This window comes from Uloborus diversus, chromosome 1 (genome assembly GCF_026930045.1).
Source record: "Uloborus diversus isolate 005 chromosome 1, Udiv.v.3.1, whole genome shotgun sequence".
Taxonomy (NCBI): Eukaryota; Metazoa; Arthropoda; class Arachnida; order Araneae; family Uloboridae; genus Uloborus; species Uloborus diversus.
In genome coordinates, this window is record NC_072731.1 from 173,981,801 (window position 1) to 174,125,979 (window position 144,179).

Here is a 144,179-nt window from a genome sequence, read left to right on the forward strand (position 1 = left end):
AGTTTATATTTCGAGCTCCTGAAAGCAGTTTTGAACGACAGAGAGAAAATTTTTTATTCATCTTAAATAATCTTAATTTAGATTTTTGGCTTTTCATGCAAAAGTCTTAGGAACATTGATTACTTTCAGCACTTTCTTGATGTTTTCATCACATAAATTTCTAGTAATTAAATTACATCATGTTAAAAAAAATCCTGAAATTGTACGGTAAAATTTTACGGTAGAGTAAACGAGAGTTAAACAACGCAACATGCGAACAGCAGATTCGATTTCGGGACCTTCGTATTGGCACCACGTGGTGAGTCCTGATTCATTTTAACATAATGGAAAAATAAGTAAAGCATTAAAACAGATGCTAAATATTCATTAAAAGCGAAAGCCCCGTCATAAACTGAATGTTTGATAACACACTCAATCGGTCGGCAGATGAGCAAAACTTGTGACAGAGGCTGAAGGACAATGTCGCAAGCGTGAAAACCAAGATTTTCGTAGTAAATAACAATCGGATCAAGTACATTTGATATGAATTCAGAATGAAAAGAACTTCAGTATAATGACTGGCATCCAAATTGGTTGGTTGAGTGGGTAGGATGGTGAGTGGACTTGCTGCATATGCCACGTGATTAGGACCGTCATTTAGGGGGGTCAGAGGGTGTTTCTTTGCCCCCCCCCTCTTTAATCGTTAACATGGCTTTGAGAAATAAATGTATTTACATTTGGATGGCCTAGATTTTTGCTATTTTCCGTTGAAACTTCCATTGAATTTGCACTCTTGAACCCCCCCCCCCCCATCCTCCCGGAAAAATTTGAAGTGACGAGCTTTCACGTGGCGAGTTATTTCAGTGCAAAAGAAATGTATGCGAAACATTAAAATGGATGTTTAATAGTATATTATTACACTTTTATGTCAGCTGAAGAATTTTTGAAATAATATAACTTTTACCTTAAAAATGGTATTTTAAGGCTTTCTGCGCGAATTCAAATGATTGACAATGTGCGCCCAAATTTTTCTATACGTTTCGGTAACTACTAAGTGCATTTTTCATACTATTAGAAATGAAGAAAGTTATTTTTTGAAAAAAAAAATATATATATATATATACGTTTTTAAAAATTGCCGATTTTTTCTATTTTTCCTCAAATTAAAGGCTCTTAGGCGATTTCAAAAATTGTTTATAATTTTTAAAATTTTTTTCCCATTATTAGGATGCAAATGCGCCTAAAGTTTTTCGCGCTATTAGAAACTGGTTGAAAGAAAAAGGCGTTTTTTCGACCCACCCTAGTGCTGATTTCTCCAAACTGTGATTAACAACGTTATTTCCACCATGTAAACACACCGTGATCTGGGCATACGTTAAGAGAGATCGCATTCCATATTGAATTAATTAGTATCGGTTATTTTCTGCGTTATTCTTTATTTTTTGAGTTTTATTTATTTTTTTTCTCTTAGTTTTTGGGGGTTCTTAAGGATCATAACGTTATGGGGCCATTCTACGGAAAACGGTAATGATGTGCATTACGTTAAGCTTCATACATTTCATTAAAAATAATAAACTCCTGTTTGTGAAAATGTGTTGTGTCCTGTGTTAAAATATTGAGTAATGCATAAAGCAAACTACAAGAGGTTGTTTTGAATGTCCCACACGTGACGCATGCAAATAAATTAAATTTTAAGTAAGAAGGTTATTTAGTAAAATTAATATTGTTTCAGGGGTATCTTTGTAACAAGTGCAAAGATTAAAAAAATGCTTTCTCCTGTTTAGTTATGTAAAATATTAAGATCTATAACAAATGAAATTGTCGAGTCAGATTGTGTTGCACGTGTCGGTGGAATGGCCCTATGTTACAATCCAGAAAAAATAAAAAAAATTATGCATCACTATTTGTGAGAACTTTATGCATCAATTTATGCACGTAAAGATTATGTTTTACATGAGTGTATTTAAAGAACCTGGAAACTGTGCATAAAGCCTCTGAATGAACTGTTTTCTGAGTAGTCAAACTTTATATCTCTTTACACTCTTCCTATGTTTAGTTCCGATGTAAGCTTATAAACACTGGCGCCTTATTTTATTCCCTTTCAAAAACTGTGCACTCCATTCACAAAAAAAAAAAAAAACATGCGTTCAGACAGTAGTAGTACTAAACAGTACACACAGTAGTACGACAGTAGTATACCGATTTTATTGCACACTGCAGAAAAGTTCTTAGTTTCCGTATCACTCTGTAAAATTGATCTGAATCTGCTCGACCCTTATGAAATATAATATTATTCATGTGGTGCAAAACTGCTTTAACAAGTTTGAAGTTATTTAAGCATAAATAAAATACAGGAGTTATTTTCGTTTTTCAAAATTTTTTACGATATTTACCCTCTAAGTTCCCGCGCTTACTTCAGCTTTTTCTGTAGAAAAAAACATTTTTATTTTATCAAATTGCAATGTTTTACTTAACACATTCCCTTCCCTTACTTTTCGAGTGTGGTTTTCCCCAAAACAAAATTAAACATTTCCCCCCCCTAAAAATAGAAATGCCATGCTATTTTCGCAAAATTACATTTTTTTTTCTTTTAACTCGGTTGACATTTCCTTCAGCTTTTTCAGTAACACACGTTAATATTTATTTAATACATTTTATGTCTTTTCTTTTCTAAAATCTAATCAAGATTATTGTTTATAAATGTCACAGTATTTGAAAATTGCATGTTGCGTTTGCAAAGTTACATCGTGTTTTTTTTTTTTTTAAATCCTCTTTTAGGACATAGCATTTCCTTTAGCTATATCATTATTAATTTTGCTCGAACTAAATTTTTTTTTTTACAATTAAGAAAACAGTTTTGAAAGCAGAACATTTTTCTTCTTTCTTATTTTTCTGTGTGTGTGTGCAAGTAAGTTTTCAGCACTTAATGCAACATTAAAAAAAAAAAAATAATAACAATAATAATAAATTTTAAAAATGCCATCTCGTGCTTGCAGAACCGCTTTTATCTTTGTCGTTTTTTCAAGCCATACTTCTTTCAGAAATTCCAGAAACACTTGCTCTTTGGAGGTAAATATTTTTACAAACCGCAATGTTCATTCAGTACATTCTCCCATTTTTAAAATCAAGATTAAGATAAACATTTTTTCCATTAAACTGCCCCTTCCCCCACCCAAACAAACTAGTTTTCTTTTTTCTTCTAGAACTGGTTCCAACAAAGAGATTTACTTTCAAAACAAAATCTGCAATCAAGTTCAAAATATTTACCTCTTTCTTGTACAAAGAACCACAAGCATCAATGTTTATAAATTTTAAACAAAGCGATCTTGAAGAGCGTAACGCTTCAACAATGCTGTATCAAAAAGCATGCCATTAGCTCAAAAGCAGGACTTTTATAGCACAATGAATCTTTTCGAGCGTCATCCCAAAACAAACTGATATTTAAAGAGTTTTTTTGGGTTATTACTCAGAAAAAAAAACTGTCTGTTAGCTTTTCATGTTAATTGGTCTGGTGCATCTTTTCTAAGTAAGTCTAAGAAAACTAAAACACGTATTGAAGCTTCTTAACAACTAAGGTTAACTGCAATACAACTGATATTACAATACAAATATTAAACTCAACTGTTCATCATATTTTTTAATATACTTTCTGCTTCCTTGTACGAAGCAAAGGAATTACTGTATTTACCAGGGCTGCAGAGTCGGAGGAAAAAGGCCCAACTCCATCTTCGACTCCAATTCCGGTAATTTCAGATCTTTCGACTCCGACTCCGACTCCTTTCCCTCTAAATCAGTCCGACTCTGACTCCACGAGCACTGGTAGAGTTGTGAACTGAGGGGGAGAATGATCGACTGTAACTCCAAGTCTGATTCTTGAAACTGTAAACCTTTGATTCTCGACTCCGACTCATTTATACCCCCAAATAAGTCCTATTCCAGGTTTTCGACTCTTCCTCCGACTCTGACTACATAACCCTGGTATTTACAAGAAAAAAATCTCACATTTTTCTAACTAGACTTTTTGAAAACTTCTCTTAGAAAAATACACTATTTACCTTAGTTATTTTTCCTTTAAACTTCAAAGATTTTAATCGGATAATTTACGTGTATTTACTTTTATGCCCATATTTTATTACTGACGCTATCAATGTTTTTATCAGCATTATAAGCAACTTGAACTTCTGAAACTTAGAAGCTGCTACCGATCACTAGTGCTAGTTTAATCCGCAATTCGTGTTCTCCAAAACGAGTAGGGTAAATATTTCTCTGAGCCTATCTTCACAAGACCACTTGGGATTATCGAATCAAATCCCTCTTTGATCTAACAATTTTGTCTCTAGTTTGTGGAAAAGTTTACGCTTCTTTTTATTTAATCATTTATCGAGTTCGTCTTCTGTCATAACATGTGGATTTTTGTTTTCACTTTTTATTTTTATGGTGGATGATAAGGATAAAATAAAAACTATATATCTAGCACTTTTCTTTTCAGAAAAATTGTTTTTGTTGAAATTAGTTCGATTTTGCTCAAATGAGGTTAAGTTCGAAAGCTCCAAAACGAGATAAAAATAATATTTTGTGATGCTCACAATGTATGAACAATTTTTCTTTTTTACGCTCCAGATACTAACTGTCTAATATATTCGTCCCATTTGCAAGAGCCGTCAGAATGAGAAAATGTTTGGCGAAGGAGAATTAAAAAAAAAAAAATTCTATTTGGAAAAGCTCATGAATTTTGCTAAAAAATATTGACCTGAAATATGACCTTTTTTGAGGTACCTCGAGTTTGCGTGGAAAACATACAGAGCATTTTATACATTTTTCGGTTTTCAGAGTGACTTTAATTTAGGGAAAGTAACTAAGTTATATTTAATAACTTTGTAGAATAGCAAGCTTCTGAAAACACATACAATGGTTACTTATCATTATTGTGCATTTGCTACACATTAGCTTTTCATGTATTGCAAGATTTTTTGATATATTATATTTTTTGATGATTTTTGCATTTGGCGGACGGCATTTGAATTCAAGTGGCATTCGGCGTGATAAATTATCATTATCAACAGTTTATTAGACCACTACAGATTACATCAGAGTTATCCGCTTTTATCGTAAGATTTTCGCAGTTATTAATGTTCAAATATTTCAGAGATGATGGCGAAACATTGCAAGATCAATCAGTGGAGTTGGTGGTCAGTTGCAAGAATCTCAATTTTCCTGTTAAAATCAACAGATGCTTGAGTTTTGTTGCTATCAGAATTACGTTATACAGATCAAATGCAGGGCTTAACTTGCAGAGGAGCTGATAGAAACTGAACTCCTAAACTTTTCAATTGTTTGTAAATTTTAACATTCTAGGCGAAATTCAGGTTATTTAGGCATAAAAGAAAGTTGCGGAGACTATAATAAAGCTGCACGTTTTATAATAAAAATTAAGCCGTGGCCAACTGTACAATCTGGTCTGTCAAATGCACTTTACGTCCCGTAATTGGAATCACACATCACCAAAATCGTTTTTCTTTTCCATTTGCCAACTTACTACTAAAGAAAAACGGAATGATTTTCGCAAAAAAGGCAAAATTTGCTTCAACCATATCCGATTTTCCCGAACCCATAAATTGACTCATCCACTTATAACCTCTAAATAAGAATCGCAAAATCCAAAGCCACTTCATGAGTAAAACAACTACTTCTTTAAATTAAAAAAAAAAAGAACATACAGTGGCTCCCAAAAGTGTTCGTACACTTTGAAATTTTTTAGAAAAACCAAAATAACTCGAAACTAAATTCGAATATGAAATTCAATATTTTTTCACATCATTCCTATGTCATTCTAAATACAACCCATTGGTTTTTTAAAAATATTGACGGATCTTCTTTTTGAAATGGGTCAGAAAACGAAGAGACAGAGAAATAACACGCCACAAAAGTCATCGTACACTCAAATATTTTCGAATAAATTCATGATTAAAATTATTATATGCCATTTTATTAATATTTTTGCATTGTGTTGACCCTTATAAGTCATTTGGCTTTAATTTTTTGTTTATTTATTCCTTAATATTGTGCTTATTACTGTAAAATGGCTGGTATTCGTAAAAAACCGCAAACACCATTCAAAATTTGAATTTTTTTCCCACAGTAGTGGTAAATTGGTTTGAAATGACTCTAAATTAGTTAATTTATTTGTTTGTATAGTAAAGTGCTTGATAAAATGCTTTCAAGAAAGGAATCGGACCGAAAAGAAGGTAAGAAAAGGTCAACCAGCAAAGTTGACAAAACGTGATCGGAGATTTAAAGTTAAAAAATTTATGAAAAATACACATTTGAGTGCTGTAAAAGTTTCTGCAGAGTTAAATGAAACATTTTACATTTAATTTTCACCTAAAATTGTTCGCCAAGTTCTCTGATTAGCTGGATTAAATGGGACCTCTTCCCGCAGAAATTTTCTTGGTCGTGCGAAAAACAGAAAGCTTACGCTTTTCGTCGCAAAATCAATGATAAATAAGCTAAAAAAGTTTTAGAATCACGTCTTACTTACATATAAAAATAAATTTAACATTTTTGGTTAAATTGTTGTGTAACTGCAAGTAGAAGAAAAAATTAGGAACTTAATCTTAAGAACTTATTTGGATCAGTTAATCAGGACGGTGGAGGTGTTCTAGTGTGAGGGTGCATATCAGAATCAGGACTTGGTAGTTTGTAATTTTTGGATAAAATAATGAATCATGCTGTTCCTTTAAATATTTTAAAAACCAATTTTGAACACTTAGCCAAAAGTTTTGTTATTGGAAACAACTTTGTTTTTTATCAAGATAACGATAAGAAGCACACGGTTTTCAACGTTTGCGTCTAGTGCCTCGAAAATTGTCCTAAAGTTTAGAAAATACCTCCTCAATCTCCAGATTTTAACTTAATGTAACGTATTTAGAGATATCTGGAGACTAGATTACAAAAATAGGGCTTTAAAACGAAAATAGAGCTAGAAACATTAAGACTCGAAGTGTGGTTGAACACTAACTCAGAAATTACGCAAAAAAAAAAGAAAGAAAAGGAATGAAATCTATTCCCAGACGTTTAAAAGGTGTTATGAATACTGTATGATATTCTACTAATTAATAACTTAATCAAAAGTTGAATTATTCAATAATATATAGACATTTTATAAAGTGTACGAAGACTTTTGTGAGATAAAATTTCCGGCCCTTTTTGGTTTTTGATTTTTAAAAAATTAAGTTTTAATATTTTTTAAAAACTTTTCATGCAGTTTTGTTAAAAATTGATCATAGATCTTATAATTAAATACCCATTCCGAAATATTAATTCTAAACAATGGACTGGGGCTCATTTCGTTGAAAGTCGTAGGTGTACGAAGACTTTTGGGAGTCACTGTATTTCGTACATAGCATTATTTGAAAAAACTGAAAAAGCGGAATACTCGGCAATATCCTTGAAAAAGTTATACTTAGTGAATTCTTAGTGATCCGTGATCCGTAATCAATCTCATTGTTTTTATGCATTATTATTACTTGTTGGAGAATAATTAAAATTGCAAACATTCAAAAATATCCAACACACAAAATCTAGCATCACGAATTACATAGGAATCTGATCGTTGGGTTTCTCGTTTCGACAAATGATTCCTATCTCAATGATACTTGTGAAAAACATGCATTTAAAATCACGATGTTCGAGTTAGAATTCAAATTAATGCCAGGAGCAAGAGGCTTAGGTCTATATGCTAGATGTTGTGCGCTGGATGGTATTTTTGTATAAAGAGGATTGTGTAATAGGGTGGAGCGAAAAAAAACCAAACTTTTCTTTGCGAATTGCGATAGCGCTGAAAAGTTGAGATTGGTGGAGACTTAAAAGCCAAAAACGAAATATTGAAATTGGATAATACCTTCCGGATGCGGAACGAACCTGAAAATTCGATAAAATGGGATATTTCATGTTTTCTTACGGTTATTTAAAACTTTCGCTTCAATGTTTTTTTTTTTTTTAATTTTTTTTTATGCTCTAAGACGGAAAAGTTGCAATTCGTGAAGCCTTCAGACATTTAAAAGAAATATTGAAATCGAAAAATACCAATCCAGGAACAAGTCTGAAAATAAAAAAAAGATAATTTAAATCTTTTTTTCTGATTAAAAAAATTGTTCTCATTTTTTTTTCTTTTTTTTCCAGTAACATAGGGACAACTCTTTTAAAAAGCACTATATTAATAATAAACATTGATTTGTTTTTCGATTTTGAGGGTACCTTCAAACCAGAGCTGCCATTTTTTAACAGCAATGAGCCATTTTCTGATAACAGAGATTTTTAAATATTTTGCAAAATTTCTACGATCCAATGTACAATCTTATTGTTTTAAGTCTGACTTGTTGAACCAAATTTATGATCAGACGTTTTAGAAAACTCGATCATTGATCTGGAATTCGATGTTGTTCTTATGTAGCTATCCATCTCTCGGTTTAAATCCACAAACTTAAATACAAAGTCTCTGTTACTAGCTTCAAGCAACGCTTGACGGCTTGCGTATGGCAAAGGAATAATTTTAAATCCAATTCTGGTGTAGTACTGGTTTAAAAAAATATTTCCATTCTTCGTTAGTGACTTTTCAAAGAAAAGGTGGAAAAGATAACTTTATCGTGAACCAATCAATAATCTCTGTGGAAAGCGGCGGCTTTGAAATTTAGTAATGGAATGACAAAGTTTCTGACGTTTTCGCCTTTAGAAACAGAATTTCTCGATTTTAAAACCCACCAAATGCCCTAGTTCTCATATGTGCTCCTTTCATCCAAAACCATGGCCATTAATAAGTTTTCGGGTAGAGCAAAGAAGGAGTTTCTATCAATGACAAGGTAAAGAACTTGTTTTAGGTAGTCAGGCAAGCATTGACATGCTTGAATTGTTTTGGAAACATGAATAGGACCGCCTGTGAGTTTTTTACAGTCTTTGTTTCAAACCAGACTGGCATAAAACAATGTAATATTTCAAGATATTAGTAACAATGTATTTTAAAGCATCTGATGTGATCGTTACATTTACGTTCAGTCTGAGGACTTGATTTGCACAAGCGAGTCATCTGGAATGTGAGACTGGTCGGGGTTAATATTTGACCAATCATTTGGACAATTGCCACTTTTAATTGCTTGAGATATATCTAACAGATACCTTTGATCCTTGCTCAAGAACTTTCTGTTTATTTCTAGAATTGTACAGTCAATTACTTCACTGGGAGAAATGAAGTTTTCAAAAATGAGTACATTCATGCTTTCAAGTTTTCTTGAAACCTTTTATTTCAAATATGAGTGCCCATGCTTTCAAATAATGTGCTGAATTATTTCACACTCAAAAATGAGTACATAGTACTCAGTTTTGAAGTTGTTACACATTCAAAAATGAGCACTAATACCTCAAAAATGAGCACACATGTTGATTTTAGTATTTGATGAGCATTTGAATGTTTCAAATTTGAATACCACATAGTCGGAGCCATTTTGACTCGAGATTTGTTCAAATTTGAGTATTTTTCCTCATTTTTGAATTTTTTGTTTTTAGAGTAGTGAAAATCTATAACCGGCACTTTTTCAGAACCTCTGAGACGTTCTCGTATTGGTCCAGAAAATGAACTTGAGAAGATTGTTTCACCATTCAAATGCCGGAAAAGACGACTAGAAGACAACTCGATGAAATAGAATAAACAGATAGCCCAACATCAATTTCGAATTGACGAGTCGCACAACTTTTCCACTCAGTACTAATTTTAGTACATTCATAACCTATGATGTCAAAATCGTCTAGTAAATTTCTTTGCTCATTTAGATATGAAACATGCTACTTACTATGTCTTTGGATGATCTGAAGTTTGGCTTCCGAATCAGCTAAAAAAGCCGTCAGTATTACAAACTAAACATTTTTAACGTCTCCTACATTGTGCCAAACATCAATATTCAAATTCACCAGCAGGTTTTTAAGCATTAAGAAACTTACCTGCAAAGAAAAAAAATTATAAAGAACTCTTTATTCCACAGCGAGTCGTACGACAACAACAAGCAGTCCATTCTCAGTGCGTTGCAGAGTCGTTCTTAGTAGTTTGTAGTATTCCTACGTGATTCCTTCATGGATTCATACAGCATCAAACAGAACTAGGAACTCCGTATTTCCCCCGACCATGCCATAATACCTCCATATCCTATACCGTACAAGAATGGATAGCGATAGCCTGCAATATAATTAGTGAGCAAATTAAAAAGGGGACCTTGGATTATAGCAGGCAGGGAGCAGAATCCCTCTGGGATTGCGCAAAATCCTTGGATTTGCGTGCGATACCAATTAAATTGTGTTGGCTATTCTCGGCTGTTAGCGTGCTTCAGATTGCAGCTAATGGTTAAAATAATTGTTTTGAAAATTCTTGAAACAATACGGGAAATAAGTAATTCTTTTAAAATCAAAATTATTGTGTAGTTAAAAAGCGTGGCGAAGTACCTGACGGATTAATGTTTCCCTATATTTGAAAGTGCCCCAGAACAGCAGGAGAGAAACCATCCAATCTCATTGAAATTTTGATATTTTTCTAAGTAAAACTTAGAGACTTTAGTTAAAGAGTGTTATGCACATAATTTGCTTTGTTATTACAAAAAAAAAAGTTGAAGTTATATATTTTAAGTGAAGAAAAAAATAATAAGTCAATTTTTCACAGAGTACCATCAGGGTTACTTAAAAGAGATGAGTTAAAGTTTAAGATGAAAATGTATCTGTATCAGTCTAACGCTTTTTTTTGACACTATAACGTTTTAAGAAATGTTCAATTTGAAGCTTTTGTTTGAAAATGGTTTGCGCTCTACGTACTATGCTTCATTTTTTCAACTTCAACCCATTTTTTTAATTTAAAAAGCGGTCAATTTAAAGTAAAAATCTAAATTTCAACAACTCTTTATAACTTTGCTAGATTTTCTTTAGAAAAGCTGCGTGATAAAAGTTTAAAGTTTATTTTGTTCACAGAAAATTTTCTAGATATAAAAAGTCTATTTTTATGCATGCTGAATATATTTTGCATTAATCATTTATTTTCAAATTAGTCAATGTAAGACAAAAATTTCAATTCAATATAAAACAGTTAATAATAATTATGTTTTAATTTGTTCGAAAGATTAGACTAAAAATAGGACGAAGTGCACATAGCGTGGAACTTCTCAATTGTTTTCTTTTTGCTTTTGCTTTGGTTTCATTTTATTTCTGTGAACTAAATTGCTTTTTCTGTCTTTGGTTTCAGTTTGTATGGTAAAAAGAAATTCGTTAAAAATGAAGGGATAGATTATTAGTTCAAAAATACATTCACTCTCTTCCACTGCTTAATCAACGAAGCAAAATACACTTTTTAAAATGCTTCCTTTTTTCAGAAAATTGTTTCTAATGATTTTATTCATTAAGTAGCTTAATTGCGTTTTCCCCAATACGACCTTTAACAATCTACAAGAAAGAGTTTATTTCTAAAAATACTGAAACAAAATACTTAAACTAACGAATATTGATTTTAAAACTATGTTCAAAATAATTTTAAGTCCTAAGGTTACAGTAAAACTGGAAATTCTACCCTTTTAGATTTAAAATGTTTGGGAAAATGGGATGGGATTATCTGTAACTCCTATCTATTTGATTTTATTTAAAAGGTGATCCAACAAAGAGACAGTGGTCGAATGTCTTTTCATTTATAAGCTCGCATTTTTTGCATTAAAAAAAAAAACGTTCTTTATAACCAGGAACTACTTGTCTGCAATTTCTTTCAAGTTGTTGATTTTACTTTTTCATTTCAGCATCCATATAACTTGTAATTTATTCATCTGCTAATGTGTTATTGTAAACTGTCAGGCTTTGAGTGGTATTCAATCAACGAACACCTTGCAAATGTAAATGAAAATTAAGATATCCAATGAACAAGTTAGCAAATAATAAGAATCTACTGCACAAGTATGTAACAAAATTTTGTTTTATAAGCGAAGAGTATAAAATGCATGTAGTAATAGTAAAAAAATCGAAATACGTCGAAAGGTGTACCAAATACACATATTCGTGGATCTGGGCGTTATTATACTTAAACTAAAATTATTTTCCCAATGCAAAATTGTTGTGTTACTATTGCTCTCTATAACCATTATAAAGCATGATCACACGCGCATATATTCTGAACAATCAAAGTCTTCCATAAACTGAGTACCTACAAACGATTACTCATTTGAACTAAAATATAATCATACTTTGAATTGAATGATGAGCACCTAAAAGAAACTTTTAAAAACTTTGGCTACATGAAAAAGTTGTTTAAGTTCATGTCTTTTTACCATTTTACGGTGTCCGATATTTAATAATTGCAACACTGCTGTAAAAATGCTATTCGTCTGAATTAAATGAATTTTGTACATATCACATGCTAGTTACATACATAGTCTCAGCAAAGCAACTCCTCTTTCCTACACGCGCGCTAGTAACGCGAAGTACTGAGTCTTGTATTATACTGCGGTCTAAAGTAAATGTTGTCAAGATGTTTTCGAAACATGAACAACGGAAGCTGGGAAAAAAATATTGTCGCTTGAGGTCGTACAGACTCATAAAACTCTTCAAAAAACTTGCGAGAAATCTTCATTTCCTAACCAGCAGCAAGGTGTGTAGAATCCTTCAATGAAGGATATTAAAATGTGGAAGACATTCATCAACAAATTCGCTGATTTGCTCGATGGAAGGGACTATGAAATGCTGTACTATCCACCGTGCTACTATCAAGACGCGAGCCTTTGCTGGCTTTGACTTAGTTCTGAAGATGAAGGATACACTTCCTGGGATTTGCTTCAAAACTGTTCCAGAGATTATAGAGGCAGTATTAAACAGTTCCGTTCAAACTATGAAAGAACATTAACTGGTACAGTTGTTCTATGACTTCCAAATCTTTGCAAACGGGTTGTACACAATGCTGGTGACATATTGAAGGACAGTAAAACTGGGTGACGAGTATCACTTTTGTACTGGGTGTGAATAAAAAACTGCTACTGGCTAAAATACAACTTTTGTATTTAAAGTTAACTGACAATACAGCGCAGGTATTTATTTTGAGGAGCAGAAGCATTTTATTTTTGTAGTTAAACTGTTAGCATCTATGGTTGAAAATGGGAAACATTTACATCAAATATGCCATTAGAACAATCAGATTGCTAAAACACTCTGAACAATCAAGATTTCTCTACAAACTTAATGCATACAAATAGTTATTTAAATTGAAATCTATACAAGGTGATTCATAAAAGATGGGAAGGGCTTTAAGATGCTATAGTACACGTTTAAAAAAGATAATTCCATCAGAAAATGCATAGTCATAAATAAATCACACTGGCGCTATATTGTGCCGAAGGTGGTGGTGTTCAACGAGGCAAAAAATCATATAGAACAGTTGTGTTAATAAAAGAAATTCAATGACATGATATTACAGTTAATGTTCAAAACAGTGAACACTAGAGGTTATGCAAGCAGAAAAGGGGAAAAAAAGAGGAACGGGAGCGTTCAGAAAAACAATAAGCATTTCGCACAATTCCCTCGTTGCGATCAACTGAGTTATTACCGAAAATGCGTTCTCTGATGAAAGTTATTTGTTTAGATGTGTACCTTTTAGAGTTCTGTCCGTTTTTTATGAATTACCCTGTACATATAAGTGATTTCAAAAAAAAAAATTATGTACACCCAAAACTCTCTTTTAAAGTTATTTTTTATAAGATTTTTGAAGCTCATATCTTGTATCATTTATATTTAAGTCTGTTGTCAAAACAGATTTGCTTTCAAAAACAGAAGGAATTTCATCCTCATACATTTAAAAGAAGTTGTTATCATTTGTTGCTAGATAAAAATATTTCACTAAAGTATATCATTAGGATATTTAAAAGAAACTCGGATGCCGACAGGCAATCGTGCAATATAAATATAACATTCTTTGAACGGGTTTTGGAGGAATTTGTATGCGCTTCGTTTATTTTTTCTCAAAAACATGTTTAATGTGTTTGTTTTGTAATTGAAGAACAAATTGAAAAATGCAACTTGAATCTATGAATCCAGAAAAGAGAAAGCAAATACTTGCTCGCTATCAACAAAATTCACCAGCTAAAAAACATGCATAGTCAAAACCAGATAATAGGAAAATAAAACTATTGACAATCTAGTTATCCAATTTTATTTTCGAAACTGGAACTCATTAAAGGCTGGTGTAGGCAATATGAAGAGTTTGTTTCAAAACTTATAACTAATGATGTACTGATTTGTAGCATCAGGAAATATTTTTGCAAGTAAAGCTTCATTTCTTCTGAATTTCAGAACTGATGCGAGTAATAGTCCAGGAAGCATGACTTCATTTCAAAATAGAATATAGTACTCTTACTACTCTTAGATTAAAAAACCATACAAAGTAATCAAATATATTTTTAAAATTTATTTTGTTGTCGTTTTTGAATAATCATTACGTAGAATAACGAAAGACAATGTATAAGGGTCATTTTCCAGAAAACTTTTGAACGCAAATATTTTACAATTGCAAAACCTTTTGTTTTCTTTCTTTCATTCTTACATGAAAGTGTTACCTACTAGAAGTAACTATAAACAATAACCCAGCTAAGTTCCAATTATATATATATATATATATATATATAAAAGAAAAAACTTTTAATATTTAAAAACGAGACCAATTCAATATCAAAGCAGCAATTAATTTTTTTAATTGTGCAAACAATCCTCTATTTTAATGATTAGTGGGAATATAATATTAAGTTCTCTTAATTAAAGTACGGCTTAATTCGCAATTTCATATGTATGTTAAAAATAGTATTTAGTAAATTTGAGGAGATACTGGCTTTTTATAAATTTATTAGAATGCCTATTATTAATGAATTTCCCCTCCATTATTTATTTTCACTTCAGAAATAATGACATTGATAAGGTCTGTCACGGAGGTGAGATTCACGAAGGTAAGGAATTTTCATTAATATAGTCCTAATAAATACATTTGTCAGGGATTTTTTTTCTTTGTTGCTACAGTCTGCACATGTTAATCATGTGAAACCATGTTCACTTCTTTTTTACATTAATTTACATCCCTGAAATTCAACTTCACTAAGGTGAGAAGTCATAATAACCACAATAAGTTTTTAAAGCAAAATCTATCTTCTTGTATTTCGACAAAAATCTCACAACTTCAACTATGGCTGAAAATAAACAAGGGGGCTCTCTTGTATCATGGAAAATAAAATTTGATGTCATCACTGCCACGTGGTAATGATGAATGGCATTTTGTGTTTAGGTAACGGAGGTGAGAATGTATTGTGTGATATACATCACTCTTTGTCCTACTAAAATGAACTAAAACATAATATTAAAATATTAAACATACTTAAATAATTAGTATTTGAGAAACTTGTGGAAGGAATAATGAATAAATAAGTACATACTTTTAATTAAAGAAGTTATTAAGCAACATATGCAGTCTCACAAGTTGTGTGACATGCCACGGAGGTGAGACTTCACATGTTGTGAACCAAAAATATGCTTAATTAAAAATTATTATTACAAATTTGTCGGCTGGTTCAAATAGATATATTTCTGATGAAATTAAAAATTATTTTTAAATGAATTCTTCCTCAAATTTTTTACTGTAAAAAGCGTGTGACAGAAAAGTTACACTTTTTGAAGAATGACCAATGAGTGAGGAAATGAAGTATGATAGCATTTCGAGATGTTGAACTAAATTTCACGAACTTGATTGATATTTTTACTGCAATAAGTTTAATTTTCTTTTAAAACGGCCTCAGTGTAAATAATCAATTTTCCCGCAACACGTTAACAAGATATCAGATGAGCAGAGGATGACTTTGAGCAAATTGTGTAGGAAGAGATGAACTTGTTCAACTGCCATTCAATGAGGACAATTATTTCAGCCAAGCCATAATTTATATTCTGCAGTCACTTTTTTTCTCTTAGAAAATCTTTGAAGATCTTAGAAGAAATATTAAGAGTTTGACAGAGGAGGAAATTCAAAAGGAAAAAGAACAAAACATTTAAGCATGAGATATTTATTGTGGTTAAGCTGATAGTTTTGGAGAAGTAAAAAAGAAAAAAACGCTAGAAGAAAGATAGCTAAGTCAGAAAGTATACAGGATATGAATGATCGACACAAAAGATGAATTTGGTAGCGTAAAAGAGCAAAATGAAAAAATAGGATGGGGACAAATTAGCGAACAAAAACGAAAAAGTTTGGAATTTATCACAATGATGTGCAATTAGGGCAAAGCAAAAAGTATGTTTTCAAAAATGCATTGTAGCTATTAAAAGTAAATGTTTTTGTTCGTAATAATTTCAATGTTAAGCTTGGACAGACTACGCACAGGGAGGGCAATGAGAAAAAGGGTGGGCAAGTATACAGATATTCCAAGTAGTTAGTCATACAATTACAATAGAGAGTGTTTATTTAAGTTAGTTGGTTTGTTCCAAGCGTCTGTAGTACGGCGCCGTTTTTTTTTTTTTTTTTTGCTTGTTTTAAAAAACCATTGCTTGCATTTTCTCCAGTCTTCATTTAAATTTACTTGAAGCAAAAGTGCTGTAAATAAATCAGTAAGCCTCATTAAAATTCACCTTTATTAACAGCGCAAACCCTTGTGACATACATACGCAAATTCTGCATTAAAAGAGGAGACTTTGCGCATCTGTGACTTAAGAGAGATACCACTGCTAATATTGATTACACAGAAAACTTGTACAGTCGCACAATGAAATTGCGTGCTAGAAAATCAAATGGGTTACTTTGAAACGCTATTTCTATTGCTACACAATTTTTGAAGCTTATGATTCGATCCTTTTTTTTTTCTCAAAGGGTTCCTGTTGCTTATTAAACTTTTATGCTTGCTCTTACTGAAATCGATTTTGTGAGATATACGTACATTTTGCTATTAAAATTAATATGCTTTTACTTGTCGTTATTTTTCCTGAAAAAAAAAAGTTATTAAGCAGCACGTGTTGAATCTATTTACTATCCTTTTCTTACACTTTTTTTCGGGTCATGCTGCCAAATTTTCATCAAAGAAAATATAAAAAATCCTGAAACGCAAGAAATGAAAAACTGTAGAGCCAGTTGTATAATTAGTTCAAAATGGTCTCCACTGAATCGTGCAGCAAACAAGATTAAGTGTTCCAGGGTTTAGATTGAGGCTGCATGATTGATGAATTGAATTTATGATATGGTTGATTTTTGCATGGTTATGCAGTAAAATATTTGACGGACCTCGGTTTGATAAAAGTTTTATTTGATGAAATGACGCAAAGAAAGAGACACCTTTGTTTGAGAGGACCGCTTCAAAGAAGGTTATTTGCCTGTTTTCTCTGTTCTGTCGCTAGGTTGCATTGCAAGTCACTGGAATCTGACGTAAAAGTTGTAATAGAGCTATAAGTGAAAAGGAACCTAAGAAGCGAAAGACGAATTTGGAGAAGATGGGTTCCCCATGTTAATGCGAAGTAAAAGCACGTTTTACTCTTTTCTCATCACAATTGCGAATCATCTTTCGGTGAACCACGGCCTAGTGCAGGCTACTTAAATGAAAATGTGCTCAGTTGAATTAACTGTTAAACAGCAAAGGACGTTCCCTTTATCACAAGTGCAAACGGCAAAAGTTAATGGTTTCACCATAGCTGCTGCCAATTTTTTGAACATTTAATGGGAGTCACATTTATCACTAATGTCATACGGGATGCCTAAAAATCTGTACAAAAAACATATTTTAAGTATAAGAGTAATTTTCGACAACTTAATGGTGGAACAGTAAAGTATAGGCTGTCTGCCATTGATGGACCGGAGGATTATTTAATTCACCTATCCAAATAATTTTGCGGATAGCAGGGAGATACAATATTGATGTAGAAATAAGAAATGCTGCTAAATTAACTTATGAATAAATTTAATCCTTACAGATCTTAATATTTTGAAGAAAACGGTCATAAAACAGCCCTTTTTGTAATTCAAGAAATATATATATAAATAAATGTGTTTGTAAAATATACGTATTCATTTTTAGTTTTTGTATTTTTGTTGCTATTTGAACTTTGTACACTCTAACCGAGAAATATCAGCCGCACTAGAAGTAGGAAACGAAAGCTCGGGCCGTGATTTGAACGGGATCGAGAAATAATGAGTTAATGCCATGATTTACGTACAGAAATTTAAACGGGAAAGTTCAGGATGAGAGAAAAAAAAAATACTAGTGATCTTCATCTGTCTTCTTGGTATCTCGCTTCTTTGCTGATAAATTTCACTATCTTCCATATTGCGGTTTGATACAACATTACCTGTAGATCAGAATGGTAACCGTCCTTTAACTACATTTTAGTCCAAAAACTGTTGCTTCAGTTTTAGTTTCGAGGCACTTACTCGACTGCATTTTATAACTAAGGCCCGTTTCGACGCAATTAAATATTCGAACGTTTAGCTGTGAGCCTCAATGAATGATTGAAGCTTAATTTTAAATGAGAAAATATTGCTCCCTGCTCGTTTTGTTTTTCAACCCTTTTTCGCTTTTTACATCGCTTGATAATTGCCACTATTGAACTCCTAGACCTTGACAATCCGGAGGAGATTGCATTACATACAACGTCATATACAGACAGATTTTAAGCCTATAAGCTAGCTGCGTCAACTGGCTTTGCACGGTTCACCTCGAAAATAAAAGTTATGTCAAGTGACGCGTGTTCAACAATCAGGCTTGAAAAAAAAAAAAAAGTACAATTTTGAGACAGACTGCGGAAAAATAACCAAAAAGGAAACATTTTAAATTTTCCGATTACAGGAAAAGCTTCAAAACAAAAGCCATACATTTATTTATTTCTATTCGAGAAAAAAATGGCTACATATCTTTCTTCTCAATGATTTTTTTTTCACGCTACAAATTTCAACAAAATCATTGTTTCTGAAAGTTGAGATGAAGCACTGAACAATAATTTTAATAGAGGAAAGCCTTCGAAAAATAGGAATTTTATGTCAAAATCAAAGTATCATAATTAATAGTTTTTAAATGATATCTGTGTTAATTATTGTAGGAGGATTTTGTTCAATAGTCAACTATAAAAACGGGAAAAATACGAATCTATCGATACCTGGTTCGATGATCAGTTCACTGGCATTCAGTAGAAGTAACTCGGACTTAGATGAATACATAGATATGTACATAGGTACATAGGCTTAGTTTTTAATTATATAAAATTGTTCCATTTCCAACTGTCTTGCTAGCCTACACTAGCTGTAAAACCTGCATCACCTTCCTTAAGTTTAATGACTGAATACTTTTTTACAATTTTTACTGCACCAAATAATTAAATAAAAAAATATGAATGCCGCTGAGATAAGGCAAATAACATGGAATAGCAGATAACCGAAGGGCGGATAGCCAGTACTCTACTGTAATGTGTACCCTTTCATGGTAGTTATTATAATTGAAATCTTTGTATTTTAGATAGCAATTTCTCTTCCCCGTATGTGCAATAACGCCAGCCTTATAAGATTTAATGTTGCAAAAAACGTTATTAATTAGTCACAAATGAAAGCATTAATTATTTAATGCTTAGTTTTGCTCAAACTCCCAAAAATTTATCTTACATAACGTGATAAATACATGCAATAATTTGGATTATTTTGTCTTTCTTTTGCAGAAATGAATTCTTGGAGGTGTTTTGTTGTTGACTTGACTATCTTAGAGCAACTATTACTGATTACACCATCCGTTGAAATTCTGGTTAAAGTACGGAATAGAGTTAAAGCAAGTAATCAGCTTTTGGAACAAATAAATACAAGAACGCGGTTGTACTTTGAAATCAGACTCAAATATTATTGATGTTTTGAATCCGACTTGGCGTTTAGTTTTTGTGTAGTCTTACGGAATGGACAATTTTTGAGAAATATTAGTTGGTCCTTTTTACTTCCTTTTACAAAAAAGGAAGTATTGTATTCCCGAAAAAAAAATTCACTCAAAAATCGACCTTAATTTTCATTTTGCTCATCCCCGAATGAATGTTGAGTTTTCTTTTCGACCCGACCACACGTGCATATATACCTAAGAACATATAGACTCCCGAAATATTCATTTTGACGATTCCCGAGTTAATTACAACAAATTTTCTCGTTCGTACGTATGTACGTATGTGCGTATGTGCCTATGTATCTTGCATAACTCAAGAACGGCATGTCCTAGAAAGTTGAAATTTGGTACTTAGACTCCTAGTGGGGTCTAGTTGTGCACCTCTCTTTTAGTTGCTTTGGGTGTTTCAAAAGGGGTCTTTTGCACCTTTGGGGGGAAATTATTGTAAATTTCGATGCAAACTCAAGTGGTGTTATAATTTGGCGAACACTTGGCGAAATATCGCCAGTCTTTTGTTTGCCAAGTTTTGTCGCCAACAAATTTTTTCACAAATTTCGCAATTTGTTTTTTAAATCTGGTTTCAATTTGGCCACTGTTGGTGATATTGAGGGAGTTAACTATTGAATCATCTTAAAATTGCAATAATGGGGAAATAACATTTTAAATTGGTGTAAAAGGAAGTCATGTGATGCACACACCAGCTCGTTTCGGTAAATAGTTAGTATTTTATTCAAAAGTTATTTTTTATGGGACGAAATGTTGTATTCCATAACTTTTTAACCTTGAAGCGGCTACATTTCTGTCGTTAAAATGCAAAATTACTGTAGACAAACTAGGCTTTTTTTTCATTTATATTTTAAAGTTTTATCTAACAGTGCCCATAAAATTAAAACTGAGACACTCTAAAATACATATTAATGTTATTCGACTTAAACGCGTTATTCAAGTCTATAAAACTGTTTATTGTGATTCTTACTGAAAAACCTTTCTCTTAAACTTAAATCAAAAAGTTTCCACCGTAAAACTTTTCCGGTTTTGTCACATATGTTATTCGTTCATTATCTATAAAGATCATTCAAGCCGTCTAGTTTCACTACAAAAAATGGGAACTTTCCAGAAAAAGGGTGATTCATTTTCCTAGTTTATTTCCTATTCGTGGATAAGCAGAAAGTTAATATATTATTGAATTATAATTTTTTGCAACATGTGACGTTTTCCAAAATTTCATTGCAAGAACAGAAAGTTTTTATGGTTTGTTTATGACTATAAACAAGACAGATGCTAAAATAATCAATGTTCTATAGCACTCCACAACTTTTTGCTTATTTATCCTACGTAATAGATTGTGTGTTACATCCTTCAGACAGATTTATTTTGCAAAATCAGTATTCTAGTATTTCGTGCAAAACTAATAAATTATTTTCATAAAGTTGACAAAATAATTTACGTTTATTACGCTATAGAAGACAAAGGGCTTAAATCCTTTCATTGATGCAAATAACAAATTGAAAACCCGATCATTTTTTTACATCTCATCTTTTAGTATTTTTTATGCATTTCAGCCATAAGTGCAGCCACAATTTTTTTTATATATTTGACATTGAACAGGAGAAACAAGACTTTTCTTTTGATTTATCTTCGAATTACTAAATTTTTAAGTTAAAAGTAAAACTAGTTTATTTTCTCTTCAGGGTTCCAAAAATAATAATAATAATAATAATAATAATAAACTAAAATAAATGAATAAAAAAATAAAAAAAGATTGGTTAAGCGGAAAGTTTTACAGTAGTTTACAACGGTTTGTGCTCAAAAATGGATTACTTGTAAAAAAACATTATACTTATAAATGACTTTTAGGTATAAAATGTTAGTTTTCCCTCTTTTTCTCTGAAGTTATTTTATTAAAAACTCCTTTTTCTAGCATCAGAGTTAATTTTCTTTAACATGAAAATAATTTCTTTAGTTTGCTATTATTAATATTCTTGCATTCAGATAGTTATACACGTATTTATACACGTAGCAATATGCTTAATTTTTTATTTTCTTCATTTAAAAATTATTTTTCTCACATGACATCAAATCCAGTAAAATTTGACGAAGTGAAGTAAGATAAATTAGTTGATGTTAGTATGGTTCTGAGATTTTGGTTACTCGACTAGTTTCTCAGGCACTGAAAGATTCTACGATGCAGTAGTTTCTGAGAGACAGAACAGAGCTCTATTATAGATTTTGTGAAATAATATTTTTTTAAGAATGCAAAAAAAACTGTAATTATAGGGAAGTTAAAACTTATTACATTTACTGCATGCACAGGTGTGACTCTTTTTTTTAATTTGATATTATACTTTTTACACTTTTACTACTTTGACGCTTAAATTTTATTGAAAAATTTACATCTATATCATGTCTAGTCATATTGGTATGTGGTTTAACCTTCGTCGGGAATTAGGTAGACATTTAATAGTTGGTAGAAACGTTCAACCATTATTTAATTTGTTTATTTATTTATTTATGTATTTATTTTTTGTATATCTATTACTTGAAACCTTTACAATACTGGATCTTACTGAATGATACACTCTTTATTTTTTAATCACTATTAAGTGAGCGACTAATTGAATGGATAGTTTGCTTAAACCTCATGCAAACTAGATGAAATACACCGTACAAACTAGGTCTATTAATAAATCGTAAATAGTAAACGCACACATTTTGAAAAAATTCTTGTGAAAAATGAAATACCGTAGACAAATACTGTACTTATATCACATTTTAAAGATGCATGTGAAATGATTTTTTGTAGAAAAATAAATTATGACACATATTTCAAATTAACTTGTGAAATATTTGTCTTATTGTTTGACAGAAGATACATTTCAAAACCAAGTTCAAGGAATTTCATTTTTCTTTTATTTACTTTTTTTCCTTATTTCTGTTTTTTGGATAGTTAACAAAACATCTTTTTCAAGAGTTTCGGGGAAGTGAACATTATTTGAATATTAACTGGCGGGTGTTCTCTGCTCCTTTCTATTAATAAAATACCCCTTATTGTGTGATGCATAGGAAGTGTCTGTGTGAATGCATAAAGAAAAATTGATACATCTAAAAACTTACTTTTCTTTCCCATATAAAAGAAAAATAAATACAGTTTGTGTTTGACTAAAATCATAGTACATCCAGATCTATTTCTTGTAAAATTTCAGATAAAAACAAAATACTACTCGTCGTAAGCATCTTTTCTTTCATTTGGACGAAAAAACATTTCAATGTCATTGCACACATCCTACAGTAATGTTTGGTCTCATGTTTTTATGATTCATAAGGCAATTTGTGCACGGCTATAGTAATAGAGTGTAGATATGAAGGTAGTTAGTTTTATGGTCTGCAATTTCTATGATGGCAACAAAGCGCAAAACTTTTGTTTATTGGATGATCGTCTCTGAAAAGTACTTTCCCTGTTTGTCGAAACATTAACAAAAGGAAAAAACTTATCTTCAACAGCTTATTTTTGCTCAAAACTTTTGTTTCGATGAATAGTTATGATACGTAATGCGTAGTAAACATTTTTGACAGTATAGAATAATAAAAGATGCTACTAAAACTTTGAAAAGAAGTGCGCGTAAAGAGGGTTAAGACCTTTTATTTCTTTGTTTGAATTTATTCTTATTTTCCTGTATACAATTCTATTTGATTGGTTTCATATTGGCAAAGAAAAAAAAAAACTTCTGCAATAACAAACTTACAAACGGTTTTTAGCTAAGCTTTCTAAGTCTGTGATTGTAGTTTTATATTTATCACTTTGAATTAGCTAATTTAACATCATGTCTAAATTGAGATCAGTTTACACGTTACGTAATGGTTTAGGTAGTTACCCATCATGATGACTTTTTCTTTCTGTAGTGAGTTTTGACCCATAATCCTCACTGGATTATGAATCAAAATGTTTGCAAAAAACATTTCAGAAGATATAGAAAAAGTAATTTGTGACGCGAAGCCTTCATAAAAGGTAGAACTTCGTCACGATATTTGATCGGGATTGTGGAAAAACTTAAGGTCCACCTTAGAAAACCTTGTTAATGCTCCGCCCAAACGATGAGCCTTAGTCCTTAAAGAAATATTATAAAATATGAAAGTTATATGTATTGCGTTTTTTAAGATCATTAATTTCAAAAAGTACGAAAAATTGAATCGGTTCAAAACTATTGCTTAAGTTATTTTACAAAAGAGGATGCAAATTATGTATGTACGAAATTTCTCCTTCAGAAAAAGTTAGGGCAGAAAGTTATAACGTTTCAAAACTTTTCAGCCACTAGGGTATATTATACATCAGTTTAATTTTATTCTTGTATAAAATTCCCAAGTCAGGTTTTGGGAATCTTACTCCACCAACTGAAACTACTCTAATCTTAGATTTAAAAAAAAAAAATGTGTTAAAGAAATAATCTAAGCAACACAACTCCAAATAGCATATGTATTAAAATATATTGACGAATTAACTATAAATATTCCTTATCTAAAATTTAAATTTTGACATGATTAAATTATGCAGTTTGGGCTGGATGCCTGTTTACAATTTTTGACTGGTTCCATTTCTTCTAAGTATTTCATCAGCACCCCAACGTCAATCAAGCTCCTGGCCAAAACTCTCTTTATAGGGTACCTAGGACGCAAGAGGGCGCTACCTAGTACACCCGAACGTGAATGAAACCGATTTCTACTCCGCAGTCAGATGAAGTTGTCACATCTGTCAAGGTAGACTGGAACTCTTTTTCCTCGCAATACACGTGCGTCTTACTGTACTGCCATCGCATTAAGCACTTTTTGTTTTACAAACAAAACATTTTCGTATCACAAATAAAATGTCTTCCTACTGCAAAAATTTCTTTTTCGTCATTCTATTTTACTATTTTGCTCAAAAACTATGCTATTCGGTAATAGACAATGAATACTCAGCTAAAAACATTCAACTTAGAAATTCTTTACAAAAAAATTATTTTCCCTATCCGCAGAATGATACAGCTCCGTCTGTGATCAACAAGCCGTTGTCAGTTATTCGACGCAATAGAGAACTATTGGAAAATTATAATATCACCTGGCCAGTGAGACACGTTGCCGAAATAGATGGTGATATTATACTTGGTGGCCTCATGATGATCCACGAACGCGAAGACAGAAGAATATGTGGTCCGATTATGCCGCAAGGGGGGATCCAAGCTTTGGAGTGCATGCTATATACGATGGATTGGATAAATAGCCAAAAGGATTTTCTTCCCGGCATAAAACTCGGCGCTTATATTTTGGATGACTGTGATAAAGATACATATGGTTTGGAGCAAGCAGTGGATTTCATAAAAGGTAATAAAGAACAAGTGTGTTTTCTTTTAAATGTATAAGTATTTTTTTTATGAAAGAATGGTAGTCAAATAGTATACAGTAAAACCTGTCTACAACGATACTGTTGGAATCAAAAACAAATAACGTAATAGACAAGTTATCGTTATAGACAGTTTAATTTTTCATGCTGACATTTTGCTAGGACCAAATAAAACATTGTTATAGACAGGTGATTGTTATAGACAGGTTTCACTGCATAAAGCTTTTTTTTTTATTTTAAATATTATACATACATGTGACTGTGGAAAAAAAGAAATAACTTTCTTGCGAACAAACAATGTCCAATTGTTGCATCCATTCATCTTTCAAAGTGTAATGATATAATAGCACTTTTATTTATGTAATGAATATCACGGCAAAAAAACATATGTATAAGACTATATATTGGTTTATAATGGAAAAATACTAGAAGTTTATCATTATCATTTGATAACATCTCTTTCCACAAAATTTTAACTCTCTAAAATCTTTAATTTGTTTAGATTTAATGTTTGGAAACATTTTTTCAGTTGAGGTTTTAGCGCAATATAGTACAGTATTTTTAAAGCACACAAAGTAAAAGTTCAAGTACAGAAAAAATAAAACAAATGTCTTTTCTTGTAGACTTCTTTTTTAGTTTCACGTCATAATTGTTTTTGAAATTATTATGAAAGCCATACAGTATAAATAGTTTATTTTGTTTAAATCAGTTCAAAAGAAATAAATAATTATTCTTAGCAAGATTGAATTTTTCTTTGAGGAGAGTAAGAGATTGCTGTGAAGCAAAAATCTGTAGGACGCCATAGATGCTATAAATAGAATTTAGAATTAAAAAAATGGATAATTAATTGTACAGAAATATAAGATGTAATGGAGTGAATGGTTATCTATTTTATGAATTTTGGTTCTAATGTTAAACTGCTAGCCCAAGAATATTTATTTAAATATTTTTAAAACCACTCTGATTTTTTTAGGACAAAAAAATCTTAGATAAAATGTTTAGTTTTCTTGAAAAAGTAATAAATAAATGTTTTAAAAACATGAAATGCAAAAACTGTGTACATCTATTTATTAAATAATTTTGTTGTTTGCTTATTGAATATAATGATTTTCGTTTTATAAAAATCAAGTAATCAACAAATGCACTGAAACTTTTTTTAATGCATTTCTTTTTGTGGTTTTTAATAAAAAGCGTTTATTTACCGCATACATTTTGAAGCGGCTTTAAATGATTTTTTGAATACTTTCTTCTATATCTATTATATAGAAAAAAGTATTAGTTTCGGGCAAATTTTCGAGTTTCGAGTTTTGACGGATTCGAACGTTTATGTGTGTGTGTGTGTGTGTGTATGCGTGCGTGTGTGTGTGCGTGCGTGTGTGTGTGTGTGCATGCGCGCGCGCGTGTGTGTGTGCATGTGTGTGTGCGTGCGTGTGTGTGTGTGCATGTGTGTGTGCGTGCGTGTGTGTGTGTGTGCGTGTGTGTGACCGGTTTTTTGTGCCCGCTCTACAGCAAAAACTACCGCATGAAATCGAACAAAATTTGGTACTCATATTTGCCCCTATGTGAGTTTGTGCCCGTTGATTTTTGTCGCAAATTCTTCACAGGGAGTGGATCAATAGAACGATTCTTGTGTTATTGCCTGCTATTCCCTGGAAAGTAATTGGTGGAATCAAACAAAGTTTAGTCCATATGTTGCCCTTAACATGTACAGGTGCTGATTTAATTTTAATGTCAATAGCTCAAACGAGGGCTGAGCTATAGAACATTTTTTGTCGTCACTTGTGACTGCTATATGGATGCCTCAGTTGCCAATCCTCATTTCTGCTTCAATATTTCTTAATCGATGCTTAGAATGTGAATTTATATTGTACTTTTGGTTCAGTACATTTCTGATCCTGCGATGGCAGAAAATGTAACACGAGGGCACATTCACTCCTATGTAAAACGCTATCTTCTTCATCACTTTTCTCGACTTTTTGTTTTATGGAGTAAATCGATAGGGCAAGTGAAGCATCCATATATCTCAAGAAATAACGGACGGAATCAAACAAGAATTTATTGACAAGTAGCCCTAAGAGGGTACAGGAGCTGATGTCTCAGGAAGTAATGCTTTGTTCTGGATGAAATTTGTAATAAATGTAAACCCATATCTAAAAAGGAGTTGATTCAATTTTGGTGCCAATCGCTCCAAGAGGAGCTGATTTTTTTCTTTTTTTTTTGTGCGAATAAAAATAGCTTTATTAATGCATCTGTAAGAAAGATAAATCGTAATAGATTGTCGTCAGCGCATTTCGCGTGATTTTAATTGTAAGGAAGTGATCGGAAATATTATCTCAATGATTTCAAATTTTTAACTGTTGCCATCTTATGTTTGTTTACAAATAAAATATTTGTAATTAAATCAAGCAAGGCTTTTAAAATTAATTAAAGGCATTTCAATATTTTCTCTTTGCTTTGCTTTTGCGATACTTTAGAAATTGGGACGGTCGTCAAGTTTTTGTGTGCGTAATTTTATTTTTGCTGGGAATATTGTTTTCTCGACAAGCATGGGGAAGGATCAAAATTTATAAGAAAGATATAGAAGAAAGTTTTGTGATGGCCACAACATACTAGTTTAAAAGTGTGTTCGTTGACTTTATCCGTTGAAAAAAACCAAACTGGTTTGAATGTGATGTTAATTAACGTTTTCCTAATTTTTCTAATAGCTACAATGCAAGTTTTTAAACTTAATATTAACTAAAATTTATATGTAGCGGCAGTTAAGGTTTTATGTGTATTTCAACGGGCAATGACGCAATGTTTTCTACTTTTGTATTTATTTATTAAATAAAACTCGGCAACAAGGTTTGAAACTTCAGACATCTGAACATCCATACAACGCAGTGCATGGCCATCTGAACTGCAGAAATTTAATTTCAACAACCCCTTAACTTACTCTTTCGTTCCTACAAAATTTCTCCCAGTTTCTCTTAATCTTAAATTTAGTTATTTATTTATTATTGTTATTTTTAAAGTCATGCTTCTTTGTGAACGTTGGTGACCAGAGTAAACAGAAAAAAAAAAAAAAAAAAATACTGATATGACAAACGCTAGACTTGCTACCTTCGAAGTTAATGCCCAAATAATTGTTCACATTAATTCGTTTAACAAATCTGAAATGAAGCCTCCGTGCACTTGGCTGTTAACCAAAGGGTTGATGGTTCAAACTCACCCGGGAGAAGGAAAAAATGCGTCAGTTGCGGGGGTTTGTACATAAAGGCATTGAATTATGATGATTGTTCTTGCTAGTTGGTGGTGCCACTTGGGAGCTTAGGATCTTTTTGAGCATAGGGAAAGAGGATTTAATGAAAAAGTGGTGCTCTTGTGAGAGTGAGGCCTCTAACGAGAAGGATACCGATTTAGACTTGATAGATGGCAGCATCAACTCTATAATTTAGGCATCATTCTGAAGGGAAGGTAGGAAGGCTACAGAAACTCTGCACCCGTGGTAACTGCTAAATTACCCACAACAAATAAAACAACGCAATTCAGCGAAGTATATATTTTCATATTGTACATTTACAGTTGTCGTATACATCATAAAGATTTTATCATAGTTCGAAATATTGCCTCAAGAGAAACTAAAAAAAAACAGAGTCTCGTCTAGAACTGAACATGTCAGCGTTCCAACGGATCCATGATCAACGCACGTCGAACTGAGGACTGTCAAAAAATACTTACCCTATGTACTTGCATTTTTAACCCCTGACGCAAAATAAAACGAAATTAAGCGCTTGACTTGTTGGTGTATCAATATGCGTCATCGTTGATCTTTAACGGCTGAACATAATTTGAAAATTATTTATTTATTTTTTCAAAATGTCATTTAATGAGAAAGTTCATCTTTTTCAGACTTGAATTGCCGAAAATATCATTTAAAAACTTCAAAATATAGTATTTTGGGCAATTCGGCTAGGAATACTTATTCGCACAATTAAAATATTAGTACCAATTGAAAGAACATTTTTATTTTGAATCTGCAGGAATTTGCGTGGAACTTTTAAGTCATATAAAACTAGAACTATAACTTATTTTAGAAATCTTAGACGCAATTCTTACTATTTTTCTATGAGGTTCATGATTTTGTCAGCGATTTTCATTTTAACATGAAGTGAAGCAGTCGATATCATTTTTTTTAAATTTTAATTAATTATTAGTTGTAGTTGTAAAATCATAAGTATTTGACCTATTGTAAAACAGGTGAGTGAAATAAATGATTTTTCTAATCTCATTTTGGCAACGGGTTTGTTTACTTCTGTTCTCGTCTAAAATCGCTTAAAATAAATATTTTTCAGATACATGTAATTTCTCTTCAACTGTGAGCAACGTTTAGAATGCTAGGGACAAAATGACAAAACATACTCTTATGTAAAAAACGAAAGGTGACATCAGAAATTAAAATGAATCTTTTCAAACGAAAAAAGAAGGATAGCTGAGTGGAAAGTCAACCGGGAATTTATGAATTACAAAAATAATGCTTGCTTTCAGTTGGGTTTGCTCGTTTAAAGTGAGTTACTCTCTCACGGACTCAACATTTTACCAGCCAAATCTTTCTGATTTTTCCGCTACATCCTTCTTCTCGTTAATCAAGGCTCGTTACAAGCGAGTTTTACTCCGCTGTGAATTGTTACAGAATGTCAAACTGAATTCATTTTCCGAAATTCAGCACTATAAAACTATATTTTAAATTCCAAGATTATCAAATGAATCGTCCACCGAAATCCAACCTATACAGCTGTTTGATAACATTACGATATTGGAATGACGAATCCTCTACAAATATATGTAATGTTAGTTACCACTTGTGGATCGCGATACGGAATTATCATAATCCTAATCTTCGGTTCAGTTCACGTACCTATCACTAACCTAATTGTTTCACATAGGATGATTTCTTGGATAAAGGATCTCTGTAATCGGAATATGCAAATTAATGCTTGCTTCATGTTCAGCAAAGATATTTATTACTACTATAGGTATTTTAGCTTTAACAGCAAGTTATTGCAATTGCACTTATGATTTCTCTACAAGTCAGCAAATATTAATGGTGTCACTAACACCTGCTTTATTAGTTATTTAAAACTCAGAATGAAAAAAAATGAACGTTCGAATGCACCACCGCATTTTCAGCTGTTGACACCAAAATAGAATCAGCTCTTAAACTCTCTAAGGGCTATTTGTCGATAAATTTTTGTTTGACTCCGTTCATCATTTCTTGAGATACAGCAGTCACAATTGATGGCAAAAAAAGTTCTATAGCTCAACCCCCGTTTAAGCTATATACACCAAAATTGAATCAACACCTGTACCTGTTAGAGGCAACGTAGGGACCAAGTATTGTTTGATTCCGGCAGTTACTTCCTGGGAAATAGCAGGCACTTATAACTCAAAAAACTTTCCATTGCTCCCTCCCCCCTTGAAGGAATTCGTGCCAAAAACCAATGAGCACAAGTTCACATAGGGGAATATACGTGTACAAAATTTCGTTCGATTTCATGCGGTAGTTTTTGTTGTAGAACGACCACAAAAAAACTGGTGTGACACACACACACAGACATTTTCCAAAAATGGTCGAAATGAACTCAACACAACTAAAAACATTCGAATCTGTCAAAATTCGAAATTCGAAAATTTGCACGAATTCAATACTTTCTTCTATATATTGGATATAGAAGAAAGTAAAAATTGATAATTATTTTTACAACTCACCTCCTAGGTTGCAGATGGACGTTTAAACGCTTCATAAACACTTTAAAATGATTGTAACAACGTTGGCAACAATTTTAAAATGTTTATGAAACTTAATATGATACCTGGTGTGATTACTTGATAGATTTGCGTATTAGAAGATCAGATTCTTCTAATGTTGCGAACCTGTTTTGAGTGTTTTGCGTTTTTTTCAGGAGTAAATTGAATTTGGCCGGAAAGGCCTTATCTTATTTTTCACCTAATAGAAATATATACAGTATCAGGAGTACCAAAACATGGCATCAAAATAATATACTAAAGTATGATAGTGCTTGTATAGTAAAGTGTCATACGAACATGACTTCTAAGTACAACATTGTGATTGCGTCTGGTGAAAAGAATTTATTAATTCGGTTGATGCATTAAGATCTTCTGGTACTTAAATTGAAATTCTACAGAGGGAGCGCACGGTCTGTCTAGCATATTTTATGCAAGTGAATAAACATTTCTCCAGAAAATAAAAATTTTAATCCAATATTTGGAAAAGGTAATGTAATAACTAAATTCAAAACAATATATTTATTCGAGAACTAAATTTAACACTTGCTCAAGCGTAATGATTAAGTTTTCTGTTTCGAAACTACAAGCATTAACTAATTGTTTCTTCCACTGGAAGAGTACAAATACCTCAAACACTGCTTGCTAGTGACTTTCCACTTGGCAAACATTATTTTATCCTCTTACCAGATTACAACGACATATTTTTCTCGATAACTATTATTATGCTCCATTTCGTAGATGGCAATTCTTTTCATGTGATAACAAGGGGAAAGAGATTTAATTATATTATTTTTATTCAACTTTCATATTCGTTGACTAAGAATTACAGTACTGTTAATGAAACAGATTGCAGTTTCGTAAATTTTATGTAAGCGGATTTCTATCATTTAACGGTCTGAATTGTTGTCTAACTTGACTTAAGGTATACATGACAGAGTTTAGGAGGGAATTATTCAGAGTTATGCTTGTTATTGGGTATTTTTCAGGTAAAGCTTTAGGAAATTTGCCTGCATAAAATTGTCTTTCAAATGATAGTCCTACATATTTTCTCATATGCTTCAAGTCCAGTAAAAAACATTTAAAGAGAAATTGATGCTTTTGCTCCAAAGTTTCTTAGAGTTTTGTTTTTCGGAAAAAATGATAAACTCAGAAAAACATTTACCTTACACTGTAAAAACAATACAGAAACGTTCCTGGAAAATAATTTGCAGCTGATGTGCCTAATTTCTTCCAGTAACAAATCTTGGAAAAATCAGGAAAGTTTTCCGCTAAAAGTCAGTAACCTGTCTGAAATTAACCTTGAAACATTCTGAAGAAGTGCGAAATCTCCCCTGTTAAAACCAGTCATGTCTGTAGAACCTTCTAGAAAAATTAAGTAGGTTTAGTGATTAGAACCATAAAAATCAGAACGACCACGGCCAAAGCTATGCAAATAGGAACCAAGCCTATCTCTTGCTTGCAATTCCTGCCATGCAAAGCTGTAGCTATCCATTGAGTTTTTCCGCTTTCATTGGGAGCTTAGTCAATCTGGACAGGCCATAAACAACCTTATGCCGATACACTTAATAAACACGCTCGTTCAATCTTTAAACTGGTTGCTAAAAATATTTTCCACAACAGTGAAAAGTCTGCACGCGTGCAAATTGTAGCGATTCAGGAAATTTTTTTGTGAAGATACTTGTTTTTACGGGGAAATAGGTGAAAACGTGTGGAATCCCGAGACGTTCCACGGAAATAACCAGTAACGTTTCGGAATTTTTTTACAGTGTACTGGAGTGAAATTATTAAGTATACGTATTTATCTTTCTACTTTTTTACTTTCACATTCACTCAAAGATTCTAGCATCTTAGAATTAGGATCCTTACAATTATAAACAAAAAACTAAATAAATCTCATAATACAAACTTCCACGTATTTATTACATATAGCAAATATGCGATTAAAAAGGTAACTTGTGTTTGTCACTAGGATATTTTCATCACTTCCTCCACACCTTAATTTCTTTTGGCTAATTATTTTAAAAAAACGGAGCAATGCTAATAGTTATCATATACTCCGTCAATCAAGTCTGCCAATTTTTAATCTCAAAAAAAAAAAAAAAAAAAAAGCCGACATTGATACCCTCTTTAAAGTATCAACTGTGTTGTCGTGGTTAGCGCAAGGGAACCATTTATCCTGTTCTGTGAGACTCTAGTTTCCTTTGGCGGAGAATGTTTCCATTTGCTTATGAAGTCTCTTATCTAATCTAGAGTAAAATAAGAATCTGTCCAAACATACATAAATTAAAAGATTTTCCTATCCAATACCTGAGCAAAAGTCATTACCTAAAAGCATCTAGTGGGCAAAAAGAAGTACTGCAGATCTACAGAAGGATTTTCAAACCGAGATAAAAACATGGGAGATTTTGAATGTTTTTTATTTCATCAGAAGCAAAATACTTTATATATTTTTGTAACGTGATTAATTTAGTTATTTGCAATGTGACATCAGAAATTCCACTGTAAAAACTATTATTATGAGTTTGTTATACAAGCTATTTACTGTTAATCCATGTCTCGTTACATCGAAGAAATTATTTTTTGAGTTTTCCTAAATTTAGCTTTTTAAATTATAGACATAAATAATATGAACTTTTCAATTTTTGTAACAATATATTTGCTATGCATTAAAATTTAAAAAGGTCATAATGCAAGCGTGTCAGAGAAAAAATACTGAGAGATAAATTTAACTAAGCATAGCGTTTACGTTTTCCAGTGGTATTAAGAAATGATACATCCTTCGTAATTCTAAACTCTACAAGTTTTTTTTTTTTCTGTTACTTTGAGATAAGGATTTATGCTTTAACCCCAGAATCATCTAACGACTTGAAAAAATAATGTTGCTAAAGGAGCGAATCTTTTTATCCGCACGCCTATACCGACCATTGAGCAAGCCTTTTAGCGTCATTACACTTTTGGAGCAATGCATTACTTCCGGTCTTAAGAATAATGAATGTTATTTTTTAGTGTCTGTCCCTGTTTTGTAGCAATAGAAGGGAAATTTTGTTTGGAAAAATGTTCCAATAGCGAAAGTCAGCAGCTATTGTGTGTGCGTGTGTTGTGTTTTTTCTTTCTCGATATAATCAGAAAGAATTGAACGTTGACATAAGCATTATTTTTTTTCATCACATAAATATATTTTCAGAATGAGTAAATGTTAAAAAACTGCTTTCGCTAATTATTTTTTATGCACTTAATGCTGCAGCTAATACTTTTTTATAATAATACCCCTCCCCCTCCCGCATACATCTGAAATGTACGTCAGCGAACAGAAGCTGTTGATCACATTTGAGGCGGATATAGAAGTAGAAATTCTTAAATTTCACACACCTACGATTTTTTGAAATTAGTCAACGAACCCACGGTGGTCATACATATTTCCTTCATCATAAGAGACTTCGTATTAAGGACATATCGCCCGATCGAAAAAAGAATGCCATAGTACGAAATTTTTAATTTTCCTTTTTTTTTTTTCGTTTAAAGATCTTCAAAGGACGTTATCTTGTTTGGAAAATAATGAAAGATTTTTTGATCTAATATTAACCGCTGGAGAGCAGCAAACATGCATTTCTTAATGCAAATAGTTTGAAGAGTTCAACTTCAAACGCTTCTCCTGTAAAATTCCATTTCTTCGTATTGTGGCACTCTCCTTCCAAAAGAGCAATATATTAATTTCCAAATTTTAATTGAAATAAAGAAATTGGTGTTTAAAAATTCTCAAAATAAACTTAACAGTGAACAATGCTTTGTTTAATAGCTTGAAGGTATTTTGAAAGTAACTTAAGAAAGAGAGAGAGAGAGAGAGGTTTCCTGCAATCTAAATTTAACGTGTTTACTTCAAGAAAGAAATGTATTAAATTGCATGTTTAAAAGTTCTCAAACTCTAGTAAATTCATTCGAAATAGTAACTTAAAAGTTTTTTTTTTAAAAAGTTCGTGGAAACAAGAAATAAAGCGTTTTTTTATTGGTAAAACTATTTTTAGTGTGCATTGTACAATGTTGGCGGTTATAGGAAGAAACAATAAACAGCGGCTTCAAATAAATTTAGCGTTAAAACAACTCAAAAATTTTGATTTTATAATGGAAAAAAATGTCGCAGTCAACCTTTCGATGTAAGCTTTGAAGTCTCCAATTGTGGTGTCCCTTTCAAATGACCACCCTGAAAGATTCTGAAAACTTACCGTTCTGCCCAAAATCTCGGTTTTTGAAAGCCTTCCTGATACACCTTGTCAGTCTAAAGATAAATGACGCTTGGCTCGGAAGTATTGTTCGAGTGCACGACACAAAACGGAAGAGCACCAGACGCATCACGTTAATTCTGATCCCCCCGGAAATTTATCATTTCAAACAATCTCATGATGAAAGAGCCATTAGCAGTAAGCACTTCGATCGGGTATTTTTTAATGCATTATTGATCTTTTTATTCAATTAAATAAATTCTCAAACGCTTGCTTAACACTGTTTTGTCAGTTGTGGTGCTCGAAATTTGGTCTCGTAAATGCCGTGAAATACATGAAGATGAACAGATTAAGGAAAAAAACTGACAAGTGCGTTTAAATAATTTAGATTCTTGTAAATAACAGTGATAATATCTAGATACTTGTAATTTGTCACTAAAAATGTCTATGTATTTATTTTTGCACATTATATGCTCACCAAATCGTTGAAAGAAAGGCTTTTTTATAGTTTATTTTTTCCTAATTTTGGAAGTATTGCGGATATAAATTAAAAGGGCTGGAATATCTTAACGTAAACGGTAGTGGTTTGGCAACATATATATGAGATGTAAGATAACAAAAATAAGATTTTCACAGAACCTTTGTTAGCATCTTCTTTCGGAAGTTTGTATTATATTATTATTTTATTTTTGACTAATCAATGTTTGTTTGCTAACAAGTTGCATCGACTCAATCGTTCGGGAATTTTAAAATTTTTACTAATAATAAAGCTGAAAGTCTCTCTGTCCGGATCTCTGTCTGTCAGGATCTCTGTGACGCGCATAACGCCTAGACAGTTCGACCGATTTTCATGAAATTTGGCACAAAGTCAGTTTGTAGCATGGGGGTATGCACCTCGAAGCGGTTTTTCAAAAATTCAATGTTGTTCTTTTTTTATTCCAATTTTAAGAACAAAATTCTCATAAGATGGACGAGTAAATTACGAAATTATCATAACTTGGAACCGTAACATGGGCACAAGGCAATTGGCAAGATACGAAATTATCATAACGTGGAACCAAAACATGGATACAAACTAATTTGCGAAAAAATTCACAATACATTATTTGTAAATGTACAGGCGAACCAAAAGATCTTTTAATTTTTCTATTGCGGGCAAAGCCGTGCGGGTACCAGTAGTGTAATTATAAATATTAAGACATGTTTTGCTTCTATTAGCCGTACAGGTATTTTAAAATTACGGACTTAACGAAAGGTTATTATATTAACATTTATTAGGTAATGCTAGTTGATGAAATTACATAATAAATTTGAAACAATGTATAAAAACACAAGCTTTGAAGATAAATATAATATTTTAAAATAAATTTTGTTCTCAACGCATTTAGTTTGGCTTGGATGCATAGTCAGGCTCTTCAAAAAATATTGGAATTTCCTTCAAATACGGAGGAATGTTCATTCAAACTTACACGGGCACCTGAAAGTAATATCCGAATCTTGTCTCCAGAGCAGGGAAAATTTGATACACGCTGCTACATTTAGGAATTCAATCCTTCAAAATATTTATTTTTTCCTCCCAACGCTTTTCTCTTTCTGGTAAGGTTTGAAAGCGAAATACTATATTTCGCAACAAAACAAATAATATTTTTATGACAATATACGTACTTATGTAATTTTTCATTCACTTTTTAACTTCAGCTCACCTAGTGTTATTTTAAAATATTTGCATTAAATTGAGCAGTTTAAAGTAATGCGTGAACGCTGGTTGAGGATAGATTAGTGTTTAAAAAATATCTAATGATTGAAAGGACTTATTCGCAACTCCAATAAACTATAGGGGTCGCTGCAACCACTGTCTAACGGCGGATGAAAAAGGTAAAACAAACAAATGCCGTAACTTATAACTTGCTTTGACGCTTAGTGAATGAAAGTAATTTTTCATCGTGTTTGTGGAAAGCTTTCTTTTCTATTCTTCTGAAATTACATTACATCATAAACTGTCTGAAGCCTGTAATTTACCCCAAAGAAAACACTTGGAATGGAATGTTTTACCTTTTTCTTTAGTATTGTTAATTACCGCAAGGTAGCGTATTCTAACTCTGGAGTTGCGAATAAAGTTTGTAAAAAGGTAGTTCATATTACCTTTTCAGCTGAAAATTTATGTATTTTATTACCACAAGGTAGCGTATTCTAGCTCTGGAGTTGCGAATAAAGTTTTGTTATCAGTTTATTAAATAGTTAATCTTTATCACTTTTTTTCTGTTTATTTCATACGATTCCCCATACGTTTTGACTTCAATTAGAGTTTTCAAGTTTTTCATAAAACTTGTAAAACGTCAACAAGGCAACATTTTGCGATGAAAACTCAAATTACTTACTCCTTATATAAAACTACTAAAACAAAGCGGATTCCTTACATTTTTTACTTATATCCTACTAAATATTCAAGGATTGTTATTGGTTTAAAAACATTTTCATTATTTGTACAACAAAAAAGTTTCTATTTTTTAAAACTATTTACCATAATTCAAGGTCTTAGTTCAACTCTCTAGTAGTCTTAGTACTAAGGGCTTATTAGGAATACCTTAGCCTGTCTCTCTTTAATCCAAGACTTATCAAAACAATATTATAGCGTGATATACGGTTGGCAATACCGGACCAAAAAATTCAATACCAGTATTCGGTATTTTTAAAACGTGATACGGGTATTAATACCGGTATTTGAAATTTCTCAAAAATCGCTTGAAAACATATTGTTCCGTAGGCACATTTCATAATTTTGTACAAAAATTGTATCATTATGAAAACGTAATGTGAACAAATAATGAAGGAACAAATGTCGTAATAAAAAATCAATACTAGTAAAAAACATAATGCATCTATTGAATTTTCTCTGAATCTGGAACTCATTTTAGTGCTCAACTTTCAACAGTTGAAACTACTCTTTTTGAATTCATGCAAGTAGGTGGTAATGTGAACAATGCGTGATACACCTCCTCTAATTTAATTATCTAAAAGTATCTTATCTTCAAAAACATTCGGACATAGTAAAAGTATCGTCAATTTTGGATAAATCCTTTTGTGTTTGTGTGTGAATGTTTCGTATTGTGTGTATTTCTATTTTTTTTTTTAATTTAAAGCTAGTTGAAATTTTTTTCCTGAGAGACGTTACTTTTCCAATATTAACATCATTTTTTCTTGAATATGAGGGGTTTGTGTGAACTTTTTTTAGCCCTTTGGTTTGAAATTTACGATAAACTTAAAAGTAAATTTGACCTTGTTGGTTTCTCTTACATTCGTTTTAGTTTTCTTTTCAAAATTCTTTGCAATTCTAATTATGTAAATATCTGAAAATATCTTTAAATTAGTGGAGCATATTTCCTCTATGCAAATTTTTAAGGCAATATATAAATTCTAAATATTATCTTGCCAAGTATAAAGCCAAATAGCGAGACGGCACGACAAACCAATACTGGTGCCAACAAATCGCCATTTGTAATGCTAACAAGAAACAGTTTTTGTCAAAATTTAGTTCAGTTGAGACAAATATTTAAGAAAAAAATCATAAAGCATTCCTGCAATTGAGGAGTTTAGTTTCAATCGGATTTCAGTATATTATATACAGTTATAGGTTTTTCTGGTAAATCGAAAGAAATATCTTACGCACAAATAATAACTGTTAGAAGTTTACACAATAATTTGGTAGAATAACAAGTGACTATTGGTATAAGTCTAGGAATTGTCCCTCAAATTTATCCCCCCAGACCTAAATTGCGAATTTTATTTTGGTAATAATCCCATTTGGCGGAAAACAATGGATATCATCCCGTTTTCAAAAAAACACGCATTTTCTAATTTACTTTCATTATATCCAGTTTTATTTTTTGGCAAAACGAAGAAAACTTTTTACGCACAAACACTAACTGTTAGAATTTCGAATTGTTTCACAATGTTTTGGTTGAATAACAAGTGACTATTGGTATAAGTCTAGGAATTTTCCCACAATATTACCGTACCTAAATTGCTAATTTTATCCTTTTTGGTGTAAAACAGTGGATATCATCATTTTTGCAAAAAACACGCATTTTCTTCAGAAATGAACTTTAAAATTGAAATTAAATTTTCAACATTTTTTAATATAACTTTTTTTACTCTACTCTATTCCTCGGTACTTACTTTATTCTTTTCATTGGACATTTCAAAGAAAAAAAGGACCTTCGATTCAATTAAGTATTAACAATAAAACCACCAAAGTCGATTCAAATAACAACGTTGTAGGTATTAATAGATCACAATTTTTATCACAATTTTTCAATTAATCACAATTTAATAATAATATCAACTACTTAATATTAATTTAGTAATCACAATTTGAAGTCGCGCTTGCCTAACTGGTAACAGATTTGAACGAGGCACAAGGTGCTGCGGAGTTTTATGCTTAGTTGGAAATGCTCAACCAGTGCCTCACTTCGTTATTTTATTTGTGAACTACTTTTGAATTAGAAGTGGCAAATTCATATTTGGATATGTACCCTTATGATATAAAAGTGAATGAGTGGATACCGGCAAATAAGGGATAGGTTCCACTTTGCTGTATAAGACCTGGTGAGAAATAAGGTGGATGGATATACACCGTTTAGGTGATAAAAACCAATATTTACGCATTTTTAACAGTAAATATAAACCAATTGGAGAAGAAAGAAATTCATGGGTCGATAGGGCTTATACTAGAAATTCTGAAAAAAAAAAAGTTTTTTTTTCCCCAAAAGTGAATAGAATCCGTTTTGAAGTTAACTCCTTAATTGATGGTTTGAATAAATTGTTCATCGGATAAAGTGGAGGGGGGGCGGGCATTCAAAATTACACTCCAAATTAGCTTTCCCAGAAGGGAAAATTAGTGATCAGGGAAATGGAAAAAATAAATACATCGTACACAAAATACTTTTGTTTAGTGATATTCTATTAGTTCATGCTTTTAAGACTAAATTTTTACACCAATAGGTTGATTTCGGGTCTGTATCGTGGGAAAATAAATGTACATTTAAAATATAACTAGGTATTTAATAAGTTAAATGGAGAAAGTTCTTGAATCAAAACTATTTATATATTATTCTTAGCCAATACCGACAATAAGGGTATTTTCCTCAGAAAGTACCGGTTTTACGAAATTGCAAAATTTCTCGAAATACCAGTATTCGGTATACCGGAATACCGGTATTGCAAATCTTAGTGTGATGCATAGAAAGAAAATAATTGTAATAATAAAGAAACCTTGTATTCGTTTCTGACAAATTTAAGTTTTTTCGTTCAAGTACTGCATATGGACAAACTATGAATTAAATAAAAGATTTTTTAATGCCAAGTGTTTAACGGATATTTCAGCATCGAAATTGATCATAAACATCTCTACAGTAGCATTCGAAAAAAAAAACTTACCAGCTGTTTTTTTTTTTTTTTTTTTCCACTTCTAATTTTACGTTTTCTTAATTTTTATGACATTTTCACTGCAATTTAGAGTAACCTGAATCATACTTTTAGTATTAACTTAGAGTATAAATCTAAAACAACCCAAATCCAAAAACGTGTCGAAACTTATAAGGCAGTGCAAAACAAAGGGATGTAAGTGGACTTTTTTAAACTTTTTGAGAAAAACATGTTTAAAATCCTGGTCCAAGATTAGGCTTTCACAAAAACGTTTTTCGAAATCATGCTGTACAACAGCACCTACCAAGGCTACATAGTAGGGTAAGGTCTCCAGTAACAGACAAGGGTCCAGTAAAAGACAGTCATAAGTTTGGATTTGAATTATAAACATTTTAGGCTGATAAAACTGATATTAATGTGGCCCGTGAATACGGTGCAACGATCTAGTGATATCAGAGTGAATTTTATGAGCCAGATGACATTTACAAGGCAGTGGTGGAAGGTTATAAACAGCCCCCACGTGGTCAGCTGATGTTTCATGTTCATTTGAATTTAATAAGGCTTTAGTTATAAAAATAAAGAACTTTTGCACATTTCGAAGAGAAAAAGGGAATTTAGTCTATTACTCATCCTTTCCTCATCTCATCTGTTGTAAGGTATCATCAGATTTGTCGGTGTCTGATACTAGGGGTTGGACTTTTTTCGAAATTGAGCAAATAATAAATACATTTTATTAATTTAAAGGATCTAGAAGCAGCCTAACGTTTTATGAAATGTAATTGCATGAGAGAAAAATAGTTTAAAAAGTCTAAATACATTAAAAGGGTCAGAAAATTGAATTAACCTGAGAGCGATATCTTAAGCATGTCTGTTACTGTTGCCGTTATCCTACTTTCTCTTGCACCAATGCAATGGACAGGTTCTCCTACCATTTGTACTGGTTGTTGCAAAATTTTTTACTCTGGCACTTACATTCCTTTGCTTATCATTGCCTCATATGCGTACAAAACCCTTGAAAAACTGATACAGCATGGAAATTGGTTTATAAGGCTTACAAAAAAAAACTTTATCAAACTAAATAATGATACATTGTTTGTTGTTGTTGTCGTGTCATAAGAAATAACCACTATGAAGATATGGGGTGCTATTGTCTCGAGATGTTGGACATCTTTATCAACATTTAGGACGACTCAATACAGATTTATAGCGCAGAAAGAGGAAATATTCTTGGGCTCCAGCGGAATTGACCCCACGACCTCCAGCATTCTAAGCAGATCTCTTACCTAAGAGCTACGGAGGCTCAATTAGACAATAGTTATTAGTGAAATAAAATCATTAGAAACATGTTAGGCATTCTAGTGAGCGTATTTTCACCAAACAATTGTTTGAACTTTTTGCTGAGTATAGATTGACAAGCAATGTATACATCTTCTTTACTAATAAATAAGCTGAAAGTTTCTCTGTCTGGATGTCTGGATCTCTGTGACGCGCATAGCACCTAGACCGTTTGGCCAATTTTCATGAAATTTGGCAAAGTTAGTTTCTAGCATGGTGGTGTGCACCTCGAAGCGATTTTTCGAAAATTCGATGTGGTTCTTTTTCTATCCCTTTCAAGGGCAGCGTCCCCGCCTTGAGAACGCATATTTGACAATTTTTTTCCAAATATATATAGCTCTCTGCAAAAAAACTATCGATTTGTTAAAGAACCCTTATAGTTGCTTTTTCACTCAATAGATGTCAACACCATTGAAGTCTTTTTTCCTTCTCTGAGAGAGGTTTGAAATGTGCGAATTTTTAGGGTCAGAGGATTTTTTTTTTTCAGTAGTAAGACCCAGAGTTAAAAAATATTAGTCACAAATTTTATTTTTATAGGCTCCTAAGACTTCATAAATGTCTTTACCAAATTTTAATAGTGCAAAAACATTGAGAAATATACATTTATTTTATACGTCCTCACTGTGAAGACTTTGCCCCGGTTCAGTATGTCATTTCTCATCAGTCAATAGATGGCAGCACTAGTTCCCTTAGATTTCTCTTTAGCTTTATAATTATAAATATTGCATATAGATACATGCATATTATTCTGCTTTTAACTTTATCTTCACTGATTGCGTGCAATTTTATTTATATATGCGATCTATTACAACCGTATTATATTCAAGTATCTGTTTATAATATATATATATATATATATATATATATATATATATATATATATATATATATATATAGTACATTTATATTTATATATAAATATATTTATATGTATATATTTATTTATACATTTATACTACTTAAAATGGAACCAAATTATAAGAATACAATTGTTTTCGAAAATGCTAAATTATTTTTGCGTTTGTATTTATGTATATATCAATTATTTCCATCGTATTGCATTAGAATATGTGTTTATCATAAGATTAAAAGTCAATAAATCAGTAAAAATGTAAATATCATAGTTGAATTAGTGCCTGTAAGAGCGCTTTTCCTATGCACAGCGTTTTGTGCTTTCTCTGTTCCAGACGGGCAGCGTCCTCGTCTTGAGAACGTATGGTTCCAATATTAAAAAAAAATTCTAATTTTTTTTTCCAATGAAAATCAGTTCAATGATGCTAAAACATTATGAAAAGTGAGTTTTTTTGTAGATTTTAATTTTTTTTCAAGTACTGCCCCTCAAAGGGCTATTCCAAGTTTAAGAACAAAACTATCATAAGATGGACGAGTAAATTACGGAATTATCATAACGTGGAACCGTAACATGAGTACAAACCAATTGGCGAGAAAATTCACCATACATCATTTGTAAATGTACAAACGAACCGAAAGAACTTTTTATTTTTCTATTACGGCAATGCCGTGTGGGTACCACTAGTTTAAAATAAATATATGAAAATTATGAATAACTAAAATAATGGCTTGTAAATCAAAATTGAATTTCTCAGAATGGGTCTCATGAGAGCACAAATTATGACTGTAAAGCATCGGATATGAAATGGCTTAGTTACTTTTATTCCACTATACATTTATCATTCGATTTCGAAACCGAAACACTAATCTTCTTAAATTTAAATCAAGTTTTCACTTGATTTATCAAAGGAATTTTAAATAAGATTTAGAATGATGGAGAATATCCTGAAGTACGAATCCCAGATTAACTCTCATGGCTTTTTCCCTGAACAAAAAGATTCTTTTTTTTAAGATGAAAGAGGAATTAGTTAACCTCAATTTTTCGAATTCAGAAAGCATGCATTCCCTTGACTAAATAAAATAATTTAAAGAAATAGAAGTCATCTGCTGTCAGCTTCTCGTAAATCCGTCCTGGTAAAAGAAATAGAATTTAAATTGTTAAGTAAAGACATTGGCTTCTTTAAGCTCGGCTTAACATTATTCATTCAAGAAGAAAGAAAGCTGCTGCGGGAAAGCTATAGATTCATCAGGATACGAGTTTTTTATTACGCTTTGCAAATTTTTTAATGAATCGTACGGAAGTGCTTTTTAAGAATTTAGGAAAAAACATGCTTAAAAATGCGCACATTTTAATGCGATTATGAAATATTTTTACCGTAGGATTTTTCCTCAGCTGAATTTTTGAAAGATAAATAAAGAAATATTAAAATGAGAAAAAAATCGAAAAAGTGTCCTAATGTTGGGAGCATTTGCATGATCAATAATATGTTTTTATGATACGTACTGAAATCATGTCTGAGAAAATTTTGAAGAATAGTTTTCTTCATTACATTTTAAAATGTACTTTTTATGTTTTAGGACTCCATAATTAGACAAAACGTGAAAGTGAAAAGGAAAAAAGAAAAGAAAAGAAAAAATGTAAAAATAAGAGTAAAATTCTTTAGTTGGTGAAACATGTACAAAATGGAAAGGATATTTTTACATCGCCGTAAGATTTTTATGAGCCAAAAAATTTTGCATTAAAAATACTTTTTGTATTAGCGAATAATCTCTCGTGGGCAGGTAAATAGTAACAACAGGATTTCGGGATTTTTTTTGTACAAGCTTGCTTGTTTCGTATTCGCTGAAAAAAAAATGAACAAATCATAATTTTATTATTTCCCTGTTGTTAGCATTGAATCCAAGCTGCGTTACTTCAAATATCTAAAAAACTGATTTCTTGAGATACTGCCGTTTACCTATCAACGGAAGTAAGTAATATACCGTTCTTCTATTTGTATAATGTCAAATAAGTTATAAACAGAAGAAGATTACAAATATTATTTAAATATCTGAGTAAATACAGGTAAATTACAAAAAAAAAAAAAATGCGTAAATAGAAATAAAGTGCCCCTTTTCTTCTTGGGAAAGACTAAAAAGTAAGAGTACAAAAATATACTATATGCAACATAAACATAGGATACCCAAAAATATGGTTGAAGCAGTTACAATTTTTTAAGAGTTAATATAACTTAATCATTATTTAAATTTAATCATATCAGCGATAAAATAAGCTTTTGCTATATTTAAGAGAAAACAAGTTTAAAAATGAAAGTAAATTGCCAAATGCAGACTGTGGGCAATTTTCTCTACTTGGAACAATTTTACATTTATTTTCTAAAGTCGTTATATTAGTTTAGATATTTTTTTTTACAGTATAACTAGTATTTATTGCTTTGCGATGACTGCTATGATTGTTCTTCATCTATATAAAGTTTAATATTAGTCAATATCACCTTTCCTTTTTTATTCTGTATAAATTTTTATTTTCTGATATTTTCTTTTGGTGTTTAATTAAATCATCTGCTCCTTCTTTGCAAAACCTGATGAGTCATATACGGATCTGAGCTATCTTTAGATAAGTGAGAACATTTGTTGCAAGAAATTTAATATCGTTTAGTAAATACAAATAGTTTGAAATCAATCCAGTCACCAAGAAAAATAATACACATCTTAAGTACAAAATAGTAAAAAAATTGTTGGCACATTTTTTGGGTAACACGAAATCGTCGTTTTATTTCAAGTAAAGTTAGTTCAGAAATGAAAATTCAGTTTTTGTGTATTTGGTGCTTCTGCCTCCTCGTTAAGTTTTAATATTATTTAAATGCAAATAGAAAACTTTTTTCACGTGAACCAAAACATATTTTATGTTTATCTATGCGCACAAAACAATGAACTACTTTAATATTTAGTTAGAAATTACTAAAAAGCTTTGCTCAATTATTAAAAATCGTACTAAATAGTTAAGTTTATATTTCAAAACAATATCTTTAAAGAAATTTCATCATAAAGTTTTCCTAGTAACTGTGTTTGCCAATAAATCATCTCCGAAAAGAAAAAACCTTCTTCCCATAGATCATTTATTTCAGAGCATTTATTAGGCTTCTTATTCACGCCTTTCCGCAAATGTAGGATAGGGAATTCCTCTGAGGCATGTTCGTTTTCTACCAATCAAAATTCCCAATAGATTTCCAAACTTCTGACAAAAATGTCCACCAAAGACTTTCTTTTTGTTTTAAGAACAATGTCAAACATCTGATGATCATCGAAAATATTTTGTGATGAAAATAAGAAATGAATAATGGTTCCTTATTGCTAAATTGCGAGTAAACTACTTGCTATTTATACATATTTCACATAATTGATAGGAGTTTTATTATGATTCCCACAAGCTTTTGAGAATGTCGTACCATTATTCCCTTCGTTAAGATTTTTTTCAAATTAAGCAATCTCGTTATACTGATGATAAATGTTAGATAAAAATTCTAAATAACTTTAATTGATTAATGCGGCTTTTGTTGATTTCGAACTGGAATAGGCTTGAATGCAGATTTAGTTGAATCGAAGCGCCAAGGAGCAAAGAAATACAAACGCCAAAACTAAAATTTTGGAGATAAATAGAAGAAATAGTAGAAGAAACTATCATCAGTATTGGGGAAAAAGATAATACCAGTTGCCTTTGCAGGTGCTAACATACCGCAAGATTTTTTTTTCTTTTAAGTCAATGAAAATCTACGCATTGTTTGAACTTGGCAATTGTTTTACTTAAAACTTAAAAAAAGTATCATGACCTTAACTACCGAAATAAAATAGTGCTATAGTTTGTAGAAAGAAACTAAGACACTAACACAACGTCAGCTTAAGAAATAAACTGCCTTTGTACCGGAATGTGAAAGGTGATTAAACAACGGCTTGGTTCGCAAGTTTGCAAAAAATCATTATTTCTCCTCAAGTTAAGTTTTATTTGTCAACTGAAAAAATATAAATATTGAAAAAAAAAGAAAAAAACCTGGATATATATGCCTTTTTTGTAGTCAATAACCTAAAAGTCTAGTTTAGAGTGATAAAATGTAAATCAAGTAAAACGGATTTAATTTAAACTGATTTCTCATGATTGAAATCAATACACCAAAGTGACAAAAATGATTAGTGAAATTTTGTACGCATGAAATCAATACCTTAAAAAATATATTTCTTACATTTTCCTCTTTTTCTCGTCCTGTTTTTATTAGATAATAAATTCTGGTGAAAAAACATGAATTGAGAATTAAATCTAACAAACAAAAAGATGGAAAAGTTTCACATGCGTACAAAACTAATCATATTTATAAAATTCATCCTCCATAGCATTATTAAATTCTATCTTTGCTTGTCTTTCTGGACCAAGCTCGATGTATACATTAATGTGATTAAGAAAAACATAAAAAATATGTAGCTTTTGGTTAGGAAGTTGATGATGCATATGAAAAATATACATCTTGCATTGAAGGAAATAATGGAAATAAAGAACTTTTATTAGCCTGATGTAGATTGTGTTTGAAATGTTACTAGAAGTAAAGTGTTACTGGTCCTCCCTAAGCCAACTTCAAATGGACGCTGCCATTTATTATTTTTAGTTTTTTAAAATCTTTAATGTATTCTAGTTTATCAAAATTCACCTTCATCAACTGAAATACGCTTATTCAGCACATCTTTACACGTAAAAATCAAATATGTATCTGTGAATTTTCAATAAATTTAACAAATGTAATTACTATTTTTATAATTGGCACATCATCTTATATAATTAAAAACTGAGCGTATGTAGCTATGTATGTACGTATGTAGCTATGATCTATGTTCGAGTTACTTTTCCCGAATACCAGTGAACTAACCATCGAACCAGGTATCGATAGATTCGTAATTTTCCCGTTTTTATGTTTGGCTATTTAATATAATCCTCCCATAACAATTAGAGGATATATCAATTAAAAACTATCAATTATGATACTTAGATTTCAACATAAAATCACTACTTTTCGAAGGCTTTCCTAAATTCAAATTATTATTCAGTGCTTCATCTCAACTTTCCGCAACAATGCTTTAATCAAAATTTGCAACGTGAAGAAAATCATTGAGGAGAAAGGTCTATTGCCCCTTTTTTTCCAAGAATATGAACGCTTCGCTACAATCGAGGGATTTAAATTGTTTCCTTTTTGATTATTTTTCCGCTATCACGCGTCACTTGTCGTAGCTTTTATTTTCGAGGTGGACCGTGCAAAGCCGAGCGACGCAGCTATTATAGTTTTTAACGACTGTAGATATGTCATAAATGGATGTATTTAAGAAAAATATATTTTATACTAAGAATTTACATACTTTATCAAGCATGTAAATTCGCCTTTTTTATGGGTAAGTGGCCCACTCATTTTATTTTTTTTTAAATAAAATCGTTATGAATAATTGAAGAATTATTTTATAAAATAATTATAAACTTTAGTTTATTGATAAAGTTCAAGTTAAAATAACTCATTAAGTTTTTTTTTTACCCAATGCTTTTGTATAAGGCTTCAAAAACGATTTGCTGTTAAAAGGTGATTTACTTACCCCAGCTAACACCAAAATAAAAAACATACCTAAATGAATAAGGTTTGCAGCCTCTAATTGTTTTCAAAAGACATTTTGCAAAATTACTATTTAAAAATACATGCAAAAAAGCATAACTTTATTTCAGTTCTTTCTCTCAACCTCCTTTTTTTTGCTGTGCTGTCCCCTTGAATAAAATTCTTAGGTTTGAGGAATAGTTGCTAGAAAGATTCACTGCTCTTTCGTTAAGCGTACTTCTTCAAACAGTACATCACTTGAGGGATTTGACTTGCGATGTAATTTATTTACATCTAAAAGCAGAACACACAAGAAGAGCTTTCTACATCGCCATGTTCTGCATTAGTCCATATGAAGAGTAAAATGTACATTGCATTTAACGCATTAAAATATACATAGTATTACTCCAAACATTCTGCACATCCAGTAAGAGAAATATTTAAAGATTAAAACTACAGCGTCTATGTTTAAAATCGGCTGTATACAGACTTTTTTTTTCTTTTTGTTGAATTACGTATGTTTTCGTTTTTAGAAATGGTACATGAGCTCGCAAATATAGTTTTAAGTTGGGGGCAAAAACTTAACACACTTAATTTTTCCCCCAGTTATACATCGAAAAAAATAATACATAAAAAAAGTTCTTAGTTGGAGTACTGTTAAGTACGTGCGAAAGAGCCTGATACAAATGTAGTAGGATACCCATGATCTAAGTCAGATGTGTGTTAATTTAGATGTTAGTGAAAAATCCTAGTAGGAGTACAGTAAAGTATTTGTGTGTAATAGAGACTGATACAATTTTAGCAAAACACCCATGTTCTCCTTCATTGTGTACTAAGTAGAATGTTTGTTCAAAATTCTACTTGGAGTTAAACTGTCAGAATAAATCTTTTAAAAATTTGCTCAATTTTTAAAATTCCAAATCATTACTTGCCAAACATGCGAAACATTTTTGATAAATGTCACAAATATATATTACAAGCAATATAATAATTGTAAGCAAGAATTAAATGTTATAAAAGTTGTTTTAAGCACTTTAATAAAGTGTATGTACAGTAAGTGGATGTACCCCAGCCCACCTAGAATTTTTTTTTTAATGCCATATTGATGAAAATTGAAAGATAATTCCTCCTACCCTTCTCTGATCATTAATGGGCACATAACCCATAATCAGGAGGGGCACATATTTTTTTTTCTTCAAGTTCCTAGTGTTCAGACAGCCATCTTCAATCAACGTTAACATCTTATCTTTTGAAGTTCAATTTTTCTTTAATCAGATAGATTAACAGAATATTGCATTAATAATTGCTTGGATAAAAGTTCTTTTAAGTAGTGACTACATCGGTAGAAAAATTCTGTTCACAATTCTAGTAACGCTTTTGCACATCACTGGCAATAAAAAAATTCCCACCAGCTCACTGCGGAAGTTAAGTTATGAAAAATGATAACTGGAGCGTTTAATTGAGTGGGTCTGAATGTACGTGTAAGCCTGAATAGCCCTAATTCATATTCTTAGATGATTTAGTATATTAAGGAAACCCATGTAAACATTAAACATTTTCGAAAAATTAAGTGCCAAGTATTTTTTGCCATTTCAAATATACAGGGTGTTCCGTTTTAACCTGCAAGACCTTTATTTTCACAACCGTTAGTTAGATGTATACTTCCACTTGCAAAAATGTTCAAAATCAGATGCAGAGTTATGATATTGAAAGTTTGAAATAAAAATAAAAGTTAGCCAAAAAATACAAAATTTAACTTTTTGTGCGGGCCCAGGTCCCCTAACTTATATTCAGGGAAATAATCTCCTTTGGAAATCAGTTCAAACATTAAAAAAAAAAATGAAAGATATGAAACGCAGCGTTTTGTGACTTACATAACTTTTCACTCGCCGTCAATAACACATTTTGGGGAAAATATAGCAGTTAAAAAGTGTTTAAAATTATATGTGTGCATACAGTGTGGTTTTCAAATTGTTCGAGGTTTTGTAGTGTGTTTTTGTGAACCACGGCATAACGTTTACATTTATTTTTGATAAGCGAAGAAAAATATAAATACTTTGTTTTTCCTACTTTGACGACCTGTCATTTTTCTGAATGGGCGATAAGTTCAAATCTCGTCTTCTGCATAGTCCCTTAAAACTTTGAACTGGAATATCTCCTTGAGTTTTGGTCGCACAAATGTCAAGTTTTTTGTGTCAGTAATAGTTTTTAACGGAGATCATTTCTCTAAACATTAGTTAGGGGACCTAGGGCCCGTATAAAAAGTTAAATTTTGTATTTTTTAATTCATTTTTATTTTTACTTCAAACTTTCAATATCTTAACTCTGCATCTGATTCTGAACATTTTTGCAATTGGAAGTATACATCTAGGACTAACGGTGCCGAAACAAGAGGTCTTGCAGGTTAAAACGGACCACCCTGCAGAATTGAAAGACTCGGGGCAGAAAAGTGACAAGCCACAAGGAGTTACGTTTCGATCAAAATTTTCGTTTCTCTTAACTAAAACTGAAATAAACATGACAATGGATTATGTCGTTTTAATAAAAAAATATGTATGTTTTTTTTTCAGAATATAGAATGTATAATACCTTTGAATAATTCTACAAATAAGTTTATAAGTTGGAAGTTGGGCTACTGAAAAATTCTTATTATGTGGCACATCACATTATTGCCCCGAACCCTCCAATTTCAAAACGCAATCCTCACAAAAAATAAAATGCTAATGTTTTCTGGGACAAATATGTTTTCTGTTAGACAAGCAACAAAAATGCATTGGTATTTGGCATTGAGAACGACTTTTTGTCGGTAATTTAAAAAAGTCTTAGTTAAAAACATATTTCGCCATTGAATTTGAAACCAATACTATACCTTGGTAAAATCATCAGTAAATTCTTTACAAAGCAGAAATATTAAGACAATATAAACGGTAGTTTTATTGTGCTAATGGACCTAATAAAACTATTTTCAATATTTCCAAATAGTTAACGAAATTGACGAGCGGAGTTATATTAAATCAATACTTCACGACATATTTCACCATTGACGATGGGATGCATAAACGTCACTGAGGCATTCAGGTTGACTGAATTCAACACTTAGATTGCTATACGTTAGCATCAATGTCTTCCACAAATTCCTTGGAATTAAATCTCATGACAGATCGAAGATCATAATATATAACGAGTGACAAAATATGACTTACTCAAAATGCAACTAATTCATTACACTTTCACACATTGTATTTTTGCTATCAGACTTGAATTTTGAGAAAAATATTAAAATGTCTTTTCAAACCAGTAGAAACATTTGTAATAAAAAAATATTTTTTTTTAATATTTGTGTTTGGACATTAATTATGAATATTTGTTTACAGGTTCTATTAGCAATATCGATGATGGTACATATCGATGTCCAGATGGGTCATCTCCAACCATTAGACACAAGAGAATATCTGGAGTTCTTGGTGCGGCTTCGAGTGTGACGTCAATCCAAGTGGCAAACCTTCTTCGTCTTTTCAAAATACCCCAAGTAAGCATTTCTTAAATTAAACCAAGTCTTTTAAAATCTGTTCGCAAACTTAAAATAAATGTTTCTCTTGAAGCTGAGTTTTGTGATTGGTTAAAAACTACAAAAGCAATGCTGGTATTTTTACATTTATTGTTTTAGATGAATAGCAATGTATAGTTTTCTCTATCTTTAACGACACTCACTCTATTTAACAACTTTCTCTATTTAAAGAGGAATTTTCACGGTCCCGGAAACTCCACTAGTTTTAAAAGCATTTTATTTAAGGACGCATTCTACTTAAGGACGATTTTTTGTGGTCTCTTTAAAGTCGTTATATATAGAGCCAACTGTATTTCATGCTTGATTTAGTTGCTAGTGTATAGTGTGAAATTTTATTGTTACAAAATATTTTATACGCACAAATGAAAGTTGTATATTTAAGCTTTGTTTTGACTAATTATGCATTTAAAAAAAGTGTCCCTCGTATAACACGGTACTTGAATAACACGGTTTTAATATTACGCAGTACAAAATTTGTGATTATTGTAACACTTTTCTGTTATTATTCGATACAAAACTGGAAGTTAATATTACACGGTTTTGATATAACACGAATTTCAAAAGACAGAATTTCATTTTTATGCAACACACTGTTTAAAAAATGCATGATAATAACTCGAAAAATTATTTCCACTTTTTATTTTATGAAACTGATGCGAAAAATTTGTCTCTGGTTACAGACAAAATTACAATGGGACCATCTGGAAAAAGTATACCTTTTCAAACAAAAAATATATTTTTCAAATCGATTTGAAAAAATCAGAAAAGCATACATAAAAAACCGCAGACGAATTTATAACCTCCTTTGAAGTCGATTAAAAAATACTAAATCCAAAGAAATCTGCTGTCAGACACGTCATAGCTATTGAAGAATAGTGTGCAGTAATTTTACCTAATATGTGATGTGGCGCAGTGTCGTCTATTAAGGGTTTTGTGACATAAAACCTATCAGAATCAACCAACCAAACTAATAAGTTTTATCTCTAGAATTACGTTTCAATGCAATTATTTTCCTATTTTATATCTATTCGTTTATTTACATCAGTAATTTGTTAATTTGTTTTTAACCTTAAAACAACCTTAATATGCTAATGTTTTTTAACAAAACACATTCTTTTTTGAACTTTATTGTTAAAAAAGTGGCATGTCCCAAAAACACCATTATTTCCCATTTAAATTCAGAGCAACGAGAAAAATAAATTTTTTTAAGAAAAGACGGTGGTAAAAAAATCATATTTTAACTTACGTGGGATACTGGTTGAACGACTAATAAATTATTAATCTTTTATAAATTCAGTGTTTTGCACGTTAAATAATTCTACTTAATTTTTCCCGCATCACTTCACTTTCAAGTTAATTTACCGAGATACAAATCTATTACAACACAGTTCACTGGAGTCTTTATTGAACCATCTATAATCTTCCTCTCTTGATTATGTTTTAACACATTGTAGTGTCATTAACAAATTAGTTGTTGGTTACAAATACATTAATTACCTGTAACACCATGCATTAAACTGTTTCTAATCTAAACTCCTAAGTTGAGAACCAATTTATGTTTAAAAGATCACCTTGCTTGACGAGATATACGAAAAAGGGGTGAAAACGAAGTAGAAAAAAAAAAAGATTCGCGACAGTCCATGTCTCGAATTCACATAAGAAAAGGGTATTTTGGAATTTTAGTTTGTCGCTTGGATACCTTTGGTGATGTAAAAGAAATGGATTGGGTACAAGGACTACTTTTCTACTCCTTTCTTGGCTACGCGCATCTTTTGTTTATTTTCAGTAACATTATTGCAAAAAACCCTGCCCCCACTATTTGTTTCAGAAACATTTAATTGTTTAGGATGTTTGTAAAGAAACTTTCAATTTTCATCCAAATATTTTAATATGTTAAAAATGCAAACGTTTGCAATTTCAGTACAATTTTTGTTAACATTTTAGTTTAAAATGTTATTTTTCAGGAACCTTTTTCCTACTGTATTTAATTTTTAATTCCATTCCACTCGAATCTCTTCCATCAAGTATTTTTTTACTGTCGTGTTTAACCATCAAAAATTGATAACTAGCGGTGGAACGTCTTACTAAAATATTTGAAGTATATTTCTCCCTCTATCTAAATCTATATTCAATCTGAAACAACTTTTGCCGGCCCATGTGTTTTTCGATATTTTGCTGTGATTTCCATTAAAAAAATTATAAATATAAATCAGCTTGTGTTATCACAAAAGCCCGACAAAGCTGATGTCCACCAAGGGCAAACCCGAATTTAGTAGAGCCCCATATTCATTCAAAACTTGAATTTATGAATGAAAATTTTATCATTGGATACTTTTTGGATACTTTTCATCATTTGTTATTGCAAATTAAATATTAATTGTACAGTAATTGTTTGTATTTTTTGTTTAGTTCTAAAAATTCCCAAATGATGACGGTGTAACTTAATCAATCAATACACTGTTAAAAAAAATGTATTCAAAAATGAAACTCTGAATGTACTTTTTTTTTTTGAATACAATTGATTCAAAAATGAGTAAATGTGGCATCAAATACAAACATACGAGAAATACGAGTCATGAAATGAGTACATGTGTTTCTCAAAATTGAACCTTATTGATTCGGAGCTATATTAAGTAATGAAAGTATTTAAAAATGAGTAAATTTTCATTATTTTTGAATACCCATTTTTAACAGTGTACAACTCTAACATCGTTTGATATCTGCATTAAAAAAAATCCTAAACGTTACTGATTATGTCCGTAGAACGTTTTGGGATTTTACAGGTCTTTATCCACTTTCTGAGAAAATCTAATATCTTTGTTAAAATGTTTCCTGAAATGTATACTTATCACTGTTACGAAAAATATTTTTCGGCACCACTGTAAAGACTAACTGAGCGTATTTGATAAGTATATCGGTTTCAGCTCGATTACGCCCCCCCCCCCCGATAGACTAAGCTCCCAATGAGAGCGAACAAAAATTTCTGGATTCCATAGCTTTGCAAGAATTGCAGACTAGTTAGATTCGAGCTACTCGCTTGCAAGTCGGTCTTAGTTTTGGCAATGATTGCATTAATGCTTTAGGAGCTTTCTTGGAAAAACAGGAAGGTCCCAAGCCATTTAACCTACGTTAGTCTTCTCTGAAGGGGGCAGAGTCATGACTGGCTTTAACTGAGAAGACTACTGAATTCTTTGAACGGATTCCACGAAAATTTCTGACAGGTTACTGAATTTCAGCGGAAAAAGTTTCTTTTTTTTGGAGACATTTTTGATATCATTAATCCTTGCAAAGATACGGTCGCAACAGAAAATTGCAGTGGCAACTGCATCGTCAGGCATTGCTACTTCTTTTTTAGATGGTGAACAAACAGCACATTCAGCTTTGACATTGAAAACTAACAAATCACAATGCGTTGGAAAAAAAAACACAGAATGGCTGTGGTGTTTCAAAAGAGTGCAATTACAATTTGGTATAAATGTACTATAGCTCATGAGCAAAAGCATTCATTCGAAGCACATCATAGGAGTATGCAAGATTTGAAAGGCAAGTATAAACTTTTCAATGGTACTGTCTGGGGACTTCCCGCAGACATTAGCAGTTATTCCTATGAAATCAACGCATATTTAAAACAGTCGTTCTTATGACGAAATGTCAAGATACTGCGATTGACCATGAACATGTGAGTACAAATGCAAAATGATCCCTTCGCACAAGTATTTTCTAAGCAATTGCTTTATATTGGAAACCGTGAAATTAAAATATATCAAAATACACAACACTATAAATTGTCGGACAATTTTTACACTGCCGTGGAGACGAAAAGTGAACTAATTGAGAGTGAATTCCCGGTTTATTTATATATTTTTTTTATCATCATTGTTTCAGTATTCATGCTGTTTTGGCGGCAAGAAACGTTGATGCGGATGCAATTAACTTTTAGATACAACAGTTGTGGCCGGGTGCTTTGAAGTCTTTTAAGTCAATCGATACAACTGTTGATAAAAACAAATCTGTAAAATTTCCAACTGAATTATAAATTCTCTGGGTATACCAGGAATAACACCACGCAATCTATGTTTAAAAATTGGTTCCCCAATTATTCTTCTCCATTATTAAAACCCACCAAGATTTTGCAATGTTACACGTATAGTTATAAAGAAGATCACCGGAAATGCTCTCGAAGCAGCAATTTTGACGGAAAGTTTAATGGAGAAATCATCCTGCTGCCATATATTCCATTAATATTGTTGGAATATCTTCTACCATTTAGAAGGCTTCATTTTCTGAATCGCTTAGCTTTCGGGATAACTATAAATATATCTGAAGGGCAAACAATGTTTATTTGCGGTTTGGGCGTAGAAAGCACGTGTTTTTCCCTTGAGCAAACTATATGTACCCTTCCCGAAAGCCTTGGAGGAAAATTGAACAAGAAAACATACCTGAAAAATAATGAACGAAAACGTTTTCAGGTGAACCATCAAAAGAAAGAGACCATCAGAATGTAGACCTTGAAAAAGAAATGATATGCACGTGCCAGGCAAACATGCAGTTAAGACACGGCAGCAGCAGGAACCTGGATTTGTAAAAAAACGGAGTTGAAAAAACCTGGAGTTTAAAAAAACCCAGAGTTGAAAAAAACCCTGGAGAGGAAATAAAAATGATAATAAAAAATGATACTAAAAAAATTTTGAAAAAAAAAAAAATAGAACCGACTTCAAAATTGCTCTAAAAAGTGAAAAATAATTTTATTCTTTAAACACCATCGATAATACTTTTAAACATAATTTTTGAAGTTGGCGCAAAAACGATCGATAAAATCATTCACAACCATAACTCAACTACAAGTATAAATTTAACCACGTCTAGTTTCTTGACTACCACATGCATTACGCATTGATGACAGCATATTTGAGTAACGATATAAATGTTCCGTTCCTAAGTTTGGATGATTTTTTGATAAAAATATGAACAAAGCATGGTTACAATGGATTTTACTTTTTGTTTTTGCGCCAACTTCAAAAATTATGTTTAAAAGTATTATCGACGGTGTTTAAAGAATAAAATTATTTTTGACTTTTTAGAGCAATTTTGAAGTCGGTTCTATTTTTTTTTTCAAAATTTTTTTATTTCATTCTTTTTAGTGTAAATGTAGATATTTCAGTAAAAGTAAGAAGTTACCTAGTAAGAAGTGCGGCTCTATATCACTGTATTGCTTTAGAAAAGCCTTTATTCAAAATTATCATTACAATTACTATTAATGTTACAGTTATATGGCACCAAACTTTTATAACAATGAGTTTCATATTGTCGCGTAGATGAAGATAGCAAAGACAATGTGAAAGCCAAATTAAGCGAATACTCGTTAGTCTCAACTCGAGATCTTTATTCAGAACCACGAATGAACGTTACATCTCCTTATATACAACTTGAAAAGTGCCGGAACTTTCCAGACTTGAAAAGATACAGAAATTAATAGAACATTCGAGAAAATACGGGAAACAGTAGAAACGAAATTTTAGTAAAATTCACTTTGTCCTAGCCGGGATTTGAACCCGAGTCACTCGTGCGGGAGACGAGAATTCTACCACTGAGCCACCGTTATCCACGGATGAAAAGTGCGAACTTCGCTACAATATCATTTTAATCATTTAATAGGGAAATTTACTGTTTTTTGCCCATAACTTTTTTTCTAAAGAACAAATATGGTCAAACAAAGTAATGGGACCTAAGTTGAGCCATCCTCTATCCATTAAAAAAAGAATCATCAAAATTGGTTCACTAGGTGGGACGCTATGAGTGGACAAACAAAAAAAAAAACATACATACGGTATGAACTGATAACCGCCTCCTTTTTGAAGTCGGTTAAAAATAAAAACTGGATTGGAAATTACATCAGAAATTTTCAGGATAGATCCCAACAGACCTTCATAGCTTAGGTGGCCTTACTGCAATAACACAATTGCGCTATACTTCACTCTGCTGGGCAATTCCTTACTTTTCTAATGTAGCTTAAATAAAAAGATTGGGGAACTTTATTATAGTCTAAAGTACTTTTCAATAAATTAAGAGTTTTAAAGACAAAATCATTTATGTTGCAGATAGTTTTAATTCTATTGATTTCATTAATTAAGATGTTACGAAAAACTTTAAATATTAATATTTGAATTCCATGAAATTAAACGATTAACATGGAATTGAAAGGAAAGTCGTTTGTCAAAAAGATCAATATGAACGAATTGTCTAAAAGAGAAATATTAAGATCAAGGAAATCAGATTGTTTGATATTATCGTTGGTTTGAATAATTTCTAATTCAGAAGGAAGGATATTTTTGGAATCATTTAAAAATTTGTGATAATTGAAAATGATGAGGTCATCAACGTATCTGAAAGCCCTAGGAATGGAAAAGGTGATTTTTTTTTTCAAATTGGTGTAAGTTGGTTGGCTAAAAGAGAAGAGAGCTTGGATTCCTGCGGAATGCCTTTGAAGTACATTTTTGACAAACGACTTTCCTTTCAATTCTACGTTAATCGTTTGATTTCAAGGAATTCAAATATTTCTATTAAAGTTTTTCGTAACACCTTAATTAATAAAATCTATAGAATTAGTTTCTGAAGAGGTCGGTAGCGCACGAGTTAACATTGAAAGTTTAATTGTTTAGAAAGTGTAAAAAAGACAATACTAATGCCAACTTGTGCAAACAACCAACTCCGCCGCTCTTCAAAATCCTACATCCCAACCTCGTTTTCAAATCGTGTTGTCGAACCTTTGTCGGTTTTACATGTCTACTACTTCTTTAAGTTCTTGCATGTCTTGTTGAAATATTTTCAATTTGTTGTTATTTCGTTATTTTACACTTACTTCGTGCACGCCTGGAGGTGGAACACATGCATGTCACCAAATATTTAAAATACATTCAATGCTTTAGCCGCAATTATGCGCTGTAACTATTGATGAGATCCAGTTTGACTATTACTGGTACATGCGAAAGTTAACTCGATTAGCATTTAATGAGAAAAAAAAAAGATCAGGATGAGATATTATCAGTTTATGTTTAAAATAGTCACCTTTTTCCGAACAATAGGGCTTATCAAACTAAAATATTTGCAAGCTTTTTTTTGTTGTTGTTTTGTAATCTTCTATACAATTGCCCCAGGCTTTACGTTGAATTTAGCAGCATAAAGCCGTATTTTAGTCACAAGTGCGTACTCTCAAAAGGTTTAATATTAATGAGCAAAATGGATAAGTTAATCTAAAAGGAGAGAAGGAGAGATAAGCAAGCAGTTCTTGTCGGGAAGAATTTACCATGTCGCAAATGTCACTGCTACGAGGGGACCCCAAGATCCCTGACACCCGGAAGAAGATTCAGAAACGAATATGCTAAATGTGTTGTTTTGGGACAGATGAAGGGCTCCCAAAAATGGATTGCGACAGGCCCCCAAACCTGTAAATACGATACTAATTTTAGTCAAAATTTAAGTGACGAAACTTCTTTCAAAAGTTGGACCAAATGTTTTACATCTGATGTCTAAATGTCTTAGAATGACAATAAAGTCAAAGCTCACACCCAAAAGCCAATACTTGCAAGGGTTGCGGCAGACCTATATAGGGGGAAAATGACACACACATAGTGTTAGAGGATAGTGACTCTAACTTGTTTTCAACTTTGATATTTTGAATGTTCTTCAAGTCTCCAAAAGACACAAATAAACCCCCTCAAACCCAGAAACGATGGTCATTGGTATGATGGTTTTGTCTGGTATTCATTACAAATCTGCGCTGCTATGAAAAAAAATAATGATTTTAAACTCCCTTAGGCTTTTGCACGGTGCACTCATTTAAATGCAAATCTCAAAGTTTTCTAATTAATTGGTCCGTGAGTGTATAACAACTGCAGTTAAAATGAACTTTTCGAGAAAAAGAAATAAATTCTGAAAATAAAAATGATAGAAAGAAAATTGTTAAATAGTTGATATTACAAGTAAAAACGTAAAGATATCAGGTAATCAATCAAAACATTAGTGTTTATTGATTCCGTTTGAACTCTCTTCAAAGTTTCCATCAGCTGTTAGACGTTGGTTGACACAGCAAGTTATAGAGAGAGCTTTCAAAAGCAAGGTAGCATAGTAAGAAGTTTTCTGTAACATTAAACGGATAAATTGTTTCATCAAACAAAAATGGAAGAGCATATGGGACTAAAAATAAAATAAAATGAAGTGAACTGTGTTATGACAATTACGTATATCTCCTTTATCATTAAATTAACGTGGTAATAAACATCTTAAAGCTATGAATATATTACTCTCAGATATCTTAAAAGGAATAAGATTAAGGCATGTTTTACTGATTTCGCCCGTAAAAAGAAAAACTACTTCATACTGCTGCACTGCTTTGTACAGTTGAGAAAATGAATTGGACTGCATATTATTATTCTCTGGGAAATAAAACCAATTACTGGACTGTTTCGTTTATCATGCTAATCAAATAAGAAAACATTCCTATTTTGAACCAAATTACATGCTTTCAAGTCATTCAGGTCAGTTTCATTTAATTATGTCCTTTGAATGCATAATAATAATAATAATACCGTCAAAGAATTCAGATACAAGGAATGGAAATAATTTAATTATTCTTTTAATAAGATGTTCGATTTTTTGAAAAGATATTGCTTGGCGTAACTGTAGCAAAGCGTCCTCCATAGCTTTAGAATAAGAGAAAATGGCTGTAAATAGATTTTTTCCTCCGAAAATTCTTCTTGAAAATATTATGATATGAATGACTTTAGAAATGTTTGCGAATAACAATAGACAAATAAAGCGTTTATGTGTACATTCTTCGGAAGTGAATTGAAAAGGTTTATGTTCATAAGCTTTTATCTTCTTATCTGACGTCAGCTTATTTGAAATTGAATAGGTAATTTCAATTATTGACTCTATTTTCGCTATTCATTCAAAAATCGCTTTCTTAAGATGCAGATTAAATTTTCATTTTCAATAAAGAAATTGACAAATATTTGAACTTGTTTTATATTCGTATTTCCTTTTCATTTATTGCTCAAAATATTTTCTTTTTTAAACAAGTTTCCACTCCATGTTTTATTGATTTTTCAATTAAAAAGTCCTCATTTTCTAATTTGCCAGTTAAAAACTGTTCTAATCTTACTGAAAGTTCTTTTAAAGAAATAATCCCCATTGTTTTTCTAACCTGAAGATTGCAACAGTTAATATTGCCACCAAGCGTACTTATTTTTTCGGTATGTTTAAATAATTACTTAAGACTACTACCTCTGCCATGGTAAAAATATAAATGATCCTAAGTATTGTTGTCAGCATAAATGTTACATATTAGCAATCTTACTTTATCACTGTTTGGGCTTTAATTTTAAAGATAACAACAATGTCATTAAATTTAAAAATAGGAAAATTAAATATTATAATCAATTTTTTTCATACTCAAATTAAAAAAACAACAAAACTGTACAGGTTTTTCGATGTTACAAAGATTTTCTTTGTAATGCACCAATCATATTGGCATCACAACTGTAAGAAAATGAAGCAAAAATGGAATTGAAACAAAAAGTTCCGTCCAGAACTAAAAGAGCCTACTTTCCCGTATTCCAATATCGACTTTCAAGAATCTGATCAATATTCTCAAAAATAGAGATAATCGCAAATTAGTTCAAACAAAATTGTTTAATATTTAAGGCTGATATCAAGGAAGAAAATATGCCTAACTCATCTGAAGAAATAGATGCGTAAAAATAAATAAATAAATAAATAAATGAACAAATAAAATAGCAGAACTTTTTAAACAAAGCAGCTAATGTACTTTTTCCATTAAAAAATCTTTAACCGCTTTAAAAAAAAAACAAAGAATTAAATTTAATAAGTTCATTAAAATAGCTACATCATATTAAAACGTTTGGTTTTCCCCTGTGGCCAAAAAATAATTAATATACTTTCAAAATAAATTAAAAAAACAACAAAATGTCAACTTAAAGAAAAAATTTTTATTATGAGAAAAAAATAATAAAAATAAATAAATAAATGAATAAAAGACTCCCCGAATTTCTCCGCCAAATACTGAATACATAAACTAAAACTTTAGACTGAAAATAAAGACAAATCATCTCAACAATAATTATTTCAATGTAAAAACCAAGGCTGCGGGGTAGGAGTTGGAGTCAATCTCATTTTGGGACAAAAGAGTCAGCTTCGGGAGATCGAAGGTTTTTAATTCAAAGGCTTGGAGTTGGAATCGAACATTTTTCCTTAAAGTCCGCAACTGTGCCAATGTTTGTTGGGTCGGAGTTGGGCTTATTTCAGGTAAAGGAGTCGGAGTCGGAGTAAAATGTTTGAGAGTCAGAGTCAGCGTTTTTTCTTCCATGTATCTATTTTTGCCAAAGCTACGAATTCAGAGTCGAAGTCGGGGAGTCAGAGATCGACTAATTTTTAGGCACAGGAGTCGGAGTTGGAGTCAGGTTCCCCAAAGCTCTCGGAAACAGAGTCAAGAGTTGTTCGTCGAAAGATATTTACAACAAAATTTGTGTGAAGAAAATCCGCCTTAAGTTCGTAATCTATATTGATTTCCAGTTTTCCGTTTTCCCGTAGGCACTAATATTAAGGGATTTGATTTTTTGAACTGTTCAAAATTGAAAGAAAAATTGTTCAAATCATTGTCGAGATCTTTCCAACAAAAAAAAAATGTTCGAATTTGACTTTTCACGCAGAAGTTATTAGGAGAGGGGGGAGAAAGACAGACAGATCAACACACGAGCAGACCGACCCACATTTTTCCCCATCTCAATACCCTACTTTCCAATTTTTAATTTTTCAATATTTATTTAATTATTTTATTCATTTTTGACTTCTTTTTTTTTTTTTTTGTTTTTTTGTTTTTCGCGATATTTTAAAGTTGCATTAAGCCTTCTTTCACGGTTTTTTCTTCTTGCTCTGACTTTCACTGGGAAATTAGGCTAAAAAGAGCTTTATGGAAGTACTGAAGCATATAATCTATTGTAATTTCACGCCTTAATGCAGTTTTGTTTATCATATATTTTTTCTGTAGAAAGATTTGACTTTCTTTTTTTGTTTTAAATGATGTGCGACAAGCAATTATTTTTCTCAATTTATGTTGACTTTATCGGGTTTCAGGTTAATAGGATTTGTAAATTTCTTTTTTTTTGCTGTAGTTGTTGTTTTCTCGTGCCAGCAAAACTGGCAATTTGGTTTGCGCTGCTTGACTTTTCCATCTGTGCCGTAATATGTGCGAAGTCCGACTTCCATAGCACACACATGCCATGGGTAGGGTACATAGGGTAGGCAAACACACATTCACAGCAAAATAACAGATTCACACGAAGAACGGAAAAGGGCAGGAGAGAGAAAGTACATCCATGCCCGAACCGGGATTCGAACCTGGGAACTTACCATTGCAGTCAGACTTATCTGATCACTAGGCAATTGTTATAGAAATTATTATTTTATTTTGTTTTTTGTATCTTTCATTTAATGTTTCAAACACATATTCTTTCGGCATTGAAAATGATGTACGATGCGCTCTTGTAACAAGCATATGTATTGTATGTCCTTTTTGTGTTTTAATAAAGTTGATTTTATCACGTTATTGATTTATCGACTGTACAGAAATAAACGATCTATTTGCTAAAAGCATAACTAAAACATTTTTTTTTTTTGAAAATAATTTACAGTTATAAACAGAAACAGAAAAAATATTTTCTCTCTTCGTATTTATACAAAGATGCTCAAAAAATGCAACTTTGTAGTTTAGCATCTGGTAGTTCTCCAATCGTTCCTCGTTTAAAAATGTTTCTGAGATTTTCTCAGAACTATGTGAAACGAAAGAAAAAAAAAACACGTTACGAAACGAGAGACAATTTCCAAAAAAAAAAAAAGAGAGACCTAAAGAAAATAAGAGAATAGTGCTTCAGGATAGCAAGTAGCCGAAATACAGATTTGACAAAAGCAATAAAGGGGAAAAAAATGCTGCTTTTGTGATCATCATTTGCCTCACATTTTTCTGTTTTTTATTTGAATTTTACGTTATTATTTACGAATATAAGAGTTTTTTTTTAAATCTAATCGTACACCCATTTATTAAAATACATAACCATATAACATCAAATTGGTTGAAACAAAGCATGCATACGTGAATTTGTAATTAGTGTACGTAAAACACCCAAACAAGCAAAAAAAAAGGACATCAAGTGCAACATAATATGACACAAAAGCAGCACTCAACAGTTCTTCATTTTCTTCATTTTTCCTGTAAGCAATTAAAATATATTGTGAGAATTTTCTCTACTGCTGACGTTTGCCAAGGTAAACGACCAGAATCCAGGAAGATTTAGTTCCCACAGATGAAATTATTAACCGTTCAAACATACGTTTATAATGATGACAAGCAAAACCGCTAATAAAGTACAATCAATAATTTTTGCTCTGCATTTCTCCGCTTTGCTTTAGCAAACCTAAGGAGGCATTTATATCCTGAGAGGATTATGTCTTCCTGCAGCTGCTTTCGAAGACAGGTCCATGAGCTACCAATCGGGTTAAGATAAGCGCATTTCGCAGCTCTTTCTCGCAACTTAATGTCTTCACTTTCTATGGACTGCTCAGTACAATTTTCTAAATTTGAAACATCATTATCGTCCATAAAATACAGCAGATACTCACTTGGTCATAAAAAAACTTAATTCGAAGGCATAATATGGATATGTAGACGTGTTTCAAAAGTTCGTAAACCCTTGCAAAAAAAAAAAAAATAAATTTAACTTAATTAAAAAAAACAGCACATTTTTTTTTCTTCAAAAATCTTAAAAATGAAATTTTTAGCAAGAGTTTAACAGAAAGTTTAACAGAAAATCCGTTTCAGAATGAAATTTTTTCCTGAAGCAAATGGTAGTGGTGATGTAATTTGCGTCTGTAAATAGAAATCATGCTTTGTTATACATTGCTATTTTTGAATTTTTTTTTACCTTTTTTTTGACACTTCAAAACATTTTTTTTAACTAAAAAAAAAGCTTTCTTGCTTTGTGTATTTCAACTTCACACAACTGAAAAAACTTGATGGCAAAGAGAAAGAGTTTAAACTTTTCTGAAGTTATTTTTACGGCTTAATTTTCTGACAAAATTGTCTCCGCTAAGGAATTATAGTAAAATTGTTCTTTCAATGTTTTTTTAATCTTTACTAATAATAAAGCTTAAGTCTCTCTGGATGTCTGGAGGATGTCTGGATCTCTGTGACACGTATAGCGTCTAGACCGTTCTACCGATTTTCATGAAATTTGGCACAGAGTTTGTTACATGGGTGTGTACACCTCGAAGCTATTTTTCAAAAATTCGTTTTTGTTCTTTTTCTTCCAGTTTTAAGAACATTTTCCCGAGCACAATTATCATTAGATGGACGAGTAAATTACTAAGTTATAACGTGGAACCCTAACATGGGAAAGCCAATGGGCGAGAAATTCACCATGCATTTTTTGTAAATATACAGGCGAACCAAAACACCTTTTAATTTTCTACTATGGGCAAAGCCATGCAAATACCATTAGTAATCAAATATAAAACACATTGAAAAAAGGCTTCCAATTTTTCCAATATCTTTCAGAAAGTCAAAAAGCAAATTCGGTTAATTAGGTATTTTCTCCGTTGATTAAAAGTTCTTTTTTTGTTTCCGAGTTTTGGTCGAGCACATTATGGTTTCGTCAAGTATATCGAAAGTTTTGCGTGCTTTTATTTTTTGATACGTCATACAAATAGACTTTATGTTAATTAATATTTTCTAAAAAAATACGTTTTAGTGTCCCACAATGTAAGGAACATTTTATCAGAATTATTATTTTCTCTTTTATTACAAATAGTAAATGGATTGGTTTTAATTTTATAAGGTAACGGGACTTATGTTTTTGATGATTGATATTTTAAGTCCAAGAATTAGCATCTATTTTATATACAAATCAACTTCGAAGTTTCCTGAAAAATTAAGAGTTTTAAAATAATGTTCGGGGAACTCAGAAAACTGAAAAATGTGCTATAAACATCCGCAAACGTATCAACTATTTGAAGAAGAAGTGTTTTTTAAGAGAATTTTTTAAATATATTGTTAAGTTAGTATTGTATAAAGATTTATTTTATCAAAACAATTTTTAAAAAATGACTTGCAGTTTTACAACCTTAAAATGATTTTTATAAATAATTAAAATAATCATAAATGAGAATTTGTAGATTATAACATTTTTGCTACCGGTTTAAAGAAAAAGAAGTAAAACCCGGTAGCATTTATTAAAATTTGTGGAATGATTGTATACCGACAAACTGATAATACTTATGTGATGTTTTAAACATTTTGATTCCCGTATTTTTCATAGATTAGTTTCTTTTCTACAAGTCCTGAGCTGAGTAACAAAAACAGGTTTGAATATTTTCTAAGAACAGTTCCATCTGATCTAAACCAAGCTGACGCTATGGTGCAGATAATCCAGCAACTCAATTGGACTTACGTTTCTATACTTTATGAGGAATCAAACTACGGAATTCAGGTAAGCATTACATATTGATTTAGCTGGAATGTTTCATTCGAACTTAAAACTAGTTTACAACAAAATACAAGTTAACGGAGTTGCCTTTTAAATTTCTAGGTCTGAGACTTATGATAAAGTAGGAGAAAACTAGTAACTAAAGGAAAAGTTTTGTTGCTGTAAAATTGTTGTTTCATTTAGGTCTCCTTACTCATAGATTTAACCAAAGCTTCGTATGGGACAATTATATAGCTTCAGTTTATTTCGGAACGAAAAATCATAAGCTTAAATACTAAAACCAGATTAACTACTGTGAAATCCCGTTGCAACGGTTTAATCGAAAATTGTATTTGTTGTAACAAGAACTTCATTGTATTGGAATTCAAGTAATATTACGGCTAATAAATCAGGACTTTTTTCACCCCGCTCAAATGCCAACGCAACTCAACGCACATCATCCTATTCTATTACTATTAAAAAATTATATATTGTTAAGGGTAGGATTAAGATTATAAGAGCCATACATAACCTAGCTGCAATACACGAAATTACTACGAAAGTAACCCAACTGAACTTAGCCCAAATCATCCTTTTCAATTAGTCTTAAAAAATTTTGCATCATGAAGGGCTGAAGTTAGCTTATTAGAGTTACACAATCACATAGTTGCGTGTCCGAAAGTACTGCGAAAGTAACACAACTGAACTCAGCTCACATCATCCTTTTCAATTATTCTATAAAAATTAAGCATCGTGAAGGGCTGGAGTTAGCTTATTAGAGTTACACAATCACATAGTTGCATGCCCGAAAGTACTGCGAAAGTAATCCAACTCAACTCAGCACACATCATTCTTTTTTATTTCTCTTAAAAAACATACATCGTTAAAGGCAAGATTTAGCTTATAAGAGCCACACTGTAGCGTATCTGCATGCATGAGCGACGAAAAAAACAGCTATTAAAGCTTTCATGTGTCGGATACTATTGTCTCAAGGATTAGGGCATGCGCCTATATTTATGTTTGAGAGTTATTTTAAAGAAATCGTTTTTTGTACCCCAGACTAAATTTTAATGACTTGCTTTCAACTGTCGTATAGGGTGTGCATATTCTTATATCATATTAAACAGGACACTAATTTCTTCCTTGACAAGGAGGTATGATTTTACCTCAGAAAAATTCCTCATTTTCGCACCTATTCTATTATGGTTTTTAAGTTACCATAATTGCAATGTTTGTGTGAAAATGAAAATCGTACTTGGCTCAAGTTGATACGTCAAATAATTTAATTCTGAAACTTTCATTTGCGTTTTATTTTCCAGAAATGCTTCTTAATGGCCTTAAAAGATTAAAGAAAAGAAATTCCTTTTAAAAATAATTTAAAGAAAAAACTTCGGAAAGAATATCCAAACATTCGCTTATATTTGCTCTAAATCAGATTTAGATTTAGCATCTAACTCGGTTGAATATTTTAAACATTTCATGATACTCTTATTAAAAAAAAAAAAAATCAAAATTTCATTTCGTTGCTTATCAACAAAGCGGATTATTCGTTTGTGCATCATCTTGACTCACGTAGAGTCAAATTAATGCACTAATAAGTCTTCCAATACTTTTTTGACTGACTACGAAAATGGATGGTGTGAGTGTTTGTGTATGATTCTTATACAAATCCAGTTTACGTCAGATCTTTGCCACATTTGGGTTATGCAAGTGAAACAGCCTCCGCAGTTGCGATTTGCGGATTACGAGCGGACTGCGAGCGACCTGCGGTCACTATCCAATGCAAGTGTAACACCGCCGCAGTCCTACTCGGCAACTCTACAACCGATGAAAACGATTCTCAGCCAATGGGAGGTCTGTTCACGTGACGTCATACTCACGGATCACGTAATCTCCAACTGCCGCGAAATGCTGTTTACAATTTGTATGGTTGCCGCGCAGATGAGAGCAAAATGGGAAAAACGCATTTTCAGTTTAAAATTCTAAATCATTTTAATTTTTTCAAAAACTGACAACATGATCCACCGAATACTTGAAGGAATCAACTTTTTTTTGTCTATTGTTTTAGAGGAGCATATTTGAATACATGTTGAAACTAACGAGATAAAGAGATAAGTTCATTCGAGCAGTAATCCTAACTCGAAATGTAGGCACAGAAAATAAAATAAATTTATATTTTTACACTCGAAGGACACAGATCTAGGGTTGAATTCAAAGGTGATATACTAGTAAATGTTTTATTTAGCTTGTAACAATCACTGAAAGCTTTGTTATCGTTATATTCTATGCATGATTTGATTGTTTAGCCTGACATGTCAAAGCTATGTAATGTTTCAGTTCATATTTTTGTCAAACCTAAAATTTGCAACTTCAGATCTGCATTTAAGATTCTGTTGAAATAGTATTTTCAGTGTGTTGGTATAAATGAACATAATTCAGTTTCATTTGCTTCAAGCTAAATGGAAATTTCATATGTATTTCTTTTTGAATTCTATTTCTTGTACATATTGACAGAAAATTGTTTCTTCAAAAGTTTCATCTAAGACTACAATATACTTCCAAATTCTATACTTCAACTGAATAAGTTCTTTTTTTTAAGTAAAGCAGCTGCATTTATCCCATGTTGACAAGATATGATAGATCTAGCTGTGTTACAGAATACTCTTAATTTTCATTTTAATTTAAAATGATTATCTCTTCTTCGCTAAAGTTTCCATATAAACTAAACACAAAAAAAGATATCCTTTAAAAACCTTATGAAGGTACCGGTAGAAAAGAGATTTAAAAAAAAAACATAGATAAATATTACTTTGCACTAATTTTCCGTGCGAAGCTTTTTTTAGCTTATATGTACAAGATAGCAATATACAATGAATTCATAATTTGTACCACAATAAGTGTGCAACATATATTGCACAAGTAGAATGAAAGGCGTATTTTTTAAATTTGAATACCCTTATAGTAGTGCCACTTTCATTCTACCTGTGAGATTATAAGCATGAATGCTCGACTGCTTTTCTGTTGCACAACACCTATGTTGAAAATTTACGTGTTTTCTGGTGAATGGTGATACCACTACTTACTACAGCCTAGGTATCACTTTTGGTTGATCGGGCCCTGCCAGTTCAACTTTTTAGGGGTATCAGAGAGATTGAAAGTAGAGTTAAACTCGGTTAATACGAAATGTAAAAAATCTGCGAATTTGTTCGTATTAGCCATTATTCGCAACAGCTGTGAATGAGCGATACTGTGAAAAAACAAAGAACTGCTTGCATGTATTAAATAACATTACTACTGATACACACACTGAACTCTTACTATTAGTACGTTCAGAAAAAAATTCTTATTTCTTATAAATGAATGTTTTTGAAAAAGAAAAATGAAAATCGACAATTGCGGAATAAGTTTTTAATTCACAATGGAAGATGAACGCTTTTATCAGCGAGTAAATTAAAATGTGCACAGGTAAAAAAATGTACAGGCTTTTTTTCTATGTAAAATAATTATATTTTCTTCTCTTTACATATTTACGGTTTACAGTGGTTCTTAGTCCAATTTGGCACAGTAATCCTTTAATGTTCAGGAATTTGCATAAGGGGTTTTACTCCTATGTGTGTGGGGGGAGGGGGCAAGGTTTTATTTTAACCAAAACATCCGTGAAACGTAATGTTTACGCCTTTTTATAACAATGAATGGATTTTTGGACTTAAATGAGGTCTAAGTTTAAATTTTGAATCATAAAATTGCTTTTGTCCACAAGTAGAACGGAGAAATTTTACACAATTTTCTTTCCTTTTTTATGTATGACTATAAAACATGCATCATTTGGCGCAATTTTTATTTTTGATTGGTAAATTGTGCAACTCTGGGCACAGCAGCTATTACCTTTATGAAATTGTTTTCTTGAAAATAAACATTTATGTATCTTCGTTGCAGTTAAAGTATTGATATCATTTCTCGCTTATTCTTGTCTTTTTGTTTTTTTCATTCTTTTCATTTTTCAACTAAAGAAAACTCCTTCAGATTTTTTCCTATTAAAAATGTGCGTGTAGTTTCCGTTTATTGAAGAATCTGTTTAAATAAATTGGATCCATTAACAACAGATATCGTGAACACTTAAATGGAAATGCATAAATGTATTTATTATAACGTAATGCTGCTGTGGAAATTCGAAAGTTAAGAAATAAAGTAAGTAGTCGCATTTATCTGAAAGAAAATTTTGAAGTGTCTCATTTAGCAAATGTTTCCTTCTAAGCAGAAGTTGGAAATGCATTTGAAAACTTGCATTATTTAGTGTAAGCATTAAAGCAACATTAAAAAGTAGGAAAATGCCAGTTTTTAATGGAGCAATTTCTTTCTTATTTATTTTTGAAGTAACGCAATTTGTTCATGAGCCATTTAAGTAATTACTATACTGTCATTTTCCTTCTGACACAGTGATCAATTAGAATATTTGCTTTCGTAAAAGAACGAAAATAATAAAGTGCATTGATCTTAATAGAAAAAAAAAACATCAAAGGAAGTGGACTTATTCCACATACAGGGAATCCGAAATGTTATTCGAATAAAATAACGTTTTAGATATTTAACGTTAGACATAAATCAAGCTTATTATGCAGCTTATGAAAATGATGGCACATAAGCTTATTATGCAGCTTATGAAAATGATGGGACATAAGCTTATTATGCAGTTTATGAAAATAATGGCACATAAGGTCATTATGCAGCTTATGAAAATGATGGCAAATAAGCGTATTTATTAGAATTGCAAATATTTTTGCAGTTAACTTAAAAGAAACAAAATTTATAACCCGAACATAGTTGTGCAAATGATATTAATGATTTGAATCTGAAAATGTTTTCAGCTTCTATTGTAAATAAATATTAATATTCTTCAATCATTTAAAATACAGTCATACTTTCCATTTTGCTTTTTTTTCTCACACTAAAGTAAAAATATGATGATATTAAAAATATTGTTATAAAAATCATAAATATATAGCTTTATGAAATAGAATTGTACCTTTTGTTTTTGCTAATAGTGTTTTGTTTTATAATTGCGTGAAGTATGCAACCTAATATGGATTATTTAAAGCATAATTGTAGTTTTAACACGGAAATGGGTATTGGTTTAGTGTAGGGTAGACCTGGACAAGTTTACGAGGATTTTTTTCAATGAGGTTTCTAATTTTATGTTTGAACCAAGGAAATTTTAGACATTGTGGTTTTATAAAGCAGTTAATGAAGTCATAATTTGTATATTCAGTTGTTGCTCAGCTTGTGTTTTTAACCGTAAAAAAATGTTTTTTTAGTCCAAGTCGAGTGCGAAAACTTACCCCGAACAAGGGGCAAGTTTACGCATCGAGTGGGGCATGTTTACGCATAATAAAAAATATATTAAGGAGTAAGTGATACAGATATTTAACCAAATTTAAATGTTTTATTTCTCTTAAAACACTTTAAAAAAAACTAATCACAAATAATTAGTTAAAGAATATTTTATAGGCTAAATTAAAATCATAGGACTTATTGCTAATTAAAAACAGAAACTATTTAGTCATCTTCTTCATCACTGTTAAATTTTACTAACAAAAATAAAGTATTTCTTTTCACATACCTGTCATGGGACTGCGTTTTGACATCTAGGACATTGACCCCTGTCTTGTCCTTTTTTTTCGTCATGTGTATGCTTTCAAATAATAGATGCCTGCACAATTTTCTACATTGTAAACAGGATCGTTCAGTAATTTCCTTTTTACGAAGTGTACTAATTTTTTCCCTGTCGCAGGTTTTGATTTCATACTTTTTTCTATGATGTCTTCTATTTGATTCAATAGAAACTTGTAAATTTTAAAGTAATTTCTCCCCCCCCCCCTTTTTTTGTTCTACCCATTTTTTCTTTGTAGCTTTTAACTGGCTCTTGCCTGAGGGCTTCTTTAATCGGAGCATCAGTTAGGAAAATGAAAAGAAGATGCTCACACAATCTTTTCCAGGTTCCTAAGCTTTCGTCCTACTTTTTCAAATAGTCTCAATTGGGGTATTCCATATGTGATGATGTTGACGGATTAGTGGGAGAAGTTCTTGGATTATCGATAAGCCTTTTCATTACTTTGACACCTAACGTGTTTCTGTTAGTGTTTTGAACGTAATGTCTTACCATTTTTAAAGTAAAGAAAATGTATTACAAGCCGAATAGTGTATGAAGTTAAAGCTAAATAGGCATGAAGACAACATTATGTGGTTGTAAACTACAAAATACGAATCTAACTTAATTAAAAATGAATGATAACTTTCAAAACTAAATAACATGAAAACACTAAAGGTTTTGAGACAGTACAGAGCGAAAAAAGCTTCCGGGGCACATTTAAAATTAAGACACATTAGTAAGACACTGAAAGACCGTGCGTAAATGTTCCCGATGAATATGCGTAAATGTGCCCCGTCGGCAAGTTTAGATTTATTTTTAACGTGCTACAAAATTTAATAACTTTTCAGTCCATATAAATACAATTCTCAAAAAAAAAAAAAAAAAAAAAAAATACATATTTATTTGTTTTTAACAGCGCATTATTTATTCACATTAAGCTTCAAAACGTTCAACACAAATTTCACTCGGCTCGGTAGAAAACATATTTTTCTATCCGCATGTTAAACCGAAGCTTGACTAATGCTCAAAACTTGAGAGAATATTTGCTAGGGAGTAGCATCAGTCTGGTATGACTGTTAGCTCCCCATTTATAACTCGTTTTGAAAAAAGGGCACTGCTTAAACGTACCCCATGCGTAAACGTACCCCAGTCTACCCTAAACTTTGTATGAACGTAAAGCTTATGTTTAGAAACATAAGTTTAATAAAGTAAAATGTTTATTGAAACAGCTAACGTGTCCTTTAGATTTAATTTTTTATAAGTACTAAGTAAAATTGATTAAAATCATTTTTGAAATAGCTAAGAATATCTTTAAGTGTAGGTTGAAAATACGTTAGTTGACGCCGAGATCATTGCAAAGTTATTTATTCTTTATTAAGGCATATTCTTTAATAATTGTGTTTGAAAAATAAGAATTTCATCTTGCCGTATTTGGTGGGGATTGGAAATGTTTTGGCATTTCAAACAGGCGAATACTTACTATTGCAAGTCTAGAATTTATTTAATGCTTAACAAAAGGTTTTACATACTGAAAAAAAGGTCTGAGGAACTTAATTTTATTCAACACTTTTTAGCAAGCCATTTATTATTGAAATAATATAAACAGTCTTTGAAAATATGAGAAGACAAAAAAATCTGACGCAAACGGTACCTAGTTTGAAAATAAACCGAATGCGGTTTTTTTTTTCAACATGTGTTAATTATTAACTTTAGTGATTTCTTGTAAAAAGTAATATTCTAAAGAGAACCCGATGCGTTTTTTTTAAACCGAAAATCAATTGTAGATACATGACTAATATGGCTCTCTATGAAAACTATGACTTAAATTTATATGAAAATTGATACCTTTAACAAAATAACACATGACAAAACTCTGAGTAGTCCCCAGATTCAGACTTGATAAACCAATCAAAAGCAGTTACACGACAACAGAAAATCTGTGTTGGGACGAAAAAGACAGGGATTGCCATTCAGTAAACCGTGCAACAGGTTGGGATAATTTCAACAATATATCTTCAAGTCCTAATTAACCCTCGATAGTAAATTTACGATAATTATTGAAAGTAAATTCCAGATGTTGATGACAAGATACGTCCTTGAGACACTTCACATTGTAAGAAGATTCAGGTGTAACCACTGTGATATGGGCTGCAAATTAATTGTCCTTAGATACACATGCTTATGTGTTCTTGGGTACAAAGTTAGGTAATTTTGATATTGCAAGCATATCACATCGACAAGACCACAGCCTCGCGACATTAAAAATTGAAATCAGCAGCTTGAAAACAAAAGGAAACATACCTATAACTGCAATGAATAACACCTACCACAGTATGCGGAAGAAGAATGTTACCTTTTTTTTACCTATACCTTAGTCAAATCTTAAAACTGCGACAAAATTCTACCTGTCAGCTTGACGACTTTGAAACCTCTTGAGATACTACAGAGGGGCGAAACGCGTCTGTTGAGACTCCACCCAATATCTCCCAACAATACATAGATTGTCTCGACCAATGATTGTAGGTACAATCGTCCGTGGAAGCAGCAGCTTACACTATTGTTTTAACACGCATAATATTTAGATAACGTAGATATGTCACCGTATCATGGTGAAAGTAACCTTAATGAATAAAAGTTAACTTAATTTTTTTCTATATGTGAGTTGCAGCTGTTTTATGTAAAACAATAACTGAACTATTAGTGATACAGACTTAGGGTCAATGAGCTTACAAGATGTTTGAAACCATTGCCCTCCTCTCTCCAAAAAATTGTTATACACCTCCCAGCATTTCGACATCTTATCTTTCTGAAAGAGTAAGTTAGAAATAAGAGAAATCGGAACTCATAAAGCGAGAGGAAAGAGGCATATATGGATTAAAATAAGAAAGAACACTGAGAGAAAAACAACAGCTGCAACAGCTGCTTTCATTTAAATTTTCGACAAAATCATTAATACAAACAAAGAACGGCTGTAGAAAATTAATTAAATCATTTATGCAATAAAAATGTGTTGATGCCTCTTTCGTTTTAAATTCTACTGATTATTTGTAGAAAACAGTTCTTCATAAGCCTATTTACGTTTGCGTATGCATTCCTCCCCCCCCCCCCTTTGTCAAGCTATAATTTCGGAATAAAGAAATTTAAAAAAAAAAAAAGAAAAACAATAATGGTAAAAGTTTAAGTGTTGCAAACTTATGCATAATACGAAAATGTTTGTCTTATGATTAAGAATTCATTAATTATATTCTGAATTATAATAATACTTATTGTTATAACTAGGTTTAGGCACTTATCGTAAATGATAAAACAATTTAAGAAAAATGGCATGTTTTAACAATGCTAATTACGAAGCAAAATGCGTTTATCTCATAGAAATTTAATAAAAGCATATTTTGGTACAAAATTTTTCATTCTCCCGTTCATGTTATATTCTTTTTAATACTCTGAAGTGGATGAAAATTGGTTTTTATTTAGTTTGCTACTACATAAACTAGTCAATAAAGAAGTACAATACTTTGATGGCATATCAAGTTATTAATTTAAATATCTTTTACAATTTACATTTCTAAATATATAAACATGTTATAGATACTGATCGCATGACCTTAGGATCACTCAATGACTAATTTGCTGCTGTTTAAATGTAAAACTCTGCAAGGGAATTGTTTATTGAATTAATTATTAAATTTTCATTTTATATACATTTTATCATTAATATGATTATTTTTTAATTTTTAGCACCTGGTTAAAGATTTTGTAATTTTTCAGGCGTTCACAGTTTTAGAAGAGCTGTTATCTCAGAAAGAGATTTGCATTGCAGTCAAAGAGAGACTGACAAAGGATTCTGGAGTTGCTGGTGATGGGAATTACGATAATATTGTTAAAAGATTATTGGCAAAACCTAGTGCAAGAGGTTAGTTGCTTTTTTCTCCTTTTTGCTATGAACAAAACTTTGACCTCTACGGTTTCTATTCGACTATTACAATGAATTTAAATTTTTCATATTCTAGCTTATTAGAATTAACACGATCAATAAATTTATGCAATTTACTTAAAACGTTTCTTCTATAATAACATGTTCATTATCATGTGCGTTGATAGCAGACAAAATGTAGGGTAAAGGCGCCATATTTCGTCCTTCTTAAGATTTTTTAGCATATGTTGCGATAAATTAATAAAAAACATTTATACACTATCACCAACTGAGCCTACGACTGGTATTTGACTTAATATACATGAAACACAGTTGTCAGTTCAGTTTTTAAAAAAATGCACCAAAATTGATATATGTTGTCCTATTACCGTCCCCCTCCCAATACATATTCTAAAAGAGGTAATAATGGGTACAAAAAACCTGGTCATACATAATAATAAATACTTACTCTAAGAATTATACAACAGAAAACACCAGGAGTTTTGCATAAAATAATAAGATTTCTTTTTTCCGTTATTACGATATTTTTACCAGGAAAAGGGAATTAAAAGTAATCTCAATCGCCTGACGCACTACAGCCCGTGAAGCCAAATAACCAATCAACTAATCATGTATTTAAAATGTTCCATGCATTGAGCCAATGACAGCTGTTTCGAAAATTACTGGATAGTTTTAATAATACAAAAAAAAAAAATATGAATCCATGATAGTTTTGACTTTACTGAAAAATCCCATACTCTAAAAAATGAAGTCTACTATGCAGAATAGGTACAAGATCAATTTGATATAAAATGTTTACTCCAAGCTAGCTGGTCATATGAAAATGCATCCCAATTGAGAATCCGATAAATGTTTGAATTTTAATAAGGCATTTAAAATATTAATTATTTTTAAATATAAGGAAACTTAATTACGTTTTTGAATAACATTATTTGCTAGTAAAATATGGTGATTTTGAAGGAACAATAGCCTATAGTCCATAGGTAAGTAGGATAAAAAAATGATCAATTCATTTAACAATTAATTCATTTTTAAAAACTTTATTACCTCCAAAAAAGCCTTATTCGTATTTAACCCGATGATTTACTGAAATAAGCAAAGTGCACATAGAGTACAAGCAACTGCAAGAAGCAAATTGAATAATTTGTTTGCGTTCACTGGGTTGCTTGAAGATTGCATCAGTGCCAAGCTTAACGGAGAAAACATTGCTCGAAGCACGATAAGTAACGAATCTACCCTTTTGCCTCTTTTCCCCAAAGACAAGTCTATATAATTACGTCGAAGAAAAAACTGAACCAAATATTTGTTAACATAAAATATCTGAGCAATGAGATTATGCAGCAAGGGAAAATTAAAACAAAAAGTTCAAAGAATAAATTAAATGGTAAGATATTTTTAACTTTATTTTTTCGTCATGACTAAAAAAACAGAAGATAGGTACTTCATATTAATGTATTTAAAATTTTTAAAATAGAGTAAAGCAATGAAATGAAGAAATGTGGCAGCAATTGAATACATTTTTTTTTCTTTGTTTGAAAGAAATAAAAATAATTGGGACTCGATGGAATTACATTTAAAAAACAATTGCTAGTTCAAAAAGTAAAGTACAATGGTATATTTTTTTTCATGGGTGAAAATTATTGCAACATTTTAATTTGGTTTTCAAGTTAAGTCCAGTTATATTAGACATTAATATCGCAAATTGCAAAGTAGTTCTGATTTTTTAATATGTTGTTTGGGTCAGTTAGGGTAGTGTACATCTAAGTTTGCAGTTTTCAAAATCCTGAGCTCGCTACGTAATTCACTAAAAACTGGGAATTTTTCAGATTTTGTTTTTTTAGTTTTCCCTATATAAATCCTAAACTATCCAACTTTTGATGGCAAATGTGAATACCCATTTTAAATCACACTAAATGTTGAACCATTTAAGCTCAAGTGGCGCTCTGTACGACCAAAAGTTTAGGAGATATCGTACTTTAAAAATTGGCCATTTTTGGCAAAAAAAAGAAAAATTGTGCTTCGATCACATTTCAAGTCAAATATCGACATAAACTCCTACTCACAAGAAAAAAACTGGATATACTGTTAAAGTAATTTTACATGACTTTTTTTAAGCCAAAAATAAAGTTTGTTGATTCAATAGTTTTTTTTTTACAATCACAAAACAAAAAAATAATTGGAAAATTTGATTTTTGAAGAAATGAGACAATAACAATTTTCAAGACAATAAAGGGGATCCTATTCTGAAAAAAAGGGGCAAATAATGATATAATAAGACTTTAATGTGTGTTCATATAAGTTATGTGTGATAGTAAAACACAACGATTATGGAAGAAAAAATATAACGATAGTTGACAGCCCTACACAGGTAACGCAAACATTCTTTTCCTTAAGTATCTATTCTATATACCTTTCACATTGAGGAATTTTCGTCCGTATTTCTTTTTTCGACGTGAAAGTTACCTTGCGAGTTTGATTTTGAATAGATAATATTTTTGAACAAAATATTTTAAAAACTTGCTATTAATATAAGAGAGAACTGGACAAAAGAAAGAAACCAGAATGATTATAAAAGGATGAAACTGTATTTACATGTTTTATCATTATAACATGTCTTGGTTTTATTATATAGTTATGCTTTGGTTCACGTTTAATGTCTTGGTTTTTACGATGTCCTTGATGGGTACGATAGTACTCCCGCTCTGAAAAAGAAGGTAGTGGTAGATCAATTTTTCCCATTTTTGTCGATTAGAATTGCAAAGTTTTTGTGGGGAGTCTTTTCAAATGTCAAATTGCACGAAGCTGAGCAGCTAAGATCAGCTCTGCGAAAGAAAACCTGCTCCGATACATCTCTTTTTGCACTAACATGAGAGAAGCCTGAAAATGACGGGTAAGGCTGGTTCGTTTAGTGTTGTAATTGGTGTCAAAAGAATATCAAAATTTATGTTGGACTTCTACCAACTCCACTCCCAGACTTTCTTCTTCTCTGCCAACAATTTGTTTACTTGTCGGTACCTGCGATACGAGTGGAATAAAGCTACTCTTTTGGTTGAAGACAAACAAAGACGGGTCACTGTTGCATTACATGCTACTTTGGCGAACAGGTGGAATTGAATACTGTCGCAGGGTATCGGTGGATGCCTCATTTCCGTACAGAGCAATTAGCTTCATCTCTACATATTCGGCTGGAGCTTCGAGACTCACTTCAAGAAGGAAAACTATGTTGACCTGGGCAACCCAACACCGGTTCGTTTGAAAAACACCTCACAGTTTTGTTTTTTTCAGCCGCAGATGGGAAGATGTGATATCACGTTCTCCAACTGTGTGAAGAAAGAATACGAGTCTAAGAGTTAATCCATTTTTCCTCGGTTGAAAAAAAAACTATAAAGCTGAATACAAATTAAATGTACTTCGTCACTTTTTTAGAGGGAGATATTTTGAATGTTTGAGACAAAAACAGCAAAAAAAAAAAAAAAATATTGATCCACATTTTCTGAATCAATGATCACGATCTGTTGAGATGTACTTTTTCCGAAGGCGGTTCGGATAATGTTTCAATCTCTTTCTCCCTCTTTTTCTTTTTCAATGCCTTCAAGTCTAAACTGAAGCAGCAACTCATTATTAAGGTGTCGTTTATTACACGATTTGGAAAACAGCTTCTTTTGGGGCAATCTGATGTTGAGAAGTCAAATATAATAATATTGCTCTAGCTCGCAGTCGTTCTGGTGTATCCAAAGACAGTACAAATGTCGCAGATCCATTCCAGTTCTCTAAAAAAGTTTAACATGAACACAATTCAGTAAACTCTCCGAAAAAGCGCTGATTGCTTAATATGTTACAGCTATGGATTACTTCTTTCAAGTTCTCCATTAGTTTCATTAGAATTTGTTCATTACACAAGTATTCTCACAAATTAGGCAAAAATTTATTGATTCGCAAAAATTGTGAAGTTTCTTTCAGTGTACATAAAAAATCCTTTGAACACATTTCAGTTTTCAAATGTTATAAGTATAGTCAAGCATTTCTTGCGTGGAAATCAAGACCTGCTAGTGAAAAAACGGAAGCATTGTGTTTCCATTCTTTCTACTTGAATGATTTTTCAATAAGTATAGTCATTGGATAATATTGCAGTCAAAGTGTACAGAGAAGGCCTTTTCATTTTAGATTCCTCGCTGTAGCTTTACGTTTGATGTGATGCACCTGGATATTTTCATTTTCTTTTGCAAAAAGAATGAGTGAATTCTCATTTTCAATTCTCCTTTGTTTCTCTGCTCGCCTGTCTTCGGATAACTGAATCTCATTATAAAATCGTCTGTGATATCAAAAATATTATCTATTCAAAATAAAACTTGGGTGGTTAATTTCTAGTAGAAAAACGGAATGCGGCCAAAAATTCATCATTCTGAAAAGTAGAGATACGTAGGCGAAGAAATGTTTGCGTTACCTTCAATAAGGCTGTCAACTATTAGCCTATTATTTTCTTCTTCATAACTGGCGTGTTTCTCCAACAGAAATAACTTATATAAGCACACTCTAGAGTCTTATTATATCATTCTTTGCGCCCTTTTTTATAAAAGGATCTTCCATATTGTCTTGAGAAGTATTTGTCTTATTTCTTCAAAAATCGAATTTTCCGATTATTTGTTTGTTTGGCGATGCTAAAGGAACTATTGAATCTACAGACTTCTTTTTTGGCATAAAGAAAAGTCAATCAAATGTACTGTAACAGTATATTCAGTTTTTCTTATTTTGAGTAGGAATTTATGTCTATATTTGGCCTGAAATGTGGTTGAAGTATAATTTTTCTATTTTTCGCCAAAAATGGCCCATTTTTTGAAGAACGATATCTCCTAAACTATTGGTCGGAAAGCACCATTTGAGCTTAAATTGTTCAAATTTAGTGTGTTTAAAGCGTTAACTCACATTTGGCATCAAAAGTTGTATAGTTTAGGAGATAGAAAAAGAAAACTAAAAAAAAGTCCGAAAATTTAAGCAGCGAGCGATTTTTTGAAAACTGCAAACTTAGATTTACAATACCCTAACTGACCCAAACAACATATTAAAAAATCAGAACTACTTCGTGCTTTGCGATTTTAGCCCCCCCCCCTTTTTTTTTGTTTCGTATGACTGGACTACACATATAATGCAATATCTCTAAATGTTTCTCAGTTTCTATATTGTTACATTTTTTAAAATGAGGATAAATAGCTTAATAGCCTGTATGAACAAGACGCAATGCGTGTAAATATGGATGGATGGGTAATTTTAAATAAACTTCTACTTTAGGTCTAACGTTCGTCGAATTTTGCATGACTGTTCTAGATTGTATTTCTTTTGTAATAATAAAGCTCCAAGTTTCTCTGGATATCTGGATCTCTGTGACGTGCATTTACTATTTTTATTTCGTGCTTTGGTTATCATTGGTGACTTGTCTCAGAATTTTTGGATCCTACCTCATATGATTACTTTCATACATAAGTATACGTACACTAAATTCAAAACGCAAAACTCCCCTATAGTTGGAGAATTTAAAAAACGCAAGTGTTTTATGAGAGAAGTAATCAATTGAAGATGGTTGTAAGTGTTAATCAAACAGATCACCAAAAGTAGCTATTATAGCCAGGGATCAAATTTCTAACAAAAGAAGTGCAGGAACCCTATAGTCTTCAGAACTTTTTTTAATGCTGAAGTGGCGTGAATTCGGTCAAAAATACAAAAATTTGAGCGGAATAAGCAAGGAAATATGGGAGCTCAGCTCCCATAACATTTAGACTCTGATCAGCAGAAAAATATTTATATAATGAAGTCAGATGGTCACCGAAAGCTCTTCTATAATTAAACACATATTAAAAGTCAGTAAGATTTTAGTTTTTGTTGATAAAGTACACCATATTGTAGCTATTAGGCATTAATATAATCAGAATTTCAATGAATGGTATTATTAGACATTTTCATTTTACATGCATGCCATGGTGGATAAAGTCACTTTCAAAAAATCATAAAACATTTTCTGGGAAAAAATGCGAGATGCGGTGTATATCCACTTGTTAAGCATTAAAACGGGTTCAAATGAACCAATTATTAGATTTTTTTTTTTTTTAAATGGGTTTTTTGAGTAATCTCACTTTAAAAATCGTTACTTTTTGAGAATTTTCAAAAGTTTAAATTTTATTTCCAAGGCTTTGTAGATCTAATGATAATAGTAAAATATGCGATGAAACTATCATATAAGGGATTTAGACTGCATTCTCCTTTTAGTGAAAAAAAAAACTTTTTTTTTTATGGACAAGAAAAAATCATAAAATCGGTAAAAATGCAGTTTTTTCGCCACATTTTGTTTTCAAAACCAAAAAGCCTGACTAAATTTTCAAAAGCGATGTCTAGATGATATATGAGTCCTTATTTATTTTTTAATAAAGGGACTATTCAAATAGGGTAAATACTTTTGAAATAGTGTCAATTTCAAATCGAGTAGTTTGCTGTTTTTTTTTTTTTCTAAAAGTGCCGATTTTGTGCAGAATTTTAGTGAGCTGTAACTGAAGAAAAAAAAAATTTCTTGCAAAATCCTTTGGGATATTTCATATGTCCCTTAGTTGTAACTACTGTAATTTTTTCAAAATAATCGGTGATGGTCATATGACAGGCCCTGCCTGATCTGAAATGGAATGGCTCTGAAGTTTTGGAAAGGAGAGAAAGTCATCAAAATTATTGAATTTATTCATGTGAAAGGAATACGAGAAGGTAAAATGTCTGTTCCAGTTGAGCAGAGTAAATTATGTTTACTACGATAATGAAGGCAATTTTAGTGAAGACTTAAAAAAAAAAGAAAAATAGTTAAATACTCGTACTTTTGGCCTTAAGGCCATATCACACGTAACGAAATTCGCTCAACCTACCCGTTCAACTTCAAGCTTTCATTCAACTTTCTCTTGGAGAAGTTGAACAGGGTTTCCAGGCTCTCAAACGAAGGGTTGATCCTAAACGTGGCTTCTGTCTACCACTTTAGGCGACTTAGCACAATGTACTCTGAGCGATGTTTTTTGGATTTAATGGGGTTTTTTTTCTCAATTTATTTCAAAACTGTAAATAAATTTCAGTTTTGAAAGTTGCAATCATTCGAAATTATGAAAAAGTGATTTATAAACATGTTAATTTTACTAGCTCAATACAGCGATAACAGCCCTTTTACCTAATAACAATGAGTAAAAGCAGGCCTGGATCTGTAAGTTTTGATCCCCCCTCCCCCGATAAGAATTGAATAAAAACATGGAAGCTTTTCTTCACTATTTTTTTTAAATTCAATATTATTATTTGTTTATGTTTTAAACGGCTATTTTAATTATCAGACAAAGTTTTTTTTTTTTTGACTTATTTTGTTTTTGAGGGAGTTTGAAATTCTTAACTCCTGATTTTTTTTCCTCTCATTTTACGTATAAGTTCATTACAAAATCAATGGACCATAAGAAACTTTTTACAATAAAAAATTTTGTTTTATCCATCTTTCTGGGTCTTAGCAAGTTTTTTTTTTTTTTTGCAAATGTAGGTAACTCTTATGTAACTATTACGTTTTTTACACTTTGATTAGTCTTGCTGCTTTTCATAATATATTTAAAGGTTTTTTTTAAATAATTTTATTTGAAACGGACATTTTCGTGGCTCATATTAAGGTAATTCTATGTATTTATTTCACATTTGCTGATTTTCCCAAATAAAATCTTTTAATTATCCTGATACTTTACAGAAATTCCCAAATGTGTTTGCAACGTTGAAGGTTTAAGTGTATTCGTTTATCTAAAAAGTTTTCCAATTTCTTGGGTCGTTGCCCTGACCCCCCAACTGCGGGCATGTAGATCTGGACCTGAGTAAGAGTCGATATTTATAAATAACTTGTCTAATTATGTAAAAGCTGTGATTTTTAAACCAGTAAACTTGTCTACCACTTTAAAATATGTGACAAAATTTAATAACAGCAGTTATAAATCAAGTAAATGGACATTTCTGAGTTATTACTTTTAAACACTTATCTGCCCAAAACCTGACTAAAAAAGTTGTATTTAGTATGAAATTGCTACAACAAATGATTCTCAGTTTAAAGTATTTTGATTTCATACACTAGAGGAAACTTTTCGACTCTTTTGGATTAAAAAAAAATATATGTTTAGTAAAAAATCCCAAACAGAATGTTGATTCAACAAGCTGCTTGTCTGTAGAATGAGAGAGATGAATAAAAGAGCTACTATTAGTATAGGATAACAAGTAATGGAAATAGCAGTATATTGAATAGTAACAATAATAATGACTATTTATTCCTTAATTTTTTTTAAAGCTGAAAGTGAAAGGCAATGCATACATTTGTCTAGTTTAATTTTCAAACTTTAATAAAACTTGGATCTTTAGTCAACATTTACATTTATTCCCACTCTAAATCTTTTCTCCTCAAACCATGCAGTGATAAAATACTAATTTCAAATCCTTTTGCACACCATGTCTATTTCTAAGTTTGGAATGGATCAATTCAAAACTGGAGAATATCCTCTCTATTGATGCTGAACAGGGGTATATTGTTTTGTCTAAAACTTTCCCATCATACTTTTGCTGGGACATCCTGAATTGAGAGATAACCGCTACAAAAGCTATTAGAGTTGGTATTTAAGTTTTTGACATTTATGTCTTTGGTTGTATCAAGCAACTATTAGTTCCTCTATAAACAGAGAATATTTATATTAGAGAAAAAATTAATAACATAAAAAAAAGTAAATATCACCATTCAAAATATTTAGATACTATTATACTTAACTATTGAGTTCTGATCAACTTAGTTTCATTTTTACTCAAAAGAAAAGAGACATTGCATAAATCCTTTCCCAGAAAGCCTTTTTGATTGATAAAATTAATTGTATCTAATTGTTACAAATGAATTAAGTTATTAAAAAGTTTAAAACAAAACTACTTTGAAAACAAGCTGTATCTGTTATCCACAACTACTTTTACAGTGTAACAAATTTACAAGAAAATTTATCAATTAATTTTAATCAAACTTATTAATTGAACTATTAATTTTAATGATATAATGTGAAATAATTTTTCAGCATCAGGAAACCATATGTGTTTATAAAAACTATCAATGTCAGTATTGGAGTTTTTAACAGGTCATTTCAAAAACAGGTTTTTTTTTTTTTTTTTTGTCAAAAACCCAACCTCGTCTAAGTATTATTATTTTGCTATTGAATGTACACCAAGTTTAGTTGTTAAAATAGAAATCTTTTTAGCAATGCACAAAAAGTGGAATAACAAAATTTTCTACTTTTATATATACATGCTACTGTTTTCATATGAAACCTCTGTACATGACCCATTCTATTTTATCTTTCCAACACATGCACATAAAATTTATTACTTTTAAAAAAATCAAAACTTAAATTTTTAAATAGTGAAGAGTATAAAGTACTTATTGCATAGTTTACAAGTTACATAGAACGCAAGAATACCAACTTTTCTACTGATTTAGGCAGGTTTGTACTACTTTTCATAGTTTGAAAAATTGGACTTAAAATGGTTCTATTGATTTAATTGAGTCATGCAGGTACATTCAATTAAGTAAGAAATTGTGAGTTGTTTTACTTTTGTTCTCTGAGAAGAACAATGCTTCATAGATGTTTTTACAAAGCATACTGAAGGAACATTATCTTTTATAATATATACCAAGAAAGAAAAAAAAATTAAAAAAGTTCATTTTTTTCTAGTATTCTTTAGAGAAACTGACACATAAAATTTATACATAAACTTTATTTACAATAAATTCCATACACACACACACACTCATATGTATTAATACATAATTTCAACATTTCAAAGTTCAACAATAATTGACTTCGCCCTGGAACAAACAGTTTTTGACTGCAACCTCTATAACTGCATCTGTAAACAATAACTTGAAATTCTTTCTCACATAATCTAAAATTAAGAAAACAAATTAGACAAGTATATATAACATGTATATTATACAGGGAGGAGGACAGGCAAAGTACCCCCTAGCTTTTATGAAATGTAAAATCAATGTATTTCCGTAAAGTATAGGCATGGTGTGTGTGCTGGTTTTAAACAATAAACATGTTATACCAGACAGCCCGATTATCATATCCAGAGACTACAGTTTCGTTTTTATTGGAACTCATCAGTCCGGAAGAGCGAATAACCGAGCTGGAGGCAGATGTCATCTCAGCGATAACATCTGCCTCCAGCCTCTGAATGTGATAACCGGGTGTCTCGTATTTTACATGCAGAAGAAAACTTAAGTAAAAGATGATAAATTGTAGCAAAAAAAAAAAAAGTGTTGTTATTAATAACAATTGATTTATGATGTGTATATACTTAAATGTTTAGGACAAAGGAGCTAAACATTTATTTCATTTATTCATTTGTTTATTTTTTGTGCATAATTCTATTGCATGAATTTAATTTGCTAAAGAAGATGAACTTTTGTTTCTATTAAATGTTTGGAAAGTGAAGCTTATCTATGAATTAATATTTAACTTTGTGTATGTGTAATGCAATATTTGGCCAATTTTGATGCACTATAACTCTGACACCAGTTGAATCTCAGTCACCAAATTGCAATCATAGGTTCATATAATAAAACGGTGCTACCTGCTACCTGTATCAATTTCATTGTTTTTCACTCGGTCCCACTTGAAATAATTTGCTTTAAACTTTGCGAAAATGCAATATTTGGCCAACTTTAATGCTCTATAACTCTAGTACCAGTTGAGTCTCAGTCATCAAATTGTAATCATATTTTCATGTCATAAAAAGGTGTTACCTGTATCAATTTCATAATTTTTCACTAGTCCCTTTTGAGATATTTTACTTTAAACTTAGTCAAAATTCGATTTTTTCCATTTTTGAAAAAGTTTGCAAAAATAAAAAAAAAGGACAAAGTTCTTAAGTTTAAAATTCCTACAACAAGTAGTCCTATATTATATCTACAGAAGAAAAAAAATATAGCTGAGACTCTCCTCCTTTTACTAATTTTGTTGCACTAAAACTCGTATTTTATGCTAATTTTCAGTTTGTAATTGTTATTTTTTTTTCTTCACCTTTCTCACCATTTAAATAATATTTTGCAAGCAAATCGTATCTGGGGCATCCTTCTGGTGATGGATTTTGTTTTGTCCTGATAACTGTAAAATTGATCGAGTTAGATGCATTTACGTAAAACTTGTTTTTGGTCCAAAAACGGCAACTAAGCAAACTTAAAATGGTGGGTTAAAAGTATGAGCTTAAAAAAATTTCTTTTAACACTTTTGAACTCACCTAGTAGTGAGAATTAACTAGTAAAAAAATTAGGAAAATCAAAAATGTCGAGCAACACGGCCTGGGTGATTTCTACGGATTGACCCATTACCGTTGCTCTTGCTTCAGATTGTTTATAAACATTCATTGATTTGGCAAGATTGCACACTACGAGATTGGCGAATTTGGCAAGGAAATTCTTACGACGACTTTGAACTAGAAATTAACCTTTTAACACAATAATAAGGTGGAGATTTATAAAATATTACGTTTTATATTTGTTTTTGACGAAAATATAGTACTAATAACTCACCTGAAGTTATTCTAGCAGTTTATTCCATTCCTTGCACACGCTGTTGATGTTGTTACAGGCGGCCATGTTGTATTTTGACGTAACAGGTCAGAGGATTGCTTCCTCCTGATTGGCTGAAAGTTGAGGTTGATCCAACTTTTTTGCCGAGAAGATAAAAAGTTGAATGGAATACGTTCAACCTCGGAAAGCATAGCACACGGGGATTTTCCGGTCGGAATTCGCTCTCGCGGTTGAGTCGAACCGAAGTTGATCGTCAGGTTGAACGAATTTCGCTACGTGTGATATGGCCTTTATGTAAAGCAGATCCTTGAAAGAAAAGATAAGACAATAAAAAAATAAAATATCTGATCTTAAAGTTTAACTATAAACAACTTACTAAATACAAACGGAGCAACTCCATTTCTTACCAAAACATCATTCACAGCAGTATCAAAACATATCAAAAAGCATACAACAGTAAATAATCAGCCTAAAGTAAACATGAGTAAAATAATATCAAAGAAAAGAAGCTTTTGCAGACCGAATCTCATTGACTTGAACCGTACAGTGAGGTAGATATTTGATCATGTTTTTCATTCCTTCTGCATTTCTTTCACTCTGAAACCACGAATGGTAGGGATAGGAGTGTTGCGAAAGGACTATAGGGTCAGAAAAGAAAAGCTTGAAACCTGACATATCTTTACCTCTGCGCCAGGAAGAGAAATCTTGTGAAAAGAATGTAAAGGCATATTTCGAGAGTTTTTTTCTTTTCTCTACGCACAACATAAAGGAAAAACAAAATTTTGTTACTTAACTTCGCTACTCTGAACAAAATTGATTTCAAAATTTTTCTTCCAGCATAACGTGGTATCTTTAGTGTTCTTGAACAAAAAAATTCTAAGAACTGTACATTTTTGGTTAAAAAAAATAATGTAACAATGTCTACAATTCAAATAAAAGCAAAGAATGTAACCGAAAATATGCTATAGTGTCAGCGCAAAGCTACTAGAAAGAAAAACAGTACAAACATATTCAGGAATGCCAAAATTACAAAGCTTGGAAGAAGATGAAATACGTGAGTTATGGACTGACATGTCATTAGGGGGAAGATCGGCCCCTTAATTCACAATAGTAGAGGGGCTATGGTAGAAAATATAGCCGAAAACTGCATTTTGTGATAAAATTGTGAAACTTGGCATGCATGTAGACAATGTCCTAACAAACATTTTTAAAAGGGAATACATTTCAAAATCTCTCCCAAAAACGCCCTGGCGGCCATTTTTGGTCGAAAATCCGAAACTACTTTTATTTTTTACTTTTAGAAAAGCACCCACTGTATATTTCTTTGTAAGTTGTATTATGCTCACTAAAGCGTAAAAAACCATTAAAGTATCTCTAAACCTCCTAATTTTAATAATAATTTCAACAACTTTGATTTTTTTAAACAAAACTTTAACGCACTAAAGTCTTTAAAAATCTGGAAAGTTTGTTTGAGAAATGTCTTTTTTTAATGTATTTTAAAGCACTATGTTAAAGAAAATCAATTCATTTATGGTAGAACCCAATGATCCTAACACCAAAAATCCGAAACATTTGAAAATTCGAACATATTTTCAAATTTTCTGATAAAAATTGATTACAAAACTAAGAATAAAACTAGAAATAAAAAAACCATAAACAAAGCAAATAATTTTTTAAAACTTGAAACAAGCATTTACATTTTTATTTAAGAATGAATACAATACCTTGATTAGTTAAAACTAAATCTATTTTCATTATCGGCGGGGAAGGGAAGAAAAAAACTCCAAAAAGAAAACTTCAAAAACATTTTTTGCGATTTTTTTGGAAGTTTGACTCACATTCTGAAGTTTTATAAGTCGTGTTTGCACTAGCAAAATGAGCGGGGGGGGGGGGGACGGATACTTTGTTCATAGAACTCCAAAATTTATTATTAAACGCTTTGAAATAAGTTTTTAGTTTTTTCTCATGAGACAATTTGAAGTGTTTGTTTTATGTTTTAAACGATGTAAGAGGAATAAATTATTAATAACTGCAATAAAAAGTTTAGTGCTGTGTTAATAAAACTAACAATATTGTTACTATTAATAGAATTGTTACTTATTGAAATATAACACACTACTATTACAAAAACAACAACTAAAACTACAACAAATCTAAGTAAGTGAGGCTCACAATGATTATATAATAGAAAGTAATTTAAAACGTTGGAATTTACTAGTAATTTACACAGATACATAGCATTTTTCATTGCAGTATTTACACATTCGCTGTGCAGATAAGTCCATTTTTGAAAACCCACAAGTTACTATTTGAGAGCAACTGTTTTTTTACACTTGCACGACGTAAATTCGCTTGAAACTGCGAGCAAACTCAAAAAAACAATTACGTGCTTCTCATCAATTACTGTAAACTCCAATCAATTTCTTCATTGCGCATATACAACGTTTCTTTAAAGTCGAGGTAACTTCTTCAAATTGTGTAACTAAATCGATAACTTCAAGATCAACCAACATCCACCTTCTTAACGCAGTTGGATCTGTGATACACCAATTATAACCCCGTCTCCTTTCACCACCGCATTTTACAACAAACATTCCTTCTTCCAAGGATTTGTGCACGTTTAAAAGGTTTGTGGATTAAAGAAGAATATCTTTTATTAAAACTGGTAACGATCGAGCATAGTTACTAAAAAGTATATGTACATCAACAAAATGGGAAAAAAAGAAAAAGAAAATCAACTCCTTCAAAGTTTCAGTAAAGGTATTAAAGTTGGTTGAAACCTCTGATCAAATAAACATTAACATCAAAATCCCCAGTTTTAATACGGTGCTCTTAATTTTTAACATTGAGAGGGTGCTTTCTTTCTCGGATTTTTAAGCTATAAAAACTTCTCTGGCAATAGTGTCTTCATTGCATCGATGTGAATCTTTTTGTAAGAAGTAGTTAGAAACAGTTTTTTATACACTTGAGGATTTTTTTTTTCATAAACTGAGTAAAAACTTACTAATGATCAATCAGGTAATGGAGAATTAACAACAGCAGCAATGGTAATAATAGTAACAAGAAGAAGAAATTTAAAATTCAAACTTTAAATTTTTTTCAATTAGAATTATGTTGTCTTGACATTAATTTCACCCATTTTCCTTCCTTACTCTCTTATACCCTTTGGAAATAATTTCGACTACTCGTGCTCATATGAAACGAGGTACATCATGGCCGGATAATTGGACAGTTCGGAATCTTAGAATTCGGATACCTGGAACCCTACTTTGATATAACCCTAATTAAATGTATCTTTAAATTTAGAAAATGGGAATTATGTTGTGAGAGTGGAAAATTCATGTCAGATTTTTACAATTTAAAAATAGCGATTTTTTTTAAGAAACCACTTTTTGTGAAGTTATTTATGAAATTAAACATTTAATGGAGCTCAAAACGATAAAAAAAATATAATTAACATCTATGGAGTGACAAAATCAATGAGTTAAAAAATTATAATAAAATTTAAAAAAAATATCGCCATTTATGTTTTTGGACCAAAAATGGCCGCCAGGATGGGTGGGGGTGGTTTTGGAATGTCTCCCTTTCCTAAAATATTTGTATACACAATGTCTACAAACATGCCAAGTTTTATAATTTTTTCACAAAATGCAGTTTCTTCCCCCATAGCCCCCTATTCTATTAGTGTTCTCACGAAGACTAATAGAATTGATCGAATCTTTAGATCGGAAACCCGTAGTGCAAAATGACCAACATTCATGAGTCCAAAATCCCAGTTGATCATATGTGGAATGATTGTTATCTTTCCCCGATTCGCTAACTTACACCTGCCTTATGTTACAGCAAGCCAACTTTCCCTGTGACATTACAAGTGTGTGAACTCTGCCAAGGTTTAAAAAAACTTATGTAAGAAGTACACAAAGCATAGTCGCGTCAAAACAAAGATGAAACTTTATCGCTGATACTATACAAATCATCCAAGCAATAAAATAAAGTTTTTCTACTGCATTTACAACCTTTAAAAGAGTGTGTAAACACGCTCTGGTCACCTACGCAAAAAAAGGTAGTGTTTAGGGGTCAGATTTGAACATTTTCCTTCATTTCTTCATTTTTCAGAAAAATGCTAACAATTTCTCAGATCAAAACTGTCCTCTTGTTCGAATAGTTTCATTTGGCATTGTATTTTTACATGTAACCATTATGTAATACAAAACTGTTGACGAACTATTTAGTAACAAAAAAATAAATGCATAAATAAAAAATAAACCAGTAAATAAGTGCAATATGCCAGACAGCCCACCCGGTTATCACATCCAGAGACTGTCGTTTCGTTTTGATTAGAACTTATCACTCTGGATTAGTGAATAACCGAGATGAAAGCAGACATCATCTCATTGAAGCTAAAAGTGCCAACAAACATAAGGAAATTTGCATAACGGTACATAAAGGACATTATCTCACCAGTAAATGACCACAGCATGGTGCGGTTTCACTCAAAAATTGAAGGCAAAGCTTGGGTATAAGCAGTAAGTTACCACCTCCTGAGCCAGGGCTAAGGATATAATTGATATACCAGACGGCCCGGTTATGGTACGGTCACTCGCTGGTGAGATAAATTTCCTTAATCTACGAGTTAGATACCTTTATCCACCGTTATGACAATTTTCTGGGTAAAATGCTCTTGATAGGAAAAAAAAAATTGAATTTTCGAAAAATCAGTTCGAACTGCTTACTAGAGCGGGCCGAAAAAAATTGAAATTCTTCAGAGCACTTAGCCTTAGTACGGAAAATATGTAACTCTAACACTAATTACTGTGCAAAATTTGGTGACACATAGTTAATGTCTTCTGCTCTGGCAATATACTTGATTTTTTGAGATTTTTTACAAAAACATCAAATAAAGAGAAAATTTACAAAATATTTAAAATTCTGGTGAACTTTAAGCCTTAGTGCGGTAATTTTTTAACTTCCTAACACAAACTACTTCGTAAAATTACAAGCTTGTGAGGTATTTTTTTTCTGCTCTGGTAAGAAGCCTGAATTTTGAGAGTTTTACATAAAATTTTTTTAAATACGAGTAACACACTACAAAGTAGCAACATACCTAATGTACTGCGGCACAAGACCACCCCTTGAACAGGTCCTTCTTTTAAGGGGTTAGGGTGAAGAGGGTCAATGCCCTCCCCTCTACTGTAAAAAACAAACGTTTTTAAATATAAGTACGAGTGGTTTTGTAGTTTTTGATAAAATTTCATTGAGTTTACTTCCTTTATTCCTTCTCCCCCGTGAATGCAATCGGTATAACGGGCCAGCCTTGAACTGAAATAGGGTCTGTTTCGTTGTTTATACGGGGAAAATGATAAGGAAGTCACGTGGTTTAAATATTTGTTAGAAGTTGTCTGTTGTATCTGATACATGTTCCAAAATATTTTCAATTCACTAGATGAAAAGCTGGAATCATTCGCCAATTGGAGCAAAAGCATTGCAGACCCCTCCAGTCAGCTATTTCCCTTTATTCATCTTAACGAACTCTCGTTGCAGCATCGCTTCCAGTTTGTAGATGGTTTAACGTTAGGCTCCATTCCTGACTCCAGTAAAATTAGAAAAAGGTTGTGCGATTCTAAAAAGCGTCCCATAGTTGGTTTTAAGCCTCTAGATTTCAAGTTGACCCGACAATATGAAGTAAAGACCAACAATATTCGTTACTAATGTCACATGCCGTAAAATAAGGTGTATGCTCCCCTTATCTTACTAATGCTCATTCCTATGCTACGAACTAATTTTGTGCCAAATTTCATGAATATCGGCCGAGCGGTATAGGCGCTATGCGCGTAACAGACATTCAGAGATCTAGATTTTCAGTTTTATTATTAGTAAAGATAGACGTGAACTGCCTTTTCTATTAACTGTAAATAGCAGCTAAGCATAAAGTTTTATGTTGTAATATAGCACGGAATGTCATTTAAATGTTTATCACTTCTGATTGGCTGATGAAAAGTTTAACGAATACATATTATTTTCTGTATAAGAACATAATGTTTTGTATGCATTGTATAAAGTGCTTTAAAAATAATTTTGGTGCAACAAAAATTTGCTCAGGCTTTTTTAGCAAGTACTACACGGTCCCCAAAGGATTTCCCAATCAATATCCTCTGTGTATCTAAGATAAAAATACTATCTCTCCTACTTCGTTCTTTATTATAAAAATCCTTGCCAAAACCTATTTTTCAGTTTCCAGATCATTAGACATTGAAGCAGTGTAAGAGTTAATAATGTTTTTGGTAGGAGATTTTAATGAAGAAATCTAATAAAGATATTGTATTCCTAATCCAGCTAATGAATCATTCTTCAGCTCTTCTGCCCAAGAAAAACTTAAATAAAATATCTTTCCATGAGGAACAAGTTTTTTTTCTTTTGAGTATTAAATGTGCTTCAGCAGATATAGATTTAGTCGGCTAGAAAATCTTAATGGGAATAAATAAAATTAAATTTAAAAAATAAGAAGAATATCCTGTATAAAATGCATAACTTCAGTTCTTTAAGTTACATAGTTCTTGCAACGGTGGAAATTTTAAATAGTTTTTTCAATGCAATATTAACACGAAAAATATTCCTTTGGTCGAGCTAAACGGAAGGCGTTCTCTTTTGCTATACGCAGAGGTCACGTAATTCTGTTGAAACGCTAAAATATCTTATTAAATGAATAAAGTAAGAAGTTCTACGCAGCATATTCTTTACCAAATATCTCCCTGTATCATTTATATTTAAATCACTTACTTAGTATTAAAAAAAATGATATATTGCAAACTACAAATACTAAATTGCATAATGTATATTCATCCAAATATGTATATCCAGAACCAAAGTTGATCATATTTGCATTAGATAATCTGCTTATATCTACAATTATTGATAAAGGTTACAAGAAATGCAGGTTTTAAAACATTTTTTTAAAACTTTTTTTTTCAGATTGTTTGACTTTGTACTTAATGGGGCTTTAAAAATAAATCACTTAATATACATTTTTAATATAGAATTTTATTTTGAAATTACAGTGTTTTTATTTATTTTTAGGAGTCATAATCTTCGGATCAGACCAAGAAGTCGCAGGAGTTATGCGTGCAATAAGAAGAAACAATGCGACGGGCATGTTTTCATGGATCGGTAGTGACGGCTGGAGTGCAAGGTCTTTAGTTTTCGACGGCAATGAAGATCAAGTAGAAGGTACAATATCTGTGCAACCTCGAGCACTGCCAGTACGAGGATTTGACGAATACTTTCAAAAGTTAACTATGAAAAATAATGCAAGGAATCCTTGGTTTACTGAATTTTGGGAACACTTTTTCAACTGTAAATGGCCAGGAAGCGTCGTTACTCCTTACAACTACCATACGAAAGCCTTGTGCACTGGAGAAGAAATCATGTCATCTGAGTTTGGGTATGAAGCGGAAAGACAGCTGCAGTTTGTCAGTGATTCTGTCCTGGCTTTTGCATATGCACTGAAGAATTTGCATTCAGATCTATGCAAAGGTACTCATGGATTGTGCTCTAAAATGGATCCAATTGATGGTGCTATATTTCTAAACTACCTGAAAAACGTTACGTTCAGAGGTAAGAATTTTTTTTTTTAAATATCTCTCTTGATTCAAAAAAAAAAAAAGAAAACTACAGTGGAGCCCTCTCATTAGAATCTCGGTTAAAAAGAACATCCCGCTTAATATAATACATTTTCAATACACCAAACCAACCAAACCAACGTAATGTGTTATTTTGATCCCGGTTAGTAGAATATCCCGCTCATTAGAATATTTTTTCGTGGCAAAATGGCTATTCTATAGCACTGGTTTGGCTGTACATAAGAAAATCATTGAAATATAGAGAAAGAGGGGAACATGTTAACAGTTTTTTAGCAATTCTCTGTTGAAAAAAATATTATCAATTTGTTAGAACAAAAATGTTCCCATAATTAAATAGCCTATTCTTTGAGTTATGTTTTTTTTTTTTTTTTGGAGATTTTTTAAAAATTATTCCTTTACTTTATGGTATTTTTTGAAACTGTTTTCAGTTGCTCACACGTGCCCCTGTCCCTAAAGGGGGGTACATGTGAACAGGATTGAAAAAAGGAAGGATTGAGTGCAGGACCAGCACCCTATTTCAGCGAAAAACTCTTATCATCTGAAATATATACGTATACTCGGATTGCATTGAAGGGTTTGTAACCTATATTGTGTCAGTTCAAATTGTTACAGTCTAAAGAGAGAAAAATAGCTCAAAAGTGCAATTGTCAAAAAACCTTGGACCTCATTCATTGTGATACCGGTATATATTCAAGGTGACATTCGTTCGCATTTCAGATGTGATCCTTACTATTCAAACTAGCAGTGACAACACAATAAACTGTGCACAACCGTACATTCTGAACTCAACGAACTTCACATCCATAGTTCAGCTGACGTTAAATACAATGAATGAGTAATCATTCATTTGTAGTGACAGCTTATTAATTGTTCTTTCGCAAGGATTCCTCTCAGAAATGTATCTATTCAGAATGTTCCAGTGGAATGAGGCCCATCATGAATGTCATTGTAACAAAAAAAAATATTTTATCACAGTGGCGCTATCACTTTCTGTCCCACCATTTGCATTCAACTAAGTTCATTAATGGAACTCGTTACGATAACTGACTACGTCCGGACTTTTTTTTTCCGGACCTTCCTTTTTTCTAAAGAGTCCTTAGCATCTATGAAGAAAATTTCAATAGGTTATGTTACATCCAAAATATGAAAAATTACGAATCTTAAAAAATGGTTGTTTGATGGAAAAAAGTTTTTTGTTTTTTGCACAAAGTTAATGAATAACATAAATAGTGTAACTCAAGCAATTTAATGAGAAAGACTTTATTTTATTTATATAACCAATTTAAAAACATTGAACTAAAATAAAAGAACTGCAGTTACGTTTAAATGAATAGTGTACTATTAAAATATTACGTTAGTATAAAATATTAATTAATGAACAGTTAAGTTTTAAGTTTTGATATTTGTAACTGTGCATTTGCTAACTATCTGGATGTGTTGAAAAATAATCCTCATTCATAACTTTACAGGTTAACTAAGAAGAAAGTAGTATTTAAATTTCGTAATTTCAAAGTATGAATAATAATGTAAATCAATTTTATTCACATATATTTAAATATGCAAAAATGTCCAATAAAACTGGATTTTTAAAATTTTTGAATGTCATTGTGTTTGCTTGAGTAAACTTGCTGATGTCTGTTTTTGATCATGCACTGGAAAAGGGGCAGTATTGTTCTTAGAATTCAGGACTTGTTTTTTAAAACTTTTTTTTAAAAATATTAATTCGTGTGCATCGATTACTGATTTATAAAAAAAAATGCTTTTTTGTTTCAGGGTTAAGCGGAGACGAATTTCAATTTTCCGAAAATGGAGATGGTCCAGCGAGATATAATATAATACATTTCAAGCAAATGAGTTCAGGAAATTACAAATGGATTAGAGTTGGGGAATATAAAGACGGTGAGTTGAAAATAAGCTTATCAGACATACGATTTCGGTTGGATGAGCCTGAAATGCCATCATCTGCTTGTAGTCTACCCTGTAGCGTTGGCCAAGCGAAGAAATACGTAGAAGGTGGAAAGTGTTGTTGGCACTGCTTCAACTGCACTAAATATCAGATCCTTAGTACAGAAACGAACTGCTTTGATTGTCCTCTAGGATATCAGCCAAATGAGAATCATACTATTTGTCAACCAATTGAGTTGCAGTACATGAAACTCGACAGCTATTGGGCAATCGGAATCATGACGTTATCATCCGTTGGAATCGTCATCACTATGTTCGTGGGACTAGTTTTCTTTAAACATCACGACACTCCTGTAGTTAAAGCTTCGGGTAGAGAACTAAGTTATGTTTTGCTTGCTGGAATATTCTTATGTTACGCAATGACATTTCTTCTTGTACAGAAACCTTCAAACGCCAAATGTGGAGCTCAAAAAATGGGAATTGGGTTATGTTTTACTATTGTTTACAGTGCTGTTCTCACGAAGACTAATAGAATCGATCGAATCTTTAGATCGGGAACCCGTAGTGCAAAACGACCAACATTCATAAGTCCAAAATCCCAGTTGATCATATGTGGAATGATTGTTAGCGTTCAACTCATATTATCAGCAATGTGGCTGGGGTTCAGTCCTCCTCGTGCCATACATTACCACCCTACGAGAGACGAAGCTCATCTTGTGTGTGCTGCTTCTATTGATGCTTCATACGTCGTTGCTTTCGCATATCCTATGGTACTGATTATAATTTGCACCATATATGCTATTCTAACAAGAAAGATTCCAGAAGCATTTAACGAATCTAAATTTATCGGTTTTACCATGTATACGACTTGCATTGTATGGCTAGCGTTCATTCCATTGTACTTTACAACTACTGCTCATGATGAAATCAACGTGTTTACTATGTCTGTTACAGTAAGTCTGAGCGCAACAGTGACTTTATTTTGTCTTTTTACTCCAAAGTTATACGTCATTCTCATTCACCCAGAGAAAAATGTTCGTCAGTCTCTCATGTGCCAAAGCAAGTATGGGACAAATGACACAAGGCTCACAGCTATAGCAGGAAAAAACGAAAGACCAACTTTATCAGAAGGTGAGTAATAAGCATTATTCAACTTAATTTATGTTATAATAATTGGTTTCTTTTTACATTCGATGTTTTTTTTTTAAATTTAATAACCAGAATAACTTACTAATCTACATACTTTCGTGAGCAATAATAGAAAATAAATTTTAAGACTATTTGTAGTACCTTGAAAATGCAGAGTTAAGAACTTTGAGAAGAACGTAATGCTCCTGCTTATGAAATTAATAAACAACGCGAATAAAGCACAAAAAATGCCCGTTATTCCATACCCTTTGTTTCAGTGTAAAATATCGTGCATTGAAAAATTCCTTTAAATTTCACATATTTTTTTTTTTTCTTTTTTGCTTGTTTCACTAAGGATGGTTTTGATAGTTTATTTTTTCATATAAAGATTATTTTTTACTTTTTAATCTCGTCTATTGTTACGAATACATTTTTTCACGAAAATAAACAAAGATACCAATTTCCATGCAAAAAGTAGTGATTTTAAAACTCTTAATATTATTAAAAAGGTCATGTGTGCACGCGTTAAAATAATAATAAAGTTATCCAATAATATCAGCAACTTGATTTACATATTCTCAGTATCTCCAACAAGTTTTATAACACTGCTGCTTGGGATTTTGTCTCGTATTAACGTGTATATGTTTTAATTTCTTCATTTTTCATTTCGATTGAAGATTTTCTTTAAAACTTTTTACTTACCCACAAACAAAAATATAGTAGATTTGCTTATATACAGAAAGTTCGCCATATTCAGGACTTTTCCCTCAGGTTTTTCGGTCTGGTTTTATTACGCGCAAAGCACATCGGCTGTTACGAGTTTGATTTCATCCACATCAACTAGGACCTCCTCAATAATGTTATCAGTCAACTTTTAGCGTAATCTGATATATTAGAGTCTCTCAATTTTACGTATTCACATTTTTCCTGAGATCTGCTTCGAAATCCCTGAAAAATCATCAGTTCCAAACTTTCCTAGACAATTATAAAATCAAAGCAGTTGCTGCCGTTTCATAAAGATGCGACATGTGGTTGATGCTTATAAAAATAAGCATTTTATGCGGTACCTTCTCCAGATTTGAAAAAAAAAAGAAAGAAAACATTAAAAGAAAAACAATGCAAAATAAATAAAATCAGAAAGTTTTGAAAAAAGAAGCACATCAATTGTAAAAAAAAGAGAGTATATGCTTGCAGTTACTGAAATGGACAAGAACAATTCACACACTGTCGAGAAACTTCAGGAACTTTCCTTGAAAATAATGAGCATCTTTTGTGCCTCATTTCTACTTTACATAAATAGAATTTTTTGAAACAAAGCATTTTTTGAATGCAATTTAAAAGAAATATTTGCTATTTAAATGCAGATTAAAAAATTCACATTTCTCAAATTAAGTCTTTGACAAAAAATATATTGTCGTTTCTACACAAATTTAACAGCATCTGGGTAAATTAAATTCTAAATTTCAGCTGTGTGCCAAACCTTCCTCTGGTAAAGACACTTTTAAAAACTCCTTAATGTAAATGGGGAATGTGAGTTTATGTTGAAGAAGGTGGGTAAGTTTATGGATAGTTAAATAATTGTTTATTTCAGTGAATAAATAGAGTTGTTGAATAGTGGAAAATACATTATTCTGTAATTGTGGATACAATGACGCTCTAATAAAAAGAACATACAAAACTTTAACTAAATCAGTATTTTCAAAAAGTACAACACAAGTTTGAATTTGAACTGCTTAAGGGTCATTCTCCAGAAAACGTAACTTTTGAAAGCAAAAATTTTTCAATTTCGAACCTCATAAGCCATGGCCCAGCTAAGTATCAAGTATTTTACTCATAAATAAAAATAATACAAAAATGTCTTGTTCACGGAAATTAAAAAAAAAAGAAAAAGAAAAAAAACTTTTGATGCTTAAAAATTGAGACCAATTTTTGTGTCAAAGTGTTAATTTTGTTAATTCTGCAAACAATGAGATATTTTAATGATTAGTGGCAGTCTAATATTAAGCTCTCTTAATTATAGTACGGCTTAATTAGTAGTTATCCTTTTAGTTCAAATGTGTGTTTAGAAACAGTATTTAATAAATTTGAGAATATAGTGGCAATTAATTACTTTGGTAGAATGCCTAAGATTGATGTATTTCCCCTCCATCATTTATTTTCACCTCAGAAATATTGACATTGATAAGGTCTGACACGGAGGTGATGTTCACGGAAGTGAGGAATTTTCCATTTAATATAGGCCTAGTACATACAATTTTCAGAGGAAATATTTTTTCTTCGTTGCTACAATCTGCAAATGTTAAGCATATAAAACATGTTCCCTTCTTTTTTTACATTAATTTACATCCCTGAAATTCAAGTTCACGGAGGTGAGAAGTCAGAATAACCACACTAAATTTTTAAAAGAAAAAACTATCTTCTTGTTTCTCGACAAAAATCTCACAACTTTAATTATGCCTGAAAATAAATAAGGAGCATGGAAAATAAAATTTGATGACATTACTGCCACGTGCTAATGAGGAATGACATATTGTGTTTAGGTAACGGAGGTGAGAATTTATTGTGTGACATGACTCCTTATCCTACTAAAACAAAGTAAAACACAATATTAAAAAATTAAATACGCTTAAACAGTTAGTATTTGAGACACTTGGGAAATGAATAATAAATAAATAAGTATATACTTTTAACTAAACAAGTAATTAAGTTACATAAACAGTCACTCAAGGTGTGTGATGTGCCACGGAGGCGAGAATTCACATGATGTGAACCAAAAATATACTAAAATATAAGTCAGTATTTAAAACATTTTGGCAGGTTTAAATAGATATATTTTTGATGAAATTAAAAATCACTGTAAATGAATTGATCCTTAAAGTTTTTACTATAAAAGTCGTATGACTGAAAAGTTACACTTTTTGAAGAATGAATGACCCTGAAGTGACTTTAAAAGAAGAAAGAAATAGCAAAAGATATTGCAGTTTTTGTCAATAAAATTTAAAAAACACTTACACATTTACTTTATTTTACACTATTCAAAAATACTTCAGTTTTCAAATTCAGATTCCACGTTGATTTAACTTTCACTTTCTTAACTTTAACTAAAGTGTTCATAAATCTGTCTAAGTACCCTCCATTTTTTCCTTTCTTTACTGGTCGTTTTTATCGTTTCCATTCTAAAGGACATTTCTGCATATTTTAACTTTCTTCAGAAAGTTAGAAACCTCTTAACTGTCAATATGCTGAAATATACGTTATTTTATTCTGACAGGTGCTGGTTCTCGCAGCGAAAATTCGATATAGACGTGTCATTTTGTGAAAATCGCTCCAAGACCTTTTTAAATGACATTCAAAAGAAATTTTGTGACAATTTGAATACCTTGACAAGTTTTTGCTTGCATGCAAATGATATCTCTAACTTATTTACTTCTCATGTAATCTGCAGTTTAATATGGAGTCTGAAATTTATATGATTATAATTTTTTTTCTATAGCATTTACAGCATGTTAAACTAATCGTAACTATTTTTCTAAGAATTTCGTTTTTTAGAATTCAAAGGTAATCCTTTGTATGGATATACTTTCAAAAAATGTGTTTAAAAACACATTCTGACCGTCACTGAAGATGCTGTTGAAAAACGTGTATAGTTTTCATTCTTTCTCTTTTCCCTCCTTTAACTTGTTTGTTTTTGTTCCTTTTTTTAGCTTCGTATTTCTAAAACACGATGGAACTATTTATGCTTTATGATTATAGATGATTTTCGTTCAAGGTTCAATTACTTAATTTCACTTTAAAAAATTATTAAAATTTCTTTTTTTCAAGAAATAAATCTTCTTAGGGGGATATTCCACGGAAAACGATAATTTTGTCTCACACGTGAGGCCTCATATATATCATCTTCTTTATCTTTACTAATAATAAAGCTGAAAGTCTCTCTGTCCGGAGGATGTCTGTAGGATGTCTGTAGGATATCTGTAGGATGTCTGGATCTCTGTGACGCGCATAGCGCTTAGACCGTTCGGCCGATTTTCATGAAATTTGGCACAAAGTTAGTTTGTAGCATGGGGGTGTGCACCTCGAAGCGATTTTTCAAAAATTCGATGTGGTTCTTTTTCTGTTCCAATTTTAAGAACAAAAATATCATACGATGGACGTGTAAATTACGAAATTATCATAACGTGGAACCGTAACATGGGCACAAGCCAGTTGGCGAGATACGAAATTAGAATAACGTGGAACCGCAACATGGGTCCTAGCCAACTGGCGAGAAAATTCACTATACATTATTTGTAAATATACAGGCGAACCAAATGACCTTTTAATTTTTCTATTATGGGCAAAGCCGTGCGGGTACCACTAGTTAAAAATAAAACTTAAAAATAGCAATGAAAACAATTTTTCAACTTCAAAAATTGTGCGTGTTTTCTTAAAATTTCATCATTACCCTTTAAAATGATTACTTATTTATAAAATATATGAACCGTCACGTGCGGGACAAGGGCTTGACTTTTTCGTGGAATGGCTCTTTTTCAAAATATCCAATACCGGAAAAATCAGCGGTACGACTATAAACGCGGTATTAGCTCTTATAGTATTGGACATTTCTTAAGCTTTTCGCAAAGATTTGCTTTTAGTGAAAACTGTAAGGATAAACTACACACATAAAGACCCAAAAACATAAACTATACTCATGTCTGGCATTTTTGTATCTTTTACTCCGGAAAAAAAAAAGAATAAACTGTATTGATCAATAACTTGTGATTGTTTCTCTTCTCCCTTTAGGATCAACTGAAGCGAACGAAGTGAACTGCAACTTAAGCTTAACCGTAAACTTTGCAAGAAAGCAAGCAACATGTGCTACTCAGACGACCAGTAATGATTCACCGACGAAAATACTTCGATGCTCTAGCTGCACATTGATCGGGAAAGAGCAAGACCAACAAAAGATTCGTTTGTAATGGAACCCGTAGGGGAAAAAATATGTTTTTTTTTTTTTTTTCGGAAGAAAGTGCTTCTGCATTTTAATGCCGAAAAACTGAAACAAAACACAATACTGCTTTTTCTTGAAATGACTGAAAGTAGAATGTTGCATTTTAAAACCTTTTAAATTTTTTTTCTATTGTTTTCGAAACCTATTTTTTTTAAAGTTTTACTTATTTTCTTTTATGAAAAATGATTTCTCATGTAAATCAATGTATGTACGCACACGGAACTTATTATATGTATGAGATATTCATGGTATAAACCACCATAATCTTCATTTTTAAAAAATCTTGCAGGAGAGAAGAAAATAACTTTTACAGTCTAGATACTTAATTTTTCAAAAAAAAAAAAAAACTTTTGTTTGATATGAACGACTTTATTTTTATTTTGCTACTAAGTTATCAGTGTGATCTAATTTTATAGAATACTAGCAGTATCCGCACGGCGGTGCCCGTACTACGAATATAAAGGAAGTCCGTTCAAAAAAAAAAAAAAAAACACGCCCCCCCCCTTCCCCTCTTCCCACTGACGTGAAGTGATCATTTTTCTTTAACTAAAATGCGTACACACCTTTTCAAAAAAAAAAAAATCTATTAAAGTTCCTTCCGAACTTAAAACTATTCGCCAAAACATTAAATTAGATTTACTGTTGCTTTAAAACTTAAAATAATCCTCCAACTGTATTATTCATTGCGAACGCGGCAAGGACCACGCTATCGGAACCCAGCCTTTTTGCGAGTGAAGCGGAAAGTTCGTTGAATAAAAAAAACACCTCAAACGTTTTCTAAAGGAAATTTTTTAAACGAAATTTCATTAGCAGTAAAACAACGTAATTATAAAACACGGTACACCTGGGACGAAAAGAAAATCCTGTACCCCGTAAAATGTAAGAAATTTTTAAAAATATGCTTACATCATCGTCATGTATACTCCGTCTTTTATAACTTTTATTTTAATGGAACGTTCACATTTATTTATGACTCGATATTTTCATTCAGCAAATAATTTTACATGTTAAAATATCATTTAGAGTCTATTTCACGATTTGGGTTTTCCATTTGGCGGACTTTTTAACTTTAAATGACTTGGTTAAATTACTTAGAAAATTACTCTTCATTTTATTAGTCTTGTTTCAAGTCTTGTTTCTTGTTCAAAAAAAAAAAAAGTACAGTGACAAAACAATACATGCTTTTGCCAAATAAGTAGTTTCTACGTAGGTTTAATCAAACAATAAGCTAAACAAAAATAATTGCCAAGATTAATAATGTGCCGTTATGTACCTAGAATGGAAAAAATCGTGTCTTAGATAAAATAAAGTTAACAGTTTTCAAAGAGCGTCAATCGCCGTTTAAAATCCTCGTGTGGAATAGTTTTTAAAAATATTCATTGGAATGGGTCTAATAGCATAAAAAACACCCTTTCAAATAAGGTAAATATTCCTCAATATCGCCAATAAAACAAACCTATCATTCACCCTTAAAAAAATGTTTAAAAAAAAGGAAGGGTCAGATTTTTTTAAAGACTACACATCCATTAAAACGTTACCGTTGCTCTCCGTTGCGATGGTCACGATTAAAATCGTACATGAAAACATCGACTTGTGAAAATCTAATCAAAAGGGATATATTTTAAATGCCCTACTACAGACAAAGCCCCAATGCATTAAAAACCAACTGCAAGAAATTTTGCTTCTAGATACTCAATCAAGAAATGGCAACAAATAATATTGTTCAGCTTTTCTTCAAGATAAAATTAATCTCGCGCAAAAAATGGAAGAAAATTCTTTTTGAAATAAATCAATTTTTACTTCAAACGCTTATAACTTTTTTTGTAGTCATTTTTCGATGTCCGTGGCTCTAGTCCTTGCGGATATTTTCGAAATTATTATTTTTTATGGGCTTTCCAACGGTACAAAAACCGAAAAAATCGGATCATTTCTTGGCTTTGGCGTTTGTTCAAGTGGACGTTTCACTGGGTTTTTAATTAATATCACCGTTAATTAGCATTCTACGTGGATGAGGCTGGAATATTCAGGACCTCCCCTAAAATTTCAAATTTTTCAATACCTGGTTCAACCTTGATCTCGAGCCCGTTCTTTAGTATTTTGCACATAAGTGCACAACGTTTTCCATCCCGTTTCACCCCCTTTAAATTGAAATTTCCAAAAATCCTTTCTTAGCACGCGATTTCGTTATAATATTAACCTTCGTTCCGAATTTCAGCATTCTAGCCTCAGTAGTTTTGGCTCCGCGTTGATTGTCAGTCAGGACAAGCTATTTTATATATACAGAATACCAATAATATTTATTTGGATTAAACTATGTTTTTGAAACAAATCACCTCTTTTCTTTTTATTTTCCTGTCAAATTCAATTAAATTCATGAAATATCACAATTTTACTTTTTGCAAACACCAGAATAAGCATTAACTAGTCGACCCGTGCGGGACTCCGCACTGTGCTTCGAATCGTTTCATAAGGCATTTCGCTCTATAAATTTCAAAAGAAGAACATTATGAAGAAGAGCCGAAAAAAAAGTAAGCGCAGAAAAGAAGGCATGTAATTTAAAGGAATCAGTAACAAAACCTCCTTAAATACAAAGTTGTGATAATTTGATCATCGCTCACCTTTTGGTCGTACATATTTTCAATGCAAACATTAATATCATTAAAAGTGGCTGAGTAGTGACTCGTGAAAAAGCAATAATTGTGCATGTGAAAAAACAGGTTGTGGCAAATACAGTCCTGCCCATGTGGAGCATCTGACAGCAAAAAAAGAAACATTAAAGAGATATTTATTGGCACGGATTCGAATTGACGCCATTCTGATTAACAGCCCGACACCTCAACAAACCTAGCAATTGCGCCTTCCTTTTCGAAAGCTATTCATTGAAGGAATGCGTTGTAAAAAACAGCAAGAAACTTTTTGCCGAAAAAAAATAATAAGATCATGCTTCTATGTTTTGTCATTAACCAGCATGATACGATTTAAAATTATCCGTAAAGCATGGAATTTGATTAAAGAATGACGAAGATCTCACGTAGCGATTAAAATAAACATTCTAGAGAAGTAATAAATTAGATTGAAAATAAGTGTTTTTATCTTTGAATATTGAACTATTTCACATAGAAGTTTCTTTAACCGTTACGGCTTAAATGCCCGCACATGTTTCTCTTTTAATCGAACACTTAAAATTCAAAACCAAAACCAGTTGAACTGAGTCCGTTTTTTAAGTGTAATTTTTCGAACGTAGACAAAATGTTTTTTTTTTCAGCAGAAAGCAGAGGAGTAGAAAATTATTTCTTGCTAATGAAGTTAATAATAATTTTAATGCTTTATATTCTATTCGCGCGAATAAAAAATTAAAGGCTTACTGGGTGAAACTCGTAGTTTTAATTTGGCGTAGTATTTTTTCATTTGTACAAAAGGTCGAACACTGCTATTAGAAACATCTACATTTCAGCATACAATGAAAATGTTTTTCTGCACAAAAAGGATTTCCTTTAGGTAAATCTAACACTTTTTTATGCTTACATTATGCTGAGTGATCTGGATGTAGTCAAAGCTTAAAAAAAGGAAGAACACCCTTCGATTAACAATCAACTTATCCGAATGATATCTGTAGCCTGCATAAAGGAGTCGAAACACGAAGTAGCATTCCCACTGCATTTATTTTATTACGTGTATATGTTATGAGTACATGTAATGCGTAATACTAATATAAATTTGATATTATGTCGGACAGCCCAAGCTTGCCCGAAGTTCAGATAGTTTATAGCCGAACGCTCTACCGAAAAAAACTTATCAATTTAACCGAACAACTAAGTCCAGTGTTTTTAAGCTTTATTAAAATATGAACACACACACACACAGGATATTTTTTTTCCGAAAGCGACGTAAAAAATTGGAAAATTGCATTTGAACTTTGCTTTAAAAAAATGCATAAGAACTACAGGCTGCATCAAGGTTTTGATGCAGCAAGGAGCGTTTTCGAAAACTCGATTTTTCGACCGTAAGTCTCTTTTTCGTCATTAGCCAGCCTCATAAGTTTTAAAATGAGAGTTGAATAATTTCTAAGATAAAATATTGAAGAGAAATGTTTTTATTTTTGAATATTTTTACAATTTGTTACCGCAGGCTGCTTGAATTGTTATGACTTAGATGGCAGCACGTGTTCATCATTTAACAGCACGGTTAAAATACAAAATAAGTTGAACTATGCTCTTTTTTAAGCGTAGCTTTTCGAATGTAGTAAAAATGTGATAAAGCTTTTTTTTTTTTTTTGTAAAAAGAAGAAAAAATACTTATTTTACCCTTCAAATTGAGGTAGTATTTTTTTTTATTTGTACAGAGTCAAAAACTCATTAGAGGAATCTATATTTCAATATACGATTTATTATTTTTTTCAGAACAAAAAACAATTCCATTGTATAGTCTGAAATCTTAAACCTGATACTTATATTTTCGCTTACATTATGCTTTAATTTCCTTACCGGAGCCAAACAAAGCTTTAAAAAAAAAAAAGCCTCAGAATTTAGTATTAATTTATCCCCATGTTGCATCACGTTTTCATAACAGCACGGAGCGTTTTCTTCTCATTTATTCTATGCCCTCATACATGTTATTTACTTAATTAAGTGTTCATATAATGCGCGATATTTCTCTAATTCTTTGATGCAGATTGTCCGGACGTGGGCCCGAACACGTATTCTCCTTGTTACGAGGAAAACGCTCTGCCGATCAAGCTATTCAGCTCTGTCGGTCATACTGCAAGTTAAAGTTATAAGTTTAACCGAAAACCTCATTCTGGTTCTTTAAACCAGGTTTTTCGGCTGAAAAAAAAAACAATTTTTAGACCGTGGGTCTATTTTTCGTCAGTAGCCAGCACCATAAGCTTTAAAATAAGGTGTAAATCTAAGAAATCGATCAAGAATTGTGGAAAATCTGGCGTAGAAACCAAAAACAGGCTACAGAAATAATATATAAGGATTTAAAACGCTATTTCTAGCTTTGATTACATGTGTGGAACCACCTTGACCTCCGATCATGTCCCTCCCCGAAAAAATATCCTGACTACGGCCTTGCTTACGTGAATACTTAACGTGCATGTTCCGCAACACTGGATCAGCCGTGCAGATGATGGTGATTTACCTTTTATTCGATCCTCAAACCTAACTCCTTGGGATTTTTTATGAGGTTTCGTCAAAGATAGTGTTATACCCCACCATTGCTTACAACATTGCAAGAACTGAAAAATCGCATCTGTGTAGCATTACCAAAAATTGACAGTGTAACACTTCAAAATGTATGGAACGAACTAGAATACAGATTAGATGTGTGTCGCGTTACGAAAGGCTCACACTTTGAGCATTTGTGAGTGAAAAGGAACGTGGAATGTTTATCTTCATTTTTATGTATCATTAAAGTACTAAGTGCAATAGTTTATAAAATATTAATTTTTAAGACCGAGATATTCTTAAATGCTATTCCTGTACTTAGAAGAGAACATGGTTTTAGTGATATCAAACAAACTCGTAAGCCGGTATATAACATGATATAAAACATCCAAAATTTACATCGCAGTGAAAAAAAAATGATGTCAAAAACGTCGGAGCAAATAGTATATTTGTTGTAAACCTATAACGTTGTATTGTGTATGGTTCGAAGGTTTAAATTTTTTTGCAGATTAAAAAAATTTAGGAGATGCTATTAGTGTCGCAAAAGCAAAATTTTAGATTCGAAGCATCGATCCCATCAAACAGTGAATAAAAAATATTTATTTGCGTCATCAAGTATTACCACAGGCCATACTTTCGTGGGCAGGTAACCGGAAGTACCTACAAAAACACATTTTAGGGGTAATTGATAAAACGCAAAATTATTTTCCCAGAAATAAAAATAATTATTAGGATTTGCATGGTTTTTTTTGCTTCTATTTTTTTAGGAAACCAAATAATCATGTCCATACAATAAAACTGGTTTAAGGCAGATGGAAAAAGGCCAAAAACAAGTAATAATAATAACAACAATAATAATGCAAAATTAAACATTTGCACATAGTTTTGCACCTTGCTTACCTTCCCAGATCAAATGTACATCCTCCTAATTTTCTTTGAGACAAAGCAGACAATTCCTTTTAAGCCAAAAACACAGTTGTATATGGCAATATGGCAAAGATGTCAAGCCAAGCATTCAACAATAGATGTGTTCTCTACTCAGGTCAAGGGCGTATACTTTTAACTAAAAACATTAGACTAAAGGAGGCGAGTTGTTGAAAACCGAGTTGTTGCCGGGGGTTGAGGTAACGTAGTTGGAGTAAAGTGTTTTTCTTTTTCTTTTTAACTGACCGCTTTTGTGTGGTAACACCATGTGTACTTTAGTGTACGAGGGTATGAACTCCTGCTGATCTACTTGTGGCAACATCTTATGACTAGGGTTTCCAATCCTGAAATATCGAATCCCACGGGATCCCGCATGATATTTATCGAGATCAATCCTACGGGATTGGGACCTGCAAGATTTCCAATCTAGCAATGATTGTCCGCGAAAACGTTTTCTATTTTTTGCCATTCATAAAACTAATCTTTTCACAAGTATCTTGAAGTTTGAATCGCACCTTTCTCATATTTCTGCAATAATATGAAAAAAAAAAAAAAAAAAAAAAACTTTGTGTATCATATGATTAACGGTGGATTTACCATTTAAGTACACAATAAAAAGTGAGTATAGTTTTCAGAGAATGAATTGCTATTCTTATTCAAGGTTTTTGTTTTCATACGTCAGCAATTCAGAAATTGAGTAAAAAAAGTTTTCGAAAACCATCACTAAAATTTAAAAAGGCTTAAAATTGCGCTTTTGAAAAAAATGATGAAGTGCATTATAGATTGCAAATCCCGCTGAAGCAGCCTGAATACAATGTTGGATTGCTACAGTAAGCCCAAAGAAAATACTCAAAACCTTTAACTTACTAAAGGTGCGCAATGTTTTTCTCCAAGGAGCATTTTTTTCCCCTGAAGAAATTCCAATGAAAAACCTAACAGTATTTAAGGTCTCTTCTCGAACCAGTAGAAAGTGCCTGACGACGCTTTTGTCACCATGAAGCTGATATTATAAATGTGTTTGGTACCTTGAAAATTATGTTGGAAGAATTAGCTATTAGCTGACTAATCTGCAGTACTCGACACGACTCTAAAAGAGGCAACATAAACTTTAAGCTACACAGGATGACTCTCAGTACGTTAAGTTGCTCAAGTTTTTGAATTTCTCTTTGAAGTAAGAAGTAAAATTAGCGAAGTTATCCAAAAACTTTTACTGCGACTGCTACTTGGTGAATCCAACTAGCATCATCTCCCTGCGGTAATGAATCAAATGCACTGATGCAATGACCAACGTTTATGCAGCAACAAGGTTGGGAATTTTCAATGCAAGTTAAATTGGATATGGCAATACACAAATCAAAGATACATCGTTAAAAGACAAACATGACTCCCATAAGAACAAAGAAACCTATTTCAGGAAGTCATGAAGTTTGTGGGGAACTTTTGCTAAAGGTTCACATTTATTTAAACTCTGAAAAAAACCTGGTACAATGGAGCCAAAGCACACGTTTTCATCAAGCGCTTTTTATGCGCAAAAAGCTCTTTCCCCTTCCCAAAACAAATGGCACACCAAACTATAGTTGCTAATTGGTATGTGACTTTGCAGTAAATGGTGTACGGAATTCGAGAAAGCTACTAATTCAAGTAAAAAAAGCAGTATTACCTAAAAAGGGTAACTTTTTATATTTGACACCATAACTTTAACTTTTAGAACAATGAAGTCAATCCCGCGGGATTGGCACCTTCCAATCTCGAAATCCTGGCGAGGGATTGGAAATCCTATTTATGACCGTATAGGTAAGGATTGGCAAACATACAACTAACTCACCTTTGTTTAGTTCGGCTAGGCATATATGAGGCATTCTCAAGCAACGCATTTTAAACTTAGGTACCAAGGTAATCTCTTACGTTTCCAAACTTAGAGAACATTTTTCTTGAATAGTTTAAAAGTATTCCCAAGACACTTTTCGATAACCTCATCGAATCTATGGAAATTTTTGCGGCATAAAACATTTTTTTTATGTTTTTTGTTATTTGACTGTGACCTAATTATTGCCCTAAGCCAGCGATAAGCAGCCTAAATTAACCGCCAATCTACTTTGTAAGTTTGCAGAACACTTACATGGACTGCTGGGAGGAGGGTTGGAGGTAATCTTCCCCTCTCTTTTTTTTTCGTAAAATTCTATTCAAAACAATGTTTTTAAAATTCTATTCAAAGCAATGCTTTTATACTTTACGAATTTCCAAAACATGCAGGCAAAACTTTATACAAAAACCTCATAATTACTTTTGTGCACATTTTCAAGAACAAAAGGCAGCAAAGATTTTTTCTAAAAATAAAAAAAAAAATGTGGGGCTCCTAGTGATTTTAGTTTGTTTTGAAATATAGTTATATACCTTTCGATTTAAAAAAAAAAGCTTTGCTTTTTTTTTACAGAAAATAATATTTACTAATGGTTCTCCGACACAAGAAACCAAACAAAAAACAAGGTCCAGAATGTTATTGCTATCAACTGAAAACGGGATCGTGATCGATGTGTTGCCCTAAGCCCTCTCTTCATATTTTTTCATCATTTCGAAATGTACACACTTTTCTGTCTTGTGTTTTGATACTCGTGTAATATCCAGTTTACTCCACATGACTATCATGCTTTTATTTATTTATTTGTTTTTGTTGTTGTGTTTTACTTTTTCGTTTCGTCCCTATCAATTCCATCACAATTCTTGTCCATGCTCAAGTGCAACGTGACAAACACGATGTAACATTTACTACACTTTTCTCGTTTTAGTGAATAACAGAGCGACACCTTACTTGATCTCCACGGCTAGGAAGGAAAGCTCATATTTACATGTGCAACACATAAAAGCTCAAAACTATTTATTCCAAGTTGACATTTCACATTTTTACGAGTGGATATAAAACTTGTGACAGATATTTATGTTCGCAAAACTTTTTCCACCAATACGACACTCTATGATACACAATTTGGTGAAGATTATGAATGTTTGTATTGTTATTTTTACCCGACTGCGCGTGCGTGACGCAAAGAAGGATAATGTGTTTATGAGTCTATGAATGTGTGAATGTGCGTGTGTGTATGTTTGTTCCAATGTGGCGTTGTAGAGGCTAAACACTTGGCCAATTTTTATAATTCTTACATCAATCGATTTGTCTTAACTTTGGGAGTGTCACTAAACACATGACAGTAATCAAAATTCACCATATCAACAATCAGTCTTCATTTTGTTATTTCGGGATCGTGTCGCATGCTACCTACGTGTGACACAGCGAGCGACAAATGCAGGTAGCGTTTTTACTGCCTAAATTTTTTGTTTACTAATTTTACGAATTTGATTTTAATCTTTAACATGTTGCATTTGTTTTTGCCTTGATTCAAGGGACTGAGTTTCGCGACTGGTACTTTCTTGATGGGCTTTTTTTGTTTTGCGAGAAAGATTTGACTGACGACGTTTCTGATTTCGCGTGATCATGATTTATACAGGGTGTTTATATAGCTGTGATGTGGTTGACTTAAATTCGGGCATTTTTGCTAAAGGTCAAGCATATGTAGCTTTAAGCCAAGTTAAAATGATCAGTAGTTTAAGCGACTGCAAATTACATAATAAACCTCATGATATAAACTCCCTCAATGAAATGACAATATTTTGAAATTCACCGTCTTGTAATCATAGTAACTAAATCAATGAATATTAACTAAAAAGTAAAATAAAAGTAATTATTAAATAAAAACAAAAACCCGACGGCCCAAAAACCAAAATAATAATAATAATAATAATAATAATAATAATAATAATAATAATAATAATAATAATAATAATAATAATAATAATAAGTCCAGTATCTTAGAATTTTATTAAGTACTACTGAATAACTACACCAATTTTATAATCGATACACACATAAGACAAATCATAAATTCAAAAGTAGAATGGAAGGATCAACAGTCGGGACCCATTCGTTTTTGATCAATCAAAGAGCCCTGTACAATTTGAATGGACCGACTGTTGATACAGATTTGGAATTCGAAATGTGATTTCATATTTCAGCTTTCAAAATGTTTGTTGATCTCTTTTAAAACTTGTCTCACTTACGTATTTTCAGAGATATAGGAATAGGTAAATAACCTTCAGTTAGTGAGAATTTTCTAGTTTTCAAATGTTCCTATATCAAAACCTTGAACATAATAAAGAACGTTACCTACCATTCACCATGTTGAACTTTATTAATCACTTAAGACGACAAGTGATGATTAAAAAAAATAAAAAAAAAGTAAATGAGCGACTAAAATTTTTTTTATACAGTTTTAAGCAGAAGGCAACCTGTAGCCTCGGCCAACAATCATCTCAAGTTTTCAAGCTAGATCAAGTTTTCAATGTGTTTTCTAGGTTAAATTGACGTGTCTCGGAAAAAATTTCCCGTTTTCTTTTTCCCAACTTAATTTTTTTAAACATTTCATTTGAAAGACGAGATGTATATCCACCATTGCTTAAGTCCTCAAATTTCTAAATCAAAGATGTGCACGGAATTTTCATTGAAAATATCGAAAAATGGCCCATAGTTGGACCATTTTGCGGTAGTTTATCTTGTTTACTCACTCATTTATTTACTAAATAATTTACATATTCATTTATTAATTAATTCATTTAGTAAGTTCATTATTCATTCAATCATTCACTTTTTTACTTATTTATGCACTCTTTTACACAAAAATTAATATTCTTAAATATATTAATTTATTTTTTTAATTATTCCTTTATTGTTACACTATCTTTTCATTTATTCATTGAACCTCTTATTTACTGATTTATTTGGTCAAAAATGATTTTTATCGTCCAATAGAAAGTATTTCAAAATAAAAATATTTTTCAATTTGCCTCATTAAAAAAAAGGAAAATTTCCCCCTTTGTTTTTAAAAGCCCAAATTTATTGCCAAAAATAATAAATAATGTTTCAACAAGTTTTATTGCAAAATACAATGTTCTTTCTTTATGTGCTGTAGTTTTCAAAAGAAATTTTCAATTTGTTCTTTTTGAATAAGTTCAGCCATTTTAAACATTTCCCTTTGCCCTACTATTATTTTATCATCGATATGCTTTTTATTAAAATTATTTTTCTGTATTAATTCGTTTCATCTGAAATAATTGTTCCTTGTTCTAAAATCAGGTCAGAAAACGCGGTTTTTAGATTTTGTTTCAGAAAATGTTTGCAAATGCTGATATGGGCCTTTCATAGCTTCCTCTTACACTTTATAAGTAAAATAAGTAAATGTTGTTATAATACGCGGAAGAAAGTAATTACATTAGGCGGCCTTGTTTGCCTTTATTTGGATCTTTTTAAAGGTGAAAACGAATATGAAAAGTAGTGATTGAAATATTAATCAATATTATGGGCTACATAAGTTGATTTAAATAAGCCAATTTGATTGAATGAATTAATTAGTCGTCGTTTTACCGATTCTATCAAAGAGCTATTTATATTCCGTTAAATAGATGAATTTTGCCGTACATTATTTTCCTGATTAATTATTTATATTGGCAGCAGTTTATCCTGTTTTAAGCCGCATTTGTTGTTCGATCACTATATCAACCAACGTTTCTATTCTGTGGCGTTGTTGCGTTTTCAATTCTTTTTTGCTGCAATGCTTTATTTACTTGTTTATTTATTGTATAACACGCCAATGTTAATAATAAATTAGTTCCAATAAGGGGGTTGGATTTAATTAACAGGCAATGCTGATTCTACTAAGTGGTGAAGACTTGGTGGCGTCTTTATTTAATTCTACTAACTGAAGATGCTAGTTCTATCAAGTTCGCATTTGATTCTATAACCTGGCAAGAACGATTTTACAAAATCGTTGAATTTTAGAAACTGATATATTTCACTATTATAAAACATAGATAAAGGTGATAGGAAGCAGTGTCGCCTAAAGTCGTCCACGGTCGACTGGTCGTAGTAGCAAATCGAAATATTCACTTAACTTCAAAAATCGATTGTATCAAAAAATACGTCTCTAAGTCATTAGATTTGCCCCCAAAAAGGTACCAGAGCCTTTTTGAAACATTTCAAATGCAACCAAAAAGGGACGTACACAAATAAATGCGTTGATTCTACATATGACCTATTCAATTCGTTTTATTTATTTATTTATTTATTTTAGACCAACTTTTTTTTTTTTTTTTTTTTGAATTCGCATGCGTGAATACCCGAACAGGCGATAAAACTTGTTAAAAGGAAGGTGGCCAAAGTGGATTTTTGTTTGCTTATACGACTCGTAGACACATGCATAGATACAAAAGTTACGAAAATATGGAAAAATTGCTTCATATGGGATTAAAATTGAAATTTAAGTTGAAGTTAAGTAGGTAATTATCCGTGGATTCTTTTACCTGCAAGAAGCTATTGATAATTGAAAATATAACTCTTCAAACAAAAGGAAAGAAAGGACGACAGTTGCATGAGCTTTATATGAAGGGAAAAAAACATTGTTTTATCTTTTATATGATTTTTAAACTGACTAGATTAGCAGGTTTTAGTGCATAATTAGAAGATCAAGATTATATTTTTATCATGTTATAATTGTTTGTACATAAAGTGTTTGAGATTTACCAATGTATCATGTGAAAAATTTACGTACTGTTTTGTATAAAAAAAGTAGTTAAAAGAATGTTTAAAAAAAACTGTATCGTATGCTCAATAAATATATAAAATATCAATGATGGTCTTTGTTCTTCTCTTATTTAAAATGTTAGTCTGTTTTATTACGATGTATTTTAAGATAATAGTTTGGGTTCAAATTGTGTTAACTGCCAGTAATCGACCATTTACGGAAAAGTTTCGACAAGTTTCATTTTGTTTTTCAAATAGAATAACGGGAACAAAATTGAATTTTTTGCAACGTGTTAATAAATATACTAGGATTTGCAATTTTTAATCATTTGTCTCTTTTATTTAGTAAAATTCATATTATTTTCAATCCTAGATTTAAAAAAAAAAAAAAAAAGATTTCGTCTGTAATTGAAGACTTTTTCCACGTAGTAAAAATCAAAATCTATGTTATTAGAACTCGACCATATATATGCATGTCCGTCAAAAGGTCACTTACGATTGTCTGTTGAGCGGATGACATCATCACATCTGAACTTGATGATGGGCATGTACCAGTGGTGCCCTAAAATGTTCGAAAAACGGAGAATATCGCCAAATTTATCGACATCTGGTAATTTCGTGCCAAATTTGGCGCCAAAATTAGGTCGCTTAAATGATGTAACTTGCCGATACCTCTTCAATTTCTCTCCAAGTCCATGGATTCCAAGCAGATGCTGTGACACCTTGACTATGTAAATCATCGCAGGACCCGAATCTAGTTCACTGCTATTAAATATATATAAACAGAGTGAAATCACGTTGCAACGAACTTCAATGGACCCCAAATTTCTGGGGGTGATTAAACTGGGGCTGATAATTTATTTCGTTGAAACGGATACTTCGTTGTTTTGGTATTCGTTGGAATGGGGCAATGAACTTACGTCAATGTTGTTACGTTACGTAATGTTGAAACTTACGTCATATCATGTCAGTTTGCACGCCCAGCCTTCCCTCCAATAAACTCATCATCTCCAATCTACACTATTCTAATTCCAATCCGGCCCGTCCACTGGCCGGGTTCTAGTTTCTAACTTAGCTGAAAGTCTATCTTCTCGGCAGTCCTGTCAGTATTTCTGGTAAATTGTAAATGATTTTTACAGGAAAAAATCCTTTGTTAGTCATATAGAGATACGCAGTTAACCAAAAACCATTATTAATTGACCGCTCAAGTAAATGACTCGCATAAATACATTTTTATGAATAAAAATAATAAGTACATTTGGGGCAAAGTTAAATGATAAAATAATTTACACAGTTTGCAGGGTTAGCTCTTTGGTTATAGTACAAGAATAGTTCCGGTTTTGATAAATCTAACAAAATAACAAAACACACACACACACACACACACATATATATATATATATATATATATATATATATATATATATATATAGATATATATATATATATATATATATATATATATATATATATATATATACATATATACATTTATTTATTTGTGTGTATGTGTATGTATGAAGGTATAAAGAAAAGACGGCTCAGGAGTTCTAAATCAATTAATAGTAAATGAATTTTCAAAGTGTTGCAGAAAAAAGGAGTATTAAATTAAAAACTACATAAATATTCAAGACTAAATTAACGAAACTCCTAATTCATTCATCAAAAATTTCTACTTTTCATTTCTCAGCAAATACATTTTTGAACTCATTTTTAAGTAATTAAGAACTTTCCTTCAAAATGGAAAGTTTAGAAGGATAAGCTTTTGAAGAAGGATGAAGTTATTTCTTTCGTACTTAGCTTTGGAAGCTGTTTAAGTGAGTAATTGCATTTCACCGACTTCTGTTAATATAACATTGTTGGAATTTCGTTTAAACTCGTTAGTCAGCTCTCTGAGATGACGTACAGAATCACACCTTTATGCTGGAGGACTGAATCAGTTTCTTGTTTAGTTAAATTAATTTCCCAGTGTGTTTGAAGAAAAAGAGGTCTTTTTTTGAAAAATCTTTACATTGTTTCCGGAAATATTTTACCGATGATATGATTTTTGGAAGAAAACATTGCTTCATTCTTTGATATTCTCTTAAATTTTTGTAAGTGAAATACTATAAAGACATTTTTTAAAGGGAGTCTCATACATATATTAAAAGCTTTAATGTTATACAAATATGACATTCAGTGCCTACATGCATGTATAGAGGATTTATATCCGTATTCATCTATGAAGAATTTTGTCACTAATCGCATTTACAGTAACAGAGCACCAAGCATGTCGGTGAAACTGTTTCTAACGTATACACACAAGTACCTTTCGAAATATGCTGTAAATGCCAAGAAGCGTCAGTTAAAAGCTCAATATGTAAACACGTTTTTGTTTATGGCCATACTTTTTAGTTGAAATTTATCAAATCAAGAAAGATGACTTATTGTTTGTAAAATATCGGAGAAAAATAATAAAAAAAAGTGGAAGAAAAAATACATAATTAAATAAATTGTGAAAATAAAACTATTTGAAAGCACGGTTTTGATACAAGAGACCTGCTACCTGTTTGGCTGTCCGTGAGCTGCACTGTTTATTATCCATTAAAACTTTCAGGTAGATACGACTGCCAAATGAAGTTCCCCTCTCACTTGTAGCGTGAAATTCGGTATTGGAATTAGCAAAACCCAATCTGAGAACCAAAAGGCTCAGGTTCGGACCTAGCTGTTTGCATCTCGTTCGTTTTATTCAGCGGAGCAACCCACTGCTTTCTCGTTTTTTCTACCATACTATCTTACAGTAAAATAGGATGCTGCGGTCAAAAGTACTGGCACTTATAGATGGCAGTAATTTTTCCCAAACAAATTCCGAATTTTTTTTTTATCTTTATTTCAATCAGCTATTGCTGCAAATAAGTTCATCCGGGTTTTTTTTAAAAATTAACTCAGAAGTTTTTTTTTTTTTTTGACTTTAGAAAAGTATTAGCGTTTGCAGGAGATATTCACCTTTTTAACCAAAAAAAAAAAAAAAACCGTAAGGATATCTACGTAATAATGCATAAGTAAATTTGTTCATTGTTGTCATTATCATATTACAGGAAACGTAGTGCCCAAAACAGTGATTTAGCGAAAAATAATTTGTGAAGGCAACATTTTACTTTTAAATATCTTAATTAAAAAACATTAAAGGTTCCTTTCCACATAGTTATATTTAAGTTACTTAAGTATACTTCAGGAAAAGGTAGTCCTTAGTGTATTAAGAGAATGGTGGATTGATCACAATGGAAGCGTTTGGTAATTTTGCATCATATCTATATTTATTTAATCCTTAACTACGGAATTTCTTATAACTTTCACTTGAGTTTTCAAAAATAAAAACCCCGCCCAGCTAAAAATAATCTTCAGAAAATCTGCAGATTTTTTTTTTTTTTTTTTGAAGTATTTTTCGAGATTTCTCCAGATTTTTAGAAGACAAGCGAAATCTGCATTTTGTCTTCAAAATAATCTGCAGAAAATCCACACAAAAAAGTTTTCTTTTTAGTTTTCTCTTAATATTCTGCAGATTTTGTGAAGATAAAAAAATCTGCAAATTCTCTTCAATTAGATCTACAGAAAACCTACACAAAAAATTCTCTTACAGTTTTCTCTAAATAGTTCGCACGTTTATAGATATTTTATATTCATCAAAAAGAAATATGTATTTCAATTTAAATTATTTTTCAAAGTTTCATTACAGCAAAAACGTTTTTCACAGTTTAAATTTTTTTTATATTTTTATCAGTTTTTAGAAAATTAAACAAGTTTCTTTGTTTTTCTAAATAAAATCAGTAATGAATAACTTAAACTCCCCCCCCCCCAAGAACTTTGATCTATATTTTAATAACTTAAATTGAAATTTAAAAGCATTTCAACACGGCTGAAACATTCACCAAATAAAAAATGTCTGTTTCTTGTATTATACAAGTAATATATGATATGAAAATCATTTTTAATTATAAGTGCATGATTCAAACCAAATAAAAGTGAAATTACAATATATCATTTTTTTTTTTTTTGAAAACAAAACGGTATTGAATAGTGCAAGTTTTTACATGGTTTGAAAGGGCTTTCAAAAATGTCAATTTCAAGAAGGATACGGATTAGAACAGAGTCAAATTTGTCTCACTTGGAGAAAAATCAGGAAATTGAAATTAAATAAGAACAAATATGACTTGAAATAATGTTCTCGAACGGCATTCCGCCGTTCGAGTACAAACGCACCGAGAGCCAATCCTCTTAGCGTCCGCGGAGGCCCCGGTCCGTCCCGCACTATGCGGGTGTCACAGGGCTATGAGAGTAGATGACCGCTCGGCCAGTTGACGCGCATTGTTTTTGCTCCGTCACGGAAACAAATAATTAGGGCGATTTCAAGTTTCATTATTGGAAGCCCATGAAAAAATATTTGTGATTCATACCCCGGTTCACAAAAAGGTAAGACACTTCAACAATTATCTTATATTCTTGAGAAAGCATGTTCCAAATATGCTTAAATTTTCTGCAGATTTTTTAAAAGATTTTCGGCAGATCTTTTTTTTTTAGCTGGGCATCACCATTAAAATATTATAATTTGCACAGTTAATTTTTTCTAACGGTGGTGAGTAATTTTTTTTACAACTGTATAGTGTATATATGTGGGGAGTTCCAAGCGTAACAGAGGAGACATCAAACACAGATTTTGCTTTAAAAAAAAAAAAAAAACATAACACTTTCTAAGACCCAAAAACAAAGGTAAATCCGTTATTTAAAAAAAAAACAATGCTTAATAAATTGACTTAAAATTGAAATTCCATTCTCATTTAACCTCCATAAATAAATTAAATGTGCATGTAAAAGAGCGGACAGAAAATGTCAGCACAATTTAACAAGCATTATTTTTTATGTTAGAGTCTGTGAATTGGAACTCTTTAAACAAACTTGGTATTTTTTTCTTAAATCAGAATATTTCAAGGAAATAATATCATCCGCATGTAGAAATAGTTAAATCGAAACCTCATTTTATAAAAATGTGAAAAATAGAGTGTAAGAGTGGGGACAACTTACGAGTTTGTTCTGTATAACAGCAAAATAGCATTGTTTAAAGTTGGAGTAGGTAACAGGGTTGTTTATGATATATGACATCTGAACACATGTTGCACCAATATCAGGGGTGTCCACCAGTGGGAGGGAAGGGGCGCATTGGTGCAAGTTGCACCATTTGAAACTTTGGAGGAATATATTTAAAGAGGGTTTTTGTTCTCATTTTGGGGAAGGGTGCTTTATACCATTTAAAGAGATATGCTAGCAACCTGGGGAGAGGGGGGGGGCATGACATTTTTGCCAAGTTCATGCTCAATTTTGGCATGTTTGTAAATAAAGAATTACTCATATGAGATAAACTAGAGGAAATTCATGCCAAATACTAGGGATTTAGAAAAAAATCATAAAAATAATTTAATCTTCAAAATAGACCAAAATCTCGAAGACCTAAAAATATGATTAAGACAAAAAAATTCTAGAAAAAATACATGTTTAATTCATTGTAAAGTTGCTTTACAAAGCAAAAGCAGGTCATTTCTGCAGTCATTCTACAGTTGGATGATATAAAAAGCAACATATAAAAAGCAACAGGGAATCAAAAAAAAAAAAAAAAAACTGCAGTTTTTAACAAAATAATTGATATTTTTTTTAAACTTGCCAAATATTTCACGGTTTAAATTGAAGAGATATTTAACAAAATAAGAGCTCTGATTGACACAGTAATCGATGCATGGGTAAGAGCACTCAAATACCATGTACACGCATAGTAAAATACCAAACCCTATTATAGTAGTGATGAAATTAGTCTCCAAAAAATTTTGCTAAAAATACATAGAACAGTAGGCTATTTTTTTTAATCAAAAAGTTTAATAGTAGCAAAATTTAAGTTTTTTTTTTTGGTAGACAGGCTCGCCCACAAGGACCCTAAGTGGCATAAAAATCCTGATGGTGAAAAGGGGGTAATAAGCTGTCAGCGTGAAAATGCCAGTTTTTCTGCTAACAAATCCCCTTGAGCAAAATAGATTCATTTGTTTCACTGTCCTTGGGATTACCTGAACCTTAAGGAGAGATAACTTTGAGGTAGGGATTGAAAACTTTAAGGCCACTTATTTGCTGAATAAAAAATAAGAAGCTTGTAAGGAGATAGTAGTAAAATTTCAGGAATTTAAGGGCCCATATTTTCTTTTCTTAAAACGCAGTGAGTTAGTAAAGAGCATACGAACTCTGATGTAATCAAACACTGAGGAAACCGGTTTAAAAAGATGTTATTACTCATTTATACATTCCCAGAGTTCCTTAAGGTCATTGTCAGCAAGTGAGACTTTATTAAAAAATATAACGTCAAAATCTGATGACAGAGGAGACAAATTAATTTCTGAAAAAGCTTTTTAATTTAAAAAAATGAAAATATTTGTTGAATGAAGAAAAGCACTGCACACATATTCTCAGAAACAATGAACTTTCATGTGTAAAATAGAACTGTATGAAAAATCACCATATTTTAAACAGTTATAGCTGTTTTAAAAAGAAACATTTTTCAACTGAAAGATTAAAATCAGAAATGTCTCTATTTATCTCTAATTTTTAACATAACCATGCATATCTGTCAAAAACTGCTTTTCAAACCAGAAACATCAATAAATTTACTTCAAAATAATATCAAACACAAGGGTATAGCTTTAAGTTCAAAAAACCTTGTTGTGGTTCCAGTTGGGTTGGAATGACACATATATATTATACAGAATGCAAAAATAAATACATGAAAAATAACTTGCTTCTCAAAAAAGGAATTTCTTGAACTAAATGACTGATAATGCTCCAATTAATCATATTATTTATTTCAAATTCGGGGTTCTTCAAGTCCAAGTAGCATTTTCAGAGTTATGGTAAACCTACGAAGCCTCAACCCCACAATGTTTTCTAAAATGCAAGGTGATTTCCTAGAAAAGCCTAACACCAAGCGATAATTAATTTATTTTGTTTACACAAATTGGCATTAAAACCTTGTATCTGCTGTGCACGTTACTAAAGTTGAAAATATCACATTTATCAAACACTATAGAATACTGTAATTATGCTTGTGAATAGAAAGTCAGATTTATGGATAATTTTAAGAATTGAAGTTTTTATGTTTGTTGTGTTTTTATGTTTCTGGAATATATTTTTGCAATGTCAGAAATATGCATAAAAATTAAAAACGCATTAAAATCATTTAATGAAAAAGTCAAATACAAGGAAACAGACTAAATAAAGATCGAAATGTAATATTCTTAAAATGAAAGTTTGCCTCAATGCTCTGTAATTATTCTAAGTGATGTTTCAGTTGCTTTCTAAGTTCACGTGTAGTTTTGTTCAATCTATACTAAAATAAAGCTGAAGAGTTTGTTTGTTTGTCGCGCTAATCGAAGGAACATTTGGTTCGAAAAAAAAATTGTGCTGAATAGTCCATTTATTGAGGAAGACTATAGGCTATAATTTATTTAATTACCAAAAAAAGTTATTCAATGTTTTATGTGCTTTTAGCAGTTTTTAGTGCTTTTGACCCCACAGAGCCCGAACCAGTTGCACCAAATAAAAAAATTTTTTATGTACAAAAATGTAGGAAATTTAATTTTAAGTAGCATAAAAAAAAAGTTTGAGTTTTTGAAAAAAAAAAACCTTTATTTTGCGTTTTTTTTTCTGGGTTTAATTTTTTCTAAATTCTTCTCGCAAAAAGTTCCAAGGCCTCTTTTCTAAAGTTTAGCTATGTAATAGTAAAATCATTTCATCTTCTTCAGAAAAAAAAGTTTTTAAAAAATACGCGTTAGTGTTTTTGTTACATTTTTTTAATGCAGAGCACTGTACGACTTCCAAGCATACCCAAAGTTTTAGCACTTTTCAATTATGATGGTTGTTACGTCATAGCAATAAAGTCATGGCTACGTGATCCAACTGTAGCACTAGTATTTGCTTTTTTTCTTTTAGGAATGTTATTCATTTTACTCCCCCCCCCATCGAAGTTTTGCTGTTGTTATTTAACGTTACATATTTGTGTGCATTTGATTCAGTAAAAGCAGTGAAGTTTTTTTTTTTTATCGGTTACACACTACGGGGACCAGAGAGCTTTTTTTTTTTTTTTTTGGTGATATTTTAATTACATAAATAAAGCACACGGTTTTTTTTTTTTTTTTGGCACGCTCTTTGCTTTATACACACAGAAAAAGATTGCTAATTACCATTAGAGGTAGATATGCATAGATCGTAAAGATAGATCGATATAAAAATATAGAGGTCGCTATAGGTAGATGGTCAATAAGAGATAGAGTGGCCCGTATTAGAGGAACTTCAACGGACGATCAATGCCCCCCCCCCCCGTATGTCATAACTTTCTTAATACTTTATAAAGCTTCATAAGTAGGACATCCTTTGTAAAGACTTCTTAAACAGCTACTGGTAATGTGTAAACAAACAGTTCACATATTAATCTTTTTCAGAAAACTTACAAGCAAGAAACCACATTTTCGAATACTCGTTGCGAGCATGACTACTTCGTTCGGGTAAGCTCCCATACAGCCACTTATATCTATTAGACATCTAAATTAGATCTAATTGATCTATAAAAGGTGAAAAATGTCTCAAGAATGTCTAATAAAAGTCCTGGATATCCTGTACTAATTATAGATATCTATTAGATGTTTAAACTTAGACGAAAGTTAGACATAGACTTTTTCAATATCTAATCGATGTAAAATGTTAGATCAAATTTAGATTTAGCTATTTTTAATATCTATTAGATGTTACTATTTTCAACCAAGTTAAAACATGTGCAAAAAGTTTTGCAATTTAATTTTTTTGACTTATTTTCGACTATGTATACATATCAGTGGCGCAGCGAAGGGGGGGGGGGGGGGGGGGGGGTTGGGGGTGAAAACACCCCCCCCAGAGATATTGGTTTTAACATAAATGCAAATTCTATAACATTAGTTTATGCATATGAGAGAGCTGTTTTAATCAAAAAACCGCCTTTAGAAGGTATTTGTGATCAAAAGTTCCCCTTCAAAAGGTATTTTGATCAACCCCTCCCCTCCAGAAGGTGGTTTTGATCAAAAAATCCCCTTCAGAAGGTATTTTTAATCAAAAAATAAAAAAAACTCAACCAGAAGGTATTTTTGATCAAAAAATCCTTTCCACTAGGAGTTTTTTTATCACCCCCCCCCCCTTGTAGGTATTTCTGGTTTGCGGCAGACTTTCAGCAAGTTGGGCGAAACCACCGCAAACTACTCTTGCAAACGCTTGTTTGATGGATACTTGGTTCAATCCGGACACCCAGCGCATGCGAGGTAGTACGTAGTCTACGGTTCGGCGCCAAAGACTGAGAAGAAAACGAAGCAGGGAGCCATGATGGATTGACGAAGTAAGCTGCACGTTAGAACAGCAGAGAAAAGGTATTTATCAGTTTAATATTTATTCAAATGCAATTTTATTTCAATTGTAATTCAGAAGAATGCACGGGTGTTTATATTTTTTACTATCACGTTTCGCGTCAAAGCATTTCTTTGTAGCGTAGCACATGTTTCAAGCTCAATGTTAAGCTTTTTAAACTTGATGTTTATTTAAGCCAGCCTGTATGCATATATTCTAAATTATTCATACAGATGGTAACAATTTTTATTTGACAGATTTTATCAAACCGTATGTTTTAATTCGATCGACTGTCGAAGTCTTAAACGACCAAAATAAAGTTTCAAACTCCTATCTCAAATATACCTTAGTCGTTTTTTTTTTTTTTTTTTTTTTTTTTTTTTTACGTTGTGTTGGCATTGAATCCTTTCTTTATGTCAATAGTTGATTACTTAATGCAAATAAAATGAATATCATTCCTAAAACAAAAGCAAATCAATAAGTGTAATTGGGAACTCCGAATATTCTGTACAGTATTTATTTAATATTCAGCTCATTTGTATTTTTAATATTTTTCACAATTAGTCAAGTGCATGCGGGGAAAGTGAAATAATTCATTTCGTTTACTTATTCAATCATTTACCAAATCACTTACGTATTCATCAATTAACTAATTTTTCCTTAATTTAATAATTCACTTATTAATTCACTCTTTCACTTATTTTCTTATGCGTTCGCTCTCTATTTTATTCACTCAATTTATTTATTTTTTGTATCAATTAATAAATTAATTTATTTATTAGTTTATTGTTTCATTATCTTTTCATTTAGTGAATTATTATTTATTTGATTATTATTTTGTTCGAAAAACTTTCTCACAATCAAATAGAAAATATTTCATTTTTCACTTTGTCCCATAAAAAAAAAACGTGAAAAACTTATACTTTTTCTCGAAGGCTAAATTTTACTGCCAATAATAACAAAGAATGTTTTAACGCAAGTGTTATTTTATGTGTAATATTATTTCTTTATATATTGTAATTTTCAAAACAAATTTCCTATTTGTTCATTTTGAAAAAAACTCAGTCATCTTAACCATTTCGCTTTGCCCCACATAAAATAAAAGTTAGAATAAATAGTAGGGGAATCCCTACTATTTATTCTAACTTTTATTTTATGTTTTATGTTGAAACAGTTCTTGACCCAGGTGTAATTTTTTGTCTGATTAATGCTATACCACAAATTCAAATATTTTTATTATTATAAAATTATAAAAAAAACTGGGCATTTAAAATTTGTATTCCGACATTTTTTTTTTTTTTGACAAATATGCCCAGTAGGGCATGTTAAAATTTTTAAGAATTTTGTAGCCCTGACCTCCTATTGTATATTTTGTTAAAATTCTACTTTAAATTTTACTCTGTTAAACTTATTTTAAGTACCGTAGAGTCTCGAAAATCAGATGTAGTTGGGGCTCATGCTTCCTCGGATTACAACGTAGCAAAATATTTCAATTTTCAGATGTTAATGAAAATCATTTCATTCTAACTAAAAATGTAACTAAAAACATTAAGCACCTCAAGTAGAGCAGAACTCAAAATTTTTAAGACTCTTTTGTATTTTGAATATTCGGTTTGTCTGCTGAATAGGCAGTGTACTGAATATTCAGTGTATCACTAAAGCGTTAGTTTTGCTTCAATCTATATATTAAATAAAATTCATAATTTTGTTAATTCGTTGCGAATTGTATTCCTCTTTGGTCTTTTCCTAAATACCTGGTAAATTTATCCATTTTACCACCCTGGCAGTGCCGACGAGATTCCATGTCAGCTTAGTCGAAAACTAGCGACCCCTCCTTTGAAGGGGCCCGGCTTGGAATCGCAGTAGACAAATTTAACAAGCTAAATGGGGGGGGGGACGGGGGCCCTGCGATTAAACCGACAAGTGGCTTGTTTTAGCTCACGACTGCTCTGAAGCCTGAAACCTGGATCAATTGTACCTTTTTTTTTTAGTAAAAACTTCTAGACAGAATAACTACAAATATACTATTTGTTCTTCTCATTGAAGGAATATTTTACATCAAATTAAAATGCAGTAAATTAAATGTATGATCTTTTGTGAAATATTGATTATAAGCATTTCAAATGAATGTGTTTTCTTTACCAGACTCCTGTCTTCAATCCCAATTTTCAAAATATTGGTGTATATTTCGTTCAGTATAAATTTTGTATGAAAACACTGCCATTATTGTTATCAGGGACCCTCTTAGTTTTCTGATAGGAACTTCAAATTTTACCGACTGGTGAAATACGTTTATTAACACTTGGAGGGGGGGAGACTTGTGAACATGGCATGTTTTACATAACATTAATCTTGAAAAAATCTTAAATAATAGCAGTCCCAGTATTTGATCTCTTGGACAAACATTTGGAACAATGAGATTTATGTTTCTCTGGTCGAAACTTCTTTGTTTGAGCAGCTGTTTTATGTAATTTCATCTTTTTCTTTTACTTGGGAAAACATATTTTAAATTATTTAGTCAAACTTCATTATTGCAAATCGTTATATTGTTCTTTAAAATATGATGCATGTTCTGTATTTTTTAATCATGTTCATGTGTGTCCGAGGTCTGTTTATATGTTCTCCCCAAAAAGGGCACATGTAAGCAATTAAAGACATTTTTTTAAAAAGTCCATGTCACAAAGAAAAGGCTACCTATTTAATCTTGGAGATATTTTGGTGCTGCGAAATTGATAATATTTTTTTGAAAAATAAAGAAATGCAAAAAAATTGTTCCCATGTGTCCCTTTCCCCACTACAATTAATTGCAAGGAATATTTGGGTATTTAAAAACTTGCGATTATATCTCCAGATTTGCCAAATCATCAGCTAAAATTTGCTGAATATGGAATTTTGACTAATACCTCCCTTCAGGGCATTCTGATTTTTATAAATGTATGTAGTTTTCTCGTAGCAAAACTTCAAGTAAGATGCAGTGCACATATAATAACATACTTATGTGTTCACTTTTTAATTGTTTTGATTTTGTCCTTGGTTTTGTAATCAAGTATTAATTCTACTTTTTCCTCCTTTTTTCGAAAATATCTTGCTCTTCAACACTGAAAATGTTCTACGAGCTCTATAAATTTGATGCCATCTTTCTAGACATGTTTGTTGCACAGCATGATTTACATTTGCACTGATTATTGTTAACTATTTTGAGAAGCTGTTTAAAGAAATGGTTTAAAATTTAAAAACATTTCTTTGAGATCTCTATACAAAAAAAAGGGAAAAAAATAACTTTTGTGTTTTAACACAAGGCTTGAAATATACCTGTGCAAAATGATTATTCTGATAATTATTGTAGGATTTTTTACCTTTATCGAAACAAAGTTTGCTTGAATAATTTCTTTTTTGCCTGTAGATTGCCAGATGATTTCATGTGTTTCATATGGCTTTATTTCGGAATTCAAATTAAAAAAACTGTTTTGCATATATAGCTTAACTGTAACTTAGTTTAGCTTCTAGCAATAACTTGTTTTTATTATTCAAAATATTAGCTCCATTAATAATATTTGTCCCCAATTTTAAAACCGGTTATATTTCCATAAAATAATTTTAGTCGACAATTTCAAAATAGTATTCTTGTTTGTTGACTTTACTTAGAGCTCTGGTTAAATGTATTAGCAAATATAGCATGTCCTGTCGTTTATTCTTATGTTTTTTTTATAGCTGCCTGTCAAAGAGTGTATAAGGATATATGGCAGCTGAAATCAAGAAATAATGTGAGTTTTGAGTACAACATTTTTATTTTTATTAATATACTTCATAAATAGGATTTTTTTAAAGCTGGGTTATCAGGTTTTTGACTAGTAACAGTCTTTCATAGTGTAAACTCTTGCACCTCTAGTCAAAAATGTTTACCATATCTTAGTAACCGCAACCTATCATATTTCCCAAGTTTTATTGAATGGCTTTATATCAAGTATTCAGCAGCAGAATAATTACTTCCCCTCTTATTTGCTTTCAAGGTAAATATTCATTTTCAATTTACTTTTAGGGGTCAAATAGGTCAGCATAGATAATACTTAAATATATTTAATATTTGACAAAAAGCAGTTAGAGGTGAAAATGATTGTTTTTTTTTAGATAAGTGCATTAATTATAAATACTTTTAAGTTAATTGGACTGACTAGATAGTAAATAATTGTGAAAATAACATTAAAAAAAATATCATGCACTTGTATATATGTGGTTAGCTCTTTTTGAAAATCTTATGTATACATTCCACTTAGCATGTAAGCCAAATTAATGCATTTGGGCTATGTCAAAAATATATGCTAGCTTGAATTTTTAAAGAAGAAAAGGGAGGAAAACACAAAAATTTTTGAGTATGCATTGAAAATCAGATTTTAAACTTGTCATTTATTTTACTTTTAATTCTTATCAAGTTTAGACCAGCCAATTACTCATTTAAAATTTCAGCAGGATTTATGACAGCTTTTGCTATTTATAATTTGTATGTTTTTTCAGTAAGCTTTTGTTCACAAGCAAATTTGAACGATTGGAGTTTTTTAGTTTAAACCGGTATTGTATTTCCGTCATGTTTATAAACCTAACCTTGTTTGGAAGTAATAAATCCTACAATTTGTGTGGGGAATGCTACAAGTAGGTGTTGACAAATCAGGATTTTTGCTTTGAGGAAAACTCGCCAAATTATTATTTTTTTCACTATTTATGGGGAATGTGAAGGCTGGATTATGCTATTAAACTATCACTTCTAAATTTTACTTAAAACAAAGTATGTCTTCTTTCGATCAAAGATTTTCAACAAACGTGAAATATTCAGTATTTTTTAAGTTTGCTGATACCTACTTTTAGTAATTCTCTTAGGTGTTTAGTTAGGTTCTTTCATACATAATTTTCATCACGTTCACCAACAATTCCATCAATGTTATACTTAATTTTTATTATTGTTTTCATACTTTAGCTGAATTAAATGTTGAACTTCCATATGAAGCAGTGAGATTGCAAAACTCCGTAGCTCTGCAAAAAAAGTTATTTTGCTCCGCATTTCACAGTCGAGCGTTCAAGAGCATGAGGCATGACATAGTGCTTAAAACTATCTTATTAAGTAAAAAATAATTATTTTTATGCTAGTGTTTAAAATGATTATTATAGCTCAAAAATAATTTAGATTTATATAAGCGATCATTTTTACAAGATCAGGAACTGATTTACAGATCCCCGAACTCTGGGGGCAAAGCAGATTAAGCCTTCTAAGAGAATCAACAAGTCTCAGCTAATATGAATAGTTTAAAATCCCAGTACCAAAATATAATTTTTCAGATGATAGCACATTCCTTGATTTACATAATTTCAAGGTCTCTTATAACACAGTTTCGGTAAGTAAAAAATCAATCTACTTAACTTGGATGATTTGTACTGAAACCAAAAAGACAAGGAATGATAATCAACAGATTAAAGAGATAACTTGAAATTGATTTTATAGTGTTAACGATAACGACTTAGATCGACTCTGAAATAAACTTGAGGGAATTTAAGAACTCCAGAATGGAACAGCGACCTATTTACACAGCCCTCAACTCCAGTTCCGTAGCAACCTTCAGTGAACATAATGTTCTTCCCTAATTTTTCATTTTTTTTTTTTTTTTTTTTTTTTGAGACAAACAGCCTAAAATTGAAAAAAAATCTACGAATGTCTCGAAAAAATTTTCGATATATAGACACAATATTTCTATGTAATGAACATAGAAATTTGCTGGGATTTCGATGTATAGAAAATTTCGATATGTGGAAGTTCGATAAATGGAGGTTCGACTGTATTTCAGCATCTTATTCCATTCGGATTTTACATCCTGATGAAATTTTTCAAAGTGACAATTTTTATTTCTGCGATTATAAAAAATGCTAGTGTTGTGAGAAAATAAATTTATCTTTTTTTATTTATCAGTCAATGTTGAATGAATATTTGCGTGTAAGGCAATTAAAATATGGAAAATCTATAAAACAATAAATGTATTATGCTAAGAATTCAACAACTTTGTGGGGGGAAAATTATTAAATTAAGGTTTTATAGAAACAAAAAATACTTTTCATGCTATGAGGGATATTTTAAAATGGGATCGGGTAATTTAAACATTTTGTTAAAACATCTCTAGAAAATACTTTATAATCTGAAGAAAAGAAATTTGTGAGGGTTTTATTCTTTCATAATATTTATTTTTTATTATTATTATTAATTTTAATTTTAAACTTTAACACATTTTTAAATTCTCCATTCTGCAATCTCTTAACACACAGTTTGAAGTATAGAATATTATAAACAATTAAACTGTTGGTATAGTATTTCATACATCCAAAAAAGGTTTTTTTTTTGCCATGTTGCTAGAGGAGAGGTGCTTTTAGGGAGGTCTTTCTAATCTTTAAATTAAAAAAGTTGTCTGGGATTCTTACTCAAAAGCATAGTTAGCGCTAATATGCTTTTACTATCATAATCAAAACAGAACTTTTGAAATTTTAATTTAGCCTCTAAATTGTATCAGACATGGAAGATCAGATTTGATAAAGTTATAAAATATATTATTTACCAGAAAGCAATTAAGAGACAGCTTCAACTTCAGACATTTGCAGTCCTAATTCATAAGTTATGCTCCTCACCAATATTAGGTGGCGAAGAGCATAGGCATCTGTTGCGCACAAAATGTCACACAATTTGGAGTTTTATTTAAAAAAAAAAATAGGTTAACTTAAATTTTCACTGATATGCCCAGTTTATACATGACCCTATCTAGCATGCTGAAGTATCAGAAATCGACTTTGGCCTACGTTGTTTGTAAATTGAAATTTATTGATGTCTGTTGGAATGTGTCTTGATCAGGCTTAGATGTGAAACTGTAAGTTAGATTGAGGTATGCCGTTAAGAGAAAATCAGAAGAACTGCACTCTTTCTGTTAATATCAATCTTACAATGTAAGGTCCTCAAGTAATGTTAAAACACTTCAGCAATTAAAGTGTTCTTCATTCCAAAAATTACTCATGTGAAACTTGAGAAATTGTATTTTTCATAATAAGTTTTTGGTTAAGACTGGGCTGAAAACGCTTCTGTTTCCCCTATATCATTTTTCAAATCAAGAGAAACATCTTGTACTTTTCTTATATTTATATAAATATATATTTTAACTTTGATTTTTTTATTCATATCTATCATTTAATCTTTCAAAATGATTTTTTTAATGTAAAGGCTGCAAATGTGACTAAAAGGAAGTATGCTTCTAGGGAATGTCCTATTTCTTATATTTTTTGTGAGAAAAAAACATTTTATTTTTCCTCCCTTGATTACTTTGATTCCTGTGAAGCTGATTACATATTTAAAATTCTTTTGCAAAGGATGCTACAGTGAAATTTTTTTCCACGTTTTTTTAGGTGCAGTTAGACAGAAATCCTTCCCTGAGAAGACCGAGCTTGATGCCGAACTCGTTGTAAAAAACTGGCTGCGGCAAGCCAAAGCCAGATGTTGTAGTAACCCCCTCAAGCTCCCTCATTTTGTAACATACATAACATACATTCTGTTAAATAAAAAAATCCTAAAACATATTTTTTTGTAGTTATTTGAGTTATACTATTAATATGTAGAGTAATTGTGTGAAGCTCAAGCTATACCATTCGAAACTAATGCTGTCATAACTATTTTTTTGTGATTTCACTTTTATCTTTTACATATATTGTCAAATAGAAAACGGTCACTATATTTTCAGTGTTTTGGACGTTTTCTTTCCAGTTTAAAATAAATTGCTGAGAACTTTAATTTTCATAATTATGAGTCTCAAATAAAAATCGCAAATTACGCACTCTTTATTTTTTAAGTGCCAACCTATCTGGTGATCCTGAACGGAAATGGAGGTTGCTCCAGTAAGTTAGGAATAAATTTGTACAGGACTTATGAAAGAGTCGAACGAGCACAGAACGCAAATACCCTGTATCACGTGTTCAAATATGCAAAAAGTAATAATTTTATTTAGAAAAGATGAGCCTGGAGTATCTGGCAAGAAGATAAGGCATTTTTTATTTTTTTTTGCCATAAATACAGTTTAATAAATATATCGAAGATTCAGAAAAGTTATTTTATCTTTTTGAGTACATTATTAAAATTTCTTAGTATTTTTAAAAAAAAGATTCTGTTATTACTTCTACCAAAGTATACGATCAATCCTCCTTACAACAAATAGTGCTCATTCAACATTACTGTTGAATTCATACAAATACTTGCAGAATCGCCTCTATTTAAAATTGGTTAAAATACCAAAATTCTGTGAATTTAAAATACTTGACAACAATTAAAATACTTGGTTTTTCAGAAGATGAACATGCTCAAATATCGCTTCAAACAAGTTAATATCCATTGAAATTGAGAGATATCTAAGTAAGGTTAAATTGAGAGATATTTATGGATTTCTAAACTAATATTCAATAGAAATTTTAGTAAATCTCTAAATTTTCCATATCTCTTCAATGTCTAAATAAGGTTCAACAACTGGATATTTAAATATCTATAAGGCGTCTAGTAATATTTTTTAGATGTCTATTAGATCTCTAAATTTGACATATTACCTCTATTCAACGTCTACGAATGTCTAAATAAAGTACAAATATTAGATATTTGGATATCTATAGTAGGACTAGAAATATTTATTAGATGTCTATAAGATATCTTAATTTGGTATATTACCTCTATTCAACGTCTACGAATGTCTAAATAAAGTACAAATATTAGATATTTGGATATCTATAGTAGGTCTAGAAATATTTATTAGATGACTATAAGATATCTTAATTTGGTATATTATATCCATTTAACATCTAAGAATGTCTAAATAATGTCGAATTACTGGATATTTAGAGATCTATTAGACATGTAATAGATGTAAAAGATGGTGACATTTGATGCTCTAATAGATATCTATGAGATATTTTTGGACATCTTATAGATCATTTCCTAAATGTTAATAGATATCTAATAGATGTAAGTGGCTGTGTGGGCTAGTACAACGTATTGTTACAAATTCTGTAAATAGTAATTATTGTAGTAACGTAACCTGTAAATAGTCTCCCGTAATGAATATACAGCCCCTATACATTCGGCTGAAGTATATGGTCCTCTATTTTTTTTTTCATTGATAAGGGTTGTGAATGAAATAAAATAACGGTCTACGATTTTCGAGAAGCATTTAGAATCTGTGTAATAATTTGAGAGCTCTCTTTTCGATGTTTATAAAAAGCGTACCGCATGCTAAAACGTTAGTTTTGATTTAGAATTTGCACTGAGAGTGTATTAGCTCTGTTTATTGCGAGGCATTTCGCTGTGTTTTTTTTCGTATTTGGAAGTAAATACGTGTGTAACCGTTGAGTTTACGGTGTTGTGTGATATTTGCTTAATTGCTGATGATTAATTTAGCAGTTGTTGACGCTCTTTCCTGTACATAGTGTAAATAAATTTCCTGTGTTTTCCTCAAGAACTGTTTCCTTATTTCAAGAAAGTTGGAAGTCGCACCGGGGCAGTCATTTCTACCTCGTCAGCTTGCGAGATCGAGATTTTCGCTCACGTGATCGGTTGTGACGTAGAAATGTCGCAAAGTAGCATTTTAATCTACTCGAACGTAGCTCGCGGCTACGTTCGAGTAGATTAGAATACTACTTTGCGACATTTCTACGTCACAATCGATCACGTGAGCGAGAATCTCGATCTCGCAAGCTGACGAGCTTGGAATGACCGCCCGGATCCGTTACAGTATTTTTTTTTAAATTACATTAATAAAAGTTAAAATAAAAAGAAAATAGTCCTCAATTAAAAAGGTAATTAACCGGTTTCATAGCATGTCTGCAAAGCAAGGTTAGATAAATTTTCTCTAATGATTTATTATTGGAATTAAAATAGGTTTGATTGAATTTAAAAAACCTATTTGTGTATCTACATTTGTGTGGAAAACAGTTTCATTGTTCAATTTTCAATATTTTTTACGTAAAAGGTAGTTTAAAAATTTTCGAGACATTTTTTTTTAATTGAGACATCCGTACTTTTCTTTATAATTTTAGAACACGAGACAAACTATTTAAAAGGAGTTTATAATCTGTACTAATAATAAAGCTCCAAGTCTCTGTCTGGAGGATATCTGTAGGATGTTTGGATCTCTGTGACGCGCATAGTGCCTATACCGTTCTGCCGATTTTCATGAAATTTGGCACAAAGTTAGTTTGTAGCATGGGGGTGTGCACCTTGAAGCGAATTTTCCAAAATTCGATTTTGTTCTTTTTCTATTCCAATTTTAAGAACATTTTCCGCAGCAAAATTATCATGTGAACGAGTAAATTACGAAAATATCATGACGTGGAATGGGAGAGCGAATGAACATAGCCAATTGGTGAGAAATTCGTTACCAATTATTTGTAAATATACAGGCGAACCGAATGATTTTTTAATTTTCAACTACGGGCAAAGCCGTGCGGGTACCACTAGTAGTTTATGTAAAACTCAAAAAAAAAAAAAAAAAGATTAATGTATCCCGTGAGGTGCATAGTTTTTAAAATGTTCTTTGACCATTGATTCAATTTTTACTTTTAAAACTTTTTTTTTTTAATGTTTACGATTTTTTGCAGATTTTCTCCCAGTACGGTTTCTATTATAACAAAACAAGTTTGCATCATAGAAAGCTGACTCTATCTACAAAATAAACTGTGTCGTAGCGATTTGTAATTATAAAAATGTATTCCTCTTTGTTCCGATTAAATTGTTAGTGGGTTCTGAAAACAAATGCAGCTAATTAGATTCGCCGAACTGTATTTAATTCAATTAGTTGATTGCAAGATGGACGGTTACATGTATTCTGACTAATCCCACTTTTTGATAAATATTTGCTACAAACCTTTTGCAAATTCGTTTAACGCCAAAAGAGCGTGTAATGGAGTTGAAAACCTGTAACCGTTAATGTAAAAAAGTTAAAACTTAATTAAAATCAAATGACGATACAATGTTTAAGTGAAATGAGTAGCATTGTAACCCGCTCTCGAACTCAGTACTTTTTATTCTTGCTTTGAAATTCGAAAACGGAAGCATATGACTGTTCGAGGTGTATATTTTGAATGTGGGTGCTATACTTTCTTTTAAAATGGTTCAGTGGGTAAACAATTGCCACATCAAATTCAAAAATCGACAAACACTTATTGAAGGTTAGAAAAAACATTTTAATTAAGAACTGTTAGTTGAAACGTATATACAGTGCACATAAGTAATTTATATCGAAAATAGGGAACATGAGTCCCTTCAAAAGGGGCAACTTTCGTCGCATCAAATTTCTACATTCGTCGAAGGTGATTCAGTGGCGACTGAACGCTTGATTCGAGTTCATGCTAGGAAGCGTTGAATGGCTGTTGCCATTCCAAATCAAGTAATTTTCCACAACTTTTTGTTTCACATTTTATGTTTCAATAGTTCAATTTCTTCTTTTCAAACCTCTTTAAAAGTTATATTTTCTAACGTACTTCTATGAACACTGGCTGGGGCAGGTAAACGACAGTATCTACAGAAATGAATAATTTAGAGATATTTGAAGAAACGCGTTTTGGGAAGCAATAGGATAAGTTGAAATTTGACGGCTTCTTCGTACACAGTTTTTCTTTTTTTTCAGCCGAAAAAAAAAAGTTAGCATGTACATTCAGCTAACGTACATTTGATGACAAGAAGTCAAAAAAAAAAAAAAAAAAAATGTTGTCTCTGTCAGGATTTTAAAAATTTTTTATTGTTGAATTTTAATGCATTGGGACGTTTTGAGGTGTATTGAGCGCATTTTAATCATTTGTGGAAAATTTCTGTCTGTGTGTATGCATATCAGATATGTATACTGTAAAATACACCACCAGATCAGTTATTCTATCCAAGGAATGCAGTTTCGTGCTTTTTAGCACTCATCAGCCCGGAATAGGAATCACAGGAGCTGGAGGCGAAAAAAGTGGGGAACAACTTGAGGCTTACCACATCTTAAGTAGAGCAGGGTGACCCAAAGCGGGTATGCCGCCTAATGGTGTGCAAGTGAAGATGCATGCGTATATCGTGTTTGTTCGAATGCCCTCGAGTTTCAATCAGTCCCAAAGAAGCTGCATGGATTAGCGTATAATAATATTATGGAATAAATGCACAAAAAACTAAAGTCAAAAGACTTTATAGTGTCAACACAATGCAATAATAATAATAATAATAAAAAACGACGTGTGATAATTTTAATCATGGGTTTATTCAAAAATATATCAGTGTACAATGACTTTTGTGGGGTATTATTTCTCGGTCTCTCTGTTTTTCGACAAATTTCGAAAATAATATCGGACAATATTTTGAAAAAAAAAAAAAAAACTATGGGTTTTCTTTCGAATGGCATAGGAGTGATGTAAAAAAAAAAGGATTTCTAATTCGAATTCAGTTTCGTGTTATTTTAGTTTTACTACGAAATTTCAAGTGAAATTGAATTACTTATTATTTATCAGTTAGAGATAAAGAACTCATTAAATTTATAGAAACTAAAACGGCAAGACTGAACTTAACGTGCTCAAAGCAAAGTAATAATTGTTATCATTAATTTAAACATTTCCCCAGTAATAATATTGACATTAAAACTCCGAATACAGTATTGAAGAAGTAACTGTGTGTGTGTGTGTGTGTTATAAAAGGAGATAGAGTAACTTCTATAAAATCTTTGAGTTAGCTGCGATTTTTAATACAGCTTTCACATATATAAACTACGAATAGAAGCATGTTTTGATGATAAGAATTACTGCTGTTTCCCTTGAAACTATTTTTTCACTAAGAAAAACGAACTTTAAATTATTAGTTACATAGAATATTATAAATAATAATAAATATATGTTTGGTAAAGAAACGTGTGTGAAAACTGTCACCTGCTATGTACTTAGACATTTAAAAAAAATACTTTATCCATGTTTTCCTCCATGGGAGATCATTGACTGTCCCTTTATTTACTAAGTTACTTACGTATTAAAACCTGCATCATTCATCTGAGAGGAGATTTTGTTGAAGCATTTCAATTTATAATATAACATTGAAGTCTTTCTACCAAAAAATACAAAATATTTCACTTTCCTATATTTTCATTTCTAACTCTGCAATGGATGTCAAAGGAATGTCTTAGAAAGCTCGAAATCCTAAAGGATAACCAAATACCTTTTAATTTCACGCCATGCCTCTCTTCTGTTGACGCCCCTAACAAGGCATTTACATGTTGAAATGCGTGTGCGATCGATCCCAGGTAATTGATTTTTCCTAGTCACAGCGTGTTAGAATATTTCTATTAGATTCATAAACGTAATGATGAACTTCTAAGAAAGCTGCACTGAAATGACATGAAACATTTGCACATTAATTGACAGCAAACGTTACTCCTAAACTGGCGTTTTTATTAAGTTTGATTCTATAAATTGTTTTCTCTACATTCAGTATATTGCTAGTTTTCATTTGGAGAGTTGTATGCTATGGAATAAACACATTTTAACCAGTACAGTTTGAAGGTAGCATATGTGAAAGAAAAAAAACATGACTTGTAATTTAAGTGTTCACACAAATGTTATGAAAAAATTATTTCAGAAAAACTGAAGGTATATTTTTTTTCTGTTAGAAAGGGAGCTTCATCAGAAAAGCAGTTCTGAAAATTGCAAGTACATTTACCAAACGTTTAATAAAATGGAAAAGCACATTTTATTAGAAAAGTATTGATTTTCTAACAGTATTATGTAAGGATTGGAGGATAATACTTTAAATGTTGTTTCTGTCCTTCCTAATGTGCTACCAACATGTTTCATAGAGTATTATAACCAGGTTACATAAAATTAGAAAACTGATAGGGAAAGAAATCCAGCAACTTATTTCAAAATAAAATCAATTGTTTTAACACGACTGAAAACAACGCCCACTTTTGCATTTCAATCTTCAACTAAAATGCAGACATGCATGAAAACAATCTATGGGACAACATTCGAGTTTGCGTCAAATAATTCGAAATGATCTAAACAAGTAGAGGTTGTAATATTTATGCGAGCAAAAGAGATTATTTACTGTAAAGCAAATGTTTTTAACTATTAAATATAAACCAGGTCAAATCAATGTCTTTAACATTTTAAACATTTTTATTCATTTTATCGAGACTAGACTGTTATTACAAATTCTACTAACAGGTAAATATGAACGTTTAACTTGCAATATTTCAGTTTTCTTTACACTACAATGAAAAAAGCTAATACCCGTTAGACAAGTGCAGTAAATCTCATTACATGAAGTATCAATCACCAAAATATTTCTTCAACGAAAAACGCGTTCAATCGCCATTACATTACTTGAATTCTTTTACAACAAAATTCCTGTTACAGTGAATAAATATTGCTGTCCCATAAAGTTTGTTGTATTTTAATGTATATGTTATTTCAAATTTAAAAAGGCTGAGGTTAATATTGGGAACATTTTTGTTTTGATATTAATTAGTGTAATTATAGTGATTATGAAACTTCTTTCAGTGCGAGCCATAAAGTTTTTAAAAAGTACTGTGAAGTATACTTAGCCAACATTCGCCAAACGGTGAGAAACGTTCAACAATAAGGATGGATCCCAATGATAGTCCATCCAATGTCTTCGAGACATTGAAGGGATAAACAAAGTCCGGAAGAAAGTAGTTTCAAAAGAAAAATGACATAAAATTAACAGTAAAAAGTCATCGTGGATCAGCTCGTCTCAAACAGAAAAAATAGGTCACACGAAGTTTAAACCCTGAGGAATTAAAAATTTGTCAGTTATGCGAACTGAATACACAAATCTATGAGCACGTAAGACGTCTAAGATAAACACCCGATTGCGACCAAAAAAATGTAATCGCAGAACAGTACAGGTAGTTAAAGGACAGTATAGTGAGTATCTGGACTTGTACACACACCTAAGTATAAACTAAATCTTTTAAGAATAATCGTTTCTGAGTTTTGTGAAACACGGTGAAAAATATATAGATACTGGTGTTGGCAAATACAAAATTCGTTAATAGGAGGTTGAGGAAAGGCCATAAAAGGTACTTTGTCTGCCAAACGTGTTTAATTGGTCATACGGTTACCCATACTTACTCAACATATTAAATAATATAAAATATATAGATACTGGTGTTGGCAAATACAAAATTCGTTAATATGAGGTTGAGGAAAGGCCATAAAAGGTACTTTGTCTGCCAAACATGTTTAATTGGTCATACGGTTACCCATACTTACTCAAAATATTAATCAAAAATAGTTTATTGCTGATTAAAATATGTATTTGTATACTGCGGTTAAGGTTTGAATAGAAAATGTTTTGTGTACAAGAAAATCTTTATTTGCACAAGAGGGTAACAAACTTCAGTATATACTTAGAGTTTATAAACTGAATTTTTGAATTATAAAGCTAAAAAACAGTCCAATTTAAAACGTGGTGTTATTCCACTCTTAGATATATCAAATTATTCAAACTTCTTAATATGCGTTTTTTATTTGGAAAAGAATAGTCAAGTGCATAATATACATGCATGTATACGTACGGAATATAATTCTTATATATCTGCTGAATAAACTGCTTATGCCTTTGCAATAACGCAAATACTTTTTTACTATAACCAAATGGTCTTTGCTATAACTATATCTTAGCAAAGATTGCTGCTTTTTTTTCTTTGTCGACTACATAACCGGAAGTCAATAAATAATTCAGGACATACGAAATATTGCATAACGTAAAAGCAATAAAATAAAATTGATCCCAAGAGGCGAGTTGACTGAAACTCCTATGCTGTATTGCATTTTGAATTTGTCAAAACATAAAAAATATCCAATGATCGCAAGTATTCGATTTTTTATTTTAAGTCCTTAATACAAAAAGTAAATATTTATAATAAATCGTAAGCTAACATGTATTTCATAAAGAGAGTGCAGTTCAAATGAATATTATTGCAAATACATTCTTAGATTGTATAGTATTTTTATTTTTAATGGTAAGTACTAATAAAAAATACTATGGCGTATTAGTACTTACTTACGTAATTCTGCTAATAGGGTCGTTTAGGAAATTTATACGTATTTTTTTTTCCTAAAAGAGCATTCTTAAAAACATAGGATCTTACCTTTTTTAAAAATAATTTGACTAAGTTTAATATTTAAAAAAATACTTTAATCGGTGCGCTTTCATTGTTTACGCTTCAGCAGGTGACATCAAAAATGATGAAATGCCATTAACTGGTGCCATTCACAGCGCACGATATTTAATTCGCTTCTTTACTCACATGTGTTGGCAACGACATGGTTGATAGCAAGCGTAGAGAGCAATATTTAATTCGCTTCTAGATTATCATAACGTGGAAACGCGAAAAGATGCGCCGAAGTGCATCATTTATGACTTTATAAAGACCACGCCTTATTTTCAAAATCGGACATTAAAAAAAAATAATAAACAGAAATTAAGCATTGGGAAAATCAAAGTTTTTTCTCCATCTATATTATTATTATTATTATTATTATTATTATTTTTTTGCTTATTCTATTAATTTCAGTGAGTAAAAGTAGTACTTTTGACTAAAGGAAACAACCCCATTGTAGTCGGAACAGTTTGATTTTCGGAATTTCCTGCTGCAAAATTATTGATAATAAGTTTTTAATTAAGTGACATATAATTTTGTTTTCCCCGTGGAAATGTAGAAAACCAAAATTCCATCTTAAAGCGAAGAGCATATATTTTCAAATGGAAAAAAAAATGGTTAGAAATGTGCCACAGTAATCAGGAAAAAGCTACTACAAAACTACATTTTTTGCCAGACCAGTAGTGCATGGCTTTTCCAAGTGGAAAAATCATTTACAGTGCATGCCGAGTACAAGACTCTCTAAGACTGCCCTCAATTATGCTCCTAAAGGCAGAAGAGATCGTGGCAGAAGCAATAAAATGCGGATGGATCAATGAGGTCAGAACAGGCATATTGCCTAATCCTTGGAACTGATGATGATGACTAGTATTTCTTCCAAACGACAACAAATTTACTAGGTTTTCATGCATATTTTTTGCAAATATTGCGAAATAACCTTAAAAGTAATTAAAAAAAATATATAGTTTTTAAAATCTAAACAAAGTAAAATGAGCGGAAAACAATGCCGAAGTGCTGAAATTAAAATAAGAAATTAAGAAATTAATAGTGCACGTGAACTTTTGAAAATTTATCAGATAATGACTTTGCTTCAATAAGGAAATTAGAGGTAACTTAAAAAACCCTAGGAAAATAGCGAAACATAGATGTAAAAGACATCAGCAGTTATGTGCCTATCAATTTTTCTGAGGGTATACTCCCAGTAATCCATTGCGCAAGATTTGTGTATGTGATCATATGTCATAATAGGAAAATTTATGAAGCTTGGGGGTATACGCTATATGTTTAAAAAAATGTTTGAGAGTATACGGCGTATATGGAGTCTACCTTGTGGGAACACCACTGGACATCAGATATTCTAGATAGGAAACTTGTTTTCCTTTTTTTGGGTAACTTTTTACTAATTTAAAACTTATGACGTTGCTAAATAAAGACATTAACTGCTTAAGTAGCAAACGATTTCCAGTACCACAAGGAAAATCGTTTTATCTTGGAAAGGGTGAACTATGAAGATATAAAGATGCATTGGAAAGGATGTGGTTAATAGAAAGATATAAACATAGAATAGCATGTAATATTTCCTTTCTAAAAGTTAGAAAGTAGATGAAAATTTGTTCTGTGGTTTCTTGTCCCGTGCTTTGCAAGCAACGAGCTAACTCCTACATGTTAATTTAAAATATATGTGGTAATTTCTGGAGAGGTGGACCACGTTTTTTTCTTCCTTCACTAAAAGGTGTACATTTACACATACAGTGTACACATATACATATAGTATTTTGACATTATGACTGCATAAGAATAAAATACACATATTTCCTAGTAAAATATTAATGATAAGTTTACATGCATTACTATTTGAATTATAACATGAATACAACTTAAGTTGTTAGAGTTATTTCTGTAACTAGTCATAGCCAGCCTTTTTAGCTTCTTTATTGAAAATATGAGGCATCTTTTTTCCACTAATTTGGAAGCCTGAGAGAATCTCTAGAAGGTGAAAAACAGATTCTGTTGTTTTTGTATGCGTAACACTTTTGTTTTCATTAGCACAACCCAGTAATGACGGTTCTACAGCCCCCATGGTAAAGTTATGAGTTTTAATTCTTATTTTTACAGTAGTTTTAAGTTGGAAAGTTTTTGCCGCTTCATTCACACCCATATTCTTTTCGTTGACCGTTTTAACACCATTTTTCAAATTAGTCGCAATCCATTCACCACGTGTGGAAGAACTTTATCTAATGTAAGTAGTTGACATATTCTAAAAGCAAAAAGAATTCTACCCTGTAGTATTTTAAATTAAGTTCTTTAAATGTATTTTTTTAAGAATCCAAGATTTTATAGGGTCCATCTCTCCCATCTAGACGTGGTCCATC

General features: G+C 31.5%; 1 protein-coding gene across 1 annotated transcript; it reads left to right on the forward strand.

The window, feature by feature from the left end:
* The first annotated feature begins 22,304 nt into the window (after nt 1-22,304).
* On the forward strand, nt 22,305-103,427 carry LOC129217200 (metabotropic glutamate receptor 6-like). The gene is made up of 8 exons (XM_054851470.1): nt 22,305-22,364; nt 24,911-25,256; nt 51,886-52,040; nt 66,467-66,637; nt 76,029-76,173; nt 94,874-95,410; nt 97,210-98,472; nt 103,252-103,427. The coding sequence occupies exons 1-8, from the start codon at nt 22,305-22,307 to the stop codon at nt 103,425-103,427; spliced, it is 2,853 nt and encodes a 950-aa protein (XP_054707445.1).
* The last annotated feature ends 40,752 nt before the right edge of the window (nt 103,428-144,179 follow it).

Coding starts and splice junctions, on each gene's coding strand:
- LOC129217200 (XM_054851470.1), top strand. CDS start 22,305: ATGTCTAGTCATATTGGTATGTGGTTTAACCTTCGTCGGGAATTAGGT. Junction 66,638..76,028: donor AATCAAACTACGGAATTCAG/GTAAGCATTACA, acceptor GTAATTTTTCAG/GCGTTCACAGTTTTAGAAGA. Junction 76,174..94,873: donor GGCAAAACCTAGTGCAAGAG/GTTAGTTGCTTT, acceptor ATTTATTTTTAG/GAGTCATAATCTTCGGATCA.